Source organism: Melopsittacus undulatus, chromosome 1, assembly GCF_012275295.1.
Source record: "Melopsittacus undulatus isolate bMelUnd1 chromosome 1, bMelUnd1.mat.Z, whole genome shotgun sequence".
Taxonomy (NCBI): domain Eukaryota; kingdom Metazoa; phylum Chordata; class Aves; order Psittaciformes; family Psittaculidae; genus Melopsittacus; species Melopsittacus undulatus.
Window position 1 is genome coordinate 50999260 of NC_047527.1, and position 144179 is coordinate 51143438.

The 144179-nt window shown below is 41.4% G+C and overlaps 2 protein-coding genes across 4 annotated transcripts; both read right to left on the reverse strand.

Moving 5' to 3' along the window:
* Nucleotides 1-2490: 2490 nt before the first annotated feature.
* ZBTB14 (zinc finger and BTB domain containing 14) lies at nt 2491-9462 on the reverse strand. Its single transcript, XM_034068491.1, has 3 exons — nt 9380-9462; nt 6324-6404; nt 2491-5878 (listed from the first exon to the last, which is right to left on the reverse strand). Exons 2-3 carry the CDS (start codon nt 6324-6326, stop codon nt 4535-4537), a joined length of 1347 nt encoding a protein of 448 aa, XP_033924382.1. The 5' UTR covers nt 6327-6404; nt 9380-9462; the 3' UTR covers nt 2491-4534.
* A 24572-nt stretch (nt 9463-34034) lies between these two features.
* Nucleotides 34035-100627, reverse strand: EPB41L3 (erythrocyte membrane protein band 4.1 like 3). Of its 3 annotated transcripts, XM_034074591.1 has the most exons (26): nt 100432-100627; nt 95285-95482; nt 76474-76578; nt 73982-74024; nt 70817-70892; nt 68937-69155; nt 68676-68763; nt 64976-65128; nt 62955-63052; nt 61258-61433; nt 58953-59173; nt 54799-55365; nt 50570-50623; nt 48171-48206; nt 47937-48002; nt 47262-47453; nt 43106-43180; nt 42592-42693; nt 41144-41872; nt 40496-40618; nt 39606-40001; nt 38442-38573; nt 37904-38002; nt 36744-36824; nt 36365-36481; nt 34035-35107 (listed from the first exon to the last, which is right to left on the reverse strand). In XM_034074591.1, exons 1-25 carry the CDS (start codon nt 100618-100620, stop codon nt 36371-36373), a joined length of 4329 nt encoding a protein of 1442 aa, XP_033930482.1. In that variant the 5' UTR covers nt 100621-100627; the 3' UTR covers nt 34035-35107; nt 36365-36370. The 3 variants fall into 3 exon arrangements, with proteins under 3 accessions (XP_033930482.1, XP_033930487.1, XP_033930494.1); XM_034074596.1 differs by lacking the exons at nt 40496-40618; nt 41144-41872; nt 42592-42693; ... (3 more) ...; nt 50570-50623; nt 54799-55365; XM_034074603.1 differs by lacking the exons at nt 40496-40618; nt 41144-41872; nt 42592-42693; ... (4 more) ...; nt 50570-50623; nt 54799-55365.
* Between the last annotated feature and the right edge of the window lie 43552 nt (nt 100628-144179).

Genomic DNA, 144179 nt, shown 5'->3' on the forward strand with positions numbered 1-144179 from the left:
TATGCATAATATATAGTTACTGTCTTACATACTTACTCAAAATAGCTCAGAATAATTAAAAAAATAAACTAAATCTTTGGAATTTCCATTCAGTAACGATTTAAATTTCTTGTCAGTACCACTTGTTTCACAAACCTGTGTTGTTTCAAGAACTACAGATTTTAAAATAAAGTATATCTTGGAAGGAATCTGAGATACAGATACCCAGCAGTTCTGCATTTGCCATGCTTTTTGATATCTGTATACTGAGCAGGTCAGATAAAGTACAACTTTATTCAAATGGTCTACAAGTTTTTTCAAGTTTATTTATAAAAAACTAGGTGCTTAGCTACAGATTATTAAAAAAACCCAAACAAATAAAAACCAACCAACAACAACAACAAAAAATCAAAACAGACTTCAAAAGTCTGTTTTCAAGAGCTCTAGTGCTGGGCATATTGGAACTTCTTAAGTTCATCAAAATTCAGAGTTCTATAAATATCTAAAGGATCAGGGCCTGCAAAAAGCCTCAGTAAAAATCTATATAAAAGAATAGTGGAGAGAAATACATTGAAAAATGTATTAATATTGTATAAATCATTATTTTTAGCTCTGTGATTATTTCAGATTTCTTGAATTACATTTAAAAATAATTCCTGAAATGTCTTGATTCTTATGACACTTATTTAACAAATCTATTCATGGAAATCCTCTATCTGTTTCAAAATGAATGTTGTTATAATTGTTCTAGATCTAGATGGAGACAAATGACAGACCAGCTGCTGTAATGGAATTTTTAATTAAACTTGCACATTTCTGCCTGATTGAGAATAATACGGTGATCTACAGACAAACTGCTCAAAAAAGATGAAATTCCTTATGTCTGTCTTTACCTTCTAGGAAGAACTATCCTATTCTGCACAGATCTGTAAATGTTTATATTCTAAAAGTGGTACATTGTCAGCAGTGTATGTCTTTTGTTTCAAAAATGCTTTGTCTCTTCTGTAAAACAGATTGGTTTCTAAAATGATAAAAAGACTTGCTAATAGATAATCTGTCCTTAAAAATGCACTCTAAGCTTAGGGCAGACTTTCTGATCTCATCTGATATTTTATTCTGTATCTCACCAAACTCCAACTCTATTAATTTAAATATCCTTACCCACTGGAGTCAAGAAGGCAATCTCTAGATTAAAAACCTGGGGCCTGATCTTCAAAAGAACTCCGCTTTTGGGTACCTAAATGGCAAGATTTTGAAGTGTAATTAGTATTCTGTAGCTAACATGAACAAACCTTTGCTACCGAATTCAGCACGAGCCATTCTCTTTCACACAACAACCTTTAGAATTCTGATCTCTTTTTAAAAGATTAAAGCAGAAAAATTAAAACACAAGTACTCTACTGTGAATTGCTTCATATTCTAATGCTTGTTTAAATAATGAAGAGTGTGTAGAAGAAGGGGTGGGGAGTGCAGGAGGGCTGGAAGGTGTTCTAACCTGAACTTCTACAGTTTTCAAACTGAGTTGTGCCAAATAACCAGCAGCACAATTTGAATCAGAAATGAATCAGATACAAACCCCCCACACTATTTTTAGGATCACATGGTTAAAATCACAGAATAGCAAAGCTCTTATTTCAAGTATTTCTTTTCACTCTAAGTTATTTAGTCTTTTAAAGCACAAAGCCTTTTAACTAAATGGATATACTTCTTTAGATCTTTCTGCAGCTGAGAAGGCTTTGGTTTGTATCTCACTTAGTATTGACTGCATAGACCCACTTGCAGCACCACTAGAACCTTATTTCACATCAACCAACATGTTGCTGCATTATCAACACGTAAGCTCTGGCCACACAAACACTTCTATGTATTCTTAATGCCAGCACACTGAAGCCTCTTGGTCACCATTGTAACATGGACAGATGCTTGTTATAAGCCAGAAAGAGTAACTGATTTTTTGATATCAAATATATATGAAAGACAGAACTGTCTCTGGCTTCACAAACCATAGACAGAAAAGTTTATGTTCAGGGCTAATTCCATGTGTGATATTTTTGCCACTTAACTCTGAGAAAAAAAAAGTAATTGGTATCTAATGTTATTGTAGCCATCTATGCTTTTAAAGCACTCTGTCATTCCTGCACGTACACTAATTAGCTATTTGCCTGCTGTTGGAAACCTTGTTAGGAATATTAGACTAATCTGGCTCCAATAGAGTCAACAGTAAAATACCCATTAATTGGACAGAATCACATCCTCTGTCTCAGGCACGCTCCCAGGCATTCTGTTCTAATAACTCATGATTCAACCCTTTGTTTTTTTTTTTCTCATGTAAATGTTCACTGCTGTAATTTAAGCTCATTACTTCTTGTGATTTTCATAGAAGACCTAGAAAAAAATTAACTTTCTTCATCTTTTGCACTTTTGAACTCTTATCACAACAGATCTCTTCCACACAGTCTTATCGACCCCAATCTTATCATCTATATAAAAAAATAGGCAAACAACTTTAGATAAGAAAACATAGCAAGACAAATATATTTAGAAAAAGAAAGTAGATCCCATTTTGGACCTACTATCTTTATATCTATGATAATATACAGTAAAACATTTTAACAATGGTCATTTATCATGTTCCTCAAGAGAACCAATAAAATGCAATGAATACACATCCTCTGATGTTGCACAGATACAAAATGTATAGTTTGTTTACAAACTAATTACTGAATGTAAAATGAAGCAACATTTTAAAAAAATATATTGGTAAAGGCCCAAAGTTTACATTTTTCTAAAATATTATGTTCATGTTTTATTTACAGATCAGCTTTCAAACAATTATTGGCATTTTAAGATAACTGCTTAACCTGATGAGTACATGAATAAAACGAAGCTGTAAAAAACCCAACCAAACAAAAAAACCCCTAATAATCAAAATTCCACAGAACAGTTCCAAAAACACTATTTTCAAGTTAGAAAAGCAAGATGTGATCTACCACATGGCAACTTACTAGAAACCGGTCTAACACTTTCATATGCTATAGGTATTGCAAGTGACAGATGTTACTCAGCCACATGCCTAAGAGTGCAGGTTTTTGCCCATTCCAACTTCAAATGAAGCTTTGACAACTGCTGTAGTATTTACAAATTTAAAACAAAGGCTCCATATCCCTTTGGATTACATTATGACTGTTACTGTGTCTTCTTTTGCTGATTACACATGGCAGAATGCAATCCAAACACCACTTACTTTGTTGAACCTGTGAGTTAGCAGTTAAACTAGCAGCATCTACCTAGCCTGTCTAGGAAAAATAAAAAAAAACAACCAAAAAAACCACCCCAAAACAACAAAAATCAGGCAACTGTATGTAACAGGTATTAGTGAACACTGTTTCTCGGTCAATTAAGACTGAAGTCTCCCTCTTGCTGAAAGCTTTTGTGTTGGAAGGCATAAGTTTTTAAATTCAAACAGGATCTGTTAGCTGGTGTGACCAGCCATGACACACATACTGAGTTGAGCACTGTGGGCAGGTATACAGTCGCCCGTGGCTGTGCTCTGAAGCTCTGGAGGTCTGGAAGTGATACCCTGTCACTCGCCAGTACTGCTAGTCCTCTTCTGCTGTCAGAAACACTCCTTTACCTTAACTGTGGTGCCAGCTCAGGTGAATGGAAAGCTGCATAATAAAAACTACAGCCTCAGCCTGTATTAGCTTGAACTAATTTCTATTGGATCCAGATAAGGGACATGTCTCCTTCTCCATGCTGCACCCTTTCTGCCTTGTGGCTCTGTCCCACCTCAGGGGATCTGCCTAAGTGAGCATGGGAACAAATGAGGCAGACTCTTTCCCCACAGGTAACACTGGTGAATGCTGTGACACTTCTGCTTTGCTAGGTAGGAAACCTGAATAATGCATTTTCTTCAGGAAAGCAAGTATTTAATCAAACTTGACACCCTGATTACAGTAAGAGGATATCTGAGGGAATGAATGGAATAAGAAGCAATTTAATTTTGACCACTGTCCCCCCTTACATGCTGTTGTACCAACCCCTAGCACCTACATTAGGTGAAAAAAGGAGGAATTAAAAAGCTTAGGGAATAAATGTCTGTTTCTCAAAAACTGTAGGTATAACACCTTCACAGTTATGAAAATCAAGTATTTCCTTTCCATGTCTGTTATTTTCTGAGATGTCAGCATGTTCAAACATAACTCACTGATTTCGATGTCTACATCGTACGCAGTATTCCATACTGGATGAAACAAAACATCAGCCAGTGATGATCCCTGTTTTATAGAGAACTTGATCTTATTCTCAAATTAAATCAGGTATTAGTGCATTATACTGCTAATGACAGCAAAATACTTCATACTCTAAGAATACCCATCTCTGAAATGTTTCAAAATGCCTAACCAAGCAATGCTATTGGTTACTATGTAGCATTCAAATCCTCTAAAAATATGTTTTCTTGAAAAGATAATTCTCAGTCTAAATGTATACCAACAATAGATTTTGTCCAATTTAATTTCTTATATTTTTTCTGATACAGTTTCTGCTTTAGCTTTTAACTGCAAGCTATAGTTTCTAACTGCTGCTCTGCTTCAGCAGCCATAGCTGCTGCCTGTAACTGTTCCGTTTCACTCTGGATGGAATTGGCTGTAGTAACTTGTTTTCTTTCACTGTGCATATTGTTTTCATGTCTTTTTAGATCAGATGCTTTAGCAAATGCTTTAGTGCAGGAACTGCAGACAAAAGGTTTCTCTCCTCGATGTCTTCTTTCATGGTCTTTGAGGTGGGACTTGTGCTTGAAAGCTTTATCACACATATGGCATGCAAATGGCCTCTCATTACTGTGAACTCTTTCATGCTTTTTTAGATCTGGTGCACGAATAAAAGACTTCCCACATACCTCACAACTGTAAGGCTTGTAACCAGTGTGTATTTTCAGGTGCTCTTTCAAATGAGCTTGTGTGGTAAAGCCCTTCGTACACATTTCACAAACAAATGGTCTATCAGCAGTGTGTAGCTTTTCATGTTTTCTCAATCGTGCTTCATCAGAAAAGGTTTTACCACAAGCCTGACATACAATGTGTTCCCTGTGACCATAAAGCAAATACTCAAATTTCATATCTCCAGCTGCTGTGGTCCAGCCTGGTGTCTGTTCATCTTTTACTTCACTTATGCCATCATTAAATGTCAAAGTCTGAGGGGTCTGAGAACCCAAGTCTTTTGATTCGGTTGTTTCCATGGGCTCTACTTCTTGGCCATAGCAGTTGACTTTTCGAACCTCTTCACTTCCCAACTCTTTCAGGATTGCCTCTTGCACTCTTAGAGTAGTGGTAGGTGATTTTCCATCTTCCTGACTTGGGGGAGTTCCTTCCACTGTCACATCTGAAGGACTGTCATCATGATCTCCAATTTCTTCCACCTCATCATCTTGGGTATCGTTAGGTTCCCCCATAGGACGATTTATTTTTAGACAGTACTTGGTCTTGGACTGTGTGTTCTCTTCAGGACTAGATACATCACGTTTTTGAGAGCAGAGTTTATCCAGAAATCGAATACCAAGAATCTGGCCTGAAGACATCATCAAATTTACATCCTCCTTCTTAACAGAAATCTTTGCAGTATACATATAATTGAGAACTTCCTCAAAAATGTCAGAACGAAGAAAATCTATTTCTATTACTGATGAACTGTCAACTTCCAGTTTTTTGAAAAGCTTTTTGAAGTAGGTACTGCAGGCAGCAAGCACGCACCTGTGTGCTCGGAATTTAACATCTTCAACCACAATAGCTATGTCACAAAATTCTCCTTCCAAACGTTGTTCATTTAATGTTTTCAGGAACACAGTTTTGTGATCATCATCATTATATTTAATGGTTTCAGACATACTGATGAAAAACTCCTGTAAAATGACAAAGGAAAGTTTTGTAATTCTTATAGAGCAATCAAGATCATAAAATTCCAAAAGACGATGTCATTTGCACACTAAAAGAATTTCCAAATACTTTTTTTTTCTCAATATAACCAGAAAAAGCCTTTCAGATGATAAAAGCATTACTCTCAAACTTCTTTTAAAATTGTCAATAAATACAGGTCTTTTTCTAGGTTAGACACTTTACAGTGATTTATAAAAGACTTTTTTTGCATTAATAAATTACTTGTTTCAAATATTTACTGATTCAGTTATACAAAATTGTAAATTTTCTCTGTGAAGTTGCAGTTTCCATCTGCAGCAGAAGTTATTTTTACAGCTAAAGGAATTGCTAATACTAAAACAAGGTAAAAGAAATACTCTAAAATGTATCAGCATAACAAATAAAATGTGAAATAACAAACACAGGCCTTACCATGAACAATGTGGGAAATTTTCTGAACAAATGATTATTAAATATTTGGCAGATTAACCCTCAAAATGGGCCACCTTCAGCCTGAAAGACAGCAAGATAACATTTTAAGCAATTATAAAATCTATTAAAAATGGTTTTACATTTGTGCCTTAAAACACGGCTTTTCCAATTATTTTAAATTATACAAAATGCACTGTTAAAATACACAGTTATTCCAACAGGTTGTAGAAACAACTGCATAAACTGATCTGAAAGTGCTGTGGTCATAAGCCATGTGTTTACTTGCCTCTGGTTACTTTACTTCCCTGACTTCACATCCCTGCTACTCACTTCACACTACATCTAAAAGTCTGAAAAAATCCTCTACAGGAACCACCACTGCTAACCCAGTAACCAACCCATCAAGAAGGTGGTGAGTCTTCCGCTGAACCAGTGGGCTGAGCTGGCTAAGTGGAGGGCCTGGCAAGCAGACCAAGCATCCTAATGGACAGCAGACTGGGCTGTGGATGGGGGTGCATTTCAGGACTAGGGAAAATGACACCAATGATACCAGATCTCCAAACAATCATATAAACATAGAATAGTTTGGGTTGGAAGGGACCTTCAAAGGCCATCTAGTCCAACCTCCCTGCAATGGGCAGGGTCACCTTCAACTAGATCAGGGCCCAGAATCACATCCAGCCTGGCCTTGAATGTCTCCAGGGATGGGGAATCCACCACCTCCCTGGTCAACACGTTTCAGTGTTTTACCACCCTCATTGTAAAAAAATTTATTCCTCATGTCCAGCCTGAATCTCCCCTCTTTCAGTTTAAAACCATTACCCCTCGTCCTGTTGCAACAAGCCTTGCTAAAAAGCTTCTCCCATCTTTCTTATAGGTCTCTTTTAAGTACTGAAAGGCTGCAATATAATCTCCCTAGACTCTTATCCAGGCTGAACACTCCCAACTCTCTCAGCCTTTCCTCACAGGAGAGGTGTTCTATCCCTCTAATAATTTTTATGGCCTTCCTCTGGACCCTCTCTAACAGGTCTGTATCTTTCCTGCACTGAGGACTCCATAGCTGGATGCAGTAGTCCAGGTGTGATCTCACCAGAGCAGAGGTGCAGAATAACCTCCTTCGATCTGCTGGGCACACCCCTTTGGAGGCGGCCCACTATATGATTTGCCTGCTGGGCTGCGAGCACACAGTGCAGATGCTTAAACAGCAACAAGATAACACAAAACGCATAACTGAAATTGTTCAATCCCAATTTCCCCACAGGCATCTAACTGTGACAGAAGCAGGAAATGCAGCAGAGAGGAGGGAAACTTCATATGTGGTTGAGAAGAAACCCTCCATCACCTGACACAGAGCTATTGGGAACTCCTTTCCTGAAGTCTAATCTTTCCTTGGCCATATACAAAATGGAAGCAGATTATGGAGGTAGATTGACAGGCATGCAATTTTCACCCACAGCTCTGGGTGTTTAACATGGTATGAGAACACATGGCTCCCTACAAATGCCTTCGCATCTCAGCATATAGTGCACTGGCTACAAAAAAAAAAAAAAAAAAGAGAAAAAGAAAAAAATAAAAAATCTAAGGAAAGTCAAAATTCCTTAGTCCTAAATAATAATATGTTAAGATAGCCAAATATACAAATACTTGGAATATACAAAGAAAAGCAAACCCAAAAACCACTGTGCATTTTTCTTGGCTGTCTGGGTCTACTGTCCCAGGAAAATGCACCAATCCAGCACCAAACACAGCAGGACAAAACTGTTTCAACAGTGTATGTTTATAGAATTCTTTGCAAGGTGGGAAAAATGCAGCTTTCTTTTTAAGCAAACAGCCAAAAGTCACTGTTGATAATCTAGCAGCAATCCCACCCTATTTTGTTAAACAATATGCAATTTGGTTCAATTCTGCTGAGACTTCTTAAATCAGAACGATATAGATGTAGTAACTGGCTAAAAACAGTGTTGCAGAGTAGACAGGGGCATGTAATTGGTGCGAGAACGAGATACTATTCTGCGAGAAGAGTACGGCAGGTATTTGACCAAAGTACCTCCAGCACCGACTGAAGCCAGGGGAAAACTCCCATTGCCACTAGGTTACCTAATTCCACGGGGCGATTCTAACTATTCCTGCACACACACTTTATACACTAGGGTTACCACGGCAGGAACGGGGAAAATACGTCCTGTATTTTCCCATATACCCTGTATAATTGTTCTGGCAGCGCCTGCCGTTGTCGCCAGAGACACGCTCGGAGCCTGACCCCGGCAGCTCTCCCTGCTCCGGAGGCGCGCTGGCGCGGGGCTTACGGCCGCCCTGCCCGTGCCCGCAGAGGCAGTCAGGCGCACGCCCGCTCCACGCACCCGAGGACGCGGCGCAGGCGGGTTCCCGGCAGGACGAAGCCCAGCCCAGCCGGGCCGCTGCGGCCCGCTCGCCGCCGCCGCCACGAGAACCCGCGCCGCCACCGCCGGGGTCGGGCGCGGCCCTGCGGCATGGAGGCGGCGCCCGCGCTCCCGGGCCGTCGGCGGGGGCGCCCGCGAGCAGCAGGCGGCCCCTCTCCAGAGCGAGCCCAGCGCTACCCCCGCCCCGCGCCGCGCCGCCTCACGGGACTGCGCGGGGCCGGTGCCTCCACCTCCCTCCCTCCTCCCTCCCCTCCCCAACGGTTCTCGCGCGGCGCCCGCGCCGCCGATAGGCCGCGGCCGCGCGCCCCTTTGTTGAGGCCGTCGCGCGGGGAGCGCGCGCCTCAACGTGCGCACCCATCACTGGACTTGTCCTCCTCCTCCTCCTCGCCCTCCCCCCACCCACCCACCGCGCGCGCGCGCGCTGGAGGCAGGCGCGCGACGTGCTCCGGGCTGCAGCAGGCGGCGGCGAGCGCGCCCGCGGCGCCTCCATCTCACCCAGCGCCAGCTTTAATGGGGCTGATGGAGGCGGCGGCGGCGGCAGAGCGCGGGGTCTAGGAGGGTGGCGCGCGCGCGCGCGCACAGCAACGGCGGACCTGCAGCTGGGCGTGAGGGGAGGAATGGGGGGGTCGGAGGAATAGGGAGAGGACTCGCGCTTACCTGCCGCCCGCGCGCGCGCGGACCCGCACTTCCCGGGGAGCGCGGGGGGCTGCCGGTGCCGCTGCCGCCACCACGCGGGAGGGGGCCGGGGATAAGGGGGGAAAAGGAAGGGAGGGAAGGATGGAGGGAGGGAGGAGGGGGGGAATTTGGGGAGGGGGAGCCGGGGGGGGGGGAGGGGGCGTCCGCGCGCGTCTCTCCGATCGTCACCGCCGCCTCCTGCACGAGCGCCCAGTGCGCGCGCGCGCGCCGGGGGCGGGGGTACGTGCATGCGCGGTGCGGGTAGGGCGCGCCTGTGCCGGGGAGCGTGGGGGAGGCGGGGGCGGTGGGGAGACAGGGCACTGCTCCCGCTCCATCGCCCTTCTCGGCGGGACAGCGTCGCAGCTGCGGCGACTGAGCGGAATAAGGGGAGCTGGAGCCGGCGCCGTGGGGGCCTACGGGCTGCCCTCGCCGAACGGGAGAGCGGGGGGATACGTTCCACCCGCGCTTGCGCCCGCGTGTGCGAAACCGGCGGCGACGCTCTCCTCCACCCCTCCCGCCCGCCCGTTTGGCGGCGCGCGGCGCGGGCTCGGCTGAGACGCGGGGAGCGAGCTGGGAGGGGCGGGGCCGCGCGCCGGGCACGCCGCGTCGGGCGGGCAGGAGGCGGCGCTTGCTCGCTTGCGGCGGCGGCGCGGAGAGCTCGGAGCTCGTTCCCGTAGAGCCAGCGCCGCGGCTCTGAGAGAGCACTTGGGGCCCGGACCGGGGCGAGAGCTGCGCTGGGGCACGGGTCTGTGGTGAGATGGCCACATCTAAGGGAAAAGCAGCTGCGTCTCCTTCGCCATGTGCTCCTGGCGCAGTGCGTGGTGGTCCTGCCTGAACTCCGGGATCTGGGGCAGTGAAACTACCGCTTCATCGTCGTGTATTGCCAGGGACACCTGTGCTGACACGGCTGTGCTGGACTGTCTCTGGGGCTGTGCAGTCTCAGAAGACTAGGAGCGCTCAACTACTGCATGTGTCCTTTCTGCCATTAATGCATCCAAACGCTGGGTCATGGCCTACTATTCTACAGGTTGATGGCTAATTTGCTGCACCACAGACACAGACTGTCCCATAGGTTCCCTATCAATGCACCTGACTGCATGCTGCAAAACTGTGTCTGTTGCTGTCAGGTGCTGCGCCCTGTATATATGCTGCTATGCGTGTGAGCCTGCTCGCCAAAGCCAGTAGAAGCTGGTGCCTTTTACTTGTTCTCAGCCACATGCCTGAACTGGTACTTCTTCACAATGTCCCTGGATATAACCTGCAGATCTGTGCCATTTTCTGTGGGGCTGTGCTGCTGTGTCCTTCTTGCCAAAGCTAGGGGAACCTCTGGTGCCTTCTTTTAGACCACATCCCTGAATGGGATTTTTTTTGAGATGCACCTGGATGTGATCTGCAGAATAGTGTCATTTTCTATGGTACTCTACAGTGCAGGCACCTGGCTTTGCACCTGTGCTGCTTCAGCCAGGTCGAGTTGGTCCCTGTGACACAGGAGCAAGTGGTGTGCCTCATGCTCAGGAGCTTTAGCCATGCAGCTCTTCTCCATATCTCTCAAGGCTTCATCTTGTTGGGGTAGATGGCTAGACACTGTGCAAATGTCTTCTGGTGCAGGCCCAATGACTTGCTGTTGAGGCAGCCCTTGATGTGAGCAGCCAGCATTGCTGGGTTATGCTCTGCCACTCTCCCCAAGTTCCTCTGGAAGCACCAGTGCTCACATGAGCGTGAGGATCAGGTGTGGGCTGATTGGTGGGAGTCTTCCTGCCGTGAGCTGCCCAGACCTTGTCGCTGTTCTCACCACCAGAGCCCAGCAACGTGTCCAGTCCTGCCGTGCTGCTGGCTGCTAGCAGGGTCCCTGGCTTCCTATACAGTCCTTGCTCAGAACCTTGCTCACACTGTATGTGCCCTTCACCCCTGCGGCTTAGTCGGTGGGGCTGTGTGTGGCGGTCCTACTCCTCTCCAGCCATGCGGCTCTGGTGCTTTCGGTGTGGATGTGACACAGCTGAGCAGCAGTTGGGACAAGCTGTTGGTGGCTGCTGCCTGTGCTGCTGATGGCTGTTTCGCTGGTGCTGACACAAAGTGTAGGGGGTGCTGGTGTCACAGGCGGCAGCTTGCAGCACCTGCTGGTAGCTCTCGCTGCCTGAGCTGCAGGTGCCAGCAGAGGTGCCACAGCTGGAAATGGTGGCAGATGGACTGTCTCCTGGTGTGACACCACTATGCGGGGCAGTGCCATGCGGTGCCCAGGCTGCCCCTCTGCAAGAGCAACTGAAGAGTGAAACACTTTTCCTATGGAATTACTCTGTTCCCAGCTAATGCAGGTTAACATTCAGGCTTTGATGTAATTTTGCTGTTTTCCTATCTGATGCACCAGACTGGAGATAGCATTGAACTGTTGAACCTACAGGCTGTTTCCAGACTGTTTGAATTGCAGGGATATCTGTAGGGAAAAGCTCTCTTTGTAGGATGCCCTTGGCTTGTTAGGAAGTTGTGTAACCGGAGGGAAAAATGGTAAGTGCAGCTTTCTGCAGACATGTGTGAAGCACTGGAGGAGGCATGTGGGAAAGGCTGAAGGTTTGTGTCTGATGTATTCTAAGTGGTGACTGTTTTAAAATGTATTTGAAGTGTTAGTGGGTTCTTGTGTGTTTGTGACGGTTATATTCATAAAGTCTGAGTTACAAGTGACAATACAAGCATCACAGTATTATGGTCAGTTTTCATGTATTCAGATTGTATCTTGGTCTTGCAGCAAAGGTCACCATACAAGGACATAGATTATTTGTGTTCACTTTTCACGGGTCAGATTTCTCTTCACTTCTGAGTGACAGTGAAGATACAAAATGTCCAAGTATTTGTTAAAGGGAATCACAGAGCCTGTTAGCATATTCCTAAGAGTCAGCAAGGACAGTCCATGAAAGCCTCCTGAGAGTGAAGTGACTGTGCTAGGACAGAGGAGGACAGTCAGGGAGCAGATGCTTCTTGCAGTGTGCGTTTCCCTTAGCAACCTGGCAAATTTGCTTGTGAGTTAGTCATGTTTTCACATCATTTACCCACTTCTGTATTTTCAAGATAAAAGAAAGATGGAATAGTAGAGACAAGTGAGGAGGAGCAGAGGGAAGATGATGGAGGTTGGCACAACCCCTGCCTAAGCTGTATGAATAGAGATGGTGAGAGACCATCTCACCATCTGAGTAAGTGGTTGAAGAATACTCATAGTTTGCACCTGTGCCAGCAGGGACACAAGTCCTCTCTAGAGACCCTGATCTCTCATATCTTATTTATAGTATTGAATTCTAAGCAGAAGAACATTTTAATTATATACTTTTCTTACCAATTCTTTCTAGTACATCCTGTGACATGTTTATCTACCTGCAGTCATGTATAGTAATGCATGATGATTGACGCCTGTCAACATTTGTGGTAGGTAAGAGATGTGGATATGTGAATGCAGCAGTTTATGCTTTGTGCATGCACAAGACTCTCCATATTCTTTGTTTCTAAAAGCAAAATAGTCTGGTTTAGCTGTAACTTGCATAACTTCACACACCTTTTAACTCTCCCTCTTGGACGGTCTCTATCTCTGTTCTCATTGCCTTCTTTGGGGGTATATTTCTTCATGTTTTGGGGTTTGCACTCCTTTTCTTTACTATTTTTTTCTATTCTCTGTAATCCCACCACTCATTTTTCCTTTCTTCCTTTTCACTGTCAATTACCTGACTCTAGATCCACTTGTTGACTTTGTCTCACATCCTTAATTGATTGGAGCCATATGGACAGTGAGTGAAGGATGGGTGCCAATTTCCAGTGCCAAGTACCAGAGGAATACGAAATTTCACTTTCTCTTCCTTTCCTGCAGCATTCTATCTGTGTTTCCTTATGTTATCTTCCTGCCTTATTCAGTCACGATCCTGTACTCTGGTGCTGAATCTGAGAAGTGGTGCTAGAGAGCAGTAATGTCTACTGTCATCCAAAGCATCCTCTTTTGAAAAGAGGACACTAAGCAGATGTAAGATGTCCCTGAGGAGAAAGAAAGAGTAGTACATATATTTGGATCCTTCATCCTAGGTAAAGATGTTATCCAATGAGCAAGAGCCTAAAGTTACACATTCCATTTTAACCTGAATATTTCTTGATTTTTATGTAAAATATAAGCAGAATAAAAGACATTTTGATGAATTAGTTCACTAGGTGAGAATTCCTGTTTGTGTTGCAGACCTAATGTTATTAACACAACAGTATAACAGGTTCTTCATGCCTGATCTATAAAAAAGGACATAGTTCTTATTCACAGGTCAGGTATATCTTTTGCTTTACAGAGCACATGTGCCATCTGGTTCTAGAAGACTAAGCCAGTGGTTTCAGTTTCAGCCATATTTCATGTGCAGAGCAGAGTCTTTCAGTATGCAGTTAATAGAAGAGACTACCACTCTGTGAATTATTTATGTGATGTCCAGCTTGTGTAAGTAGGGCAGACAAATTTTTTTTGGATGAATGATGTGCTGGAGTGAGAATGGACAGAGCAAAACAAACTCTCTCTGAGGTGGAGTTCTGGTTACCAAATTATCATGTATATTGTCATGGCTATGCAAAAGTAATCTTTATTCAAATGTGAATTTTTGGACATAGCATTTTCTGCATTTTCTGCAAAGAACGAAGCTTGCTAAATGTAAACAAGTACTGCTTACTGTGATGTATTTAGTTTGTCAAAACCCTGAGCCTTTATCTGATGTTTGAGTACTGGAAACTGTTCTTCATAATTATGGGTAGGCTATAATTGAAAAATCAGGCATCTCACAGCTACAGCCCTCGGTCCCCCTCCAGCTTCATTCTTCGTCAACCTCATGTTTTGTTATTTCTGAAAGGCAGATGTTTATGGTTGCAGCAAGAACAACTCATTAAATTCACCACTGCTACTTTTGTTATTTAATGCTCTATAAATAAACTAAAACCAGTACCTCGTTTGATAGTTTCACAAGAGTCAGCTACACAGGGTACAACAGAAGGAAATGGAACCTTGTCCACGCTACACAAAATGCTTGAAATTCTGTACCTGAGACTGAATGACCAGAATCTCTGCATTCATAAACTTCTCATGCAAAGCCATTAGTAGGGAGGAATCTAGTCCCTCCCAAGTAGACTGCTTGCCTGCTAGTAGATGATAAAGCTGTTTTCTTCATGAATTGGTTGCAGGCACTTGTTTGTGGACATTTTTTTCTAAGCAGTTTGAGCCTATTTTGGCATTCATATGCTTAAAGAAAGATGGAGAACTTCATACAACTAACAGCTTGTACAGTATGACATTTTATTTAAAGGTAATTTAGTTTCTTCACATTTGCTAACAACCATAAAATTTCAGTTTTGAAAAAGTGCAATCTTTAGAATGGTCAGCACTTCCCCTGACTATTCTTGTTTATATATTTCAAGCCTTCATTAGCACTTTCCCCCTAGGAGATCAGAAAGGTTCTAGTCCATTAGCATCTGCATTTTGATCTCACTCTTGTATCTGAATACTTGTAGAAAGCATGGAAACAATTTTATGATTGAATGATTACAGCAGAATTTGGAACTGGTCTCATCTAACTTGGAAGTCATTAAAGATCAGTGGAAAACACATCACTGGCAAAAAAACTCCATAACCACAAAAAGAAATATTTCAACTGAGCTGGATTCAGGCCAGAGGCAAAAAAAGGCTTAGTGCTCTGTCAGAAGTGTTAAATTTCATTGATTGTAACCTGTTCAAGAGTAAGAAAGATTTAGATAATGGGAGGAGTGTTTGATTTCTTTTCAGGGAATCAATGGGCCTAGAAAGCTAAAAGTGTTTTTCTGACGCCTTACAGCATGAAGGAATTAAGATTCTTCTTTTCAGCTTTCTCAGTCCCATGAACAAACATGCAACCTTCATTATCAGTCATTGAAAGTGCAAAAAAACGAGTGACTTCAGTATCAACTTCTCTTCTCTGAACTGACAGTCTCTTTGTTTGTAGTAAATGTATCATGAACTGTCCTGAAGAAAGGATGGTCTGTAACGTCAGTTATTCAAACTAGCTTCCTTCTTATTACTTTCTAATCTAAAGTTGGACTGTCACAGATCTGGTAAAAGCATCAGCACCTCCTGGGTCCTATTTTCTTAGGCTGGTCTGGGCATCCTTGGGTCAAACCCCAGCATTTCCACAGTTAATCCTGGCCTTGGAGCAGTCACAGGTCCCACAGTAAACCATTCCCCTTACCATCTGCTTGTACTTCTATGGGTAGCAGCAGGCCTTGTTGAATGAAATTGGTTTTCTATATTAATGCTTTGCAAAAGTGGATGCAAAAGATATAATACAAAATGAATCTCAACAATGTAGTAAGTCTGGACCTTTCCCCAGAAAACTGTAATTTTTGCCCAAGAGACCAACAATATACATAAGCTGAGATAGGGAGGTGGTGTGTATGGGTTTGGTTGGTGGACTGGTGATGGATATCAGTCTTTCATTTGCTGTTGAAATACAGCAGACACTTCTGGTTTCCATATTCTGAGGAAAAAAAAAAGCAAAGAGCTTCAAAATTATTTGGAGGACAGCAGAAAGTGTTTTACAGTGGGGGACTTTAAAAGCACAAGCTATTTAGCTTCCTCAACAAGAATGCATTAGGATGGTTTGATTATAGCAACTAAGACATTTAATGGAGAGAAAATACTAAGTGAATAAAGGGATATTTAGTCCAAAGACTAAAGACCTGAACTGCCCATAGGTGGAAGCTGAGACCATGGAACTATTCAGATAGGCAATGAAGCATATGTTTTTTTAAGCAGAGGGAGTGCTTGACTGTTGGAAAAAACCAGCAAGAAAACTAATGGATTCTCCATCTCTTGAAATCCTCAAGTGAAAAAAATAATGCCTTTGAAAGTTATGCTTAGTCACACACTACTTAACTGACTCAAAGTAAAAGCAGTAAATGACACTGTGTCCTGTTTTTATATAAGAGGTCAAACTAGATGGTTATAATAGTTCTCTGGTTTGCCAGTCTATGAAATACTGCAACTGCCAAAGACCTACATTAAAAGAAAAATAATGCTTTGAATTTAAGCACTCCAGGGATAAAGAAAGCAGAACTGAGGTTACTTTAGTAATCTTAACTCTGATCCTCTGTGCATTTGCATTATAATGCATTCTTAACTGCTCAGTCACTCAGATTTTCCTCTCAACATGGACCATTACCGAAGTTACATTCCTAAATTTTTTTAAATCAGATTCTTCTATTGCTTGATCTAAAGAAATGATTCCTAACTCTTTTATGTGGGTCAACCCTTCTCAAGGGATGCAATGAACAAATAATTGTATAAAGGAGTGGCAGAATGAAAGGCACTTTGTATTAAAGTCAACGAAAATATGGTAACTCAGGATCTTGGGAAGAGTGCATACTGCATTAGGCTATTAAACTTGATCTGCTTATACTAAAAGGCAGCAGAGGTATGGAGAGTGCATGATCCTGTCATATTAAGAACCAATATTCTGTTCATAAGGGCAGATATAGGACACTGGTCACAACCCAGTTGCAGAATACAATGTATTTCTGCAGAAAGGATTTTTTTTCTTATATTTATGTGTGTCACTTGAGATGCAGACAAATATGAGATTACCATATGCCTGTTAGGAAAAGGAATAAGACTGAGAAAATTTGCTGCCCAGTAATTTGCTTGCACCCCTTTTTCTTCATTCAGTGGGAATATTGCCACTCATAATGGAAGTACATGTGAACCCATAATTTATGATCCAGTGTATAGATATGCCTGGCATATCAACTAACAAGAAATTTTGAACACATTGTTTCATATTTAGTAAAGAAAAATCAAATTTTGCTTGAGAAAAATAGCGAGTTATTCAATTATCTTTTAAACCCATTATGAAGATATCTTTTTCCACAGCTCTGTACAGAACAGCATTTAGAAAATAAATTTACTAATTTAAAGTAAAATAATAGAGTAAGAACATATTTAGGGGAGAGGGGGAAAAGGGTTTTAAGTTTACAAAGTTGTCTGCCTTTGTCTCTTAGCAGCTCTCAACATTACATTAAAAAGTTGTATGTTAGAGTATGAAAGAAAAACCTAAGCCTACATTTTGTTTATTTGTGGTTTTTTTAGGTCCTTCCCAAATGTCATAGTGTTCAAAGATCCCACCCAACATCCACTAAAGTACCAAGAATGGCTCCCATTGATTTCCATGGAGACAGTGTCAAGCTGTGTGAAGAATAGGATTGAGTATATTTTAGCTCTCTTCAGACGTAATGAAGTTTTATTCTGATAAATCCAAAGCAGCTATGCAAATTATCAGTCTCATTTCTTCTAAGATGAAAAAAACCCTACCTCTCCATTTAGTTTGATGAGAGTTTGGAAAAATAAAAGTCCTTTATTAGCATCAATATAGGTATTATTACTGCCTTTGTTTTATCAGGACTGGATTTTGCAAAACCTGTATTTAATTAAGTGATTATTTCTATTAAATGTATTGAAGTTACTTACATCCTTCTGTGTTCTTCAGTATGAACAAAGTTTGTGGAATAATATGACTATCACAATGACTATGCTGAATCCTGTTAGATTTACTGTTTAAAACTCAAGCAATCCCCTGTGACCTAGTCTGGATTGCCTCCAGTGTTCATTATTAGTATATTCTTCATCTCTGCATCATATGGCTACTTGTCTTGACCAAAAGAAACAATGCATCAATTGCTTAGTGGTTTTGGCTCCATTCCTCTATTAAAGTTTACAATCCCTAAGAATTCCCAAATACTTTTATTTTTCAATCACTACAATGTCATAATTTTTGAGCTTTCTTTTAGTAGTGTAGGATCACAGAGTTAATGCAAGTCTATATTTCTGTGCTTTTTTTAAAGAGCAAAAAAATAGTAAGACCATTAACTTCTTATGAGAAATTAAAATAGTAATTAATAGGCATTAAAAAGTACCACAAAAGGAAAAGTATTTACTTTGTTGGTGGATTGAGAACTTGACTGTGAATGAGAAAGCTGCATTCTGTACTCAGTTCTCCTCTAAGAGGTCATGACCTTGGTCACTTCACCTCTGTTTCCTTCTTTTTCTTCCCTTAAACTGTGCTCATCTTGATGCTTAGATGATAAAGGTTACCAGAAGAGTCATTGGCTCCAACTACACTCCCTTCCAGATTAAAAAAAAAGTAAAATAAAAAATCCTGTGATCATTTTTGGACCTCATCGTGATATTTCAGTATGAAGGGAGATTAACTGTTGGTTATGGGATTTGGTGGGTACAGAGAAGCCCTTACTGACATGTAAGTACATCTTCTGTAGATAAGAATGATTTTTATCATCTCAGAAACTCCCAAAAATGCTTTACATAAAATCAGAATTTGGTGTCATACTAAGTGAAAACTGCAGGTAGGATATCTAAGACAATGTGGTTGGCAATCACTTACTTTGTGTATACCAGCCATTTCCTCTATATCCACTTCAAATAATTCCTGGAATACATCCAAATTAATAGTTCTGACAGATATTCGGGAGGAAAACGGCTGCCTGATAGGGATAACAGATTTGAACCACCATCAATATTTCCTTAGTTTTGCAATCTTCAACAAATTGCTTTGCCAGTTTTCCAAATCATTAAGGGATCCAAAGATAAGTAGATAAAAGTGATGATGTGCACAAAATACTAATTTAACACAATTTAAGCAGCTCTCCTCTTTTCTCCCCTTTCATTTGTTTATGAGCAAATAATATATAGTTGTCAACAAAATACTTGCCTGTACTGTGAGTGTGGACCATAGTGTCAGGTATGACAGGTGGCCACAGGTGATTTCAGGTGATCACAACCTTCAATAGTTTAAATTCTCCTCACTTTGTAAAGACCTATTCATTTTGCCTTTATACAGAAAGGAATTAACAGAGTAGAATATCCCTAGCAAAGTGACTAGGGCTCGGGGGTTTTTGTTGTTGGTTTTTTTGGGGTTCTGTTTGTTTTTTAAGTTGGTTCTTACCAGAACTAGATCCAGAGCATACACCACTGATTTTGGTGTTGGTTTTCTTTTTTTTTCCAACTAGTTTCCTATGAAGTGCAATTCCAAAAAAAAAAAAAAACAACCCAACCTATTACAACAGCTTTCTGAAGCTTAGTCCTGGCTGTGTTTTGCTGTTGACTTTAAACACAGTGATCTTTACTAGTTTCAGGGCACCCTAGCAGCTGTAGCTGGCTCTGCTGCCATTGGAGAAGCTTGAAGATATGCTAGTACATTGTAGCTCGCAATATTTAGCCTATAGCAAATAATCTGACTTTAACCTCTGAGAGAACTGTTTAGATGTATAAGAATCCCCATGGATAACATATGTCCTTATGTATTGAAACAAGGGGAACACAAAATCACAAGATGGAATTTATAAACCTTTAGAACTAGTTTTAAGCAATGTTAAGTTCAATGGCTTTGTAACAGTAGCAGTGGAAAATTACTGAAGTGCATAATACATAGAAAAAATAGAGTACAGATAGAGAACATACTGGCACAAGATAAATCGTTATAGTTGATGTGGTCTTAAGAAAAACAGTCTAGAAAACCAGGACGCAAGGATAAGGAGTATCTGGGAATAGCAGGTGTCCAGGATAGGCTACGGGTAAACTCACTGATAAGTAGAAGGATAGGAGGATTATTATGTCTCTGGTGCTAACGAACCAATTAAACTGGTATAAGCATCTACTGCGCGTGCTTCAAAGGCTGCCAGAAGTGACGAAGATTGTTGGAAGAAGTAAACGACCCTCAGAGACCACCACCACAATTCTGTACATGCAGGGAGCTTTCTGGAAAATTATGTAATCCATACGTAGCCTCATGAATATGTATGTATGCCCAGGGACTACATAAGGATGGCTTGTGTAGCAACAGGGAGACACACGTTAGGAGGAGTTATCCCCCGTGTCTCCCGGCGCCGCAATAAAGAATACCTGCTTGTCAGCTTGAAAACTTTGTTGGCAAGTTTGTTCCTGGAGTTTTCTCCAAATCAGTATACTGGTAAACATAGTTACCAGAATGAGAACTTTAACAACTACAGAATAAAAAAGGTATAGTGCAACACATATGGCAAGCAGTTCAATTTACAGTTGGTCTGCTGCAGCAAGAAGTTACACGACTGCTGAATGCTTCTTGCTAAGGCAGGAAACTTACGATTTTTCCAAATCCGAAGAGCTTGCATACAAAGGGAAGATTGGAAAAGATCCATGGGATATAGCTGCTGCATGCTGGAATGATAATTGACTGTGGTGTGCCACTTCTCCTTCTGTGATGATGTACAGCCGGACTTGGTCTGAGAACAGCCTTGGTTATTAGCCACAGGATTGTCAAAATTTCTGCCAAAACAGCCTGTTGTTAACAGCTTGACTGAAGTTCTTTTCGCTGCTTGTGTCCCCAGAATATGTGTGTTTTTCAAACTGATACACAATGTTGAATGCATGTGGGCTTTACAGTCACAATCACGTTGTATACTTCAGCGCTGTGCAAGTTGCATGAAATACAAGAAACATAATTTGCAATACTTTATTGGCTTGTGTGAATTATCAGGTCCATGAAAATAAGCAGAAGCTACATCTGCTTGGTTTAAACAGTTTAGGTTTTATAACCACAGTCTATTATAGTCTTTCCTACAGGACACATACAAATATTTCCAGCAGCTGTGACTGCCACCAAACTACTTGGAGCAAGTAAACATTGCTCAGTCTCTGTAAATACAAAGAAATTAATAACAATCATGCCTTATGGTCATCACAAACATTATTCATTCTTGCTTTACCTAATGCATACTTTGGACATAAATGCCCACTGACATCTCAGCCAAAGCTGATATAAGTAGAGTGATACAGTGTTAGTGATATAACTACAAGCTGTGATGGTAATGTAAATAAGTTTGATATGTGCTATGATTTCAAAATAACTTGGGGTTACATTAATAACTTATAGGATAACTGCAGCAGAATTTGTAAATTTACAGTCTAATTATTTTATGCATTGGCAACTAAACTAATTTGTATTTACTGCTGAATCCCAGTTTATTAGTCACAGAATTCAAGGTGGATGGATAAGCATTGTTCTCTGCTTTTCTAACTTCTGCAGTTTTTTTTCCTGTTTTATTTTGACATGAATGCAGAGAGATGTGGAAGGAGAAACACATGCTAAAAAAGAACCTCTTTTCAGAAAAGCCTAGAGGAGCTTCACACCTAAGTCACTAATCATCCAAATGTGATACAGCAGGTTCTCAAAGGCCTTGCATAAATAAACACAATATACATACACAGTTCAGGAATTATTATTACAGCACCTTCTCAGTCCCAGTATCTGTATGTAATGTAAGTTAGGGGAGAAAGGGCAGAGAAGAACCATTTTCACAGTATCAGCATAATAGCTCTGGCTATTACAGAAAGTAATGCTTCCAGTCTGGATCATCCTTGAATGGTGTGTCTCATGCAGGTGAAGTCAATGGAAAATCTATATAGTGCTTTAAGAGAGGCTCTGTCTCTTAATAAGCTTTTCCATCTCAATTGTCATCTCTCCCTAACTCAAATGCAAGTAGTCATTGCTGATGTTCATATCCATTAGGTAGAGATATGTGCAAATAAAGCAGGTGTGTGGTACACTGCTATTGCATATTGGCTAGCATTCTCTGAGCTTACCATAGTCAAAACAGAATTTTCCACATGCTGTCCAGTGCTGGCCATAATGGTAGCAGTCACTGAAATAATTATCAGGGTTATTTATGCACTTATTTTGTTAGAGATATTTTCCAACTGAAGCAATTTCCAGATTTGCTCTCATATGAATAAGGTGTATGGTTAGTAACAGAAGTAAACCACATTTGTGTCAGACTTACGTGTGTGCAACTACATGCTTTCCTACCTGACAAAATGACAACAAGCAAGATTCCATATACATTTGTCATGATTTAACTCCATCTGGCAGCTGAGTACCACACAAAATCAAGGTGCTATAATTCTTGCTTTGGATACTTCCATATGAGGGAGTGGGGTTGCTATCTGTATTAGACCATCCTGTTTATTTCTCATGCCAGTGCCTATAGGACTAGTCCTACCACGCACAGGAAGCAGCGTAGGCCATGTGGTACCTGAAAGTACAAGCCCTGATTTCAGAGAAGTCTTTTAAACAGACTGCAACTTGGCAGATACAAGAATGAAACTGCAGCAGCTGTAACATCACCTCTTACATTGATATAGGTACTGTAGATGTTATTCATCTCAGTAAAGGAAGTAAATTTATTAGCTTAAGAACGTACAGATTGCAAGGTCATGCTGCTTTTTACTTCTTTTTTTTTGTTTGTTTGTTTGTTTTTTAATTTAATCAACGACTTTATGCTTGCAATGTTTAGATATTTCATGCACCATACCAATCAGGATCACCTGTTAGATCTTTGGATCGGTATGCTGCCTATTAGCCTGCTACACTGAGTGTTAACATTATAGATGTTTGCCTGTTTTGCTGTAATAGTTACAAGATTGACAGGGTTACGTACAATCAACACGGAGGTTAAATATATCATAACAGCCTTAGTCATGGCAGGCTGCTTTGATTCAGCAACGTCCACTTGCAGTCCTCTAACATGCTATTGAAACTTTTGTTTGCTTGTTTTGCAGGAGCAATTTAACCAGGAAACGAGCTTAGCCAATGACTTGGCTTTTCCTCAAACGTACTGTATGTTGCTCACAGGCAATAACTCAAGTAAGGCTTGGGTCCCATTTCACTCTCAGAAGATCATTACTGCAGAAGGACAAGAGGGAGAATGTGGCAGTTTTCCATTCTTTTCGTGTTCAAATACTGTTGTCCGCTCTGGCTTCCGGAACACTCTATACCACGCTACCTCCTGGGGACCTGGCCGAGGCCCCAGATCACCCGACTCTCCTCTGTCTCTCGGCTGAGAGGCGGGGAGCGCGCTGGGAGAGAGCAGCGCTGGGAGGGGCGGGGCCGCGCCGGGCGGGCCGGAGGCGGCGCTTGCTCGCGTTGGCTGCGTGGAGAGCTCGGAGCTCGCTCCCGCAGAGCCAGCGCCGCGACTCTGAGAGAGCCCTTGGAGCCCGGGCGGGAAGGGGGGTTCAAATGCAGCTGTCGGCGGCCCCGGCTCGGGGCGAGAGCTGCGCTGGGGCACGGGTCTGTGGTGAGATGGCCACATCTAAGGGAAAAGCAGCTGCGTCTCCTTCGCCATGTGCTCCTGGCGCAGTGCGTGGTGGTCCTGCCTGAACTCCGGGATCTGGGGCAGTGAAACTACCGCTTCATCTTGGGCATCCACGGGCATGTCAGGCGTCCTCGTATGCAGACCGTCCGTGGGCTGCTTAAGGAGATGCTGCCTAGAGGCAGGAGTCATGGGGTGGAGGCGGCTGCCCTGGCACCGCAGCCTCTATAATGCCTGCAAGCTTGGCCCCAGCACCGAAGCAGCTCCGTGCAGCCCCATCCCACCTGCAGCCTCTCCCTCTTGGCTCATCCTCACCTGGGTCTCCTCTCCAGGCTCATCGCAGGACGGATTGGGGAAACAATTTTACGATTGATTGATTACAGCAGAATTTGGAACTGGTCTCATCTAGTTCGGGAGTCTAATTTAAAGATCAGTGGAAAACACATTAACGGCAAAAAAACCCATAACCATGGAATAAACATTTCAACTGAGCTAGATTAAGGCCAGAGGCAACAAAAGCTTGGAAGTGTGAGAAGTATTAAATATAATTGATTGTAACCTGTTCAAGAGTAAGAAAGAGTTAGATAATGGGAGGAGTGTTTGGTTTCCTTTCAGGGAATAAATGAGCCTAGAAAGCTAAAAGAGTTACCCTGATGCCATACAACATGAAGGAGTTATGATTATTTTCAACTTTCTCAGTCCCATGTACAAAAATGCAACCTTCATTACTAGTCTTGTAACTGAATTATAATTCTAGTGATTTCCTTTGGGTTACTTCCGGGTGCTGTGTGGAAAATTTCCCTTCTAAAAGAATATTAGTCCTCTGAAGTAAAATTCTGAAGTACGATCATACTTCAAAGAAATACTATGCAGTTTCATGAAGCATTTGGAGAGCTATGATTTTAAACAGCACAAAGGCTTTAAAAGACATAATTGTAGTCCCTGCTAACAGTGGAATGTATACATTCCATATAAAGTTTACCAAATGCCAAAAAGATTGTATGTAGAATTGGGTGTACCTTGCAGAATTCTGTTTGCTGCCCAAACAAAACTTGCCACAGCAGAATTCCTTTCCTCTTTTCTCATTCTGCTTAAAGTCAGGCTCTAACTGTTCTTCATTAATAACACATTGTAGTGGTTTAAGCCCAGCTGGCAACCCAGAACCACATAGCCGCTTGCTCACTCCCCCACTTCCTCCCACCGCTTGCAGAGGGATGGGGAGGAGAATCAAAAGGATGTAACTCCCACAGGTTGAGATAAGAACAGTTTTATAACTAAGGTATAATCCTAACCCACTGCTGCTATCACCAATAATAATAATTATAAGGGAAATAACAAGGCAAAAGAATACAACTGCTCACCACCCACTGACCAATACCCAGCCCGACCCGACCAGTGATCTAACCCTTCTGTGTAACTGCCCCCAGTTTATATACTGGGCATGACATGATGTGGTACAGAACACCTCTTTGGCTAGTTTGGGTCAGGTGTCCTGTCTGCTTCCTCCCCACTTACCCTCCTCCCTGGCAGAGCATGAAACTCAGAAAGTCCTTCGTCAGAGTAAACATTACTGAGCAACAACTGAAACCATTGGTGTTGTCAGCGCTGTTCCCAGGCTGAAAGTCAGAACCACAGCACTGTACCAGCTACTAAGAAGGAGAAAAATGACAGCTACTGCTGAACCCAGAACACACAAATAACATCTCTTGCAGTGTCTATTCACAAGTTTGGTCCTTAAATTGCAAGCACACAGTAAAACTTCAGTTTGAAATGACTTTTCCTGCTTTAAGTGCAATCTGGTGTATCTGCTACATCTGCTGTATGCTATAGCCTTCTTTCAGGATTATATCCTTCAGACCTGTTTGTTTGGACTAGTTTGAATCCCAGACCCCAGAGCTTACATTCTTTCTTTTACTAAGTAAATAACTTGGTATTTCTGTTTATCTGTGTGATACAGGCAGATGCTATATATTTTCTTTTAGATCTGTCATAACTTTTTCCCTGTCTGGCACTGTCCTGGCAATCCCAAGCACAAATACAGGCTGGGTGAAGAACGAACTGGGAGCAGCCCTGAGGAGAAAGACTTGGGCGTATTGGTTGATGAGAAGCTCAACATGACATGCAATATGCGCTTGCAGCCCAGAAAGCCAGCCGTATGCTGGGCTGCATCAAGAGAAGCGTGACCAGCAGGACAAGGGAGGTAGTTTTCCCCTTCTGCTCCACTCTCATGAGACCTCACCTGGAGTGCTACATTCAGCTCTGGGGCCCCAACATAAGAGGGACGTGGACCTGTTTGAGCAAGTCCAGAGAAGGGTCACAAAGGGGAGCAGTGGGCTGGAGCATTTCTCCTATGGAGACAGGCTGAGAGCTGGGCTTGTTCAGTCTGGAGAAGAGAAGAATCACGGGAGACCTTGTAACAGTCTTCTAGTGCCTAAAGGGGGCCTACAGGAAATCTGGAGAGGGACTTTTTAAAAGGGCATGTAGTGATAGGACAAGGGGTAATGACTTTAAACAGAAAGAGGGTAGGTTTAAGTTATATAATAGGAAGAAGTTCTTTACTGTGAGGGTGGTGAGGCATTGGAATAGGTTGCCCAGAGAAGTTGCTCCATGCCTGGAAGTGTTCCAGGCCAGCTTGGACAAGGCTTTGAGCAACCTGATGTAGTGGAAGGTGTCTTTCCTCATCGCAGGGGGTTGGAACAAGATGATCTTTAAGATCCTTTCCAATTCAAACCATTATATGATTCTGTTTGAAGGTCTGCCTCCCAACTCCCAGTGCCATGCCTAATTTATTTGTACTTGCAGTAGAACAAAGACATAGAAAATAGTATCAGTTCAAAATGACAAGTCTTCCACTGAGCTGATATGTCTTTGTCACAGGACACTTCTGGCTGCCTATAGTGAGATTATGGAAAATTTATTGTATGCCCTGTAGGGGAAATAAATCCACACTCTAATCTCCTATATCCTCGCCAGTCACAGATAACTTTCTGTGGCTGAAGCAGGGATTTTTAGAGCTGTGCCCTCAGATCTTATCACTTCTGTTACAAACAGAAATCTACCCCAGCAGCTGAAACCACCAAGCTTGTGCAGGACAATGACACTGTTGTCATTCAAAATGCAAATTTCATCACCTAAGTTCTCATACTGTTTTGCATGCATATCAGATGAAAATGGTAATTAATCAAGAAAAGGGCCATCTAACCTTCACTGCTGAGCTTCCAGAAGTGCTGAACTGTGTTGTATTATTAGCAGCCATTTGAGTGCTGCAGAGCAATGAAGACAGAAAAAGTTATCAAGAGTGAGATCTAGAAACAGAAATTACTTCAGATGCGGTATCCTGGAAGACATGAAAGCTGGCAGGTGCTTCTCAAATGCCAGTGTTAACTGTTGGTGCCAGCCTTATTCTAGGTCTAGAATAAGGTTCTGGTAACTGATCTGAGAACTATCTGGTAATTTCATTCAGAATGTGATGTATAACAGTAAAGAGAAAGGAGGAGTTGCTTTTCATGTTCTCGTACTCCTATGATCTATAAAAGTGAGATCCTGACAAACCATGCTGTTGAACTACATAGCATACAACCGTGGAGGAGGGCGTGTGGAGGAATCTACCCTTGATTGTTAGCAGGTAGTTGTTATGAACTGCATAGGCATCTCTTTGCAAGTGAATCAAATACTCATTCAAACACAAACAATGTATTTGTAACCATTTGTGAGATTGATGTCTCTCTTACTGCTGAACACTAGGAAGTGTCCTTTCTCATTGGCCCTGACTGTTTTAGGCTCTTCATGAGTTCGTACAACTTTCTGGGGAGAAGACACTAACCTTCTTTACAGCTTTCCTGTGTTTTAGCTGGGGATATTCTTATTGTTGAAGTCACCTTTATATGGATATGAGGGTTGGCTGTTTCTGTGCAGCAGATGACTGAGCTTAGTCTAAAGGAAGTTTCTATTAAATATATTACAGGAAATATTAACTAGTTCTTCATCAGCCATGAGATTAGTCATGTATATTTTAACATCTGCAATGGTGTATGCTGAATTCAGGTTGACATTAGTTTTCTGATTGGCTCTAGCTGGCAATAATAGTAACACCCCCTGCATTTGTGAACTTCTGCGCATCAGCCATAGCAGCAGGGTATGAAGAGCTATGAATGATGGTGGGTATTCACAGGGAATAATTGCTGATAAATGGGTATAGACATGTTGTGTTTATCATTCAAGAAAAAAACAACCAAACCATTATTTAGGTTTGACTTTCTCCTTTGGTACCTATTGTTTGCACTTCTGTTCAACTCACACAAAGGTTTAGTGCTCAGGCAGATCCGCCAAGGGGACTGAGATCCAGTATGTGGGTATTTATAAAGTGCAGAACCTAGCCCTGCTTGCTGTCATGGCAGGCTCTAAGCAGGCCATAGGTATCAGCTGACAAGTAAGTAGGCACAACACCTTGCATGCATATAGATGTTTGTGAAAATTTCTGTCATTGAGGTAGTAGGGATATTGTATTTGCAGGTTGGATCCAGAGACTAGTAAGGTCAGATATTCAGGTCTTGTGATTTGTGTCATTGTTTTCTTTACCAGGAAAATGGCAGAAAAGCTCAGCATGAAGTGCCATGACTCCATCCCAGAGAGGAAAGGTAGAGATGAAGTTGAAAGCTTTGCTGCAAGAAAGATGATAGTGGGTGATGAACACTAAGGGGTCTATAATGCATACAATGAGAAACACTGAAAAATAGCTGGGAGGGGAGGGAGGGAATGTAGAAAGCAGAAGCAGAACAAGAGCGGCAGGCTTCTCCCCAGTGCAGTTCTAATTAATCAAAGTGTAACTGAGCAGAAAAGGCTGGTGAGGAGACTTCTGCAAACCAGACAGAACAGACACCAGCAGATGTAATGCTCTCAAATACCACGTCTTCTGAGGACAAAGGCTTGCCCTGTCTGAAACAATGCCTCCATAGGCTTATGACTTCTTTCCATCAGTATACTCCCAAGAGAATCAAGCGAGAAATCCTGCAGTCTCTGTCTAATCTTTCCTTCCCTAGGGGAAAATAGATACAAAGGATGAGGCATCCGTATTAGAAAGTCTTAGACATAACCGTTGTCTCAAAAGATCATTCTTTCTCTAGCAGCAAAACACTGCCTAATGCAGGAACAATATGGGGGGTGTGTGTATGAGTTAATTGTTGGTGCCAATACAGTGCACATCAGTTTTGACAAAGAATGTTTGCTTTACTGATTGATATATGACAAATCTACTTGCCAGAGTAGCTGAACACACAGAGATCTTCTTTAGCCACGCAGGGATTTTAAGATGGATGTCATTAGCCAAAGATGTACAGCTGGAATCAGATCACTTTGGAGTCTCAGCAATAACTGTTTTTTCATGTAGATTCAGAGATATTACTAACTTAGCGTAGGAATACTTTGAGCTTACTCACACATATTTGTAGTTTCATGCCTGTTTGTGTAGGGGCAAATGCAAATATTGCATCATTAATCTAGACACTACTCGGCATTTGTGTTCACGACTGAGTCATTAGCAGCAGCTTCACTAAGATAGCAAAGGGAGGTGTGCAGGCGCTGGATTTGGACAGTTATTCCCCTAGTATTTCCCTGGAATGTGTTAAAAATATAATGAAATAACACGTGTACATAAGCCAGGAGAAAAGTTGGAAAGGAGAGAAGATGCAGAAGAAAGGAGCTGGATCAACACAAACAGGTTAAGCTGGAAAAGATGAAAGAAAGCAGGAAGGGGCAAAGAAAATTTAAAATGACTGTGAAGTGGTGGGATAAACACTAATACAGGCTTTCTTCTCAGAGTTTGCAGAAGCTTCCTTGTCACAGGACCACCTCATGCAGATATTCAAGACAGCCCGTTATTTCTGTGATGGCAGGCAACATGTTGAAATGTTTTCATGTTACATACTCACTTTTATAGATCAATATGACAAAAAGTATTTGTACTGACATATTGCATCTGATTGCAGGAAAAGAATATTCTTGTGACATGTCAGTCACCAGATGGCATTTTGAATGGAAAACCAAAACAAATCAATTATTTAATGCATATTCAAGGTTAGTTTCATAGAGATACTCTTGGAATAAATAATTTTCTGTGGAAAGATATGTGTGTGTATGTGTGTGTCTTTGTCCAGTAGCTTGGGATTTAGGAGCTTTAAGGTGAGTGGTGAAACTGTCAAAACTTCTGTGACTATATAAAAAAAGATTCACATTTGTCTAAGTTGGTTATGAGTTAGAGATTGGACTAAAGGAATATAAATGTCTTTAGAACCCTTCAAATGCTAAATCCATTAACTGAGTTTGGCCAGAAAACTGGTATGTCCAAGAAACAACCTCATAAATACACTGAAGAAAGATATCTGTGCTAGTATCCTCTTGATTTAAGGAAAGAATGAACATCATATTAGCTAGACTCTTCCTACTGGAAAAGGCTTTGAAGGTTTCATAATTATTTGCTTTTATACTTTGAGATATATTGCGGGGTTTTTTTTGCTTGTTTTTTGTTCCTGTATTGTATGATCTATGATGCATCCTTCCCTGAACCCTTTAATGTGCTTTGTCTAACCTGCTCTATTTTACACTATAGTCACCTGGGATTATTCACCAAAGAACATATACCCAGTACTTGAGAGGAACATGTGTGCTATAAGGCAGGACTTGGTGAGGAAACATGCTCCTCTGGGTTGTAGTTCAGGCAGCTCTAAAGCTCCACATGTTCTGGGATCTGTATTTTGAAGTAGAGATTAGTTGAAATCATTGCCTGATCTTTGGTTGTGGACAGACAAGTCCTGGTACACCTCCACACAGAAGAAGACAGCAAAGATACTTCTAGAAAATGAAAAAGAAATTCCTAGTAAACTCTGAAAAATAAGAAACAAGAATAAAAGATTCATATTAAAGTTTTGGACTGGTGAAAACAGAGCTGGTAGAATTTCTAATGTGTTTAAAAATGAAAATAATTTCCAGTGTCAGTAATCTTTTTTTTTTCTTTTTCCTCTATATCATTGTAGTCATTCTCAAAGACAGACCACTAATCCTGCTTACAGTGAGTGATGATCATTGCAGCTGCAAGAGTGAGGTCACTGATTTATGGAGGTTATAGCTCCATTTGGGAGCATGAGATGAAGGAAGAGAGTTGACTGAGATAGCTGCATAATTTGTGTCTACTGGTTTCCCTTAAGCAAGGATTTTTTAAATTCTGCTCCTACCAATCTTTACAGCAGCCATTAGTTCTAGCTGAGAAGCAGGACTGATGCTGAATGGGAGACAGATAAAGGGTGGAGAATTAATGAAATGGCATAAAAAAAATGTACAGTATGAATAAGGGCTAACAGTACCTCCAAGATAATAATATGACTTCAATAAATGAATACAGGAATTTGTGAAAAACATTTTTATCTAAGACCTATCAGTAATATGCCTCATTGTTCATTTAAACCTAAATTCCTATTTGAGACAGAATTAAAAGATGCATAACTAATAACAGGCTTTTTAAGCATATGACCATGTTTTTATTAGGAAGGCTGGTACTTCGTATTGCTCTGAGGGAACCCAAAGCACCCATGGACAACCTCTTTGCTGATGTGGCATAACACTAACAACAAAAGACAGCATCATTTTCAGTGTAAGACTGATAAAGCCTTTGAAATCTATAGATTGAAGAAAAGTGCTACATTTCCCCTGTACAATGGAGTAAGAATTTCTCATCCATTAGTCCACCCACAGTACCTCAAAACAGCGTTATACCTTGGGATGTATAGGGAGGACTTCAGGAGGTCCAGTTCAGCTCCTGTTGTCATAGAAAGCATTTGTTTTGTGTTCATCTAACCTCAGATCCTGTTTGAAAGGGCTTTGTTCTTACTTGACTTGATGGAGTTTGGTGTCATTTCATCAGAACATAGGCATAGAAAATGTCAACACTGAAGCCTGTAATTAGAGATAGTGGATTTCAGGAGCAAAATAAATTGCAAAGGCATCTCAGATTAGATCACTGGAGTCAGCTGAAGTACATTCAGTACCAACAGAAAACACTTGAAAACAAGTATCTGCTTCTTTGTGTAATGGAAAGAAGAGAATGTAGAAATTGGTTTTTAATCTCTCATTAGCCAAGTGTTACTCTTATTTACTTCAGGAGACAGCGGATCTAAGACTTGGGATGGGGAAATAGCCCAATTAAGGATTTTCCTCAAAGTTAACGGTATAGAAGAGCTGAAACTAATTTTCAAAATAGTGAATGTGTGGAACATACGTACCTTGAAAAACACTTTTCCTCTTAATGCTGTGTAATAGTGAAAGTCAGAAGAAAATGGGGTTTCCTTTGGTATTTGAACTCTTGTTCATTTGAGATAGCTTTTTGTGTAGGGTCTCTGAATGTACAGGAACTAACAATATAAATGGGATGCCAGATAGTTTGATCAAATGTGGTTGACTGGACAGGATTTTGTCTGGGCAGTACACCTCACAGTATATAATATGTGCTGCTGGTGTGTTCAACAAACATAATCAGTCAATGTATCTCAGCATTGCCTCAGGCCTGCCACAAATGTTTAATAGACCAGGCTACAAAAAATAATTAAAAATTAAGGTTTGATTTCTCTGCAGAACCTGGACCTTTCTTGTTCCTGTATAAAATAGGGGAACATATTTCTTTACCTCACCCTTATTACTTGTAAAGAGGGAAGATGTAAAGGTGAAGCTTGCAAATGGGCCTTGTGGTCTTAAACAACAGACTATTTTGATGGCCACAACCAATGTGATTGCTTGCTGTGCCCATCCTTACCTAGTGTATAAGACCCTGCCAATCATCCTGGTCACCTACTTCTCATGGGGCTGAAGCTGTGACTCCATCTGTAACAAGTGAGGCTGTACTGGTGTCTGTGTTTGTAATGATGTTTTCAAGTAACAGAATACCTGTTTTACATCAAGAAGCTGGACAGAGATCAACAATAAATGAGAAGAGACGGAGACAAAAGATGGTTGGTAGAAACAGGCAGGTGCTCTTTATTTCATGTGGCACAGCATTAGGCAGACAACCCAAGAAACAGTTTCTAACAAAAACCAAAACTATTGCTTATAGGAACCATCCCCCGAGCTAGGTCTACTGCCAACAGTGGCACTGAGATGTCCTTGCCTGTCCACTCTCATCTCCTCACAGTTTGCATATGCTCAGGCTGTATCTTAGCTGTGAGCACCCTTTCCAAGGAGGCTAACTTTTTAAGATACAATATCTTTAGACAGCGTACATACTATGCAGTATCACCAAAATACAATCTCCTCAAGCCATGCTAAAATATAATGTTAACTCTGGAGAGAAGGCTGTGCAATCGCCTCACGTCTCTCTGAGGTAATACAATGCTGTTTCTTAGGCGACGACATGAGGGGCACCTGAGGGAAAATCAGTATGGCTTCAGAGTCCATCTTTAAACTCCTGATGCAGTAGTGAGAACCTGGCATGCTGTCTGTGGAGACACCTTCTCCAGCCCTGGCTGCCACCGGGCACTGGTGACACCAGAGACCTAAGCCTACCAACACCACGAGGGCTGAGAACAGTGATGATCTTGGACTAGGAGGAGAGGTCAGTCAAAGATCACAACAGATTGTAATCTTTGTGTTGGGCATTAGGCAAGAAGTAAGCAATGATGGCGGTAAGGGGGAGTTACACAGCACTCTGGATTAAAGGCATGAAGAATGGCTGGTGGAAGGAAGATGTTTTAGAGGCTAAGGGCAAAGTTTTAAAAGCCTTGGGATATTACTTTTAATTATTATCTACAGGTTATTCTCTTTATATATACTCTATTTTTTGTAAATTAAGAAAATATTTATTAACATGTCACTGAGTCAAATCCTGCTCTCCACTAAAGCCAACTCCATTGACTTCAGTGCAAGGGAGCCCTGTGTAAACAATGAAGGGCAAATTTGGCCCTTTATGTCCTGAAAAGTCTGCTTGTATCCATTTCTTTCAATTCTGCAAGGAAACAGAGATTAAGGGTGAAATATTTGCTATGATTTTCTCTTGAGCTACCAGGAGAGTGTCAATGAGATGTGGCAAAGGAGCAAGAAAAACAAACAGATAAGTACTGCTTTAAAGACAATTTTATCCATCTTGCAGAACAAAACTTCAAAAACCAGAGTGGGTCTGGACCAAATGCTACTGGCCTTTACTTTCTAAGCAACCACAGTATCCTTCATTTAGCTTCGGTGAAACAGTACATAACCAGAGAAAATGGAAGGAACCAAATACTCCTTTTCCTCTGAAAACATCGTATGCCCAGAGGTGAACACTGTCATCCCTTTGGACGCTCTGCTAACTCCAACTGTCTGCACAGTGCAGTGTCAGCCGCTGGAGACAAAATATGTCTACTGTGCAAATGAGTAAAACCTGTGGTGTCTTACAAATATAACTTAATGTTTTGAATATTAAAAAACACTAGGTGCTTTTAGACACAGAACAATACAATTTTGGATGCATTTACCACTTTTATTTCACTATGCAGAAACATACATTCACCATGTGTTGTGATGCAGCTGACAGTGTAATGGATGCTATCCCTTCAGTGGGTATTATAGCTGGACACTAACGAGTTTTCAGTGAACGTTCTGTACAGGTTAAGGCTTGACTCTGAACTAGATAGTAAATGTTGACCAGATTCTCAAACAGATTTTTTTCTTGTTTTCCTCTGAGAACAAAAGGGAAATCAATAGAAAAACATCACGGTTATTTCAGATTAATAATTTTCTAATGCTTCAAACTAAGTAAAATACAGATTTTTTTTTCTCCAAAATAACTACATATAATTTACATAGTTAGGATCTGTGAAAGGTGACTGGAAGCTGACTCTGAACAATGCTGACAAAAATCATTAAAGTTAATACACTAAAATCATTACTACCTTATAAGGTATTCAGTCAGGTATACAAAGCACACTTTGTAAGCATTTAAATATTTTGATAAGAGTAAAGATTTGTCATCGTTTATCGGGCAGTAATAAAACCAGATGAAACAAATATAAGATTCAGTTGTTTACTGAATAAACTGTGTTATTGGCACATCTAATGTGTGGTAAAACATTATACACAGTACCTATACAGCTTCTAGCATTTTGGGGGTAATCTTCATTTACAATATCTGTAAACAAAAGGCTTGCCACCTAACAAATTTTAATTTGTTTAGACTTTCATAAACTGTGAAAGGCTAGAACCGTTTATGTGTTACATGAGATCACTGTTTATATTGTTTATGAACGTGCAGGTATAGCTGAAAACTTAAACATTTTAAGAAAATTAAAAATGCTGCTTTTCTGTAATTTTATTGTTGCTTCATGCAATATTGTTTAACTGCTGCTGATTCAGATTGCTTTCTATGGGAAGGTATCTCTGCCAGTTTCTTTATTAATGGTCAAGATCAATTCTTCTGTACTGAAATTTTCCATAGACAGATACAAGTCAGTCAGGTTGGAACTGAGACTCCGTACAGGCTCTCGTATTCCTACTGATGTGTATGTCTGGATTCATACGCAATCCAGGTTATTCCTGTGGGAAAGAGAATCAAGTTAATTTATTTGAAGTAACTACACTCTAGCAAAAGAGATTCTGTCAATTTGTGCGTGTAACAAAAGCTGTCTGAAAATGGCATCATCCCAGTATAAGCAACTTGGCCCAAATTCGAAGTCTACTGATGCCAATGACAAGAATTAGTGACATCAATAGACTTCTAAGCAAGCCGCATTGTGTTGTCTCTGAAACAATTAGCAGAACACTACAAGAATCACAGCTACTCACTCCTCAGTGACTGGTTCCATCTTCCAAATAAACAACAGGTACTGAAATTCAGTTTTCTTTAGGGTCTGTATTATCCAAAAGCAGGAGAGCAAAACAGCTTCAAAAGGTGCTGTGCATTAAACTCTGTTACTTACACCAAGTGCTAGAGAATATATATTGTTTTAAGAACAAAATGCTGCTATCGACTTAAACAAATCAGACAAGCAGCTATTTTTTCTCATTACACATACAGCATTCAAAGCAATTTGTGCAATGGTGTTGGCATTAACGGCCTTTGAATAGCAGGTTAGTATGCATGACATGTTTTTGCACACAGAATAAATATAGTCATATTAAGACATCTGTTTAGCCAGCCACAACTAGAAGCATGCCTTTACCCAACAAAAAAACTTGGCACAATAAAAGCTGCATTATCATCTCATCCTGATAAACAATGCTGCTTTAAAACACAAAATGCTCTTTAAAATACAAGAAAGCCAAGACATCCAAATACTGACACACTAATTCACTGAGTTTAAAGGAAAAATCAAAAGCACATTGGGTCACACCTTTGCAAGTTAGGAATTAAACTTTCATTTGTAACATATCTGCATGGGACATTTAAAAAGCAGCTGTACGTTTTTCCCTTGGCATTTTTAAACAAAATGCATACCTTTAAGAACAAAAGAGATTTGTTCTTAAATGACATAGAAGCAGACAACAGATTTCTTCTGACTTCAGAACTAGAAAATTAGACTATATCAAAGCATGGACAATGAGGACTTTCTAAAGAGCCAACAAAAGCAAATGAGTAGTTTCTCTTTCTCCAGCTGGCATCACTGAATGAAGAAAGGTATTTAGAGCTGAATGTGGTTTACATTTAAATACCAGAACTAATAACAAGCACAAATGCAACATGTGAATGCCAGTGAAAGAAAGCAAGGAGTTAGAGGTGAACTATGGTAGGAAAACAACATTTGCAACATGCCAGCCCAGTAAATGCCTAGGAAAATCATCTAGTCCTCTTACCTGTGGTCAATCCTCCCCATCTTCTGGTGTGATTTCTGTCTCTTTATGTACCACTACTTTGGTCACTGACATGTCAGGGTGCTGCTCTTTGGCTTCTTTAATTGCCTGAGCCAGCGCCTATCCCAAGGAAACCACAGAAGGGCAAAAACAAAAAGGAGGTGGAACATGCATGATCAGTAGCAAGGTGGAGAGATTCATGAGATATTACACAATTTACAAATGAGGAAAATGATTAAAATATGGAATATACCATCACTGATTTAACTACTAATCCAGTTTAACTTAAGGCATGCCAGTATGAATAGTATATTTTAAGGCAATGTTCAGAAATATTCTCTTTGGCAGTCTTCAGGATGGCCTTTAGCAGTTTAGACTTTACCTGATCATGATCAATATCTGCATCTCCTGTGATGACTATTCGTTTTTCAATTCTTGTCTCTGAGATGCCGCCTTTCACAGTCTAGACAGGAGGGACAAATGCATGTCAGTAACTTAAAGAGGGCTGCTACTCACCCAGGGATGAGTGGGTCCTCAGTGCAGGAACCCAGAGGTGACTGGACTGAACTATCTCAAACACTATGCACAAAGGAAATGACCCTGAACAGCAACCAGAGCAACTCTGAAGTTAGCCTGCTCTGGATGGACTATATGACCTCCAGAGGTCCTTCCAACATAGATAGTTTTGATTGTAGTCAACCTGCACATGTGTCAGAAGAGATGTTTGTATGCCAAAAATAGCAGTTATTTATGGTAAATTTATCCCATAAAAAAGAATGGACATACAGACAGCTCGTATTAAGACCTAGTTAGGTCTGACTGCAGGCTTCAGAAGGACATACAGGGCAGTATGACCTCTGTACAGCTCACCTACTGAAGGGTGAATTACACTATAGAAAGATGAAATCCTGTCCTCGGTGAACATTGGTAAGAGAGCTATCACAGCACTAAGAGGGTTTCTCCTTAGGGAAGAACTATTATTTAGATCCTATCTTGGAACTTGGAAGACCCAACATCATTTGTCTGTGCAGCCATAAGCTTTTGGCTTGGTTGTTGGCAAATTCCTTAGTAACATGATGGTGGTGTCTGAGGTAACTTCATGTCCTGTTATGACTGCATGATACATATTTACTATATGCTTTCAATACTGTGCAGAGATAATAGCTGAAGACTCAAACACAGTTATAGTCATGTCAACAGAGCCTCATTCTCAGGCAAATTATTCCTTCCAATATGATGCTAGCGTGGCTACACTGCTTCCAGTTCCAGACAGTATTTGCAGTTATGTCTTTGCACAGCAAAGTTTTGTGCTTGCATAGACACACCCAAGGGGTTTATGATTTTCAGAACTCTTGTCAAGCCCTTGGATGATGCGTTAGTGAAGCCAGTATAGTCAAAGACAGGTGAATGAAGACAAAACTCCAAAATAGAGTTTTGTCCAGACGGCATAAGTGTGTGTCCATGCCTTAAAAGAAATAATAGAACTGAAATTAACATATATCATTGTGGAAAAAAAAACCTCCCTGTTTTCTGAGGACTCACTTTGGTGATATGTGTAGTGGTTGTAGTGCTGGTGGTTTCAGACGTGATAGTCTGTGCACTCATCAATACACCCGGTTCTGAGTCAGCACTGCAATCCACCTAAGGAACCAAAAGAGAAAACCAGTCATCAAAACCAAGATCCTGAGCACAGGGAGGCAAGAACTGGACTGGCTGAAGTTCCCTATTTCTACAGTTCTTCATAAAAGGAGTATCTAATGCTAGGGATGTAACTGCTGTTAGGGTGATCGTGTGCCAGTATTTCTCCCTGCATCTGGAGACTCTCCTTTGCTTCTGGAAGGACAGATGAGAAGCTGGGGCCTTGAAATCTGTAGCTTCATCAATGTTCTCTAAAGGCCCAACACAAGGACATGAGAGTCACCCTTAGGTAACCTATTCTTATGTACAACCTCCCCATACTAATATTTAATATTTGAACAATTTAGAATAGTTTACTTTAAAGCATACACTTAAAGATGGGTGAAGAAACATGGGTTCCTTAAAAGCATAATTAGATTCTGGCTTTTGCAGAATTTCTTACCTGAGAAGACTCGTATGTAATGGTTTTTGTTTCTGTATGGACTACTGGCACTTCCTTTGTTGAAATTTCAAGGTTTTCCCCACCAGCAGGAACGCTACTGAAACTGATAGTCTCAGTCTTCACAACTGGTGACTGCATGAACAAAAAAAGAAGGAATTGGAACATTTGGCAAAGCTTATGGATTTTTCAGAATGTTGTTTGTTTGCTTTTTTCCCTTTTGAAACAGAGGGAGAACAACTAAAATATAGCCTGCACTTAAAAGAATAAAAAAAAAAAGAGAGAGAAAATGCTCTGTTACAGTGGTACACACATGTATATGCTGCTGGCCAAATTCAGCACTATCCTGGATTTCACAAAAACAAACTCCAGAAAAGATCTAAGCACTACAAAAGGCAATGCACACAACCTGAAACATAGGAGGCTCCCTCTGCCCATGAGGAAACACCTTTTCACTGTAAGGTTGACCCAGCACTCACACAGGTTGCCCAGGGCACTTGCAGAGACTCCATCTGTGGAGATATTTAAATGGTGTATGGACACAGTCCTGGGCAACTGGCTCTGGCTGACCCTGCTTGAGCAGGGAAGCTGCAGCAGATGACCTCCAGAGGTCTCTTCTAACCTCAACTGTTCTGAGATTCTGTGATTCTGTATTTTCTTAAAATGACAAGAGAACTAATCCCATCTAGGCTTAGCCTTCCATCCAGCTCTCAGATAAAAGAGCAAGAACAACTTATTTTTTTTAACCCTTCTGCAAAACAGGTCTTGAAATTCCGCTCAGATAAGGAACCTGGGTTAAGCCATAATGCACTAATTTACAGCTGTGCCAAGCATGGAAAAACACGCCTTTGAGGACACATAAAACTTTGTCAATATTGATGGGCTTCACAAAGAGAATGCCAGCTGAAAATGCCACCAAATTAGGTATGTCTGTAGCATGAAAAGCGCTTTTGGGTAAAACATGCATGGCATTTTCCCAGTGATGGAAACCAGCAACAAGTCTTGCAGGTGCCACACAAGGAGGAAATAAGAGGAGAAACTGCCTGCTGTAAAGATGTAATCATATAAGCTCAGTACGCTTTACTTTCCATGACAGAAATTATCTTAGTCCACTATTTCCCACATTCACAATTCAGCACAGACATGACCGATTTAGTTACAAGTTACCTCAAAATGAGGTTTTCTTTCCAAAGACTCTGAAATGTGGACTGTTGTACTGTGCTCCTCCGCTTGCTCACGTGAAGCAGCAGTAGCAGCGACTCCTTCCTGTTTGGCTAGGGTTTTGCCAGCCTCCTCCCTTTTTTCCTCCTTTGCCCCCTCAGTCCCAGCAGAGCCCTCCTTCTCTTTCACGCCAGAAGCCACCACTGATGCTGCCTCAGCCTGGGCATCCAGCACAAGTCCAGCCGCTTTAGCAGGATCCCTGCTTGCACACACATCCATCCCACGCCTTTCCTCGATAACTACAGTCTCTTGTACAACCTTCTTCACGACATCCTGATGTGGCTGAACTGACTGCTTCATTTCACCGGAAGCTATCTCCTGAGATGTTGTTGTGTCTATTCTCTGCAAGGAAGGAAAAGGAAAACCCCTCAGTGTCTGAACCAGACTATGCTACTTGCAGTAGCTCCTCAGGTTAATGTACTGTGAACACAAATACAAATATGGGTATTACATTTTGCCAGTTTATTTCTCTCACATTGCATGGGTTTTCATTCTCGGGATGTTGTCAGAATAGTAGAAATTAAAAACCAAGCAGAAATCTCATTTTTTAAAAGTGAAATGTCACAATGTTTCTCTTGTTGGCATTTTTGTGTGAGATACATAAAGGCAAAATACAGCACCCTGCAAAATGAACAAAATAAAGTGAAATGAGAGAAAACAGTGTTGTTTTTCTTCCCCATGAAGTTTCTATTGTGGTCTGTTGTAACAAAAGAAAAGGCACAGAACACATGCATTAGTTATGTAGTTTCCAAGTTATGCATAAAACCAGAAAACAAAACAAAGCAAAAATAATTGGTGTGTGGTTATAACGTTGATGGAGGGAATCAAACGGCCACCTGAGCCCAGCTATGTGAAGTAGAAGTAACCCCTCCTATGAACTCAGTCGGTTTTCTCGCAGACTCTATTAAACTGAAGATATCTGAACCATCCAAGGTTTTTTCACTGGTGGACTGTTTAGTCTAAATAGACAAAGAAATGTAGAGTCATACACAGAAGAAAGGCAGACCCACATGCACAGACATGTTAATTGCTAAAACCAGAGGCAGAGACAGAGGAAAGGGAGAGAAGGCTGCGGGAGCACAGAGAGGTTGGAAACAGGAACAAAATGGGAAAATAAATTAGAGCATATTCATAATGGCTGTAGTAAGCAGTAGTTACAAAGCATAGTTGTTAGCGTTGGCGTTTTGCTGGTTCAAGCAAACCTTTTTCTTTTTTTCCTTCTATTAACAAGCCACAGTAGCAATACTACATTTCAGTAACATGGATTTAAATAAACCAGAAAGGTTGAAAGCCTTATATAATGTCTGCTTCAGACTGTGGATAGATTCAAAGTATGAGAGGAAAAAAAATAAGCTGGGTTGTCTGCTGTCAACGTAAAGCCAGGCAACAAGAGAACCAAAAAGTAGGGTGGTGTGAGGGGATTGCCTAAAAGAAGTCATGCTTTAAACTTTAAACCATGGCGTGAAGTCAAAGCCACTTGTTACCACTACTTTGGACGCAGACGACTCAGTAACATAGTGAGCAGTAGCAATGGTAAATGGCTGTTCTCTGGAATATCTCCATTCAGACAGGCTCTTATCTCTCCGGGCAAATGCCCCTGCTTTTACAGCTTCACTGCCAAGTTGTTTTTCTGCTTTGCCATGCTGCAAGCTTCCCAGTGTACCATGTAACTGCAAATCCTGGTCCATCTTGAGTGTCTTTTTCAAACTCTCCTCTTCAGGACTTTGTAACTGTAATTCTGCTTCCTTTATAGGTGTCAAAGTGTCAGACATCTTTCTTTTAGTGCTCTGCACGTCGGATCCCCACCTGGCTTTCTCATCAGTGACAGGCTTGAGGATTTCATACTCTGACACTACTGGAGTGATTTTCACAGATTCTTGCGCTTCCCTTTCCATTTTTTGCAAAGCTTCTACTGAAGGCTGTACTGCTTTCTCACCCTCTTTAGCTTTACTTGCCATGGTTACAATTTTCCCAGATACGGTATCATAGGACTTTCCTAGGGTGAGCATTTTCTGCTTATTCTCCTCTTTGGATTGTATTTCACTTTCCAAGTCCTCAAAGCTCTGCATTAGAATGGTACTGGATTTTAACATCTCAGGTGGAAGGGTAGCTTTACTGCTCACAGTCACTACTTTGTATGCCAGACTTTTTTTCGATTCACGATCAACTACCTCAGAGGGTACTTTGTCTATAATAACCCAATCCTCAGTGCCCTATATTTGAGATATAAAAGCTAAATTAGAATACCTGAAGGTTTATCTATACATCAGGAGCACTAAAGCATGAAGACTTGTAAGAAATCAATGCCACCTCTTCTGAAAGCATGTAATAACTTTTACCACTGTACTTCTTAGAGCAGTTATCAAACAAATAAACAAAATCAGCTTAGGCAAAGTATGAATTCTTTGCATATCCCTTCCCATTAGAGGCCCATATAACATGGACACAAAAAAATTACTTTTACCAAAGCAGAACAGCACTTTAGTGCATCATTTAAAATGATGACTGGAATCATCCTGAGGTTAAAAATCATATATCGGAATGATTTGTAATGCTACAGTCAAAAACAAATTACAAAAGTAAGGCAAGTGACCCCATTCTACTGTCCCTTAGTTGTCACAAACACAGTTAGGAGGTTGTAGAAAAGCATGCATTTGTCTGTAGCCATAGTCTGCACTGAATTTCCTTGTTTTCATTAGAATAACATCAGCCCTCTTTTGAATTGTTTAAATTGAGCAGTACAACACAGTAAACACAGTACTACTGAATACTCTGAAGCGAACTTAATGCAGTATCTTTTCCTTATGGCAAATATGCTATGATATTTGCTGTGACTATGCAATTGGCATCCAGTTATTTGACCTTAAGACAATCACGTCTGTATTTAACTAAGCAAATGGGGTAATTTAAAATCAAATGAATTAAAAATAACCTCTAGGTATGATGGGATACTTTTCTGGATAATGATTTGATGAGAAGTAACCAAAGTGCCAGCAGATTCTCCTTCCTGCAGCTTCTTCTCTATTACACTTGGCTAATAGAAAAACCAATAAGAACACAAAGTTCACGATCACTCAGCATAATCTGAATTTACACTTGACAGTATAAAGGAAATTCATTCTAATGACAGAAGTGCCCGATTCACCACAACATTCTCAGTGATGCTTATGCTGGAAATGCATGCACAACTGCAAACAACATCCACAAACAGCACCGTGCAAGTAGACTTCCAACTAGCAGAGAAATCAGTCTCTATTAGGAAGCCATAAGCTCTGGAGAGAACTCATTCCTCAGAATTTGCCCTCCATATTACATTTCTCTGGAACTTATGAAATAATAATAGTAAATAAAAAAGGGGGTGAGGGGCTTGGAAAGGAAAAAATATAATAAAATAATAAATTATTGCCAGCCTGACTGCATTTCAAGAAAGTGTTATTTGGTTTTACCTGCAATTCAAGGAATGTAGTACCTCCCTTCTGCAAAAATATGAGTTTTTCTGATTTTTCATTTTCTTCTTTGGTCTAATGTCAGGGGAATAAATGGTTTTAGTAAATGGAGGGTATAAAGTCCACTATACAATAGCTCATCATATTTCCCTACAAATCTCATCATATTTCTCTACTCTACAAGTTATTAATTGCATGGGAATTTAGGAGAAAGAATTAAACAGATGATTTTACAGAGGTTTCCAATAAATGAAATCAGTGTCTCTGCAGTGAATGCAAAGCAGACACAAGCATACCATTTGTGCAACACAAAAACCACTAAACTGAGTAACACTTGGGTGTGAATGCACTGTATTAATTTCATCTTTCATCATTCATTTAACTGTGTTTGGTGCCAACTTATATGGCTTCCATAAGTAACCTAGAATAGGCCCTTCCACCTTCACCCTGGACTTAGCTCTCTCCTGATTTTGCAGCCCTCTCTGCTGAAGCAGGCAGAAGGTGTGCCCTGAAGAGATTTCAGCTCTCCCTTTCTCTTTATAGGTATAAAAGGTCTCAGGGCCTTTTTCCTATGCAGGAAGCTAATCACAGCTCTATTATCTTTATAGTGTCACACCAAAATCCTCCTCACTTTTATCCTATCATTCCTTATCAATGCTGAGAGGTTAGTATCTCTGCAACTCAACTAACTGGGAAAGTTTTCTATGCTGGCAAGGCTCAATTTCCTAAGCCTTTTGAGCCTAGTTTTTAGGCTGTCCACCTTTTTCTTAGGGCAGAGCAAGTAAGCCCCTGCAGAGGAAAGCAGGTTTCTTGCCAAACTCTTTCTACCCACTTCAATGGCTAGTGTATTCATTAGACATGCCAATGGAAGTGCTATGAATGGCATGATAAAAGCATACTCTTTTAAGTAGGTATACTCCATGTACTCAGGAAGAAAAGCAGACATTGAAAGAAAGATACAAAACTAGAAACTAGAAAAAGGGAGAAATGGCTCATCTCCTTGACTGCCGTGAGATGCATAAATTGTTTATTTCTAAAGTGCTGGTTTAATTCAATTGAGGTCAGACTAAACACTGTTAAGGAATTTGTTAGTGTGATGGCTTTCATGTTTTGCAGCTATCTGGCTGCAATTACAGCAGATATCTGAAGTTTTATTTTTCATAACTAAAGAAAACCAAAGTATTTCCCCCATTACTGTATGAAACTAACTGGTGATGAGGCAGGCTCAAAGTTAAACTGACCAAATGCACACAAGTGTGAAATGCTCAAAGCACTCATTTTGAAATGACATCTTTTCCCTTCTCTTGTCTTCTTATAGTAAAGAGCTACAGGTAACAGCACTGAATCATTTTTAAGTGGATATGCTAAGTTAAACATGTAACTTCTTTGACTAGAAGAAGCTACAACATAATGCAGATCTACGTGTCTTCTATTCTGACTACTGCTGCATCTCTCAGTAGACACTAAGGTGCTGATTTTGACCTATGCACAGCCTCCATTTTATCCTGAAAAATTCCTATCTCAGCATGACTTGTGAAATGGTACTATCCTGCTTAGCACTACAAAACAGGATGCTGAGATGTTATCTATTGCAGGGGTCCCTTAGTGTCATAAGTCACCTTCGGGTTAGGCTCTAGTAACTCAAATCCAATCAGTTTTCCAAAGAAACACGTTCATTTGGATAAGAATTTGTGGGGCAGCTGTAGTTTACTTAGATGCATATAACATATAGTTACTGGACACTGCTTTTGAGCAAGTCTTTTTCTTCCAGTACAAGAGACATATCAGATAAGGACAACTGTTGCCCTTTTCCTTTCCAAATGAAATGTGTTTCCTCAGCCTGCATTTCCTAGGCACAGCTACAGGTTAGGCAGAGAAGAGATTCAGAGCAGCTCTGTGGAGAAGGACTTGGGGGTGCTGGCAATGAGAAACTTAACATGAGCCAGCAGTGTGTGCGTACAGCCTAGAATGCCAACCATATCCTGGGCTGCATCAAAAGGAGCGTAACCAGCAGGTCAAAGGAAGTGATCCTGCCCCTCTACTCTTCTTTTGTGAGACCTCACTTGGAGTATTGTGTGCACTTCTGGTGTCCTCAACATAAAAAGGACATGGAACTGTTAGAACAAGTCCAGAGGAGGGCCACGAGGATGATCAGGGAACTGGAGCACCTCCCATATGAAGACAGGCTGAGAAAGTTGGGGCTGTTCAGCCTGGAAAAGGCTGCATGGAGACCTCATAGCAGCCTTCCAGTATCTGAAGGGGGCCTATAGGGATGCTGGGGAGGGACTCTTCATTAGAGACTGTAGTGATAAGACAAGGAGTAACAGGTTAAAACTTAAACAAGGAAAGTTTAGATTGAATATAAGGAGGAAGTTCTTTACTGTTAGGGTGGTGAGGCACTGGAATGGGTTGCGCAGGGAAGTTGTGAATGCTCCATCCCTGACAGTGTTCAAGGCTGGGATGGACAGAGCCTTGGGTGACATGGTTTACTGTGAGGTGTCTGGGCTCATGGCAGGGGAGTTGGAACTAGATGATCTTAAAGTCCTTTCCAACTTTCTAACTGTTCTATGATTCTGTAAGTAGGTAATGCTTTGCCACTGCCTGTGCATTTTAATGATAAATTTCTATTAAATTTTTAAAGTAATAAAGGCATGAAATGAATTGGTGGGGGGCACGTATAAGTTTGTTTCACCTGCACTCCTCTGAAGCTCTGCTAGGTAGCTGCTCCCTTTTCAACAGTTTCTTACATCCTAATATGTTAAATTAATCTTGTTCATTATACTTACAATTGTACTTTTAAGAAAACCTGCATTGTCAACTACAACCAAATGAAAATGGTCATAAGATCTATTGTGATTTCTGACCAAGACAGCAGGAGCAACATTAAGACTCTTCATCACTCTCCAAAAGGTAAGCGTTGGGCACCATGTCTGCTTGTTAGGTATTTTAATCCAATGTGATGGCCACTCCAACATGTCTGATGCTTGTATCACCCACTGTTTAGATGGGTATAATGTGGGAGAAGAGGAGCTGGGGTCTTTTTCTTGGCAGCATCCTTTTCCCTAAGAGGAGAAGCTGCCATGTGCTATCTGCATGTCTCCTGGGATTCCTTTCTTCAGAGAGCTGTGGGTCTGCAATGCCAACCTTTAATTTGAGGTAGGAAAGAAGAAAACTTTCAAATTCTACTTTCCAGCCAATTTTTGTGGAGCTCCTTAGAGCATCACATCAGTGCTGGGTGCACAAAAGCAAACTTTATGACCATTTCCTGGTCTGTAATGCTAAAAACAAGTGTTAAACATAAAGATGATTCCTGTGAGACAGAAACCAGACATCCATCCACAGTAGAATAAAAAATTAATGTTCGTGCAGACCACACGTGCATGTTTCTTTTTTGCTCCACTGGATTTAAACCAAGACTCTGCTTTTGTTAAGATGTATGTATTTTATGGCAACGTGAATGTTACCTTGTCACCTCTACATCTCATTATGTACTCACAAACTACATTAAAGGCAGCTTTTTAATTGGCAAGTTTCTTGCAAACACCCCAAGACTCCACAATGAGCAAGATTTTTTCATGCATGCACGCTACATGAAAATGCATATGTTTAGCAATCTGCATTGGGTCTTCAATGAAATGTTATCCAGAAGACTGCAGCAACTATCAGTTCCCTTATGGAACTCTCCAGGCAGGTCTAATTATCATCATTATTTCTTCTCTACCTTCTAAGACTGAGAGAATTCTGCCTTTTGCTCTGTATTTTCTTGTCACACTTGGTACCATAACCCCATCCGTCCCACTACACCGCTGCTCCCAACCAGTCACCATTATTTAAACCTTCTCTCCATCACTTTCATGGTTTCTTTCATGCATCGCTGGGCTTCCTCAAGCTCATTGAACCCATAACAAAGCCTGCACTTCTCACCATCAGAGAGACCCAATTCTGCCACACAGCTTACAGTGAATTTCATACTCTAAATATATAGAAAAGGTATCTGCTCTTTCTTGCATTTCTGTTACTAGAACCTGAGTCCTGAGAAAAGGGAGCACCTACAAGTGGGGAATGGCCTCTACCTACGGCCTTTAACCTACTGAGAGCTCTTATAAGTAAAAATGAATAGACAAATACATAATGAAGCCTTTCATCTCACGCTGACCTCTTCAGGCACTAGTGGTTCAATCATAGGAGCTTCCTCCTGCCTTGCTGCGAGCCGAACGGGAGATGTGGAAAGCCTCTTCTCCCACTCATTAGATACAGCCGTTTCTGTGGAGGTTTCCAAGAAGGTACGTTTCAGCTCGCTTATATTGGTCTGATGTTTCATCAGATCTTCCTGGGTTTTGTCTAGGTCCTGGACAGTTTTAAAAGAATAGAGCAGTTTGTAATACATCCTAAGCCAGCCAAATTTTTGAGCCAAAACACACAGCTTGGTTAGTAAAGAGGGAAGTAACATCTCAGGGAGCCGGGGAGCACAGCACTAACACAACACTCTGTGAAAATGTGGCATTTTGAAAGATAACAGCATAGCATATCTTGTACAAAGTGAGCATAAATATACTCTTATAAAGCTTATCTGTATGGCTATAATTTACACCTGATAAAGAGGCTTCAAACAAACATACATATGCGCGTGGATGCACACATATATACGCGCACACATATATCTATATTTATAGTACAAGTTAGAGGAGTCATCGTACTCTGAGAAAAAAAAGTCTATTTAATTTATTAGCAGGTGGGAATACACAGTTCATGCATCATAGTGCAGATTCACAGTTTACCACTAAAACTAACACACATGTACGTACATGCACTGGTATATACCAATACCAACCTCTAACATAAGATTACTATGTTTGACATACACATTTTCACCCTGTATTCGCTTAATCAGACTATTCTGAAAGAAGTGAAAAAGAAAGGGAAAGGTAAGGGACACAGTATTGAAAGGATACAAAATGCTGTTTTCTACACATTTCTTCACAGAGAACCCACAATAACATGCTGAGAGAGGTGAACACCTCCAACATCGGTACTTGAGCAACATCTAGACCTTTCATTTCTGTACCTGTGCCTTTAGATCTCCGTCCTCCTCTTGATCCGACTGCCAGCATGAGAAAGATTGGAAAACAACACCTTACCCACTTGTAAGACTGAAGGCTTTAGGAAAGTTGGTGAGAGGCACATACTAGGTTAAATTCACATTTTCTCTACATTAAGGGCTTAAGGAGAAGGAGTAGACACACTGGCTGACTTTGAATGGTTCCCCTAACTCAGAGCAAGCCTCCTCTTTTCAAATTTGTTATTTGTGAACAATGGACTCTTAAAACATTTTCCTTTTATAAATATTGGCGCATTTCACATTCGTAGATTTCTATGTTGAGAGCAGCAGTTTGACTTTATCACCAAGATTACATCTGGTTTAAGACTGGAAGGCAACAGCAAATTCTTTGGAAGCCCAAAATACCAGAGTTTAAATATGTGGCACTTCTTGGGCCACAGGCAAAGCTTAGCATAAACTCATCACAGGTAAACCACCCACAATGCTTTTTACACAATGAAGCACATTTTATTTGCTTAAAATGCTGTTTCTCTAACCTCAGTCCCTTGCTGTATTTATGTAATTTTATTTCATATTTAGCCTGTATATATTCTTTCAGGACCTATCTGCAATGGTGGCTTTCTGGAATGACACAACACATCCCATTTACTTCAGCTCACATTGTCAAAAGCAAAACAATAAGCTCCAGTCCTAAGGTATGAATTTTCAGATGGCATATATACCGCATGTTTAAAAAAACAGGTATCCATAAGGAAAAATGAGGTTTATAGAGTCTTCTCCCCTGAAATAGAGAAGCTAGGGAGACTGTCACCCATTTTTTAGGAATAAACTAAACATTTTAAATGTCATATTTTTAGGATTATGTTTTACTTTCTGTAGGGCTCAAGGCCTGAACTTACAGCGTGCAAGAGGCACTTGAAAGCATTTTGTAATCCTGAGTTGTCCCAACAGACTTTGTGAGACCCTACCTGGAGCACTGTGTTCAGCTCCAGGGCTCCCAGCAGAACAAGGATATAGACCTGCTGGAGTTCAGAGGGGTGCCATGAAGGCAGTCAGAGGGCTGGAGCACCTCTCCTGTGGGCAGGCTGAGAGAGTTGGGGCTGTTCAGCTGGAGAAGCGAAGGTTCTGGGGAAACCTTAGAGCAGCTTCCAGTGCCTAAAGAGGTACTAAAAGAAATCTGGAGAGGGACTTTTTACAAGGGCCTGCAGTGACGGGAGAAGGGGGAATGGCTTTAAACTGACAGAGGGGAGATTTAGATTAGGTATTAGAAAGAAGTTCTTTACTTTGGGGGTGGTGAGGCACTGGCACAGGTTGCCCACAGAAGCTGTGGCTGCCCCATCCCTGACAGTGCCCAAGGCCAGGCTGGATGGGGCTTGGAGTAACCTGGTCTAGTGGAAGGTGTCCCTGCCCATGACAGCAGGGGCTGGAGCTAGATAAGCTTTCCAGTCCAAAGGATGCTATGGTTCTATTTTGTTGCTCCATTTGGATTATTTTAATGCTCATGCTGCTATTTTATTGTTAATTTTTCATATAGTCCTAAATAGTCAAATGACCCATGGGAAAATCTGTGGATTACTTTGTAACTCAGTTCAAATCTATTCTATTTACAGCTGAGGCTGAATTGTCCTGATGTGTCATACAGAGAATCTTTCCTTGATAATTTTAACAGTCTGAAATATTAATGAGATCCTACTGAAAAGTTACAGCAGTGTTTGTGGTAATACTTTGTCTTCTACCAGATGTCAGACCCAATTCTGCTCATGTTTGCAGCTGCAGGCATATTAATTATGAAAGCATTATACGCACTTCAGCGGAGTCACATAGATTTGAATCTGCCTGCACAGTCTTTATACCATGTTGTGGATATGAGGCTCCTCAGTGCTAAGAAGATAAATTTTTTTACATTTCTCCTCTGAATACAATCCTTGGATTCCTGGTGGCAGTATATGAAGATGACATGTGACATTAGGAAAGCCTTAGATATTTATAATGTGGAAATACCTTTATGTAGAGAACGTGAAAATGGTTTTGACTGTCTTTTCTCCCTTCTCCCTCACACACAAGGTGAAGATTACACGAGCAAACAAGCAAGTATTAAAACCCAGGGCACAACCTGGCCAGGAAGACCACCCAGGTGGGCTGTGTTGGTGTGCGTGACTGCCACTGCCCTGCTATCTGCACAGTGTGGCCCTGCAGTTTCCAAATCAAATGCAGAGATAAGAGGAACCTGTAGGGAGCACTGAAAACTCTAAACTCTCACACTCACGCGCGCATGCACACACGCACAGAGGAGGATCCCGAACTGCCACAGGAAACATGCAGTTTAGCCCTCATGCCCAGGGTTGGGAAGAGATGAGGCAGAACACTCTCCCCTGCCATAACTGGGTGCCAGCGACTGTACAAACCTCAGTGGCAGTGGTCTCACCATCAGCTGCAGTATCCGTCTGCTCACTGTCAGTCTATTTGGTTAGACAAGTAACCGGGTTCCAAGAGGAAGGCAGGAATAAAGAATAAACCCAGCTCATCAGTACACGCGGCTCATATGGGGAACTGTTAAATTCAACATCTCTGTGAACTGCATTAGCATTGCTTTTCAAACCACGCACAAGTCAAAGAAGCAAAATAAAAATGCTATATTAGTGAACAGAACAGACTCAGAGGAAGACTCCAGGCGTACTGTACACAGTGTATGGCTTTACTGGAACAAATTTATAAGCCAAACAAAACATTACTGGAAAAGTGTTATTTGAATAGCAATTTTTTTTTTCTTAAGAAAGCCAGGTGGCTTACAAAAAATGGGGACAAAAAAGCTAATAGTCTCTAAACAAACTTTCCCTCCCATAATAATTTCTTTAAAAGAAAATTACTCATAAAATTTTTGTTCTAGCCAATACAGATCAATTTGGTGGTTGACTTTTTATCTGGAAGGGGAAAGGATCATTAAAGTAAAAAAAAAGGCTACTTTAACAGTCACCTGACTTTCAGCCCCTCATTTGTACAGAAGTTGTTCTTGTCTCCACATTTATACACAATGAGGCTGTCTGCATTACCAAGGAGTTCAAGTAACTGTACCCCCAGCCCATCTACTGTCTGTCTGTGGAGTAATGGTAAGGCTCAGATCCCATTCGGTTCCAATAAAGAGCAGCTGATAGTTAATGATAGTAAAAAGAAAGAAAACTGCCATTAAAAGAAAAAAAAATACTTCTCATTCCAATTAAGAATACGGATGAAAGCAGGAGAAAAAGAAAAGTAATCTCCCCCCCCTTAAAAAAAACCAAAACAAACCCAAACACTTACTAGGTAAGAATGAGAAAAATGAAACAAAGCACAGCATTGCACAGACTGATCTATCCCTGCTTTGCTCAACATCATGAAGAAAGTTTAGTGGAGAATGCAAATGTCAAGATATAATAAATAGAGAGTAGAGGATAGGGTACTACAGGCTGAGAAGAGAGTTTAAATGACTATTTTTGATGTTACGCAAGCTTATGGAAAACTAGTAAGTAATCAAAGCGCTCTCTTGTTCCCCAGACTGGCACATCCCAGTTGTTTCAACATAAGTGAAAGCTCTGCTTTTGATTAGTGATTTTCTGTGGTCCTTATAATGTAAAGCAGGTAATCTAAAACTAAGACAATACATCTCATCCTCAAATCACACCGGTATGAAAGAAGAGAAAAAAGCAATCTACTTGTAGATGGAGTATCAGGCCTTAACTTTGAATCTCCTATCTTCTGTTATTTTCCAACAACTCAAATATTTCATAAAACTGCTTTTTTGATAATTTTGCATTGCTTTGTTTTATATCATTCATTTCTTTAAATAACTTTTACTGCTTGTATGCCAGGCAGAAGAACAGGCAGGCATTTTGTACTATCTGGTTAATAAGTGCATGAATGCAAGTTACGTGCAATATTCCAATCAATAAACACTCACTAGACAGACCACTTTTATTTTTAAATGAAACTGTAATGCCAAAATAGTCTACCCAGATGGTCAAACTGTTTTCACTAAAGCGTTAGAAAATTGTTTCTTTATTAGTGAATGATTTCACATCTTTACAACAGAAGATGTCCCTGCTCATGGCAGAGAGGGTGGACTAGATGACCTTTGAAGGTCCTTTCCAACCTAAACTGTTCCATGATTCTATGATTATAAGCAATTGTAAAGGTATTGCTATATAAAGAAAAAAAATCTATGTATTGTCACTCCTATTTACAAAAAGAAAAAAAAAAGAGGAATTAATGAATGTAGGCATTTTAAAGGAATTAAAAGATTTGTGTCAAGGCACTGTAACATGAGTCTGGCACACAGGGGTCATTAAGAACTTGGGAACATTACAGAAAAGTCAATAAAAATATCAGCTGTTAAGGTACAAACACAAAAGCTAATGAAATCTAGGGTTTGAGATTCTGTCTCTGACTACACAGACTGCCTCCAGATGCACTGCTCAAGGGAGAACAGAGCTCAAAATGGCATGAGATTGGTTCAGAATACTACCTGTAGCCTTCTGCATCACTGTGAGCAATCTTTTGTGAACTAGAAGGAAAAAGTGGTTTGTATTTCTTTACCATGGACAGCAATTGAAATCCTAAATAAGGCATGAAATTTGCTTTATTGCAACATACATGTCTGCTAATAAGCCAATCAACAGCCATGGAGTTGAAGTCAGCATTACTGAGTTACTTGAAATAAATATCTGGGCTTATCGCAGAGCAGGGAATGATGAATTGAGGCTGAGCAAGGCAGGTCTCCTCTGGAGTGGAGAGTAGGAAAGGTCGGGTTCAACTCTGAGATGGGCTGTAGTGCAGCTTCTGGTGGGGCTTGTGGGCAGGCGAGTGATTGAGCAGGAAGGGGAAGCAGCTCTCTCTGGGGATGCTGTGGCTGCACCTCCTCTAAATTGTGATCATAATTGCTGTGATTTGTTTTGCCAATGTAATGCAGACATGCCCGAGTTTAAAACATAGTCATTTTCATGCAATATTTTGAACAAGAAATACCCCCTGGATTAGGCACAAGTCTGTGTTGTCTGCCAGGAAGCACTGCCAGAATAATCACCCTCATAAAAGAGTGACACTCAAAAGCCTATTTAATACATTTTTATGCTCAATACTTCCTAACTTTACTAATGAAAAGAAGTGCTCATTTCTGAAAGTGGAACAGACCAATACATTACATAAACACTGCCTCGTTATTGCCTTTGGAGCTGGCACTGTATTAATGCTGTTATTGCTATTAGATTAATCCAAGTGCAGAGCTAACACAAGTTGAGACCTAAATGCTGGCTCAAAGTGAGGACACAAAATGAGATAGCAACATTTTGGATGCCTTTTATCAGAAAATGCACATTATTATTTAGTTGTTAGGCATCAAAGAGCCAAAAGCATCTAAAAGCAATGTTTTTACAGGATAAATTGATATGACTTCTGGCTTTCTATAAAAAGGAAATGAAATCTGGCACCAAGTCCTACAGAACCAACAGGAGCAGATTACAGAAATGTTTAGATGCGCAAGTGGGTTTATTGAAGACAACTACAGTAACAGCATTGAAAAGCGGCCAAGATGACTTTACCAATGGCCAACTGGTCTGTGATTGTTTGATCTGTTTTTGTTTTTGTGGTTTTTTACATGGAACAAAGCTGTAGTTTTGAATTTGAAGATGAAAGGTAAAAAGGAAAAAGGCGGAAAACCTGAGCTCATTATTTTATTCTGTCAACAAAGAACAACAGCACCAGCAAAAACTGAGATGCCAGTTACTCTGTTACCTAAACAAGCATTCTTTTTCTTCTTCCAGACATATTATCACATTCACAGTTCCCAGAACCACTGTGGACTCCCACTGCAGTTGATTTATCTGCCTGTGATCACCCCGGTGGCTTGAGGCATTGGTTTCCAGAGTGCTAATTGAACACTGCAAATGGCAAGCTGGCCCACAGCTGTTGAGCAGCTGTCCCAGTCTGACCTCTCACTGATATACTGGATTTAAACACAGGAAAACAATTTAATCTGCACCAGAGATGGGATCAAGGCTGAAAATCCAGATCCAGGTTTCATTGGACCAGAAAGCCTTTTCTGGGCTCAGGCTACAGCTGACAGCCTTTTGAAAAGAGCTCAGTCTCCATGAACATGCTAAAGTTGGTGAGGGTGCCTGTTATTATTATTGGGTAGCTAGTTACACAAATATAACGTATATACACATGTATATGTAATTATGCAGGAAATTGTACTTAATACCTTCTATTTAGATAACTATTCTAACCCTAGTAAAATTGATAGGGGGGAAAAAAAAGGTCCAGGTGGGTTCACATACAATACATCAGAGTTGATCAGTGGCAATTTGTTTAGTGCAAGTCACTCTGCATCAGCTGACACAGTTTAAACCAAGCCACTTCCACACAGTGTTGTGCCTAACCCTGGGCCCCAAGCTGTGCTCCCAACACAACAAAAATAAGTAAGAAAAGGAGGAAAAAAACTAGGCCCCAAACATAAAAAATAAACCAAACCCTCCCCTTCTAACATATCAGCACAGACAGAAATGAGGCTCTGAAAGTAGGACCACTATTGCAGCAATCTAACACTGGTTAGGACTGAAGCACCGAACACGAAAAAGAGTGTGTTCGATGCCGAGGTACACACCTCTTCCTCTGAACTGTCACTCAGGTCATTGGCAAGTGAGGCACTCAAGGAGGCCGCCTTGGGCTCCAGGTAGCAGAGGCACATAGCCAGAGGAAAGGAGAGAGTGAGGGCGTATGGCACTGAGAAAGAGGCAGAGAGCAGAAAGAAAAAAATGAAGAGGAAGCAAGGCACCAGGGAGGGAGAGCGGATGGGGAGGTAGTGCTGCACACTGGCAGGCAGGAGGTTGGTTTCAGAGAGGTTAGGGAGCGACAGGTAGCCATCGTCATCCAGGAGGGAAGGAAATGACTCTGGAAGTTGCAAGGAGAAGGAGAACAGCGTTCCGCCTTTGCTGGCTTTTTGCTTATAGCCGAAAGCCACGTCTTGCTCGGCGGAGCACACTCGCCCCTTTCTGTCAGAGTCTGGCTCCAACTCGCTGTGCTTTGGGGCACTCTCTTTGGGCACCTCACAACCTAAGGACTTTGTTCGAGTGCTCTCCTTGCATCTCCTGCGAAGCTTTGTTGAAGATACATGGGGGCCAGGCTGCAAGGATGGCGAGGGGTGGTGGGAGTCAGTGCCAAGCAGAGATGGCTGGTGACAGAGAAAGAGCAGCAAACAAGGCGCAAAAGCAAAAGGACAAAAAGAAAACTGTAATTAGTTAATTTTCCTTCATGATAAATATTATAATATATATATATAACTATAAACAGTATTTCAACACCACAGCTTTCTACTGAGTTAAATGGTGCTTGTTCCCATGCTGTACACCATAGATATTAGTGTATCGGGATTACAGCTTACAAAAGGCAACTTCTTGTTTCAGCATTTGTCTAGTCATCTGCAGTATGGGATTTACATATAAACCTTCATGGCCATATGTGGAGTTTCAGGTGCTGCCAATTTCCACTTACTTCAAGACTGGCTTCAGATTGTAAGGAGCTTTCAAACATGAAGCACATGGAGAGCAACAAAGAAATGAGGGAACGTATTTCTAATACCAATACTGCTTGTGAGAGTGCTCCTGCAGTCAGGAGGAGACCCAGTGGGGGCCAGATGCTTCCCATCTATGCCTTGAGCAGACTCAGAAGTAATAATTTAAACCACCAAGGATTTTAAAACTGTATGTGCCCAAATTCCTCTATTACAGAATTAAAGAAAAATCTAGGTCCCAAACCCAACTAAAACACATTATAGTTTGGGGGAGCACAAATACATACATGAGCTGTTACCATGGGAAAACCTGAACGAGCTTGATGCCTGCGCCAGCAGCCAGCTCCTCGGCATGGCTCCTACCACCACGCAGGCTTGCCTTTGCTGGGCATCCCCACAGCCCTGCCCTCCCCTCTGCCCCTTTCCAGCCATGTGCCCTGCTGTCCCTCTACACTGCTTCCAAAGTATGTTAAAAGAACAGAGTTGATCAGAGGGAGGTCCTTGCCCCACACAGCCACATCTCTTCACAGTTAAAAGATGATGCAAAAGACCAATCAACAGCAAAGAAGTAAAAATGTACCCAACACTTTTGCTATAAATTTTACCACAATGCAAAGAATACTGGCTAGAGAAACAGAATACCGAAAGAGTAAGAACAAGCAGGATTTGCTTTGATATGCTGCTTGCAGGTCATCCCACCAGTCTTTAAGGTCATTCAAGGACAAAAAATTGGTAGGAAGAGGGAGGCGATTCAGCAGGAGGGGTGTCTGTCACCTAACACGCTCCCTGTGGGCAGCCATGACTGCTCCTTAGAAGGACAACCACCACTGCCACCAAAATACCCCACTATAACAGACCTGCCACAATGCTTGTGGATCAGAGACCTTCTGGCCAAAGGTAACTAGGTGCACTTAGCTGAAGTGACACACTGGCTCCACGACCAAAACCTAAGCTCCTGAACTGCTCCATCCACCACACAACTCCCCAAAGAGCTATAAAAGGCATTTCAACCTCACTGCCACTCCCAGCTCCCAAGAGCAAAATGACTTCAAAGCCAAAACAGCATTTGCCTGTACAAGATGGTGCCAAATCAGAGCCAACAAGCAGGATCCAAGTCTTAGACACAGGATGCATCAGTTCTAGCTACTAAGCCGCATCTTTAGCAGGTATATCAATTGGCAGGAATGGGATTTAAGCCAAATATTTACATGGAAGAGCCCTTTCCCTTTTCCTTAATGTTTCACTTCTCTCTTTTCTAACCAGAACAGTTAAAAACTCAATCTATCAGTTCAGGCAACCTATATTCCTGAATTAAGCAATGAGAACCAACCCTAAATTCAAACTGCTTGCAAATGTCTTCTTCACAGGCTTAATACAGTAACCTCAAGTCAAAATTTAATGCTGATGGACTCATAGGAGTTGATATGAGCTAAATACACAGAACTTCTTTTTATATTGTAAAGGCAAAAAAGCCAAAGTAAATTTATTCTTTGCTAATACAGACTATTCACTTACTGACATCTTTGCAGTGTTAATATTTAGAATAACTTCTGGTACTAAAATACACATGGATAAAGCAAAGGAAAAATGTCTTAGTGGAAAAGTTGAAAACCTGCCTATAAAATTTATATACCCTTAAATAGGAATTGATTTTTAACTTGTCCTGTTTCTTGAGACCCTATTCTCTTTATGATGAATGACAAAGCTGTTAACAGGTCCAGTGCAAACAGAACTGAGATCTCTACAGACTTATCAAACTGAAACTCTATTAACAGATGGCTTAAACAGAACCCACCTTATAAGCTGGGGGTAAAAATCATCAATTTGTACATGTTTAAGTACTATCAAAATACTGTCCTAAAAATATCTTCGACTATTTCTAGACATATATAAAGAAGAGATGATCTTCCGAATGCAGCTGATCTCTCCACTTACTAAATTAATAACCACTTGGGACACAATTAGTTTCTATTGGGTATTTCCTCCATATTTGATTTTCATAAATACTTCTCCATGCAGGAACAATGGAGTTTCAAGAAGACCTGAGTTTAATTTTACAGAGGTTATTTTTTTTTTCTTAACACTACAGTTACAGACCATACTTTAAATAGAAAGTATTTTGTCATGTTTGTTTCTGGTTTTGGTATCTTAATTGCAACCCGTTTTGAGGAATTGATCCTTTAGCTATTTAGCTCATTCTGGCCTTAAACAATAAGGTTAGAAGTGCAGGTTCTAACACTTGCATGCATGACAGTTTTGTGGGTGTAAAGGCTTACATCAAGGTTTTTTTTCATAAATGAAGAGGGTAAATCTGACTTGTTTAGCAAGCACATTCCATAGTACACCTTTTGTGATATGCTGGATTCACTATTTCGTATTCTGTTTTCTTCTCCACAATGTATAAGAAACAGAGGACATTTTATGCCTGATCTGTTCTGATTCTACCTTATTTCTCTTCACTGTCAATCTCTGAAATTCAGTATCTTCTCTGTCCCCCTGCTTGATTTACTCCATCTTAATAACTTAGTGGGTATAATGCATAGCCATATCTGTACGTGTATGAGGTGGGTGTTGGACTGGAGATGGCAAGGGATGAATAGCTTTAACATCTGAGCAGAGAATCATCAACAAAACCAGTTTTCTTCAGTGCAAAACTTCAAAAGAGGGAAGCAAATGCTTTTGTAAGCCAGAAAAAAAAGAAAAGCTTATAATAGTATATTAATACCCAGAAGTTAATAGAGAAAAATGCTCACTGAAATACATGCAAGGAAATAGACTGTTTTGAGAAGTAAATGAGAAAGATACAACAGTTTAAAGCACAGAGCTGCATACAAGAACACAGAACTGTTTTGTTGCCTTGTCAAAAAACAACAACCATGATGCCCATACTGAAGTTAAAATATGACTGAAGACCAAAGGAGCAAAACGTGTACTGCCAAGCTACTTTCAGCTATTTTGTAAAGAGCTCTTGAATACTGTGTAAAAACACTATGCTCAGTGTTAAACAAATTTAAAACAAAAAAGTCCAAGGCAGGAACCAACTTTTACAACATCATATGAAACACAGGAGTATAAAAATATTAATTCAAGACACATATATACGTGTACCTACACAGAAAATACAACTGTGTGTATTCTAGTTTCCTTTCACAGAGTGAGAGACCCCTTCCCTCTCTCCCTGACAATTTCATGTTTCTCCAAGTGCTCCCTAGGCAGGTCAGTTTAACACAAAACCCTCAAAACTCTACCTTGGTGTCATGGCGTATTGCCGAGACTGGGGTGACTTCCTCTGCTCTTTTCTTTTTGCTCTCTTCATCATCTTTCTCTTCTTCTGCCTTTTTCTCTGGGGTCACAGTGGTTATCAAGTTGGTCTGAGAGATGCCCTTTGTTGTGGCGTACTGGCCAGTACCAACCTCTGCAGCAGACACAGAATCCTTCATGTACATTTCATGGTTTTCATTCACTGATGCTAAAAGCAAATATTTAAAGAGGGAAAGTCTGAAATAGCTTTTGCTGAGAAGCTGCATAAAATTAAAAAGCTGGGTTAGTAAAACATTTAAGATATGCTGAAAACACAACTATGTCATGTTTCAGGAAATCAGACGCATGTGCATACATTTAAATAAATTGTTTACTTGAAATAAAGCTTGTAGCTTTTATATGCATAGACATACATTATGGATGTGTATACACACATTAGTGTAGCTAATGTGTGCATTACACGGTTGTTAAATGTTAGCAAGCCATTAAAAGTGCTGCTGTAGTAAAACATCAGAACAAAAAAATCAATGTGCTGCCACAGTTATCAGGCAGGAAACATAAGGAGAACCAGCTATGACATCAGCTGTGGGGGTGGAAGAGGGTTTTTTTATATCTGTCAGAATATAACAATGCAGATCAAATGCATGATAAGTAATGTGCTGCATTAAAGAAAATGATAATATTGATGTAACACAGGCATAATATCTGAGAATCAAGAAACGGGATCTCTGTATTAGCGAGTATTGAAGCCTGGTAGTTAAGTGAGCTCATTATCCTAAAAAATTCTGGGAAGTGATGACATTCAGTTCAGCAGACAAAACCAGAATATCTGAGGATGCAAATGTGCAATAATCTAGCAAACTTAAATATATATACGTGATTTTGAAATAAATAGTAAATTTACAGATAGAATGTAATCAAAACATTATTATACACACAGACCCCGCTCTTGACTATTATGTAACTGATTTCTAAGTCAATAGGACTGTTCAAATTTACAGCTACTTGCATCTGTAACAGATGACAGAGCCAGGATGACAGTGTAATCATGATTCAGAATGTTACAGCCACGTTTGTGCTACAGTAATGTTAGTGAAGTAATCATAAGCATTGATTAAAAAACCTCTTTCCCCCATCTGCACTTATGCAAATTAACATCATAAAAACCTCGCAGAGTCTAACAAATGCTGGGGAGAAGCATTTAGGATATTTTCTCTCTTGGGAATGAGCTTAGGAGGCAGGAGAAAGCAAAGGGAGGGAGACATTTTGTTTAAGATGTTGCAAACAAAATAACGCAGAAGGATAATTTCTGCTTTGAGACACATGCACAGCGAACAGGTCACCAGTTGCTTGGTAACGAGCAAGAAGCACATCAGAATTAGAAGATTCCAAAATAATTAATGACAAGCAGCACCTTTAGGGGGAGAAAAAAAGGCTTGTCACTAGTATTCTTAAACCAAAGCTTCTCCCCCTCCCCACAATCAACTATACTCATTGCAACTCATTTGTGATGTTATGCAGAAAAATTCACCTTTATTTTTTTTTTAATTCTGAATTTAATCTCAGTCTTTTTTTCTACAAAAATAAACTGCAGCCTCTTTTACTCAACAGCCAACAACAGTAAAGCTAAAGAAGTAGCTGAGACTGAATCACATGCTGCTTTAAACTAGAGGATCAGCAGAACCATGACCTCCATCAACCATGGAGAAAGAGAGGAGGAGGAAGAATGTACTATTAACCTGTGTATGTTACTCCCCTTCTCACATCCTCAGAAGAAATGCATGGAAAAAGCCTGTTAGTGCTCACCAAAATTGGACATGAGAGAACCGGAAGCAAGTGTCAAGGGAAATATTTAAATTATGAATTGGAACATAAATGAAAAACCTACACAGGAACAAAAGACAAATTAAACCAAACCCCAAAGAGTTACTCCTGCAAACCCTGAAAAAGTGTTTGAAACCTGACTTGTTCAGGGAGGCAGGTCCAGGCTGGCAAGTCCTTCTGCAAAGCAGGGAAGTGCTTTCTTTGCAGGTGTGAGGTCAAGGACAGAGGCTCCGCTCCACAGAGTGGGCTGCCAATGGCCTCCTCCAGACAAATACTGTAAGGACTGCAGCAGTATATTGAGCACTATTTCTCCATGTCCTCTCCTACCCCTGCAGTGAATGTGGAGGTACTCACAATCTCCACTCAGCTGAAGCCCAAGGAGATGAGATGACAAGAGGCTTACACTGAACCTAATGCAGTGACCACCATGATGATATCTTTTGACAATGTCAATTGAGATGGCCTTACCCCCATCTAAGCTCCGTGACATAGTATAACGTTTACTAGAAGAGCGCTCAAAGTAAGGTGCAGGACGGTCTATGAGGGCACTGGCTCTTCTCGTCTGGGCCTGCGTCCGGCCACTGTAGCGAAACTTGGAGCCCAGTGTGAGGAACTTCTTTGGAGGTGCTTCTGGCAGCAGGAGCCTAAAACACACCAAGCAGTGCACCCATTACTCCGCCTCCTCCAAAAATCAGTCCACTATTTCTGCAGAGGAGAGAAGACAACTGTTCGGTATCGCTCTCCATCATAACTTGTGCCTCACAGGTCTGCAGCTAAAAAGGAATCAAAGGATGCCCCTCATACAGCATGACAACGCATTTGAAGAGCTGAGCTCTTCCTAACAGGCAAGAATCACCCAGTCCCTTCCTGCTTGAAAATCAGATTTATTATTTTCTAATCACCAAAACTAAAAATAAGTTACTCCCTGTGTCAGGGACCCTGACCTAGGCTGAATCATACAACCACAGAATACTCTGGGTTTGGAAAGGACCTTAAAGATCATCTTGCTCCAAACCCCCTCCCCACAGTCAGGGATGTTTCACCCTAGAGCATGTCACCCAAGGCTCTGTCCAACCTGGCCCTGAACACTGCCAGAGATAGAGCAATTACCACATTTTTGGGCAACTTGTTCCAGTGCATTATACTCCAGATTTAAAATGGTGCTGCTATACTGAAGAAAGGACCAGAGTGAATGTTCATTGTATGCCAGGCAGTATTCATTCACAGGGGAGGCAGACATTTTTCAGGTTGGAGCCTTCTCATCCTCTCTATTTTGGCTATGTGAATTTGCCATGCCATTTGCCAATGGAAAAAAGACATTCTTGTGCTATGAAGTTTATGGTTTAGACACTGTTTTTCCATTAAAAATCAGAAAACACCCCACAAATGCACACTCAATTTCTTTTTAGATCTTTTGCTGCTAGGACTGCATTTCATATGAACATACAGACAGGGTGAACCAATAGTTTTAAGAAAAAAAGAGAAATTCTTCAGTCTTCCCAAACGTCTTTAGAGGGGTTCCTAAGCACTGGAAGCCCTTTCACATCACTGAAAATCTCACCCTTTTGAGTTTCCATTGTTAAGTATCTCTTTAATGACTATCTTAACACAAATAAATGACAGCATTTATTCCACTATCCCAAACTTTTCTCAGGTTCTCTTAGATGTCAAAAACGCAGCTGCACAATTCCTCAGTAATACAAAAATGACAGCTATGGATATTCTGGGTGACTACAAATGTACCACTGAACACTGTCTGTATTTTCATTTGAAATGAAATGTATATATATATATTTTTTTAGACTCTTACGCATATCCCCCAGTAACCTTCCATGTAAGTTATTCTCCCTATACAAGCATATGTGCAGAAGTGCAGCAGATTCCTTCGTCTCTTTAATTATAGCAGCTGATAATATCATGGCACAGACAAAGCAAAACAATTAACTGGGACCATATGGTGATTTTAAACAGTATCTATTGAAATAATATGAATAATTTGGGTGAAACATAAAAAATTTTGCATAAGCAATAACCTTGCCTTGTCTGCTCAGAGATGCTTCATGATCAGTAAGACAATTTGATTTGAAGGGGTTTGCCACTGCTGACAGAACTGGTCTTTCCTGTTGCATTTTATACCACACCTTTAGGAAAAGAAATCCACATACCTGAAAAATGTATGGTGCTCAACACACACTTTCCATAAGCGCTTTGCAGCACGATGATTTGGCAACTTAAACCCAATAGTGCTTTCAAACTGCTCAAACTAGGCAGGAAAAAAAGAGAAATTTTAGAGAAAGAAAAAAAAACCCAGAAAAAGAATAGATGCTGTGCATCTATTTTTAGATAGTGTACACAGGATCATTTTCATTTCCTCCATCTATATCACCTTATTGCAAGGGTGTATATAACCACATATATACACATCCTATAGACTACCGTGTCTGGGAAGGAAGCTGTGAGCAATAATCAATGAGGATGCTTTTTTGGGGAAAACCCAGGTAATGAGCAAGAGGCTTTTGATGGTGACAGTGATGTTTTATGCCCTACAGTAACAAAGATGACTTGGGAGACTTCTGAGAAAAACATCATTTAAGTGTTTTAGCCCTGTTGTTTTAACTTTACCAGTTAACAGTGGGAAACCTGATAATAGTCTGGAGGGTGGCAATAGTCCCCAGGGACTGATGTGGTCTCATGCAGCCTCAGATTAAGGAGATTGATAGTGAAAGAACTACAGTTAGTAAATCACGGTGGTTTTAGCTAATTTATCTCCTGGAGAGGATGAGGAAAAAACAGGTAATTGAGAAGAGTCGGCTGGGGATACTAAGAGACCTTTGTAGGTTGTGATGCAGATTTATATATTCCAGAAGCAAAGGCTGTGCCAATTACAAGTACTGCAGCAAGTTGATGCCTACATGCATATAGACCAGTAAGTGAAACAGTGTTGCTGCAACTGGGGAAAGGAAGGCAGAAGAGCACTTGTAGGGAAGCCTGGATCCCTATGAGGAGTTGACAGAAAGAAACAAAGCAGGAAACAGCAAAATGATAAACAAGATATAAGTGACACATGGGATCATGAATCACATTATCATTAAATGTGATTTGGGTAGAGACTGCACTGATTATTTTGCATGAGGAACTATGACCTGGTCACAGGACGCCACATCCCAAGACCAGCAGATCTCAACATGCTTCAGTGATGGAGAGCTTGAGTGCAAGCACTGGGAACAACACTGGCCGTGTGCTTTGGTTTTAAAACCAAACTCAAGGCTGGGAAGTTTTCAGTCCCTGGGGCAGGTGGGGGGGCCCAGGAGATTTTCCAGGTCATTTATGAAGTCAGTTCTGGGGACACTGGCTCAGATCCCAACTGCCATACTGCATTAAGGAAGAAATGCCAGTCCTCATGCAGGCGATTTCTCTTCCACTGTACAGCTCCACCCTCTAAAATGGATACGGGATTTCCATCGATCGCACACCGGTTATTGTACCAGCACTTAAAATGGAGATGCTCCTTTGCCTGTGGTGATCCTGAACTCCTCCTGGTATTCTTCCTACAATTTATGATTTTATCTATGGGCTAACACATGCTCAATCCATGAGGCAGGTGTTTGCTGCGCATCGAGCTGAGCCACGAGAGGGCACTCACTGTACAAGATTTCACATCCCCTTCTCCAGAGCCAGATCAGGAGCTCCAGTGGGGCTGGGAGGACTCGTGTGGAGCTACCAAAACTGCTCAGTGGTAGATGCTGGCTGCTTTTAAATCAGTCACTGGATTTCTGTTCCAACTCCAAATGTACTGGTTTGATATGCTCATTAAATTTGGTATAACCTGTCTACATCTCCTCATGGGCAAGATGAAAGGATGCTTATTTAACATACAGTGTGAAGGTGGATAACAAGCACACTGTGAATAAACAACATATTACTTAAATTCCCAAAGTATTCATAATATGGATGGGCTTTTCATATGCAGATGGACATGCTTTATGTTACTTCATGGATGTAAACATAAAAACACCAAAGAAGGTTTTACCTGTATTTTAAATAAAGTATTTACCTCATCTTTTCAAAGAAAATCAGCACAAAACATGTAAATGAAGGGGAATATCAAAGGGTTGTAAGATATGGCAAATCAGCAAACAGAACATGGGCTTTTTGAAAAGGTTCATTCACTAAAGAGTGTCCTTACCTCCCCCGGTCGGATTTTGATGTAGAAGTTGTTCCTTTTGTAAGAGATTTTCAGAACCTTTGGCCATGCAAATCTATTTATTCTGAGTCTGTCTCGATATATTAAAAGACCACTTGCACAAACTCCTAACATGATTTCCACTCCTTCAGAATCCTGGAAAAGCAAGTAATGCACTTTGTTAAATACTTTTCTCCTTACATCTTACAGTACTACAGATTCTTACATACCGTGTTTCTATCTGAGCTATGTCTTTTTAATGCATCAGCTGTAGTGACCTGATTTCTGAGAGCTACCCTACTCACTGACGGCATTCATGCAAGTAATAGTAAGGTCGGGCAGGAGGCATTGTGAATGTTTCCTTATATTTTACAAAGACTCCAAAAGGAGGGGGAAAATTTTAGATACTATTAAAAGAATTATATTAACCATATAGCAACATTTTATTAGCATAACAAAAAAGTGTTATTAGCATAAATACCAGCTTGAAAGTAAGTGGGACAGCATACAAATTTACTTCTCCTGGCATCATTCATTTCTATGACTAAGCCTTGTGAATCCTTAGATAGATTCTTCTTCCATAGTTTGCTGGTCTTGGCTTTCATTTGTCTGTTAGTTTCTCTAATACTGTTGTGCCTATGCTCAGTATTTTCACTTGGAAATGTGCAGGAAGTTAGACATTTGGATCAGAAAGAGTCTTTCAAAAGTGTGCAACCATGCCTGTGCTATAACCCATGTTTTGACAGAGAAGCTGTAGGTCAGATACATTAGCACTACAAAAGATTTGGCCACAACCTTGTCAGAATATACTCATAAATATGCATTTTTTAAGTAAGAAGTACACATAACTCTTTCCTTTAGAAGATTTCAAATAGTCTAAACTCAATCTTCACTGTTTGCTATCACTACTAGCCTGTATAGTTCTGTGGGGTTTTTTATTTAGCTGAGTGCTAATACTGCCAGAGAAAAAAAAAAGATCTACCTTAGAGCACAGTTCTTCAGTAATTATTTTAAAATAACTTAAAGTTATAAAAGCCCAATAAGAGAAGCTATGAAGACATCACCCTGTGATAATCGTGAAACAAATTCATCATTTTCCTTTGGTTTTCCTGGCAAGCCATCTTTTAGGCACACAGTGAAAATCTGATTACATTTTAAGATTAACACTATGGCATGCATGGCCAGTCATGATGAAAAGGCATATACAGCACAGATTGAAATACAAAAATATATATACCCCAACATATGTTTTAAAACCAGAGGCACAACACAGAATTAGTGCCTCAAAGTCACTCCTGTGTTAGACAACAAACCAAGAGAGGATGCATGTTCCAATAATCACAGAATCACCCCTTAAAAGTAGATTTTTTCTAAATAAATCTCTCATGTGGCGTCACTGTCAGGTGGTACATATAAAAGACAAAGCTACTTTTTTCAGGGGTCTTTAGTTTCAGTTTTCTAAGCAAAGCATAATGTCTAAATACAGTGAACACATTCTAAAAAAGGAAGTCTCATTGCCAGCAACCTCACTGTATGGTCAATGGCTGCAATGCACGTGTGCTCATATGCAGCACACAGATGCAGCAGGTGCAAGGGGCTCCTTTTGATACACTTTCTCAATAGTTTGTTGAGCAATGCCTTCTTCGTTTATCCCCACCTCTGCAGCAGATGTAACTCCATCAAAGCTTACATTACTTGTCCGTGTCAAAGACTGCTTTTGAATGTGACACTTACTACTGATGCAAAACGAAACCTGAATAAAAGAATTTGGCTTTTTTCAGGAGTGATGTGGTTGCATGGAAAACTGTTAGCCCTAATGCCAGAAGCACAAGATGCTGAGCTGCACATCCCTGCAGCTCTGCATACAAATGGGGGGCTTTATCAGAGTGGTGACAGCCCAGAGGACAAATCTGTCTATCTAAATACATTTTTTATCATACCATAGTGTTGGGTAATTGAGAAGTAGCTTTAACAGCAGCTGGTGAGTCCAGCATCTGTTGCATACCTAAGATATTGGCACAGCCTTAATGAATTGACATTTATGTAGAGACATCTGCCACAGCGTGATTTTCAAAAAGACATCCACAGAGATATTTGTCTCATAGCCTGATACCATCAGATCTCACAGGCAGACCTAATTAAAACTAAATGTTACTTCTCACGCTGTCTACTTTTGCCACCTTCAGATCAGTTTACAAGATTACCATTGTATTTCTTAACCCCCAGATAGACCCAATTTGGTTACCACTTAGAATCACAGAATCATAGACTAGTTAGTGTCTTCAGCTTTTCTGATTCAGAACAGATTGGCTTGTCTACCCACTTGTCTTTTCATAAGACAGACATAAGAGTAAGACTGGATAGTAATATTTTCTAGGAAAAAAAAAATAAAACTCAGGATATCCTTTCTTAAATTCCCCAACCTTTCTCCAATATCCTGAAAAAAATACTTAGGCCTTAATGCTGTTATGCTAAATTATCAGTAACAAAGTCTGCAATGTATTTAGAACAGGAACTCACTTTGCTGCTGAAGATTTCTTTGTGTCAGAAAAAGAATGCTGAAAAAAAGCTACTGAGCGACATTCACCAGTCCGTTTCTATCTCTGCTCCAAATGTGCCTCAAGATTTTGTGCCTATCTGCAAGACACAGGGATGGCAGCGGCATGCCTCCTGGCAGAGTGCTGCCCATTGAACCATGCCCAGATTTTTCATTTTCAGTGAAGGCAATTAACAGAACACAAAAGATTGCCTTGGATTCTGTAACACACATGCACAGCTCCTATGAAATGCCCCAGGGACACCATTGCAAACCCTTTCAAGATCCAAGCTGCAAATTTATCTTGGTTCTTGAAAGGATCTGCTGCAGCACAAAACCAGGCTCACAATAATCTGACCTTTACAGAAAATGCAGCGCTTTCTACAGCTCAGGATTCTTTGTTCAGCACTCATTTGTTAAGGATGCAAACCTCGAAGATGTTAAAACCCATTAGCTTTTCTTTGAAGAGTAAAGAAAAATAATCATTTATTTGGAAAAAAAAAACCCACAAAGAAAGACAAACCAGCCAGTTAATGCTATTCTGGTAGGTCGCTCTCCCAAGCCACAATAAGAATGACCAGGATTTATTCATAACTTAACCTGCCAATGATTAGAGAAACTACGTTATCATGGGAGAATGTTTCCAGTGGAATTACTGCCCTTCCAGTCAAGTGCAAGACCACACTTCAAAAGAGAGAGAAGCAACTGTGTCCCCATTATGATCAGTCTGATCAGGTTTCCAGCATAGCTATATAATTGCTTGAAAGACCTTTGCAGTGTTAGAAATGATCTGCTTATCTAGTCAAGATACCACCATTGGATATTCAATTAGAAAATGAAATGACAACTGGTCACTCTCTGGACAGCTTCTGAAATCCTTCCTCATTACACTGTTCACTCAGAATTTTCCCAAAGGATCTGGTTGTTTAATCAAAATGAAAGGTTCATGTGTAACATCCTCCAATCTATAGGCTAAGTTATGTTTCAGTTATGTTTCATAGTTTTCTATGCTTATGCCATGAATCACCTTTCTTCATGTTGACACACGATTTATCCCACAAAATGCCTGTCTAAAAACAAGAAGAAAGAATAAATCATGGAGTCCATGCAGACTCAAGTGCTATGCCACAGGATAAAGATGACAGGTGAAAGAACTGGAGTATATACCTTGGCATGATGGAGATCTACTCCATACATGGACAATTTTTTGGCATTCTCCAGGAAATGCATCTCAGCCTCTGCAGGTGTCATTCCCCTGAGGAAAAGGAACCAATGTAGCATCATTATTAATGAAACAGAATCCAAAATAAAATCCAGCAGCTGGAAAACATTTTCAGCTTTACAGAAGCAGCACATCCCTTAGGTAGCAAGGGTACCTTATCAGAGCCAAAGCTCTGGTGCAGACACACACTGATGCCCTCTGCTTACCTGTGGCTCTTGTGCAGCTCAATCACTTTATCCTCCAGCTCCTTAGTATGATTCGGTGCAAAGCGAAATTCGCTGATGTAGTCACTGCCATACTCATCGGGGTCGTAGTCACCAAGCTCTGACTGTACGGTGTAGGAGCCCAGAAGAGCCAGTGTGACAAATGAGCAGGGCAGCCGACCTGACACGATGTCATCTCTCAGCTGCAAGCAGAGGTAGTACCTGCAAGGAGCACAAGGACAGCTCAAAAAGTGCTCTTTCACCAGTGCCCCCAGAGGAGCACCACCCAAGCACCAGGAAGAGGCCTCGGTTCCTCTACTAATCTGCAGAAAACTCCCAAGCCCAGAGTTTTTCAGGTGTTAACAAGGATAATAATGAATTTTTGGGGAAGAAAAACTCAAAACGACAACCCGAAACAAACCTTGCCTATCTTATGCGTAACAATGCCTAATTTATCCTTATAAAGAAGTATGGAGATCATAGAATCATAAAATGGTTTGGGTTGGAAGAGACCTTAAAGATCAGCTAATTTCAAGACCTTCCACTAGAACAGGTTGCTCAAAGCCTCATCCAACCTTGCCTTGAACAATTCCAGGGATGAGCAACCACAACTTCTCTTGGAAACCTGTTCCAGTGTCTTGCAAAGAATTTCTTCTTAATATCTGTATCTACCCTCTGTCAGTTTAAAGCCATTTTCCCTTGTCCTGTCACTCCATGCCCTCAGCATTCTTGTATGCCCCCTTTGTGTACTGGTTACTGGTATAGATGGAAAATTACCTATTAACCATTCCATGTTTCTAATATACATCACGAAGATATATAGCTATCTCATGATACTTTTAAGGAGAAAAAATAATGAAAGCCCCCAAATACTGTTAACGGAATAGGTGCTGAACTCCAAGCATTCAAAAAATATAAGATGTCTCTTCAGCAAAATGTTGAGCTTTTTCAAAAATACATTTAAAGAGTAAATGCTGTTAAAACCACAGTGATAAGCAGTGCAAGGGATCACCAAATAGAATAAAACTGGAAAAAGCATTGGCTTGGCAGTGAAGATGCAGAGTTCCCAGGGGAGATTTGAGGGCGACAAGGGGGAAAAACAATCCTTTCTTTTGGAAGACCTCTGTTGAAGTGTGAATTCTTGGCACACAGTGCCTAGCACAGGGAACCTCTGATCTAAGCCAAAGGCTTCATGCTACCTTAAAAGCAACAAGCAGTCCACAAAGCAATGAAGGTTAAAAATATCCACAGGCTGCAAAATGTTATAAAAGGCTATGGAACAGTTTGCTGGTGGCACAGAACTCGCCACAGCTCAGAAGTTTTCCTACCATATACCAAGGTGAGGTTTTGTTCTTTTTTTCTCCTGTGGTTGCAATCGGAACACAAAACCAGACAACAGAGGTGCAGACTGCAGAGCTAAGTGTCTTGGATAGAAAGGAGGAGCCATTCATTACCACCATGCTCCTGATACCGTGCACAGCAATTGCTTACCTTGTCAAATGACACACAACATTTACATGCATGCTTATCCTCATCCTACTTCTTTCCTTTCATAGTTATGACTGTATTTACAATAACAACTTACTTCCACTGGCAAAAATGGCCATCAGGCATCTTTGTGAAAATTAAACTCAACATCCAGGAATATGTATTTTTGAAAAGCTGGGGTTTAACTTTAAATTATACATGTCTTCTTAGCTCAGAGGACAGACCCTGTTCAGAGTGTCTTTTCTGCCAAAGCACTACATATTTTCCATAAGCTTGTAAGAGAAAGGAAGCCAATGGGAATACAAAACATTCCTTTTCTTGGATAATTAGAGTTTAAGCGCTACTACATACAACTTTTAAGCCCCTTCTAGAAGGGTATTTAATGTTTTAAACACCTGGTAATATCTTCAGATAGCTGGGCAGGGTCTGGAGGGTAGAATTTCACATTAAATGCAAACTGCCAAGCACCACCTGGAAAAGAACAGAGACTGACTGAAAGAACACTGTAAATGCAAACAGAGATGCTCATGCTGTTCTATTACGAGCAAAATTGAAAATACTCCAGCTAAGCAATTCATCAGAACAGGATAGATTATCTTTTGCCCATACATCACTCTGAAGATGCTACTTTTCCTTCTCATAATTACAGTATTAGCTCATATTTTACAGCTCTTTTCTTATTTAGTAAGATTTCCACTGAAGCACAGATCCTAAGGGAGCAGGAATTTATTTCTAGCACTAAAAAAATTCCTCAGTCTGAAAACAATGTTATATTGGATTTAACCACCTGAAAACACAGCCTACACAAGCTTTAAAAGCTAGTCACCCAAAACACAGAGGTGCTGGAAACACTGCAGGCCAGAGTACAAATGGGGTCTGCGGTGGGGCGATACGCCAAGGTCTGGCTTCCCAAAGCAGCTCACAACATCCTCAGAGTGCTGCCTCAGCACATAGCTCCCTGTCTCCAGCAGACATAAATTACTGCGCAGACAAAACTGCAAGGACAAACACAGAGAGCACGACTGAAAACCAGGATGTAACACTAAGGAATTCTTGTTTGGTTATTTCAGTAAGTTTAGGTGACCCATGGGATGTATACCGGTCTGCGCCACCACAGGGTGTGAAATTTTTCATGGAGCTCTAGTTTTAAATGTTGTAATGAAAGAACAGCAAGATTAAAAAAACCCCGAAAGAGTTAAAACCAGTACATAAATAGAAAAGCTATTCTGAAAAAGGGACAGGTTATACTGGCCCATGTCTCAAATGCAAACAGAAAGCAGTAACAAAAGTCCAAACCACAGTGTTCTTACAAGCAAGGCAGTGCCTTTTCAGTACAAGGCCTGTGTGGCATATACCTCTTACAGGTATTTCTACCACATAAATTACAGCAGTGAAGAAATATGCAGTGAAGAAACCAAAGCCAAAGTAATGACACTTCTTTCTCCTGGAACACACTGATGTCAAAGTACAGATCTAATTAGAAATAAATAGATATCTCTTGAAAAGTCCACATAGGCTGTCTAATGAGGAGGCGCTCATGAATGCTGTGAAAACCAGGAATCTTTCTTATAAATCTGACAGGGTAGAGGTTTCCCATGATTTCCAATTCAGTAGCTCCGTGTGCCTAGGTACCTCCTGAAGAGGTTTGAAGGTGTATATGCTGTACTCCCACTAGGAACTGAGGTGGGAGTGGAGCCATGGCCCAAAAATCTATTCCTCTGGCTCACAAAAAGTAAATCTAACCTGTGATATAGCCTGTCCTAAAGCATGGGTGGTTAAGACACCAGAGCAAGAGGTCTTGACTCCCACCCCCTGCCCACTTATAGGGGTTTAAATAAAACCTAATACTGTTTTATACAATGTTACACTTGCTGTGTGTTATAACTCAGCCTCCTTTCTCAAATATGGTGATGAAACCCCTGTGGTCTGCAGTGGAATAATGGATATCCGAGTATTGTACAACTCAACCAGCATTTAGCAGGATTATATGTTCGTCTTTTGGAAAGTGTCATGGGTAACAGCCTCACTTTTCTACCATTATCCTGTTCCAAACTCCTGGGGTGCATTGTACAGAGCAAGCAAATTACTGCTGTCATCTTCTGCAAATGCATCTGTCCCCTCTGTCAAGTCCGGGACAAGGATCTTCTGCCCTGGTTAATCTCTTTCTGTCACAACCTTTCCTTGTCCATCTCGTGGCTCAGGCAGATATTAAATGCATTTTAAATCAGTGGTGAAGAGCTGAGCTGCTTTATTTGCACTGACCATCAGCATAACATGACTCATAAAGATCTACATCACCTTCCTCTCAATCTTCTCACGAGATTAAAAGATGTGAGATTTTCATTATTTTTTATTGCAAATCACTTAGTTTTAGTGAAAATAATACCGATGGAAAGGCCTAAGCAGTAAGTGGGGAAGTTTTCCAGCCAGTGTAAATTAACCCTTTGAATCTTGGGAGAAGGAAGTGATTAATTTGCTGGGCCTCACCTATCGCTCATGTGAACTACCAGATGTATTTGCTTGTAAAAGCCCAAGTGCTAGAAGAAACCATTTACAAAATGTGAAAAGAACTGCTGGGGTTTTCCTGCTCAAAGAATCACACACACAAACTTTCCATCAGTTTTAGGACGTGAGGGGTGGAGAAAAAGGCAGGTGGAATTCTGAGCCTGCAGTCTTGACAAGGCTCTCCTTCGAGAGGTTTTTGAATTTCTAATGTAGCAGAGGGCTAAATTTAACAACTGATCTTTTTAAAATATTCATGTGAAGCAGAAAATTGCATGGTTCTCTGTCGGCTGAATGGTCATTTTAGGAGCAGAGTTCAAGCTTTTGACACAGGAAGGAAAGATATTTTAGAGTGCTATCTTTGCATCAGTGAAGTATTTCAGTATGAGACATGAGCAGTGTTTCTGGATACGATATTAACATCAGTAATGCAAAGAAATAATTTACATACGTGGTCTAGTCCCTAAGGTTACATTGCATAATGTCAAACTTCAGTTTTTCATATTTCTGTAAATGTCAAGCTGTTTTCAGCATTGCAAGTTCATGTCTTAACAAGTCTCCATAACTGCTTGCACTCACCATGGGGTAAAATACCTAAAAGATGCAGGTAATTCCTTTGCCAGAGACTTGGGAGAGGATACAAAAGAAGACTGTGAAATCGGCTTTGTGTCCCCAAAGGGAGGAAGCCCTCCTGGGAGAAGACATCAAGAAGGCAGCCAAGGCCACATCCCATCTCTCCCCTCACCTTATGGATCAGAGAAGGGGAAGAGTTGGCTGTCAAGCCTCTGGTGCCGAGGGACCCCATGAGACGGGCCTTTCAACTCAAGAGCAGTAAGCTATCCTGGCCATTTAGGAACAAGCCCTAGAGATCAAAGGGGCTGTGCATGCCAAGGAGCTCCTTGCATCCCCACTCAGTGCCACAGGGGTCTGATGTCTTCACAAACACTAATGGCGCTTTAGAGGAAGAGATTTTTTTTGTATAGATTTCTGGGTTCCAAATACACCAGAATAGTTTTCCAGACCCCCCTGAAATAAACACACAATGATAGCAAACTTACTTCGTATCTGTTTCTTGATTTCCTTGGCAGGATCCAACCAATTCTGCAAAGAAAATAGTTCTTTTTTTTTTTTTTCCAATTTGAGTTAGAAAAAACAATAAACATTATTTTTACAACAGTGCTATGAGTTAAAGCTAGAACACGCAAAGGTCTGCCAACCCTTTCTCCTTGGAGCGGCAGTAGGCAGGAATAACATTAACTTTCAAGATGTGGCCCTGGGTAAAAGCAGGACTTTTATGAACCTTCCCAGACATTGAATCATAGAATCACAGAATGGGCAGGGCTGGACAGGGCCTTAAGATCATCTAGTTCCAATCCCCCTGCCATGGGCAGGGACACCTCATATGACCATGTCACAGTCTCTGTCCAGTCTGGCTTTGATCACTGCAAGGGATGGAGCATTCACCACTCTTTTGGGCAACCTGTTCCAGTGCCTCACCACCCTCACAGTAAAGAGCTTCTTCCTTATATCTAACCTGAATTTCCCTGTTTTAGTTTAAAGCCATTACTCTTTGTCCTATGGCTACAGTCCCTAATGAAGAACCCGAGGGTCTAGATGGCTTGATGTAAGAAATAATGAAATATAAATTAATAAAATAAATCCACAGAAATACGTTCCAAAGTATGTTCTGGGAAAATTAAATTCCTACAAGCTTGTTAAAAAGGTTTTCTCTCTGGAGACAGAGGGAGTGTGTGGGGAAAGCAGAAGCAGAATCACAGCATCAGGGCTCTTCCTATCCACGCTGTGCAGAGCCTGGTGACTACCCAAGACAAAACTCCTGACAAGGAGGTGGGGAATTAGCACAGCAATGTATTACTACCCCATGAATGTCAAGGAGCAGATGAAATTCCTCTGGAGGAGGCGTGTAGAAGCTTGGGTTCTCTTATTGCCACCTCTGCCTTGTCCTTTAACAGAATCAATTTAATACTTGGAATGTGTCACACAGCCCAGAACATAAAGTTTGCTTCCCCTATGAAAGTTCTACTTTCTCCAAAGAAAGATAAACGAACATATCAGAGAAAAAAAAATACAAAAGAAATATCAAACAAGCAGAACACAACAATCCCCCCCCCAACAAAAACAACCAGTTTGCAGCTGTCCAAACCCAGTCTCTGGTGCAAAACATGAGCCTCGTAACTCCAGCTACTGCTGAGCATGAAAGCACACTATGCACCAAGAAATATGCACCAGGATTTCTATTTTCAAAGATGATATGGGATGCAGGCCCATGTATTGTGTGGCTAGAAGTTATCTGGCAGAGGATGGAGGTGAAATGCTAAGTACTTTGACATTAAAAATATGCATGTTACTGATCTATAAATGTGGTGGCAGGAAGTTATTCTTTTAGCAGTTTAGCTCCAAAAAAATAAAATCTATACACCTATAAATGTTTAGTGCTTCTAAACCACCTGTTAAAAATGAATACATTCTTCTCTTTCCAGTACAGGAAAGCACACTTATCTGGAAATACACTTAAACATCTGCCTCACTCAAAACTAAGCATATGCTAAAGTGTTATCTTGCACCAGCATGGACCAAATGACTGCTTAAGTGATTTTTTGAGTCAAACAAAATCCTCATATTTAAAGTCTGTAAAGAAAGGAGAAGAAGACAAAAAAAGACTGATTTATTTTTTATCACATCACTGAAACAAAGGGAAACCTAGGAAATATGGGTGTCATTCTCACAAGCAAACAGCTAAAGAAGTAGTAATAGCTTCAAATCCACTAGGGAAAACCTTTGAGGCCATGCAAAGCTCAAAATATCTTCACCTAGTGAACTCTGCTGGGCTACTGCATATGCTAGTAGGAAGCTCAGCTACTGGTTTCTTTCAAAGTATTTATCTTAAAGTGCCAAAATCACACAGCATATTTTAATTATCCTTTGATACTCCCTCTTTCATCATAACGTGTTTAAAATTTTATATAAATATATATATATGTATCAAATCACCTGCCCATTAGATCATCTCTGATAGTGTTAATAGCTTATTTAATACTAAAATTGAGATGCAGAGAAGCAGAATGTGATTCCTACCAACTGCTCCTGAAGACTTATGTCTTTAGCCAAATCAAAAACGCTTAGCTTGAGAGTCAAGACTTAAAGCCTTACTTTATCTGAGCAGTTATCAAGAGCAGTCAATCAACTCCTGCCTATCTGTATCCCAAGCCATAATATATGTTTAGTAGTGTATCTATTAATGTAAACCTGACTTTCATCTATGGCAGTAATGAAATAAATCATCTTAGAAAGAGTACAAGCTATATGATTAACTTCTTTCATATCATAAATAGCCAGCACAGAGGGAAGCCAGGGAAACACAGGGGATGCTCTTGACAATTAGTTACAAAACCCAGTAGTTTAAGATACGTTTATGGAACTTGGCAAAGAAAATAAAACCCACTTCTGGTCTATCTGAAACTGTCTGGAGGGAGTCTTGGGAAACTCTGATGTTCATATGCCAAAGGCTGGCTGCAGTTTGGTGGGTTACCTTTTGGTTTTCTGTATCTCTGTATGTTAGCCCAAAGTAGTCTTTTTCCAAAAGGTTCAGATGCTCACACACTTTGTCAAATAGCACTTGGCCTCTGGAACGTTTCTGTGGAAAATGAACAGGTGAAAAAAAAAACAAATAAATCACATTTGCAAAATAAAGTAATATAAGCATTAAAATAATGTATTTTCTGTTCAGTCTTCAAATCAATAACCTCAAATGATTTAATTAAATTCACACACCTTTTAAACCTATTGACTTGGAGCATTGTAAGAATCTGCTGAATGGGTAAACCTGCTTTTCATAAAAGTTCAGGTCTTCTTGAGGAATTAAAAGTAAGTCAATACATGTCATGTTTCAAGTTTCAATGAGAAGATCTCTTCTGTATTTAAGAAACTGCAATTTCAAATGCATGCAGAGGTAGAATCTCAGCAAGCCAGGGTATTCTTTGTGTGCAACAACAGTGGTACAAAGTATTCCTGGTCATTGACTGTCAGAGCTGTGACTGGGGTCAATCCACTGGAGGAAAACCAAATGTGAAAGTATTTCTTGCTTTGGGTAACTGTGGACTGATCACAGGATTCTTATTTCTCTAATATACAAGGAAACATAGTACCACCATCTACTGAAATCACTGGAAGAGTCTAGTAACTCACTGTGAGCACAGCTGGGTAAGAAAGCAGCTTTCCAGTGTCCCACTAATCTTCTTTACTGCTAACATGTTAGATGAGAAGATCTCTCACTGTTAACAGCCAGAGCCCTTAGCAGAAGCTTCGTAGTGTCTCTCATACTGGCCGGTAAAAATTTGGGTCATCCTAGCTCTCAGTGTTATACATAACACTGAGAAAAGACCTCCAAGAAAACCAAACAGAGACAGAAACGTTCTCTTTATAAGCTATATGTGCCAACTTTAATATGCATCAATTATGATAAACAATTCAAAATTATTTGGGCTATTGTTTCATCACTGCCTACTTCCCTAAATGCAGCTGAGTTGAAGGGGAAAAAAAAATCTCTTCATTTCAAACACACAATTGTAAACATTTTAGTTGCTGTCAGTGGTGTAGTTTCTTTAACTGTAGCATACACATGACTTGAAGCAGACTGGAAATGCACTACTTTCCTCAAACACAATGCAGGAGGCCAACACAGAAGAGGAGAGAACGCTACCCCTGAATTTATGTGTGTCTGCTGACAGAGCTGCGCTCAGACCGCACTGCCAGCCCAGCAGCTTTGTCCAGGGGGGTGGATATTTCACAATCCAAGCTGACACAGCTATGCCAACAAACCCACGGAGCCCAACGCTGGCCTCAAACTATTTTGGAAGTGGTAAACAAGCCAAGAGGAAAGGAAAAAAAAGGAATCGAAGGTTGCTGCCTAACACCCTGTGAAAACATTACGAGAGATGACGGTGGGAGTTGTGCAGCGTAACCTTATTTCTGTTCTTCGGTATTTCTACTGGGGTTCTGATAGCCTATTAGAAAGAAAGCAGGGAAATAACCTCTAGATTTTTGTCAATGAGGAAACTGAAGAGTGTGGCTGACGAGTCTTAACAAGTGTTCTCCAGCTGAGAAAAAAACAGGACCAGAAGTGCATTACAAGCATATTGCTACAACTTCATTTTCTGTGTCCTCCAGCATGGTTTAGGCAAACAGCTCTAGGGCCTTGTTCTGCTTGTCTCAACCTTTCCACCTTGTAGTAGAAATCATAAATATACCCCAGCCCTGTTATAACATCAGGCAAATGTGTAGTAAATTCTTCACGCCCAAACTTGGAAGTAGATAATAAAAGGTTGGTAGTTTTATACTTGATGCTCCATGGAGAGTATCAGATGGATAAAAAAATCCCCTCACTACTGGTGTGGACAGGAACTGCAGGAAACAGTTGTGTGAGACTGTGCTGTAACAAAACCCATCTAACAGAAAACCTCCCAGTGCTCAGGATTTCTTTTTGGCTACACATTGCAGTCAAGTGAGAATAAGTATGGCAAGCCTGGAATAATTTGCATGTATTATTTTTTGTCTAGGACAAAATGTATCCTCCTCCTCCCGTACAAAGATGCTCAAGTCACTTCCCACAAAATTCCTGCTGTGTCAAGATATCAGAAATCCCTGCTGGTGTTTGAGAGGATGTCAGAAATATCATACAAAACTAACAGCCCTTCCCAGTTAGGCTCCTCTCTTCACCAGACACCTGGTGTGAACTGGTGATGGTTGAGGAGAAGCCATACCAGGAGCACTGTCCTCACTGACCACAGAAATGCCCATCAGCATCCAGACAGAGGAGCCTCATGCTGCAGCCTGCCACTACCCCTAAGCATCTCTTCCCAGGTCAGAGCTAACCTGTGGGATCACCTGGGGAGTGGGGACTGCCTGGCAATGGAGCCAGCCCTGCTGTCCTCCTAATGCAAAGATCAAAAGAAAGCCCTGTGCACATGCAAATATGTATCACTGCTGCTTCATACCCATGTGGTGTGAGCACACACACTCTCTAAAACTTTGTTTCACAGAAACACAGTGAGGGTAAGCTACTGCATAAATACATGAGAATTTAAGAGGTTTAAATAGAAATATATAATTAAAGCAACTGAACAGACCTCCTGTGCCCTTGTTAATTGCTTTAATTTCACTGTGTGCTCAAATAAGCATGCCAGACAAGGCATGAGTATCATTGCTTTGGCAGGGAGAGAATGGGAGCAAGAGGAGATAAAGGTCACTTCATACATTCATACAGCTCAACACACCTTGTTGAAGACCTTTGTTTTGCACCATTTTGAGGTGACACGTCTAAGAAAATGAAAGATTGACAGCCTACTGGTTACTGCAGACCACAAGATAATGCCAAAATTGCCAGCCAATTCTCATCTGTCTAAAAATTGTGGATAAAGAACTTAAAAAAAATCAGACTTCATGCTATAATACACTGGCCCTGTAAATCAGTTTTCAGAAAGGTAAATATGTCAAGATTCTCCTTCAGAAATATTCTTTGCTATTTTTAGCCATGAATGGGATGAAATTAAATGTGAAAATGTGGAAGAGACACTTCACTTAAGCTTTGAGAAATCAAGGCAACAGAAAGAATGCAAGACATAGATTGAACTGTATAAATGAGTACAGAAGCCTGGGAGCAAACACTTGACGCTCTTCTCCTCCCTGCAGCTCTACAAAGGCCAGGGCTCTCAGTTGAAGCTGGTATGGGAATAAACAGCCTCCTGGTCAAGCTCCCAGTGAAAGGAGCCAACAGCAGAGAACCTGGCAAGCCTGCATCCACCAGCAACTCCCACATACAAGGTAGAGGAGAAGCTGCCTCTCTCCTCACCAGCTTCTCCTCAGTTTTGGAACTCAGCTTCTTTCTCCTCGGGAGGCCAAAGGCCACAAAAGACTCTTGTGTCCCCTACTTGGCTTCTCCAGAAACAGTCCACACTTAAACCTCTCCACATCAGCTTCTTCAGCCCATTTCCCTCCATCATACCCCTGTCCTTACAAGATTTAAGAGTCCAAGATAACACATTGTACATCACTGAGAGTGAGAAGTTCAAAAATCAAGTACTTCCATCTTAGGTCTGCCTGGATAAATTCAGTTACTCTCACTGGGTAAATGTCTGGTATTGCTTAATGCAGAAAAATAATGACAAAATTTTCTTTTGAGTAAGCCCATAAACTGTCATGTACTTATGATAAATGAACATTATTAAAGAGAAAAAATGCAAGCCTTTGTTCCAGATTAGCAGTTCAGCCACAAAATATGTATTGCACTTTAATATAATAGAATCACAGATTGGCTGAGACTGGCAGGGTCACCTACAGCAGGCTGCCCAGGGCCATGTCCAGATGGCTCTTACATATCTCCAAGGAAAGAGATACCACAACCTCTCTGAGAAACCTGTGCCGTGTCTGAGAGCCACCACTGTAAAAAGTGGGTTTGTTTTCTGTTTTTCAGATGGAATATCTTCTGCTTTGATTTGTGCCCATTGCCTCTTGTCCTAGTAAATGAGTACTACTGAGCGCAGTCTGGCTGCCGCCTTTACTTCTCCCATTAGATATTGATAGACATTGACTGATAAGATCCACCTCAGACATCTCCAGGCTGAACAGTCTCACCTCTCAGTCTTTCCTCATCTCATCTTTCAGGAGATATGCTCCAGGCCATTCATCATCTTCCTGGCTCTTGTTGGACTATCTGCTGTGTGTACATGTCTCCCTTGTACTGAGGAGGCCAGGACTGGATTCAGCACTACATGACTAAATAGTTGGGAAAGATCACCTCCCTTGACCTGCTGGCAACACTGCCCAGGGTGGCACAGGCCTTCTGTGCTGCCACGGCACATGTTTGACTTTTGTTCACTATGTCATTCATCAGGACCCTTGGGTAATAATAAACCTTTATTGCAGCAATTAAGCTACCAAAACCATATGCTACTGTGTTGTGATAAGCAACAAGGAAAATTACATGGGAAATGAGAAACCAGCAACTAAACACAAAGATGTGAGATCGACTTGCTTGTCATGCAGGTGCTAATAAGACCCCAGGAACCCTCTTTGCTATTTAATGAGATACAGGAAAGAGGACAGGAAGATTTAAAGTGTTACGTGCTGGATGGTGCTTCCCAGACTGGAAGCTAGCTGCACGAGAGGAAAGTTTATCAGGATCCAGAACTGTCACCTCCGAGAGACAAATTTTGCTTCTGTGCAAGAGTGTAGGCTTGGCTGCCCCATGATGGGAGGTTCCATCTCTTGGAAACATCTCCTTCAAGCTGCTGTAGCTCCCAGTTTGGCAATCCTGCCCTGCCCCTGAAACATGACCACTTGCAATCTTCCTGAAAGGTATTTTAACACCCACCTTTGGTGGTACAGCCTGAGCCTCTCTCTTGATGCACACTGACCCTGAACAACACACCTCCATTTGATGGATAATCTCCAACCTACAGGACCAGTGGTCTCTCCCAGCTTTACTCCAGCAGAAAAACACCCGTGCTGAGGATCTGTCACCACGTGGGCTTCTTACAGACTGAATACAAACCTGTGTCTGATAGATTTCTCCCTGGAGGGGCAATGCTGCACTGGGACTGGCATTTCAGCAAGTCTGTGGAGCCCCTGTCTTCACAGGGTTTGAAGACATTGGCTAGGCAATGCCACATCTGGCCTGACACAGCACTCTATTTAAATTAGGGTCCTCCCCAGTCCTTTTGAACCAGCAGGGCCATGATAATGAACTCCTCATGCATCTCCACAGGTGTTAAGGAGTTAATCACTGTGTACCTGAGTGCAAGTGTTAGTCTACTCTCATACTCTATTTTCACCCAGGAGAAGATTACCTTCCTCACACTGACACTGAACTAGGATGAGGAGCTGAAAAGCAGAAAACAGCCCTCCCAGCCTCCTAGAAAGAAAAGCCATTGCAGTCTCCCAAGTGCCACATTTTGGAGTGGTTCTACTTTTGCATCCAATACTGCAGTCTCACATGCATGCAAAATGCTGAGCAAGGGCTGCCTGCAGCATGCAGGTATGTCCCTCCTGTTTGAAAGCAACTACAAGAGATCACATTCAGACCAAATTTTACAGTCAAGGGAAAACACAAAGAGAGAGAGTCCCACAGCTGAACAACTATAATGGGATTTCTTTTAGCCACCAACAACCATCATCTCTGCTGCACAGTAAACTGCAAGGTCAGGGCATCCCATGAACTGAAACTTCACCTCCCTTTCTGCTCAGTCAAGGAGCACAGCAAGACAAAGAAGAAGCACAGCTGTGGACCTGGATTTTAAATGGAAAGAGTGCGCACATATCTTTCTGCATGAATACATATTAAAACAACATTGCTGCTTTCCTCGGAAAAGCTGTCAACCTGCCAGTAAGCAGAACCACATTAGCACTAGCCTGGCGTTAAACTCTGTACAATTACTGTAATAACTCCAGTTGGGCACGATCACTGGAAGAAGGACAAACAGATTAGTATCATGAAATCCCGGTAGGAATAATTGGACTTTAACTGATGTTGAGGTTATCTGGTTCACATTCCTAATTAGCATTTACACTTTCCAATGGTTCTTAACAATGCACTGAATAAATATGTGGGCTGGCTCTAGCCCTGCATGCTGTAATGTATTTTTGGCATATGGCTGTACTAACCTCTCCTCTCTCCCCATTCGTTCTGGTGGAGAAGAATTAGCTATTTTTTTCATTTACAATGTGCATGATGAAAAAGATCCAATTATGTCCAGACCACTGATTTTATTTCATTTTACTATTTCAATTTCAATTGCACTGTTGCAAGTTATTTTGGTCAACGCTTTGGCTTCTACACTGCACAGGCCACATGGTAGTCTCCTCTGTGCAAAAGCAAGGAAAACACCCATAAAAGTTAAAATGTATACGGCAACAAATAAATAGCAAGGGGAAGTTTCCCCCTCCTCATGTTGCAGCTTCTGTAATTATTCTTGCAACAGAAACAAGTATAAACCATTAACTGGTTGTCAGGAATACTTTGTACTTGCCGCAATGAGCACTTTCTTCCCACAGTTCTCCCAGCTGAGTCTCTGAGTTGCTGAATTCCAGCCTCCTGACAACGTATTTTTTCATTCTTTCCTCATGAATTACCCAATTTACACAAAAATATGCCCAATCCCAGGAAAAAAAACCCTACTTGTGCAAATAGCCATTACTTGCAAACTGAAATGATCGAGTATATGCGTGCGTCCAAGATCATTTCCATATTCAGAACTCTATTTCTGGAGGAAGGATCTGAACATTACATATATGTCATAATTTAATATGCACAAGCAAATATATAACTGAATGTGCATAACATGTGCATGTACAAACATATATCAATTCAGAAGTGAATGTTTAGTGTGGTATCAAATGCAGAGGAGCCAGTGACCACATCACAGGGCTTCTCTATCTATGGGGAGTCAATCAGAAGTCCTAAATTCATGCAGTCATTCTGGCAAGGAGCACATTTTTATCTGTGAATGAAATTAAAGTCTACATACTGTGGCATTTTCCATGTTTATTTTCTGAAAGAGTTGAGCTCAAAATACAAAGCACTGAACTGAGAAATTCTAGAAACCAATCACTGAACTTCAGGCCAAAAAATTTCTAAATAGGAAGGAATGTATTTTTTGAACAAATTCCAATTAAAAGATGAAAAATAACAGCAGAAGGTTTACTTTCTCACAGAAAATAAATGAAGAAGTCACTTCAAAGAAGTTTAACTTCATCTACTTCTACACATTTGTGAACAGTTTTCAAACGATTTGCTCTTGCATTTACACTTTTCCACAGTTTCTCTCCAAATGGCAAAGAAGACAAAGGAGAAAAGTGACAGAAAAGAAACCCTGAATTTCTCCAAATCTGTTGTTTCTCAACTGAAATCCCCCACAGGCAGCAAAGTGGGGAACATCCAGGAAGAGGAACAGGAGAATTTTCTGGAGTGCTAACTGGCAAGTTTTCCTCTGGTTTACTGAAGTACCTCTTACAGACAACATGTATAACTTGCAGGATGAGAGTTGTTAAAAGCATAACACAATCACTGCAATTTAGGCCCCTACATCCCTTGCGGTGCTTGTCAAAAATGGGACTGGCAGCTCCAAAACTATCAACATTTAGTTCATCTGAAAGTCCGGTGTGTTGAGAGCAATGTCCTAGGCATTATACAAAATATTTTAGAGTCACTTCTGCTGTAGAACAAAAAAATTGCTGAATTTACCAGCACAATGTTGTACACCAAAGGCAGTGGTAAGATAATACAAAATGACAAAGCACATAGCAAATACCCTACTCCCCTCTCCCACACAGACAAACAGAGAAAAGCTTAAAGATAAAAAAAATTACCTCACCTGGTCTCTTTACTCCAACTATTTTATGTTTCCTAGGAAAAAATCTTGGGTTTGGCATACACAGAGTAATATAAATGTATGCCTTGGATGGACATAATACTCTCATCAATTTGTAAGCAGCTTGCCAGCACATATGGGAGGTACTGAACGAGACCTTTCTGCCAGCCTTTCAGGTGGCAAAAAATAGAGGCAATGAAAAGCTTCAGAGCAAAATACATTCATTTTTTGGTTTTCAGAAGAAAGTACCATTTAATCTTTTATATACTTTAATGTTAAACGGCATTTGGAAACGTCCCAGGTCACAATTCCAAATACAATCTACTGAATAAACAATTTAGCCAACCGTGGGGAGAACTAAGAACTAGGCAATTTTAGACAGATTTACTTGAATAAAAGCTGTGTAAAAAGACTGTTTTGTTTGTTTGTTTTTTTTTTCCAATGTGAGTGCATTTCATATAAGGAAATTATTCTCCTGAAAGCCGCTTCCCAATACAAGGTCTGTAAATGTTCTATTACTTTATTAACTTTTATTGTGTGAACCTGCCTATGCATCTCAGTAGATAACTAATATATTCTAATAAGTTCAAATAAAAACTGCAATAGTATTTTGCCTGTCTTTGCTTTTTAATTTAGAACTCCATCCCATACTGCTCTGCACATATAAATGAACACCAGATAAGAAAACTTAGAGTAGACCAGAAAGTATTTTAATATACAGTGACAACTGATCATTGTCTTTTTTCCCCTCATGGAAGTACTATGATTTATCAGCTTATCGATACTTATTGTAATTTAGCACACTGAAATACCATTCCTGAAAAATTACCTTTTCTGACACCTATCTTTCAAGTACTTAATACAAGCATTTAGATTAATACGTATCACTGTCTATGCTGCAGTTACATACCTGCAGCAAGTGTCAATGACATTGTATAACATGACACAGTTTTTATCAGGGGCAACCTTCTTTAATACCGTTTGAGCTTGCAATCCTTAAAAGCCAGCACTAATCTAAAAAAAACCCTAGGGGACTGCTAAATCCCAGTAAGGAGATTGGTGACCTAGTCCTGATTTTGGCATCAAACCAAATTAGGGTTTTGCCTTCTACATCAGCAGCAGAGATCACATGAGCACTGGCATCATACAAGCTCTAAGCATATTGACGCACATGCTACACTGTTTGTACGCTTAGGAAGAAAGCAGGCAATGCATGTTCATGGCAATGCAAAGCAGCAAATGGGGGCACATGAGAAATAGTAAATACTCTGGAGCATGTCTTTCTATATGGAAGTGTAACAGCCATGGCTGCATGTGCACATCAGCTGCAGAAATACCTGTCGAATGTGATGATTTCCAAATGCTTGGGAATCCCAAGTGCATCAACAGAATTCATACTGTAAAAAGTGAGAACTGGGAACAGCTTACAAGCACCACTCTCCGACAAAGGAAAAAACAGGGAATACTATTTCTGCAACAGCAGTTCAATTCTTAGCACACTTGCTAAATCTAGTCTCACACATTTGCTAAATCCTCACATAAAATTATATGCATTAACTATAAATAAAATATGTATTATTAGTAGATAGCAAATATTCCATGATTTTGGGGTCTTTTCAACAAAGAAAGTACCCCTCCCTGCTCAGCTTTCTGAATAACACAGGCTGTTTGGATTTTAACTAGATGTGACGTTGACCCATTGGCTTAATGCCTCCTTCTTCAAGATGCTCTGTGGTAGCTCAGGTGGGTCTCTTGGAATTCAACACAGCAGCTGAAGCCTTCCAACAGGGGTTATAAATATAAATATCTTCCTTATTCTGACTATACTTGGATAGGCTCGGCAAACATTCATCTCTCCTGCATAACTGCTAACTATGCACAAGCTAGTACCAACACAGCAAGGAGAACCCACTGCTACTGGTAACATAAACAGTCAACGACATACATCAGCAAAAGTCAACCATAAATGTTATGTTTATTTCCAGCTGAAAAAAAAAGCTCTACTGGCAACATAGTCTGATTTACAGCGTAATCTTGCCATATGAATGTAAAAGCCACAGAGCTCTTCCTGACCTACATTACCAAGCTGAAGTGGAAACCGTAAATAAATCACACAGCACAGAAAGATGCTTTTGAGGCAGGAGAAGCAGCACAATGATCAGGCTTTTAGATTTGGGTACCTTAGATAGCATTACACCATCAGTGCTGGAGTTGTCAAGAAAAATAACATAAGCTTCTTCTCAGGCTACATCCAAGCTTTATCCAATTCAGATCAAAAACCATTTCTGCCAGAGCAAGATAAATCATGAAAGACAGACCTCACCCTATGAAAGCTTTGTAAGCAGGTATTTCCTCACCACCCAGTCCCATCTCTGATATTTTGTTCACTGTATCAACAGATGGGAATAACGAAACATAAAAGCAGCCAGCAAACATTGCATGGGGCCCATCTGGAAAAAAAAAACCACCTATATGAGGTGCTAGCATTTTATACGACAGGTAACATTTTTAGGGGACAATTATAAAGTGAGCATTTACTTAGTTTGGGTCTGGAAACAGAAACTCTTAAGTGTTAATGTGGGGACAGCCCCTATAAAATGGAACCAACCAGCACAAGAGTTGGAAATTAATTCAGACAGTTCAGATGGGAGATGGAGGAGGTAATGGGCACTTGAGTGACACAGAAATGGGGCAGTAAACATGAGAAAATGCAGGGAGACTTGGCCAGGCAGTGACATGAAAATCAACAACTCCTCTGGGAGTATGAACATGGGGTATCTGGGGGAATGGACACATTAACCAGAAATAGCAGGAGGCTTCAGAATCCAACCATCAGTTTGGAGAAGGAAAAGGGTAAGCAAATTCCTTCATCACTGTTTGTGATTTATATTCCAGTAGGGCTTAAAACACAGAGAGAGAAGCAGCAGCGGGCTCTCTGGAGTGAGGACCACCCTGAGTGATGAGCCTGAAGAAGACAAAGGTAGAGGGATTGACACAGTCTCACCCTGGTGAGGCCATCAGCAAGGACGGTAACAAGGACAGGACCCTTGGCACCAACAGACCTCTGTCTGCCTGGGCTAAGAGGTGGGTAAAAGGCCATCCTCTCCAGGGCTCTTGCAAGCAGGTTAACCAGCAATGAGCCTTGCACTGAGTGCGCATGACCAAAAAATGTTTGAAAGCTTTGCCAGATGGAGAACAAGCTCTTGTTGCCTGGCTCATGTCCAAGCGGTGCACCGAGGGGAGGGAACCGGAGGCAACATTTCACTAGGAAGTTTTCAGCTAATCATTTATTCCCTAGAAAATGCAGTTTCAGGGCAGATGAAACTATTTCTCAATGTAGGTCAACCCCTCTCAATAGTTTTCACCATTAAGAAAATTGGCTGGTGCCTCCAAAGTACCAAAATGAAGATTTTGATATTGAAGTTCTATTTGATTCTGAAATGATGCTAAACCCATAATTTCACTGCCTAAACCGTTTTCAGAAACAATTAATGAAAGCCGAGACAAGAGGACTAGATGTAAAGAATGGATGTGGAATGAGCCTATACAGATACATATTTTTTTGTTCTTTGAAACTTTTGGCATTTATTTCATTGTGACCATGTCCTCTGCTATGATAAGAGGTGGAATTTAAAGCCCAATCTGCTGTTCACTTGGTACGACATCTGAAGAAGTGACTTGGTTTTAATTCTTTGCTTTCCTTCAATATCTGTATAATACTTGCATATAACTGAAGGAACTACAAGGGACCCCATCTGTTCCACCACTTAGGTGTGTTTTCCTACCAAGGTTATAAGGGACTTTTCCCCTGAATACCACACATCCCAGATGTTCCTATCTGCGAAGAGCTGAGCTTTTCCTTGCAAAGAGGAAATGCTCCAGCCTCGGAAATGCCATACCAGCATCTTCCCTCCACCTTGCGACATTTCCATGTGGCTTGGCTCAATCTGAAGCGAGTTTGTTTTTGATTTAGATTTCTTTAGCTTCAGTGAAATAATAATAATCACCATCACCACCACCACTAAAAGGGAGCCCAAATGTTTTGCTTTTTGGTTTGGGTTTTTTTTAATTACCAAACTGAAGCAAAAGAACTTTTTCTGCCCAGCCTTACAGTTGATTATTATAAGCTAGACAACATCAGTATCGATTTCCAGACCATTAAGCTTCTTGAACTGCAAGGATTTTAACTCATAAAAAGTTACCTATGGTACTTGGAAAACACACAACAGAAGAGTTGTGTATTAACTGTATATAGCTGGAACATACTCAGGCAATACCAAGACTCCTACTGACATGTGTCAGGTAACATAGATCTTAACTGAATCCCCTGGCTAATCTAAGTCAACCCTAATTATCGGGACTGAGGATGGAAAACATTCCGTGTAATTATGATGATGCATCTCAACTCAGACACATTTACTGAAACACATCCCAGGGAAGGAACAGAAAACTAAAACAAAGCTCTTCATATTAAAGTAAGTGAAATGTAAGCAATGAGTAGGTCAAAAGGAAAAGACATATTAAAAAAATTCCCTCTTGTATTCAGTAATCAGTTTCACATGTAAAGTCATTTGCAAGAGGCTGTGTGGAATTCATTAAACGATTAAAATGGGCAGGGGGTAACTGAAACAGTATCCTTCAGAAAGCAGGGTGCAGCTTATTACAGAATTTCCTTCTTGACCTTAAAGCCTACCTTAAAATGGATGAGAAATTCAATGTTATTGAACTCCCCATGCAAAAGTGGTGTGCAGATCTACACTGAGACAGGTTCTGGGGGAGGGTTAACTTGGATGCTCAGGGAGGGGGACAACAGAGCCATATGTTCCCCCACTGCCATACAGAAATACAGAAGGGCTTTTCCTCCAGAGGCTAGCTTGCAAGCCAGGACAAGAAACACATGCAGCACTGAAGTCAGCCACCACTCTCTTTCACTTCTGTGAGTGGCAGAAATAAATCTGCTTGTTCTTTATTTGTGAAGCCTGTCCTGTGACTATCTTCAAGGACCTATTTTTTTTTTAATGAAGTATCCATGTAATCTCACTTTTTAACAGGAAAAAGAAAAATTCATGTGCAACGCAATGCTCCCATCCAGCCTGGCCTTGAACACTTCCAGGTATGGGGCATCCGTAACTTCTCTGGGCAATCTGTTCCAGTGTGGATGTTGTGAAACCCATTAAGAAAATAGTGTCTCCATCAGGGAGGAAGTCACCAGAGGTTCATTACAAAGGTGTAGCAGCAGCTACAGGATGGAACACCCAGCTACTGCCTGGATCCCAGCAGCAGCATGGCTAAGAAAATTGGAGATTAAAAAAAAAACCCAAACACATTGTATTTTAAGACTCTTCTCCTACCTCAGTTGACCCTCACCCACCATGAAGAGGGGATACCAGTAAGCTTTTTTTGAGATGTCAGTATTCCATGTGCTCTGCAGCCTATCAGAATCCTACAGCAACTCACTGTGTTTGATGTAGGGCCGCAGAGATGCCACAAGACAGGCTGCCATGGAAACATTTGTTTTCATTTACTGGTGTCCTGCACAATAAGGAAGTCTGAGTGGTAGAGGAAGGAAGAAACAGTACAAATTACCAAGGAGTTCAGACAGCTGAGCCTTTGAAAATTAAGTTTAATTATTTTACCATTAATTTATACAGATTATGTTATAGCTTTCTGATCTCACTTTGCGTTTAATAACATGTATATGTTTAGAGCAGAAATGAAGGCAAATTACAACCCGTTTCAGGAAGACACTTCGAATTAAGCTACATGTAAAGGAGAGGATGACAGCTGGCTCCACTTGCATCTTTTAATTAAAATGCAGTAGTCTAGATAACATAAAATTGAGATGGGGCAGAGAGGGAAGAGAAATAAATCCTAGAAACAGCATAATTATACTACAGTACTTGAAAACCCCTACTTAAAGTGGAAAGGAACCTAGAAATAAGTTCTTTCTAATTGCTTTCTTGTACCTTAGGAAAAACCTGAGCTAGTGTGTTCATTGTCTTTTTCAAGGTTATCTGAAACTAATTTGAAGTTTTGGATCTTGCTTTGTCTTTGGTTCTACAAACCAACAAATGAGAAGTGCATTAAGCAAGGCCAGTTTACTTAACAGAGAAGTTTTCAGCATCCTCTTGGAAGTGCACTTTTAGCCCAAGCTCTGGATTTGATGGCTTTTGACAACACACTTCTGAACCTGATGATGGCTGGGAGAATTCAATGAAGAGTCCAAAAAGAACCACTTCCATCAGGGGTGGACATCCAGGTATAAATCACTGCTCAGCATTCCTCTAAGCAGAATGCATCAACTCCTGTGACTGAGTGCCCATTAGAAACCTCCAGCTTCTTCACAACACAGGGGAACTATGTAGCCACTCTGATGCTGGTTTTCTTTGACAGAGTACCAGGGACAATGCTATCGTACAGCAAATACTTCTGCTCTGAAAGCCAACAGCTGTTCCTGGACATTTGAAGCACCCTTAGGTGGACATTCCTGTAGATACGTCTCATACAATATGAAAAACCCCTGGTGTCACACATGCAAAGTATTTAATGTGAGAGACTGAAAGGTAAAGCAGAAGGCAGTAAGAATGTCCAGCATTAAATATGCAATAAGAAAAAGGGGCTTCTGAAACAAAGGACATCAATGAGATAATGGATTAACCAAACCTGCCTCAGAAGCATCTCAATCTGTGAGTACGTGCACTTTCAGCTGTCAGGCCATTAACTGGATAAACACATAATTGATAAGTTCTAGGTTGCTCTCTACTTGAAAACAATAAGCTCCTTTTAAATGATATTAATATTTAACATACATAAAAGCATTTGCCATTAGCAAAGCACTCTACAGAGTACCTGATGGATTCTGCAATGATCTCCAACTCCCAGACTAGGGAATGCAAGTCTGGAGGGATAAATACCTGGCCTTCATCCAGACCAAGATACACTGACAGAGTTATTATTTTAGCTCAAAATTGTATTTATAAGTTTCTGATCCTTTTAGATTACACTGCTTTGTAGCCTTCAGTGGAAAGAAGCATGACACAGAGCTGGAAAACAAGAGCTGACAACATGGGATGACATTTCTGACTCACATTCACTGATTGTCACATCCCTAGCCTGGGCTACTGGTCCACACTGAAAGATGCATTTAAGTGGGTTAAACACAAGGAATAGAAATATTAAATATTTGATTACCACACTTTGTCCACCCTCTCCCCTTTCCATTAAGGAATTAATCTTAGGGAATTCACTGACGTCCATATTTTGTTAGGTCTTCCAGTATACTTTCCCCTCCCTGCCAGTTTAAAGGGATACAGTAATCTCACTTGTAGGTGATCCTTAAAATAGGATAGCGTTTTTCTGAAATGTGACAGATCATTTCTCATGCTGCAGCACTGAGTTTCTGTGAAATAGCCACAGAATTTTGTTATTACCCGAAATTACAGTAGGAGAACTTCACCTTCAGCCTTTTACATGATTTCCTGAGATGTCTCCTGAGACAGACCCTCAGTCTCCCTGCCCTATAACTCCCTTTGTGTATGTTTTTTCTCCCTGGCAGAAAAAGCACAGTGAAAATCACATAATTTCTCTTGGCTGGACATAGCATCCTTTTGCTGTAGCTAAAATTTATGCATATGCAAAGTGGTGTCCCCTGGTGATCTACTGAGTGATCCCATTGGCCGAAGTGGGCTGTGCCAGAGACGCACCTGCTGTTGCATCCTCAATACACACAATATGCTGACAATACCACCTAGGAAGGGATGCAAAGTCTGGATCACCCATTTAAGTTATGTAAATGCATGCACCACACCAGCTGCACTTGTTCCCTGAAATACCTGTGCATCCTAACTTCTGTTCCAATGAACACAACAGTCTTCCCATCATCATAGCCTTACAGCTTTGTCATTTAAGGATCCGTCCTTTTCAGAGCTCTATACTCATCAATATTATATTCTGCCTAGGAAGTCTGACCATTTTAGAAGCAGATAAAGTGATCATTGATGACAGTCAACACAACTTCAAAATATTTCAGCACTAAAGTAGAAAAAATACATACAAAATTTATATTGGACATTATTCAAGAGCTATTAAATATTCGCAATGTAGAGAAATCTGACAAGCAATAAAACATTACGGCTTCTATATGCAAGGATTTTGACACTTCAACAGAGTCCAAGTTTAGTGAAAAAGCAGAATTTCCTGAAAGGAAGTATTATTCATGGCATTTTTCTTTCTTTTTTTTTTTTCAGAAGTGGAAGTCTAACATAACAGATCTCTATTCCTGCTTAATCTTATATGTTAATAAAGCTCAGCCGGCTAGACAAGATTTCCATAGAAATCCTATTTGGCAAAATTTGCTTGATTGTATTCCAAAAAGTGACTCACATTTTACAACCAAGTGACTAAAGCTGAAATGAGTTTGACTCTTTCCATCAAAGCCAGTATTAGTCCATTTTCCAGCCTAATGGTTCGCATGCTAATCTTAACAGACAAAACTGGGACCACAGGTCAAGAAATTATAGAATCACAGAATGGTTTGGGTTGGAATATATAGTTCCAATGCCCCTGCCATGGGAGAGACATTGTTCACTAGAACAGGTTGCTCAAAGCCCCATCTAACCTGGCTTTGAACACTTCCAGGTATGAGACATACACAACTTCTTTGGGCAACCTCTTCCAGTGCCTCACCACCCCCACAGTAAAGAATTTCTTCTTAATATCTCATCTAAATCTACCCAATTTCTGAATTCTAAAATCTAACGTTTAAAGCCATTACCCCTTCTCCTGTCACTACATGTCCATGTCAAAAGCACCTCTCAGGCCTGTCAAGGTTCCTTTTGATAGCATCCCTTCCCTCCAGCCTGTCAACTGCATCACACAACTTGATGTCTTTGACAAACTTCACTGAAGATGCACTCAATCCCATTGTCCATGTTGCCAAGCAAAGATGCTAAATAGTGCCGGTCCCAATATTAACCCCTGATTAATGCCACTCCTCACTAGTCTTCACTTGGATACTAAGCCATTGACCACAATAGTTTTGAGTGTGACCACACAGCCAATTACTTACGCACTGAGCCGTCTATCCATCAAATCCGTGTCTCCCCACTTTAGTGGCAAGGATGCCATGCAGGACAGTTTCAAATGCCTCATACAAATCCAGGTAGATGGCATCAGTCACTCCTCCCTTATCCACCAATGCACAGTGACCCCATCACAGAAGGCTTCCAAATATGTCAGGCATGATTTGTCCTTAGGAAAGCCATACTGGCTGTCACTAATCAGTCCCTTATTGTCCATATGTCTTAGCATAGTCTCCAGGAGGATCTGCTTCATGATCTTACTGGCCACAGAGGCAAGACTGACTGGCCTGAAGTTCCCTTGGCCTTCCTTTTTTCCCCTTTTTAAAAATGAGGGTTATGTTGCCCCTTTACCACAACTTCCCAAATATAATGAATAGTGGCTTAGCCACTTCATCTGCCAGTTCCCTCAGAACTCATGGATGTATCTCATCAAGTCCAGAGACTTGTGCACCTTCAGGTTCCTCAGATGATCTCAAACCTGACCTTCTCCTACAGTGAGCAATTCTTCATTCTCTCAGTCCCTACCTATGCTTTCTGCAATGATTTAATAGTCACATAATATGTGGCCAGATGGCTATTACTAGATTGAAGGAAACAACACAAGACCTGGCCAGTGAAATTAAAAGATATTCAAAAGCATGGCTACTAAGTCGCTGCAAGAGCAGTAAAATCAGAGCTACTGTCTGAAGCTAACTCCTAGCATAGCAAAATTTGGCCCAGACTGTAAAGCTGCAGTTAAATAAAAAATCAAGTTCCGCACCTGCCACTCTCCAAAGCACTTAAAAAGAGAATGGTTGGAGGACACAAGGGCTGAGTGCTATCTGATTTTAAACACATTATGATTTGGCTCCCAGTCATGAACTCCTTTCTTCCACCCTCTCTCCTTCTTTGTGTTCCTGCAGAGTCTCCTTTCAAGCCTGCATCTCTACCTATACACTCTCCCATTCTCCCCAGGTGGCTTTCTTTGCAGTGCCCTGTGGTCATCCAAGGGAAGGCTGGCTCTTCCGAGCCTCTAACACACATTCTTACCCTCCTGGCTGCTGCTGGGCCAGAGCTCAGCCCTGCCTTGTGTGCATGGCCTCCTGATCTAAAGCAGGCTCAGGACAGGCTGGTCTACTGCCCAAAGACCACTTTGGTGCCAACAGCTGAAAAGAGAAATGGGTTCACACTGAGATGAGTCCACTCTCATGCTCACTCCAAGATGTGCTGAATTTGCTTATTTTCTGCTTCTCTGTGACCTTGCGGGGTTGCAATCAAGGCATCCCCTTAGCATGGGTCTGCCTGTAGGCACAGACTGGTTCTTAAGTGAGAGTGTGGCAAAGACCATCCCTTCCAAAAAAAGGCTCCTGGTAGAGTCCTAGCAAGGAAGGTGAGTTTCCTTACAGAAACCCACCCAGGACCTTTGTGCTAGTAATGTTTAGACACAGTTAGGATTCACAGACACTATGGATGAGGACATAAAACTCCCCACTTTCACTGCTACTCACTCTCTCCTCTGTCTTCCCTAGGTATCTCTCATGCTCCCACTAATCTCATGATGATCAGAATTAGTCTGGACAGTGACTCAATGTGAGCCTCAGCTCAGCAGAGTACCAAGGAAAAGAGAAGCCTGATGGGATCAAAATCCTTTGTTTATGGACTTTGCTGCCCATAATTAATTTTCTGCATTCTGTTGCAGCATGTGCTGACACAAAATTAATCTAAAGACTCCATCTCCTCCAGGGACTGCTCAAATCTGTGCAATGTCTTCAACCTCCAGAAAAAACAACAGAAACATCTCTGTGCTTGGCACTGGTAAAATATCAGACCATTCACTCTTTTCCTTTAACTAGGAATCTAATTTCAACTATTTTCCTCCAGACAGGATGAACAAAAACAAAGACAAAAAGCGATTTACCTCTACTTCACATGCATATTCCGATCCGTCCAGGAGCGTCACTTTGCATTGCATATTTTTCGGTTTCTTGACAATCTTTAGAGGAGACCTGGAGAGTTTGCTAGATGATGATCTCTGTGAAAGCTTGTCGTCCTCTAGCTGCTGGTATTCCAGCTGTTTCGCGCTTGCAGCAGCAAACTCCTGTTCTTTGTCTGTGTCCTAACAGAGAAAGAAAGATACTTTTTCAAGTGAGATAAGCCAATCATGCCGTGCAGTACACTATGCACCCAGTACCAAAGTATTTAAGTGAGCCTAGTGTGGGGCTTGGATGAGAAAGTCGCTGTTGAAGGATGGAGTCTCCTTTACCTATTGAAAAGACATCCCATATTCACCCCAACCCTCCTTTCTCACTCCAAAATGTAGAGCATATCCATAAAGGATGGACATGTATAAAAATACTCTAAGCTTCTATTTTTTCCATAGATACAAAATCCCACTTGGACTTCCTGGACCTGTTTGCTCTGTTGGAAATGCTGAATAATCGGTAAATGTGATAATGCGATGAACAGATATTCCTACAGTTTTTTGATATTACTTTCAAGTCCTCTACCTATGAAATCATATGATGCTTCCATTGTGTCAGACAGAACAGTAAAAGACCATCAGGTCTGCAATAATTTTGCTGTCTGTAAGAGAGCAGTACCTGAATGAGGGCATGGATGCCTGTAACAGTGTGAATTTGCAGGGGGATGCTGACATGCCTGGGAGAGTGAAAGGCTCTGTGAGCAAAGAGTTAAACAAACAGGATGGAAGTGAGGGACCAAACAACTTTCATGTGCAGCCAGCTGGCTAATGGATGATAAATACAGGATGAGAGGCTGAAATTTTGCTCTCTGCAGATGCCTGGTAAGTCCCTCAAGCTGGCAAGAACTAGGTGCTATTTGAAAGACAAATACACTGCAGGGAAAAGGGGCACGAAGAAACAAGTGTGCTTACTTTTGCTTGGGTTTATCTGAGGGTCAGACCATTTGAAGAGTTACTGTGACGCAGCACAGCCCGTAGTCACCACAGCACTAGATGAAAGCCAGAACAGCTCTACAGCATTTCACCTTGCCTAGCAACAGCTCTATGTCGCAGTCATTACCCTTCTCATCAGTTATGCCCCTGATAGTTTCCCAAACAAAACCTCAATGGGAGTGAAGTAATATCTAAGCTAAAACTTAAATAAAGTAAAATTAAAATAATGTATTTCCATTATCTCACTACAAGGAAAGAAAACCCAAACATATTTGGCTCTGAATGATGTCAGCCTAATAAACAACAAGCATTGCTGGAAATAGAATAGAAATTAATCCTCCAAGTCTGTTTCCATTCATTGTATATAATAAACTTTGAATGAAGCAAATCCATCCAAACGCTTTAATCTGCTTTGAGAGCAAAACAGCCTTGCATCATATAACCAGCAACAACAGTGTACTGCTAAATCACAGGGAACTTTCCCCTAGAGATTTCATACAAACAAGCCATAATCTTCACCTCTGCCTTTGGGTGAATGGGGAAAAAAGGAATTTGGAGTCAGCTGTACTACCAACAGCACCAGCTCCCACCAAAGCCACAGCAAATCACAAAGAGGCAAGGCAAGATCACGCAGTCCTCCTTAACTTGCAAGAAAGGACACACAGCCATGATCTCCTGGGCTTCCCTGGGCAGGGAGACTAAAAAGAAAGTGGAATTAGAAAGATAAAATAGCAAGAGCTGCTTTGAAAATCCACTTCATTCCCTGAGCCATGGAAATTCTTCCCCAGGAGCAGTCCCATGCCAGCCAGCTCTTTCCCATCTGGCTCCAGCACTTGAACACCAGCTCTGTGTCTGGATGTCAAGGTTCTCACATACCTTGAAAGCTGGTGGGAGATGAAAGAACAACGCATGTCAGTGGAATAGCTGTTTGCTTAGAATTTAACACTGTGAGGAATGGGGAGAGCCCCTCCATACTCACAGCAAGGCTGAAGGTCAGTTACCCCTCTACCACAACGACGGCCAACTGGCAAGTGGTCCAACCTACTGCACCAAGAACAAGACTGAAGATGTCTCCTGCTAGGGACTCTGGGAAGAGCTGTGTTGCTGCTGAAGGGCTCTTTGATGATTTTCATACACTTTGTTAAAGAAATCTGCCAGGGAAGGTGCACATGCACATGCGTGTGTGCAAAAGTCATTCCAGGGCTGGAAAAAATATACTGTCATACCTGGTGGTTCATTAAGATTTCTGATGTGAGAGTCAGAATCCCTCTCCATCGAACCAACAACAAAAACCCCAAAACAGATACATGGAGTTAATCTTTTTCAAGAAAACAGACAAGCTGCTTGAGAGAAAAGCACATAACAAGGGAACCAAGCAGCCATTTAAATTTTAGAATCATCTTCTGCCTGCAAGTGTGTCTGCAAATCCTAATGGACTGGTGATTATATGTCTTCATTAAGATATTTGGTATCTCAAGACTATAGCAGATATTTGCTTATTTATAAATAGTAAAAACCCCAGTATTGAGGTTATTTAATTTTTTAAGGTTCCCATCTACATGAAGATCAGGGAATGTTAAAATCATACAAAGGATTTTCTCTCATTTGTCTGGAGAACAAAACATGCCAAGAACTATTACAGAAGATTCCCCAAACTATGCTGACATGTTCAGGCACTGAGGTACTTTCAGACTGTATTAAGCATCTTCTCCCTAAAGAAACCTGACATCCTGGTATCTTGGAAGAGGGGAGGAAAAACTGGCCAATGAAAATCCATGTACTCAGTGAATTATTTTGAATCCTGCAAGCACAGTTGCCTTTTCTCTTAAATTCTTCTCCAAGATATTTCTGTGCTTTATTTCTGCAGTATTTTCAGTGCTGCAGACTAAATTCTCAGGCAGCACAAGCTGCTTCAGGATTTGTATATTTTTTAGCATGAGGTCTCTTCTTTTTGTCTATGTTACTGCACCTTACTCTGACACAGCATGTCCAATCCTTTCTGAAGCTGGACCCCTCTCAAAAAAAGTCTTTGGAGTCATAGGATTCAGCAGTAATACTCTTTGATGTTTCACAGCTTCTCACTGGAGTATGAAGTTACCAAGCCTGCACAACACATGAATCTCATCTACTGATCGTAGTTGCTCAGTAATTTTAGTGTCCAAACTCCACGATGCCTTCTTGCTTTTTCTCAACAAGATAAGAAGGCAGGAAGATAGTAAGACTGCATTACCATACCTGATAGGAAGGACTCATTTCTCTAGTAACCGCTAATCAACATTAAGAAGCCTTTTAGTTCTTCATTAAAATATTCTTTTTTATGTGTATCGAATGACAAAATGTCACTGCCATGGACTGGTTACTTAAATCTTTCTTCCCAAGGTTCTCTCATTGACCTTTTTAATGACACTGTTCCCAACAGCTCCATCCTCAGTGTTGCGTTCTTGTGATAGAGACACTAAAGCCACTACAAAATATACTGGGCAGATCACTGTAGGTGGATTTGACAGTCATTTTACAATATGGACTTTTGGATTCAATCTGGTCATCTCAGTGGGAAGGTCTCACATATCCCTTCACAAACCCAGTTATTCTATTACAGCTTCTTACAGACACTGGTTGACAAGCAGTGGTCTTTGGGAAAGGAAGGGATCATGCAAGTAAGATCATCTCAGTCTTCAAACTCACACCTACGTAAACAGAGATGAACAAGTGTGGTTCCTATGGAGTTGTTGTTGGGTTGTTTGTTTTTGGTTTTTTTTTTTTTTGCTATTGTGGGTTTTGGTTTGGTTTGTTGGGTTTTTCTACTGGGGACAGAAAGATTACTGAAGATGTCTGGAAGAACAAAATTAATAATACTTATGCCTAGGCTTGACAGAATTACACTTTAAAATAATGCCAGTTTGTGCAGTGCCTTTCGCTTCTGGACAAGCATCCCTGCCTCTTTTTCCCAAAGCAACTACATGCAATTTCTGATCTCTTTCAGAAACCAAGATTGTTCCTACACATAATTGGTGGGTGTGGGAGCAAGAGCAGAGGTGTCTTGGGTGTGCATGGCGTGAGGGTGATCAAGGGTTACATTAATGGTAAAAGTGGTTGGCAATCAAAAAAATAAGCAACTCTTCCTATGGTTGATCTCCAACAGAAATAAGCACGAGAAATCCTGCTCTGCCATGTCTACCTCTTCAGCTATTAGACATAAGACATCTCTTTTAATTTGGTCCCATAATCATTTGTTGCCCCAAGCATTTATGTAATGCACCCCTAAATGAGGGAGATACATAAATATTTTGTATCTGAAATTGCTCACCTCCCCACTTTTTCCCCACCAGCAAGTTTAGGCTGTAGCTCTGTTTAAAACCCAAACACCTCACATCAACACTGTCTTACAAGTAGGTAAAACAACAGGACCCCATTTTTTAAAGGGTGAAGGAGAGGATTCCCCTCTTCAAGTGTGAATGCAATCAAGTGAAGGTCATAACCTTACAGAACTAAGAGATGTAATTTGCAGGTACCTCATTAACTGTGTGTCACTTACCCATGAAGAATAATGCCTGTTAATCCTATTGACTGGAAATTATTAACAGGGAAAAAGAAAGCAGCTTCCTCAAATTTAATAAGTGCAACAATAAACCAAATGGAAAAGAATGTGAAAGCTCATCTGAAACTTATTACATGAATAGTTAGAGCAATTATAATGCAGTCATTTCAAAACTATGAGAAGCTTAAGGGTCCACACATTCTTCATGGCTCACACATTAGACAAGCAAGCATGAAATCAGTTTTTAGCAGGTATCAAATAAATAAACTCTAAAAACATCTTCAGCTTCTTAAAAACTGGCACTGTTTGCTGTTTAATGCAAATGGAAGACTGCACATGTTTCCTGCTTAGTTAGTAAGACTTCCCTTATATTTAAGCACTGGAGACAGAAAGACCTAACACGAATTTCAAAACACTCTGCATCAGAACTATTGTTTTTTAAAACAAAAGACCAACCAGTCAAGATCTACACCATCACACGAAACATCCTTCCACACGTATCTGAATATGTATTTCCACTCCTAGCACACCAGGCTCCTTTTATCCCAGGAGTAATAAGTGGGGGCATGTAACTAGTGGGGTGCAGCAAGCATGCATGCAGAGGCTCCCTTACCTGCTCCTTTTTCACTGGTGTGCTGTGGGCTGCCACAGCCGAGAACTGCTCGAGCGCGTTATGATGCTCTTCGCTAAGCTGCTGCTGGTCCTGCGGCTGGGTCTCCGCTGCCCCTTGCTGAGCAGGGCTCTCCTGCTGATCCTGCTCTTTATCCTTGGACTCGGAGTCCGATCCTGATTCCGTAGTCATGGTTGGTTATTCTGTAAAACAAGGTGAGCAGACCTACTGAGTATGATCTCGTAGCCGTGAATTTGTAAGCTAGGCTTACAAAACAGAGAAACATCAGGCACAAGTTTTAGTCTCATATGATCAGCTTTTAGAACTAAGCAGGACTGACAAGGTTCCCTAGAAAACCTTCCCTGGTACAAAAGAGATCTAAATGCAACCATACTCTAAGGAAGAGCACAATGCCATAAGACCTTATTCTACATTATGGTGCCAAGAGGATGGTGCCAGACCCTTTTTCAGTGGTGCCCAGCAACAGGACAAAGAGCAATGGCCATAAAGGAGAATAACATACTGAGAAAAGCTCATGTGACTGAGGGCCCTAAATCCAACACAATTCAATGAAGCTTGGGTTTCTGAACCATGTGGAAACTTTTGCAAACACTACATCTTTTGTTCTTTACATTAAAGTCAACAGGGCTTGAACTCCTCAGCACCTGCACTCCCTTTCAGAAATGAAGTCAAGTACTTTCAATGCTTCCAGGCAACATACATGCTAGAAACATCTGAAGTGGGCCCACCAACTTCAGTGCAAATGTACAACTGTCCTCAAGCCCACTTCCGTCCTTCTCACTTGAATTCATCATCACTTCTGCCATCTTTTTCTCAGTGCTAGAGCATCCAGAAGAAAAAATACTTCCATTAGGACATTCTATGCGTTAAAGTGAATATGACTTTCCTTGAATATGAGCAAAGTTTCTAGGTTTGAACTTAGCTTTGTCTAATACTAAATGAAAATTAAAACATTACAATATTAATTTAAAATCTTAACTATTCCAATTAAATAATTTAATTATAAATATATGTGTGGCACCCAATTCTCAAACTACATACAAGCTATACCCAACGTTAAAAAATCATACCATGATTTCATATCAAAACATAGATTTGAAAAAGCAGACTTTGTGCCACTTCAGCAGAGTGTGCTTTTATGTTTGTTACTCATATGTTCTTAGTCCTTGTGATCTTATCCTTGAGCATTTTGCTTTTAAGCAACTTGAAAACAAACCAATCTGCTGCAATCTATTTCTGTTCATCATCAGACCATAATTTCTTTAACCTGGTAACCATAGCTACTATGTAAATATAAGCAGTTCCACAAAATATACATCTGCTAACTCATCTGCTAGGAAGTCACTATCAAACCTTAACATACACTACAATGTTTACTAGTAGAAGCAGATTTATTAAGGATCACCAAAAAAAAAAGTACAGGCTTTTTTTTTGTTTACTTAGACATTTAATAAGCGACACTGCTTGACAGAAATGTTTTAAATTAGGCCAATTATTATTTTCAAACTCATGTATGTATTCTGCACTTGTAAGGTTAAGTTCTACAGTGAATATGTCTGTCTCTACATCAAGCAAGTGCACAGCATTCAGCCTGTGCTGTTTTTGCACTGTGTGTAAGTCCAGGAGTGCTAGTTCCTACCTCCTGCATGTCGAAACAGAACAAGAGAGAAGCGGAACTAGAAAGCATATATGGCAGATTGATGCTTCAGGCCATATTTTCAAGGTACTAATGTGTGACATACTTGTTTAGGAATACATCATAAATTTCTACACTCAAACAGCCACAGTTATATAAAAAACACTTATTATAGAATATTGTTTAATAAGTTGTCTTTAGCATCTCCAAAAAGCAATAATTAACTCAATGTCTTTTAAAATGTGACAGTCAGAAAGGCATTCACCTGATCAAACTTCAGGTGTCCACATCTGAGATGGTCACTTTAAACAGAGAGCAGAAAGCCAGACATTTTAGAGCACTGACCTATTTTAGATGCCTGCATTAAGCTGAGATAAATCACATACTAGCATGATGTCATCCAACTCACTACAAAGGAAGCCTAAACAAGTTCCTCCAATGTAGATCAAACAAACCCATCCTCCACCTTTAATTCTAATAAGCCACTCTTTTTTATGCTTTAAAAATTAAATTGGAGAACAATGTTAATCTCTCAGAGTTTTGTTTTGCCCATCTGTCAGATGAACAAGGAATAAACTATTTTTTAGCTGATTATGAGTGCACTGCTTTAAAAGCACGTAGGTCTCCATAAACTCATCCCCCAAACCATGTTTTGTACATGTGTATAAAGATATGAAATGCAAATTAATCAACTAAATAAGTGAACAAAATCAAAATATGTATTTGATTTTCTTTTCCATAAAGTATGAATTATGAAGTAACAAAAAACTGCCTTCCAGCTAGAAAAACCATTCCCCAAACACTACCAAACAGTACAGATGACCAATACAAAGTGTAATGCTTGGAAGTTAAAGTACAAAGTCTTTTTTCCCCTTCCCTCTTGCTATGACTTAGGACAGTGTAAATAGGAAACAACTAACATTATTTGCTTTTTGGAAACTGCCAAGCCAACTATCTGAAAGCATTAATCTGTGTAAGATCAGGCTGACAGTCAACACGAACCAAAAGTCTGTCTTCCTTCGCTGCCATCAATGTGTTTCTGGAAGCTCATTTTTACACCTTATGTAGCTTCTTTCCTAATGAACATTTGTATCCTGCTGTTCATGGTATGGAAACACAGCCATTTAAATTAGTTTCACAGACACAACTTCATGTAGCAAGAGATTAAATCAAGCTTTACTTTTTTTGCCAGCTATAATTTTGTACCTCAAGGAACAACAAATGTGGTTCTTAACTTCTTCCCACATGAAGACATTCCCACATGAAGCAGAGCCTCACAACACTGTGAGTAACTCTCTGGGACTGGTTTTCTTTCCAGTTACATGAGTCCTCGCTTGCTCTAGGAGTGTTTTTTTAGAAAACTTTTTGTGCATTATCAAATCTTTTAGCATAAGTGATTTCCTGGATACAATATTCCTGTCATTAGTCAGACAGCAGATGGATTTAATTAACCCAAGGTTATCCATTTCCAAATGTCTTCTATAGTTCCCTACGCATACTAATATGTTTAATAACAAATACTGAGAACAAAATACTATTGATTTCACACTGTTATCATACAGATGTAAACAGAAGCAAAACAAACGTTTTGAATCCAATTTCTTACAAATTCCTCAGATGATTGCTTTATTACTATTTATCTCATTCCATCTAGTGCAGGTTAAAAATACCTACATTGCAAGACAGAAAACATCCCTCTCTCAGTTCAAAACAATAGCTTGTTTTGCCTTTCCCAGCAAAAGGCTGCTTTATCCAAATGCACTTCAAAAACCATTTTGGTTCTTATAAATGGCACAACAATCTCCTAGGAAGTGATGGTTTCACTTAGTGGAAGAAATAACAATGATCATAAGAAATTTAACAACATAAATATTACTCTACCTTTGTACACGGCAAACCTGACAGAACAGCTAACAGTGTCTACACATTTGTCAAACATAATTGGCTGAGAATTTCTTATTTGTTTATTTACTATACCTGGATGTGTGCCACAATCATGACTTTCAATGTGAATTTCAGTACAGGAAGAAAGAAAAGCTTCTTAAACATTTTCTGTTGCCAGCACAACCCAGTATCAAATTCCCCTTTTCAGCAAACAGAAAACAAACTAATGAAAAGACATTAAGAGCACTACCTTATACAAATGAGGTAATACAATGCAAGCCAGATGTGCTCTTGGATAGCAAAGTTTTGGCTTACAACTCAATATGCAAAGATTCCAAAAGCTTAGCTGAGTCCAAACTTAACCCAGATGCTGCTAACACTGGACAGTCAAAGGCTAAAGTCAATTTGGCTATAGACAAACCCTCCCCCCAGAAAAAAATCCCGAGAATTAGCTTTGGTTTATTACTTAAAAATAAAGTGAAAAATGTATGTAATTTTAGCAGTGTGAAGGTTTAAAATATAAGCGACTGCTACAGAAGAATGATTAAGGGAAGATGAACATCCATATATTATCAAGGTATTAAAACACAACTTCAAAAGACTACATGACATTTTTGAGAATAATTTTTATTAGATCAAATCACAGAAAATAAATCTTTTCATACCCTTACACTGTACAAAGACATTACATAGGGACTGCAAAACCTGCAAAACACTTGCGCAAAAAGCCTGCATCTTAAAACCTTCCAACACAACTAGTCCTTATTACCTACAGTTATCAACATACTGCAGCTTGGGAGATTACCATTTCCATTACCAATTATTTGCTATGGACTGAAAGCACAGAATCACAGAATCAGCTAGGTTGGAAGAGACCTTATCATTAAGTCCAATCACTACCCAAGGACTGCCAAGACCACCACTAAACCATGTCCCTAAGGGCCTCATTTCTATGTTTCCTGAAAAGATTCGGGGATGGTGATTCCACCACTTCCCTGGAAACCCTGTTCCAGTATTTGATCATCCTCTCTGTTAAGAAACTTTTCCTAATATCCAGTCTAAACCTCCCCTGGTGCAGCTTAAGGCCGTTACATCCTGTCCTATCACTTGTTACTTGGGAGAAGAGACTGATCTCCATCACACCCCAACCTCCTTTCAGGTAGAGACCGATAAGGTCCCTCCCTGAGCCTTCTCTTCTCCAGACTAAACATGTACCAAGCACCAAAATTAACAAATAACTGACAGCAGAGTCCATAATTTAATTAACCCAGCAGTCATAATAAACCTTTATTTATATGTAAATACACATTAGTGAACATATCTGCTGTATTAAGCAAATGGAAATCACATTACAAAAGAAACTACAAATTAATTTCAAAAAAATTGGGATGTAATAACGAAACAAAATTGAATCAAGTATAATTGAATGTACTACACATAGTCACTATTTCCGGTAATGCACAGATTAATGATTTACATTTAAATGCTTCTTTGATCTAATTAATTCTCTTTGTGGAAAGTTCTTTAATTACAATACTTTCTGAAGATTGTTATGAATCATTGCAAAAGTCCAAATTTGGAAGTTATGTAATCAAATAATGATTCCATACTTCAAAAATAATATTCTGCATAACTAGGGACATATTTATCCAATAATGATGAGATGCTGATGAGAAGAGCATATGGAGAACAATATTGCTGCAAAGAGCAGTAACAGAAATGTCAATACATGTTTCAAGAAAAGAATACATGCCAGAACGCCGACTTCTAAGCTTGAAATATAAACTGTTTCCATCAGACTGCTTGAAGTCTCAGCTCACTTCATTCCAGTTGGGCTCCTTATTAGGAAAACAATGGCTTTTTGCTCTTCCTCTTTAATTTGGGTGACTTTTGCCCTCACTAGCAGGAGGTACCTCAGCCACAAAAGCCTGGTGCAGGGTCCCCAGGAGATGCAGGACCTCTGTGGCACTTTGCCGCGAGTTAAGACCAGCTCTTTCTTTACCCATCACCATCCTGGCAGCAGCAAGCAGAGGCCTTACAGAGGAAGCATCTCCCTGGCATTATGGCTTCTCCAACAGACACCAACAAGCCAGAGCAGCTGCAGAGACATGGCCTCAACGAACACAGGTGGGGAAAAACCAACAAAAGGCCAATGGGATGTGCCCCCTCTCAACTGCATGCTCCTGTCACCTCTCCTGTGCTAGCATCAGTGTGATTTTGGGGGGCCTGTCGGCTTAGCTAGGAGCACTGAACCTCCCCAGCATGGGGAGGGGGAAGCAGCACCGCTTGTTCTAGCATCAGCGGTCACCCGTCTGTCGAATGCCATTTATACTTTAGCTCACAAACACAATGACTGTTTAGCACTGCCCCTTAAGCATTAAAAATATAAACAAACACATCAGAGTCAGCATGGAAAAAACAAAACACTAAAAAAAAAGTCAAAAAGGTAATAACAACATTGACAAGATGAAAAAACAATGAAGAAAGGTGCTAAGCACCAGGATGAGCAGCAATTGTACCAGTACAGTATGGTCTGTGTTAAATGACTTCACAGATTTGGTGGCACAAACCATGGGCCCAAACATAGCTGCAGGAGAGAGACTTCAGGGAGGACAGGAAGGTGTTAATTAGCAATAATAAAAAAGGTTGGTTGGACATGTTGCAGAACATGGGATGGGTTAAAATACTTGTTTGGCCTTCTAGGAAAGTGCATGATACAGATTTCTTGAGTGAAATATGAAGAGGAATCATCAAGTTTCTTGAAAGAAGGAAAATAAGAGACAACATCTGAGGAAGAAGCCATGTAATCCAGAGGATTACGGATACACCTTAAAACCAACAGACATACCCTTCAGAGGGGACAAAAAGGCAATGGCAGACCTGAATTACACATTAGGATCTGAAACTCCCCGACCTCAGGCACACATGCACCTCTCTGATACTACCACTGAAAGAAAACGCACTAAGTGTTTCTGGAGAGATTATCCTCTACCTAGCAAGGGTGGGAATGGGAAGTGCTGCCAGGAGCTTATAAATGATGGGAGGAGGAAATACATCAAAAAGGGATTGTACACCAAAGCAAAGCCAAGGACATACAACTCAGGGATGAACATAAAAGAACATCAACATAGAAGGAGAAATAAAACTAGGACGCAAAGTGACTTACAATCAGCAAGAGATGCAGCAAACAATAGGAAGAGAGTCTATAAATAGATTTCGGAGGAAAATCAGGCCTGTTACTGAGCACAGGAAAGGCTGAATTTTTCAGTGCCTCATTTAACAGCAACTAGCTGGGACCAGATAGTCGGGCATCTTTCACCTGGTGCGCAGGATGTGCAAATGCAGGCTGGATGGAGCAAGGGAACAGAACAAACACATCAGTAAGCCAGGCTGTTTCAAATTAGTGGAAAACAGTCTTGGGGAACCAGCAGCAATCATCTCTAAACCATTAACCACTACACTGCAGATGCCACAGAGGCCAGATAAGGTCTAAAAGAAATTGAAAGATCCAATACAGCACCTGATCTTACAAAGGAAAGTGGGGACAGAAAAGCCAGAAATTACAGCACACTTAATACTAGAGCAAAATGCTAAAGCATTTCTAATCCTGTAAAAATAATGAGATTAGGAAACAAAAAAAAACCACAACCAACAACAATAAAACATGAACAGTCAAGAAGGACATATCAAAAAGCCATACTAAACTAGGGCAATGTCTCTCTCACTCTCTCCAACAGGGCATCTGATAAACAGAAAGTGGTACAGATGACAGAGGCTATGTTTAGAAAGACTTTTAAAAGTCTCGTGTGACTTTTCCATAAGTGAACCACAGAAATAGTTTAAATGATTAAGGGGGGGGGGGGGGTAGTTGTACAAATGATTAAGAAAAAAACAAACAAATCCTCGCCTACAGTTATCAGTAGCACAGTGACAACCTGTGAGAACTTATCAATTTGGGGAATCACAGCCCTTTGAGCATCAGTGAAGGAGAGTGCCCAATCCATGCCCACTGAGGAAGCTAAAGAAAAACTCTGCTAGCATCCTCAACAGACTTAATGAAGAGAAAAGCAGTCTGACAGAAAACCATATATAACCTGAATCTGACTACATTCCCATAAGGGTAACAGCCACAGAAGTGGGGATCTCAGATGTGAAAAGTGATACGGCTTAGGCAGCAGGCATGAAGTAGCATGAGGGTCTGAAGAAACACATTAAGCAAGACAAGTTTCAGTTTGGTACATGACGCTAGACCTGTTCCACATTCTGCAGCACCATGTTTCAGTTTGAGATTCATAGTTCTTGAGAAATATGCATTAAAGACTGCCAAAAAAAGAGTAGGAAGAACAGTAACAGGTTCAGAAAACGTGACCAGCAGTAAAAGTATAGAGAGAGGGGAGCTGATAACAGACTCGCAATACATACAAGCTTCTTGCAGACAGAAGGTGATCAAGCATTTGCTAACAGTGGAGCAAGAACTGGATTGCCATCAAGTGGGACTTAAGAGTAGATGGTATAGCAACAATAATGACAGTCAAGAACAGGTTATCTGTAGCTGTACAGAGTCATCAGTGGAGACTGTACATATAAAAAGCAGCAGCAAAATTCTCAGTTTGCAACTTTATAAAGCACAAGCAAATAAAATTTTGCTGACTTTGCCACCCCTTCCACTTGGGTTGGCAACTGTGAATTCACAAAATGCATATATTTCCTTCTGCTTCAGAGCATAGGGATGCACAGGGTAACATTTCTATCTCCTGATTACATTTCATTTCTATGATTCAATGAAACTACCAGTGTCTGTTGTGCTCTCATGATGGGTGGCTTCCCACAGCAATAAACCCCAGAAAAGCTATGATTTCTGTTGCTCATCCTGCATGCAAGGTTTATGAAGGGTATGACTGACCAGGTTTCCTGAAGACACCAGATCCTCTGATCATATCAAGTAGATCAGCCCAAGGCTACCCTAATTTTGGAAAAGGGCAAGAAAAATCAGGCCACACTCTCTGTACAGGTCTCCAGAAAATGGGGTGCAGTTGCTGCTGTACCCTTTCCTACACCAGAGCAGGGGCTAGCTCTGCCTTCCTCATCCCCAGTGCCAAGATTCATCCATGACCTTGACTCACTTGTGAGGTGGGCTGATGCCAACCTCATGAAGTTTAACTGTGTCAAGTGCAAGGTCCTACACCTGGGTCGGAGCAATCCCAGGCACAGCTACAGGCTGGGCAAAAAGGAAATTCAGTGCAGCCCTGGGGAGAAGGACTTGGGGGTGTTGGTTGATGAGAAAATGAACATGAACCGGCTTCAGTGTGCACTCACAGCCTAGAATGCCAACCGTATCCTGGGCTGCATCAAAAGGAGCATGACCAGCAGGTCAAAGGAGGTGATCCTGCCCCTCTACTCTGCTCTCGTGAGACCACACTTGGAGTATTGTGTGCACTTCTGGTGTCCTCAACATAAAAAGGACATGGTACTGTTAGAACAAGTCCAGAGGAGGGCCACGAGGATGATCAGGGGACTGGAGCACCTCCCATATGAAGACAGGCTGAGAAAGTTAGGGCTGTTCAGCCTGGAGAAGAGAAGGCTGCCTGGAGACTTCATAGCAGCCTTCCAGTATCTGAAGGGGCCTATAGGGATGCTGGAGAGGGACTCTTCATTAGGGACTGTAGTGATAGGACAAGGGGTAATGGGTTGAAACTTAAACAGCAGAGGTTTAGACTGGATATAAGGAAGAAATTCTTTACTGTTAGGGCGGTGAGGTACTGGAATGGGTTGCCCAGGGAGGCAGTGAATGCTCCATCCCTGGCAGTGTTCAAAGACCAGGGTGGATGAAGCCTTGGGTGATATTGTTTAGTGTGAGGTGTCCCTGCCCATGTCAGGGGGGTTAAAACTACATGATCTTAAGGTCCTTTCCAACCCTAACTATTCTGTGATTCTATGATTCTATGTTCTGGGTTCAGCAGTAGCAGTCACTTTTTTTTCCTTCTTAGTAGCTGGTGTAGTGCTGTGGTTTTGACTTTCGGCCTGGGAACAGTGCTGGTAACACCAATGTTTTTAGTTGCTGCTCAGTAATGTCTACACTGACCAAGGACTTTCTGAGTTTCGTGCTCTGTCAGGGAGTAGGGGAAGTCGGAAGGAAGCAGAGACAGGACACCTGAACCAAACTAGCCAAAGCGGTATTCCATACCACAGCACGTCATGCCCAGTATATAAACTGGGGGCAGTTACCTCGAAGGGCTAGATCACTGCTAAGCTGGGCTGGGTATAGTTCGGCGGGTGGTGATCGATTGTATTCTCTTCGCTTGTTATTTCCCTTATCATTATTATTATTGGTGGTAGCAGTAGTGATTTGTGTTGTACCTTAGTTACTGGACTGTTCTTATCTCAACCTGTGGGAGTTACATTCTTTTGATTCTCCTCCCCACTCCTCCAGGATTGGGGGGAGGAAGGTGGGGAGTGAGAGAGAGGCTGCACGGCTGGGCTTAAACCATGACAATCCGCCTGCTCCAAAAGCAGGATTGTGGATCACTGATCACACCATGGTTCCTGCAGATGGCTCCTGTATGGAAGAGACCACGCAAACTCTCCTGGGAGCACTGGGTATAACTATAGAAGTGCACAGAAATTAAACCCAAGCCTAGTGGCTACTTCATTCACTAAAAAACCCAAACAAACTAACAAAAAACCAAACCAACCAAACAAAAACCTAACAAAACCGCCAAAAGGTAAAAGGATGTCTCCTGAGAAACACAAAAAATTGCTCCTTATAACAGACTTCAGCAAAGCATCTGCTCACTGAAAAGCTTTAATCCGCTCAAACACTACAATTACATGAAGGGTAAGGGGGAGCAGAAATAACACACAAATAACTCAGTAAATAAGTATGCTGAGAAACAACAGGGAATTACAGGGGAGAAGCAGATATGAGGAGGAGGAAAAGGAAATGAAGGAACCAGTAATGGAGAATACAGCAGCATCCCACAAATGCTGGTCATGAGAGAACTACATAAAAACACCCCCACCTTCACCCTTTCTTCATTTCACTTTAAAAAAAAAATCCAGACAAAAGAAAACACAGCAAAACTTCTTGTAGTGCTGTGATTACAACTGATCGATGGGTACTTCATCAAGAAACTAAAAGGGCAAGAAAAAGACATCAATGGTACACGCTGGTATTCTGCAAAGTGACTTTGATTACTTGGGTTACACTTCCGTGAGGTTTTGACCTTTCTGAATTGCTCTGGAGCCAAACATTCATGTGGGGCCTCTGTGCATCATTCACTATTTAAAAGTTGTATTTAATGCTACAGAGACCGAGTGTGCTTGAGGCATCAGATTATTAAAGTTCATATACTCTTATATTGAGCAAAAAATAAAATCAATTCACAATTTAAAATAAATAAATAAAAGAGCTGCAGGAGTTGCTGACACATGGCAGGTGTGCTACATTATCACACTACCCTCAGGCCAAAATACTGTAACACCTGTGAACAATATTTTCTGTTTCATACACTACCTAAACAGACAGCTCTGGTGCTCCCAAGCTGGTGACTTGCCTAACCTCACAGGAACAAGGCAATCAGATAGACAAGGGCCATATCAGAGCATGAAGCCCATCTCCTCCAAGGGCTTTCTGCTCCCTCCCAACAGACATTTATCTTTCCAACTCAGGTGATGCAAAAGCTTATGAAGTTAAACAAGAAATGATGAACTGAAATTAAAATATCAACATGGCTTTTCTAATTTCCTGGACAACTTACTAACTAGAATTCAGAAGAGAAACCAACAGTTTTCGTTTTATTTTACTGTGTAATGCCTGTAAAAGCGACTGATGAATTAACACCGCCTCCCCCAGCCTGTTACTTGCAAAAGTGATATAGTATTTTTTTGTTTGTTTTTCTGCAGTGAATGGATGCTTTTACTCCATTTTTATGATTTGGGGGGATCATTTTTTGATTTTTTGTAGCCTTTACTCCAATCCAGTGTGGTTCAAATATGGAAAAAAGGAAGTATTTGGGGCAGAGAAGACAGATGTTTTGCAGCCAGCTGGCTAATGACTCTTTCAGCCAGCCACTGCCATTTCCACCATCCCAGCAAGACCCATGATTGCAGCCAAGAGCTCTGCTCCCTGTTCCCAGACCTGGCAGGAACCCTCGCATACTGCTGCCTGAAGCCTGTTCAGCTTCAGGAGGCCATAATGTTTTCCAAGAACCTGCCCAGAACTGAGCCTTTACAAACTTTTTATAAGGAGGTCATCAATTATTTCTTCTTAGAGGAAGCCATCCGACATGGGTCATGCAAGATGGGGTGCGTGAGGGATGAATGGCTTCCCCCCACAGCATCCTAGGCCAGCGCTCACTCTCCATCACTGAGGTCCTACAAATTTTCTAGAACAATGGATTAAAATAATTGGGAAACCTTCAAACTCAGGCAGACAAGAAAGAAAGGAAGAAGTCACAGACAGTGAAAAAACCCCAGAGAAACCACTCCTGAATCCATACTGGGTCCTAGTTAAACAGATGTGCCTCTGGGTGAGGAAAGTCATCACACTGAGGCCTGGGGCCAAAAGCTCTCCCTCTTCATCTTTCCACCACCCACCCTTCCCCCCCCAAATATCATACTAATTTTACACCCCACTTTTCAACTTTTGAAGGCATTAAGCATGTCTGATGCAGTAAGGCTACATGATGAAGCATCACACTGTGTTTAGTCATAATAGCTTTTGTTTTTCTGAGATGGGTTATTCACTTTGCAGTTAGATTTTAATCTCCTGGGCATTCACATTAGTTTTGAACATGAAACACACCCTGCAATATCAAGTAAGAGACTTTGCAGTTTGGAGCACCACATCAGGAAACCACTGGCTCCCCAAACAAATTAAAATCTTTCAAGTCTAAACAACTAAACCAGTGGACAGCTAGCTTTTTATACTTCAACATTTCTGGGATCCCCATGCTCCCCAACTCACTACAGATTACAAAAACACTGGCACCAGCAGCCAGCCTGTGACACCCATGCTTCAGGTTATGCTGTCACTCCAACACCATCCTCCCAGCCCAACACTGCGTGCCAGACACCAACCGGGAGAAATGGCCAGCTCCCAGCATGTCCCCACAAAACTCAGGCACACATACTAACAGTCAGCCACAATGCCTCAAAGCCACCAGCTGTTAATATGTTGGATGCAGACCAAGACGTAAAGATGGTGTGGGAGCAGTGACTTCTAGGAACAAACTGGTCAGATCAGAAACGTATGGACAACAAGGAATTACAGCAAATCCAGGCATTTGCAGAGTAGAGTGCCTCACTTAAAGTCACTGAGTAAGAGGGATTCTCTCCCAGCTTCAGCTACACTTTGGTGACATGCTTTCAGATCATTTTAGTGATGTGGTTTCAAAGCATGGGAAGCTCATGTACATGTTGTCCCAGTGCATACTAGTTAAGTCTTGAGGGTCCCTTTGCATGATGAACTCTACAAGGAATTAAGAGCAAACTTTCTATGTCTTCACACAGCATTCATATAAAGCCAAACTCTTTCATCACCTGTGCAGCTTCACTAAATTATGAGGATTTGGAGACCAGCATCCAGTACAGTATTACAAAGAAAATAGCTATCTTTAAACAGGGTCTAACCCTTTTTACCTATTCAACCCTGAAATGCTATACATACAACTATACAGTAATTTGCTTTATATACTCCTGACCCAGTATTACGCTAGGTTCATCTCCGAAGGTAGATGTCACTGATTTGGCAACAAAAAGGAGAAAGTGGCAGTGATGCGGCTTAATAAAAAAAACTGAGAGTAAGAGGGAATGGACAAATTCTTGCAGCAGAAAGAGAAAGAAAAGCTCCTTGCAGCTTTTAAATAACTGGGGATTCAAAAAGCAAAGCAAGTCACATAAATCATTATAGGTTACTCAACAGGAATGAATCATATAAATAAAATAATCTATTCTGTATCAAGTTTATAATTTGAAAGCAAAAGTTAAGGTAATTAAGCTAGATAGTACTATTTCCTAACTCATGAATGAATGACTTGACAACCTGAATTATTTTGTTCCCTGTATACTTATACTTAGCTCTGCTAAATGTTTGATTGTGTGTTTTTAAGGATACAAACCACTAATTTGGTAGCTACTAAATAATCCAAATGACCTACCTTACTTTAAGGGAGAATCCTACAATTCAGAAATAAAGTAAAAGACTTTGAAACTCAGCACACCAGACAGGGTCTGGTATCAAACTTATCTCACATGTTAACCAGGAAAGCACCCAAATAAGTGAAACAGGCCCATAGGCAGTAGCTTTTTCCATCCCTCCTCCTGATGCTGTATAGGACCTAATGGAAGACTCTGAACATATGACAAAAGACCACTGTACATTGCATCTACTGATTATTTTATGCCAATTCATTTCTTTCAGTACCTTTCAGATCACAGCATGTAAAAAATCAAGTTATTTATATATTACATTATGTGGTAGGGTGCAGAGGAAGAAAGGCAACTGTCTCGCTCTTTACTGGAAAGTTTTTCCCAAGAAGGCATTTATCATTTCAAAGTTTAACATCAAACAATTTTGATATCTTAGTTCACAACTCAACCTTGCCAGGAGCTAATAATATGCAGAAAATACAGAGAATTACTTCTTCATCATAAAATGCGGTTCATTGACAAAAAAATTCTTCTAGTAGCTATAGCTGATGCTAGGTAAATGACAGACTTGCATTCTATTTCACCTCTCCCTCCCCTCTTCTGTTCACTGTGCAGCCTGTTTTCTGTGGGGACAGAAATCTCCATGCCAATACTCACATGGCCATTACATCTGAACTAAAAAATGAATGAAATCATCCATCCCCTCCCTGGATGTCATGAATGCCCTGGGGAAGTGATACCCTGCTGCTGGGGTCCAACCCACTCTGCTCTCTGTTGCCTTCACTATATGCATGTTTCACCACAGCTGGGGCCACCTTTAAGAAATCCTTTTTTTTCAAGGTTTGCAAGGAAGCAAGAAACCAAATAATCCTTCCCCCAGCTGCAGAACTGCACTAAATAACCCTACAGCAGCAGCCACCAAACATTATTTTTGAGAGATACAGCCATGCAAGTATGCCAAAAGCACCACCAACAAAACAAGCATGTCAGTTATATGCCAGATCTTAATTAGGGAACCCATTGTTTCAATGTGTCTCACATACCAGCAACAGTGCTTCATGGTCCCCTTCCCACTTCCCTCTGTCTCAACTCTGCATGGTATATATCTATGTCCCCTGGCACTAAAATATCACAATACTGAAGTTTCCATGTTCCCCACAGACCATTTATTGCACTGCCTTCCTGTTTAGGAAAACTCTCCCAAATGACTGACCTAATTCTTCCTATTTGAAATGTAGGCACACTCCTCTTCGCCCTGACAACAGAGGATGTGTAACATGGCTCTGCCCCTTGCAGACGGCTGCTGTGCTCCTCTCAGACCACTCTCTCCTTTTCCTCTTCTAGCAAGTCCTATTTTTAGTCCTCTCTCAGGCTCTTTCCTCTATTCTCTTTCCTGTTCTCCCATCAGCCCACCTCTTTCCCAAGCAACAGCATCTAAACCCTACTTTAGGCTGAAGATCAGCTGTGCTTACTAGTGCTGAACAGATTCCAAGGATGGCTTTACTGCTGAATAGTCTTTTTTATACCTCCTGGTAGTAAAGAGTTCAATATTTTCACCATATTATGACACCAACTTAAGTTTAGCCTCTGGTATCATCATAATCCCACACTGTTTCTCTAAACTCCTGCCTGAAGATCTCCCAAGTTGAAGAAAACTATCTTAACTACATTATGCTCACCAAAAACACCACCACTATCTACTAGGCAGATACTATTTGATATTTTTTTAATTTATTTTATAAAGTTTATTCTCTTGTGCTGAGTATCATTCAAACAAGTATTTACCAACGTATGAGATCTAGTTTCAGTGACAGAATGCATGTGATTTATATTAGAACAACTGTGGCTCCCTGTATCCACAGTACATTCAAGACATGATACTTTCATTTATTAAAATATTAGGGAATGCAAGTTGGAAACATTTCTGATTTCACTTACAGCTTGCACCCACTGCTGAAATACCCACCCCAGAAGCAGTTATCACAGTCCTTGGCTGGTTTTAGGGGCATTATTAGCTATTTGGCAGGCTGACCCCAGGCACGTTTTCTGTAGTGATTTCACAGAAGCTAAGGACATTTCCAAAAATTGCAGGAACTCAACATTCTTGTCTCTTTCCGAAAGCCTTGGGGCCATTAATGTGACCCAAATGGCAGGGCTGTAACCTTTAGTAAACTGGGAGCAAGCTCACATGTGCTGGGAAAGGAAAGTCTAGTCTACCCCATTTTATGGTCTCTAGCCAAGTCAAGCACGTTAAAACATGTATTACTTCTGTCTACCTGTCACTTCTTGTAATATGGTTAGCTGAACCCATGGCTGCAAGCCAGAACCCAAACTGTTTCAACACAAGCAGTGCTTTTGGGGAAAAGTTATTTGCAACAGAAGTGTCAGGTCCCTTTCGGTATGCTTGGCAAATGCTTGCCTCAACACTCACTGAACACCGAAAGTTAAATGGTGAGGAATGACTGCAATTCCAGGCTAATCTAGGCATCTTAATACACTTATAAAATGAGCTCCATGCTATGCCTTCCCAATGAAAAATGGAAAATTGAAAGGATGATTAAGGCTGATTCCTTTAACCTGATACTGGTTTCTTAAGAGAGAACAAACCCCCAACCTATGTTACACCACCAAGGAGAATATCTACTCTTCCCATCCCTGGTACTGACAATAAACGTGCCATGGAAATGTGGTGCCAAGGAATGGCCTGACATGCCTGTATAGGATACCATTTCATTCAAACTAGTTGCTAGACAATGGCTGGCATTCAGACGACTGAGAACTTGCAGAGAAGCTAGTTCAAGCTGGCTTAAGTAGATGCAAGTGTGGACTTGGATATTTAGGAGTTCTTAAGAAGAAAAGCAGCTTTTCTGCTGCAGTATTTCAGGGTGGGGTTCTCAGACTTTTTTTTTTTTTCTTCTTTTTGTCTAATCCATTAGTACTGAATAAGACCAGAAACATGGCAGGGTCCTTTGTGCCCAGAACCGCATCTAAGCCTTGGAATTACAGCTGTAATTAATGGGTTTTCCAAGCTGGAGAGGGAAAGAATCAACCAGGGAAAAGAACTAAACCAAAAGAACCCCCAAAAGTCCCCAGCAGCCTGCAGACTGAGCAAGTTAAGGGTATCTTCTCTTATTCACACATACACACTTACATGCAAGCACACAATAAAGGGCACAACTCCCGGAACACGCATACTTGAGGCTCTAGGCTGTTTTTCATTTGTAATCTTTTAGGGTCTTGTAAAAGCACGCTGCCTTCAGGAAGATAAGGGTTCCTTTTATTTCTTATTTTATCTGCAGGTCAGTGTATTGCTTGACCTACACTGACATAACCCCAAGTGAAACAGGTTCAAGTGTGCAGTTTCACCAAGTCAGCTGTATTTTGTTAGGGTTTTTCTTTTTTTCTTTCCCTCCTCTCACACTTCTGAAGAGAGGAAATGCCTGCTGTGAAATCTTGTCCAGTATTTTAAATGCTATATGAAGTTCTTTCTTTCCATCCCAAGTGTGCTTCCCAAGGACTGTAGCCCTCCAAGAGCTTTCCAAGGACTATAGGCTCTCCAGGAAAGAGAGGTGTAAATTCCTTTCTCCTTCCCTGGTGAGTGGGAAGCAGTTGGGCTGGAGAGAGAGCCAGCATCCCCTGCGTGCTACAGCACGCACCCAGCACTGTGTGCTGCCTGAGCCCCCTCTAACCATGCTCACACAAGTGACGACAGAAAATACCATTGGCAGGATAACCAATGGCAAACACTCTTCACTGCCAAACAGCTCCAGTTGTAACTGAAACCGGCAAGAACCAAAAAGCTACTAACTTGGTGTGATGATCACTCCATTACTTTTCAAACAGCCAGTTGTACTACCCTATATACTGCAGCCACACATTCATTAGGGTGGGTCACATTGAATTATGGAAAGGCTGAATTATTACCTTTTTGTAGCAACCTTGGTGTTGTAACACCCTGAAGTTTCATATGGAACAGTTTTGCAGCTTATTAAATTAGACACATTTTTGTGCTCTACAAGCTTTTAATTGTCACGGAAGATCACGTACACATATAAACATATTAAATGTATTGTAAGTAATGCCACATAGAATCACAGAATAGTTAGGGTTGGAAAGGACCTTAAGATCATGTAGTTTTAACCTCCCTGACATGGGCAGGGACACCTCACACTAAACCATATCACCCAAGGTTCTGTCCAACCTGGCTTTGAACACCACCAGGGATGGAGCATTCAGAGCTTCCCTGCGCAACCCATTCCAGTGCCTCACCACCCTCACAGTAAAGAACTTCCTCCTTATATCCAATCTAAACTTCCCCATTTGAACCTGTTACCCCATGTCTTATCACTACAGTCTGTAATGAATATTCCCTCCCCAGCATCCCTGTAGGCCCCCATCAGATACTGGAAGGCTGCTATGAGGTCTCCATGCAGCCTTCTCTTCTCCAGGCTGAACAGCCCCAACTTTCTCAGCCTGTCTTCATGTGGGAGGTGCTCCAGTCCCCTGATCATCCTCGTGGCCCTCCTCTCAAATTAGTTTGATTTTATGGGGAAGATGATTCCCTTAGACTTGTCCATATATGCTATTACCATTTGACATAAGAGTAGGAACTCCATCAAGTCACTATTGCACATCTGTTTTAAACACTATTCAAAACAAAAAGGCTGAGTTTTTTTGTCGTTGTTTTGAGGTTTTTATTTTTTGTTGGGTTTTTTGTTTTGTGGGTTTGTTGGTTTGTTTTTTTTTTTCTCAGATGAGGGCTCATGTTATCATTCTCTGTCCTCTCAGAGGATAATCTCTGGTTGCTGTAGTGTGTTGGAAAACAGATTTGTTAAGTCATGTGTGCACCTACCAAGCTGAAGTCCGGCACACATCCCTTTCAACTCCTCATTCAAACAAAAACCTGTGCCATAGAAGGGGAAAGAAATTAAAAGTGCTATTTTCAGACCAAATGTACTTGAATGAAAAAACCTAAACACAGTACTGAGAAAAATGACAGAAAGGCTAGACTGTTTCAGCCTTAACACTTCATTGGCTGTAAGCATCCTAGCAATTTGCACCTTTACTAATCTCAGCAGTCGTACTTAATCTGTACAACATGATTTATAGGTGCCCTAAGCAGATGCAGAACTATTTCCCTACCTATACACTTTCAAAGGCAAAAGGACTTGGAATTTTCCTTGAAACTAGCAGTATGGGTTTACAACACGCACTATAGTGTGCTTACAAACCCCATATTCAGTGGCAAGCGGTTTCTAACTTGCTTTAATTCTCAGGTTCTGGTAGGCACAGGCAGAATGCTGTTTGGGACCAGAGTAAAGCCAGTGCAAAGTATGTGGATGACAGGTCCTCAGCCCTGAACATTTCATTGTATAGATCTCCTCCCAGGCCAATGCCCCTTGCTTAATGTGGGCTCATGCTACTCTCCCAGTTTATATTTATCCCTGACCCAGGTGCTGTTTTCCAACAGAGAACACAAGCTCGCTCATGCTGAGGGCTCTGAAACAAAGACAGGAATTTTGGCCCCCTTCTACACATACCCCTACGTGTATGTGAGCCGTTAAAATTATTTCATACAAGCCAGGTTCACGTGTGAAGGAACTGACCTAGGCCTTCTGCATGTTCAAAGCCACTGTATCTTTGGCCCTACACTTCATATGCTATATGTATTTTGCCTCCCTGAAGCCTACAGCAAACAGCTGTCATTAACATTCACCCCTTCTGCTAACACTTTCCTTAATCCCTAACTGACTTTCCAGCCTATAATTAAACTTTCCAGCTGCCACAGTTGGAGATGGCACCAACATCCATTATTTGTTTCTAAGCAGTCCCTAAAAAGCCCTTTTTTCCAATTTCCAATACCATGGGCAAGGACAAAAGCCTCTTACACTTACAGCTTTTGGGCTGAAAACCTTCCATTTGCTTACAAATTGCCGCATCTTTTGCTAGGGAAATCAAATGACGAAGAAGTATTATCTTAATAATTAAACTAATGCATTTTTATAGTGCCAATAAGCACTATAAAATAAGTTTTCAAGTGCTATAAAAATAAGTTTTCAAGCAACAAGCTTGAAACCTGATGGATATATGCTGCAAGTGCTTCCACATTCTGCACGGAAAATATACTGGAAATTGCTGTATAAGGATCATCACTTACATGTTCAATCCAAGCCCAAAGTTTAAACAGCAGCTCTGAGATGAAAGAATTGAGTTTTGGAAAGACCTTGTGAATAGATGTAACAAAAGACTAAATATATTACTTTGGCCTGCAACAGTCAATTGGGGTTAGCACTTCAATCTTGAAAACCTGTTTTTCACATTTCATGTAAATGATTCCATGAACAGTAGAGATCGTTGGCAACATTTCTGTCTGATGCTATAGTTACAATGTTCAAGAGGACTTGATATTTTATGAGAAAATGACTGGCTTCAGAGTTGAAAAAGGAAAGGAGAAGAGGTCTGAAGTAAACACTATTTTCTGGTAACAAGACACAACCAGATCCTGGGGCTGCTGACAGAGCATGTTAGGGCACCATAATACGCAGTACACACACACACACACACACCACAGGCTTCAGGATAACGATGATTCACAAGCCATTCAGATCCAGGACAAGAAAACACCATCAGACAGCCACAGACTTGCATTACTTTGGAAGCTTCAAATGCCTCAGACATCTTTTGAGCTGAGTCCACAAAGCTCCCCCATCCCGAACCTAAAGCCTGAATAACCCACACACAGCATTCTCAATCCCAGAGCTCTACAACTCCTTACCATAAACCAGGAGCCAATATCTCCAAATATTATCTGTTACAGAGTAGGGCAACATTTGCTCGGCAGATGAAGCGCTATCATTACAAACAGTGAGCTGGATCCATTCATAACATGTCTGGCCAGCGGCCACCAGCAATCATGACAACCCACCAGCCTGCAGCAATCACACTGCCTGCTGATGAAGACATGAGGATGTTCAGGGTCAGCCACCCCTGTGTCTCCTCTTAACATGCTTAGGAGTCACAGCATGCTTTGGCTTTGCCTTTTGCCCCACATGGCAGAGATAAATTAAGTGCTTAGATCCAGTCTTCACATTTCAGAAACCACAGGCTGGTTTCTTTGGAATGAAGGCTGCAGCCTTGCTGAAAGTTAGCTGCTATTTAAACAAAGTGGGGCACCTTCAGGAAGGGAACACATTCATTTTTAATTTTATCCTGCTGGTCGAGGATAACAATTTAACATTAAGGTTTTAATGTTGAAAAGTATTTCAGAAACTGTTCAGGATTTATCAGCTACTGTAGGGCTATGTTGGTAAGCTACCAGAAGACTGATAATTTGAGTTTTGTCAAGTCTAAAAGCATCATTGAGCAGTGAGGGGATCATACCAGTCAGGTACAAAAAATCAAAGCTTGGACAACAATGGTTTGCTCCTAGTGGCAAGGCAAGAAAGGTCAACATTTTAAGTGGAAATTAATATGCTTTCAGTTCTATCTAAACCACAGTTGAAACTTTCTTTTTACATTAAACGTATCATTTTAAAGGTAAATTTTGAAGAGTGCATGTGACACATTAAAGCTTCAAACACGTATGCTTTCAGAGGTTAAGAGAAGGAGAAAACAGCCTTTCACTGAAAACTGTTAGTCATTTTTAATCACAGGATAACTCTACAAGAGGTGTGACGGATGCAATTTAAATTTTCACCTGACAAATTGAATTATTAATCTTCACAGCACCTACAACAAACGATCAAGTCAGTCAGTTACCAGCCCCAGGAGCTACTACAGAACATCTCTAAGACAGGAAAGCAGACTTTTGCAGCCCCCTGGGGTAAAGCACTTCTTGCAGGCACTGCAGCCAGGAGGGAACAGGACCTTTGTCCCTTGTCTTCCTAGCTTCAGCTTTCCAAGCAGGGAAGGACCTTGGGCAGTCCAAACAATAAAAAAATGTTGCTGTTTGCAAGGAAAGTGACAGCAAAACAAAGTTGAGAGCTTTATCTGCACTTGGAAAGAGCTATTCATTCTGTACTGGCAGCTCTGAAAGGGAGAACTAAGAAGCTTGAGGAGCTAAATTTTTACTTGCATCTGAATGAAAGCTTTACCTATTGCAGGTCATTTCCCTACAGAAGGTAACAAACAGTCGAAGCTCACACTAAATTTTCAAGGAGTTGCCTTTTTCTAACAGACTGCACTTGTCATAATGTTTTGCCAACACAATTCTGGAAGATACTATGCTTTTTGCAGAGCTGTCAGCTTAAGCAATGTTAAATATTACTCTTAGGCACTAATTTTCTCTCTAATATTCAATATTAGATCAATAATCAATAGCTCAATAACTTCATTTTTAAGTGTCTAACTAGAATTCAAAAAGAAATAAAGTTCTAAGCAATTTCCACAGAGTAACCTAAAATGGGGTTTCTATACACTACAGTTTCATAATACTGGATTAAATTACAGCGAGTTACATTAGTTCTTAAGAGGAAGGCAAAATGTAACCAAAAAGTAGGATTCCTTGCTTGAGAATCTTCAAATTTTGGGCTTAAACATGCCAGTAGTTCAAGAACTACTTTTGCTCAGCCCACTTCTCCAACCAGTATGTTTTTAAGTAGGAAATAATTCTGTTCATCATGTAAACACTTACTCAGACTCTTGATAATGTTTGTGCTATCCCTTCTCAATTTCTGGACAGTTTCTTTCAGGCTCAGTAGCTAACATTTAATTAAGAGATATTTAACCACTAGTATTTTTTAAACAATGGCAGACATACAGAAATAATTGCCCATCAAAACTACTTTACAAAATCAAAATACAGCCAGTGGAAACAAAACACAAAACACTCGCCTTCAGCTGAACTAGTTTTGTTCAGAAAATGAACAGACAATGCATTTCCTTGGCTGAGACCTTGATTTGTTTGCCAAGTCCCATCCTGCAGTGATTCTTCTGCTTCCAACAACATCTACAAGGTGCAGAGAGCACTATCAAGGAAGAAGACTTGCAGTTCTGCAGGTGAGGAATGACAATAGCCCTGGCATGCCTTAAAAACAGACATAGCAAAGCACTTCTAGTAAACCGTGTAATGTACTTAATGTATTTATTTTATCCCTTTATAACTGCTTGGAAGTTACAGCATTATGGATATCTTCTTAGGGCAATTTGTTATCTGTGTAAGATCATGACTTGTTGCTGTATCATCTGTTGCACACAAGCGTCTTGGTTTTTGTTTTGTTGTTTTTTTTTTTTTTACTTAAAAAATCACAGCAAGATTTCTTACGATCTGTGGAGATATTAAACACTCATACTGATTTCCATGAAGCTGTTAAGAGAAGGAAGCATAACTACACTGTATTCTTTGAAGCCACATCACAGGATCAGAAGGTCACAGGGGGCATCTTCTTTCATACAGCTATCTTGCTTTTAGATAGAAAAAAATGTCAGCAAGAGTCAAGAAGCAGTGCTTCAGATGATGGAAAATGCAGGACATTAGCAAACAGTAAAATAAAGTACAAAAACCAAACTGCTACTGGTGTGAGGCAATTCAGAACAAGAGATGGAGAAAGCACTATCATCATGTCTGCACAGCAGATAGGTAAAAATAAGACTGGAACTGAAAGGGAGGGAGTCCAAAACCAGGTAAAGTATTTACTTCTTATTATGGACACTCCTGTTACAGAAGCTGCTGGTGTCTTTCTGGCCAGCATAACACAGAAACTGCAACTGCCATGACTCTGTGGGTAACCCTCAAATCCCACCATTTGCTCTGGCAAAAGGCATTTTATGCCTGTTCCTGTAGCACAGCAGTGGCAAGTTGGTAAAAATGTAAAAAGAAGGAATGCCTTTTTATTCTTCAGCTCTGCATCCTTAACCACTGTCCCCTGGGGCTGAGAAAAGGACGGGCTTTACTGTTCTGCATTGCCCTCTTAGTAGAGAAGCTGCCAAGGTAAAATATTCATCATGCCTTATATATGATACGAGTGCAAGAAATACAATTCTGGGTTTGCACAATGAAGAACAAGTCAAGAAATGTGTGTCGCTGTGCTGGTTTTGGCCGGCATAGAGTTAATTTTCTTCACAGCAGCTAGTATGAAGATATATTTTGTATTTGTGCTGGAAACAGTGTTGATAACACAGGAACCTATTATCAGTTACTGCTGAGCAGTGCTTACACAGAGCCAAGGTCTTTTCTGCTCCTTCCACCACTCCACCAGTGAGTGGGCTGAGGTGGACAATAAGTTGGGAGGCGGAGGGGGCTGGCACTGCCCAACTGACCCAAGGGATATCCCAATACCATATGGCATCATGCTCAGAATATAGAGCTGGGGGAAAATGGAAGGAGGGAGAACATTCAGAGTGATGGTGTCTATCTTCCTAAGTATCCATTACACATGATGTAGCCCTGCCTTCCTGGAGATGCCGGACCATAGGAAGTGGTGAATGAATTCCCTGTTTTACTTTACTTGCACGTGTAGCTTTTGCTTTACGTGTTAAACTGTCTGCATCTCAACCCACGAATTTTCTCACTTTTATTCCTCCTATTCTCCCGTCCTGCTGTGGGGGGAGTGAGTGAGCGGCTGTGTGATGCTTAGCTGAGAGGTGGGGTTAAACCATGACAGTCACACAACTACCAATTGAGAATAAAACACTTTCAAACTTCAAACATGAAGTTCTGGATGGTTTGATTTGGCTTTGCAAGAACTGTGGTCAATTCGTACACATCAGAAAACCTCAGTACCAACTCTTTGAAGAGAGAAGCATGCTTTTCCAGTAACTTTAGTTACATCAGCATTTCACCATCATAATAAATGTGTGGCATATTCAGTTATACACAAAGCAAGTAAGTATGCACAAAGTACATGGTTTATGCAGACAGACAGCCTCGCTGAATATATTTACATATATTGATGAAGGGGGTGGGTGCTCTCTTCTCCTTGCCTTGGACAACCGGCGGGGGAGGAAGCATCATATGCTGACTCTTCTTCTCCAACTCATTACAGGCGGAAAGGGATTCCCAAGATTGGAATAAACTAAGACAACTATTCCCTAGATCTTGAGGATGCCATTAAATAGGGTGGTGTGAGAAAGGGCTCTGGGTGGTGCTTACCTTTTTTCCTTTACTTTTCCCAATATATAACCATTGATATATTATTATAACCTACATAGAAAACCAGTGGTATTGAGAGCAGGAATGAACACAGAATGCAAACTAGTGTCAATACTAGGTCCAAACTAGTGTAGAGCCAGTCCACAACCTCTGTTTGCTGCTCTTAGCACGCTACCCCTGCAAGGAAGTGATCAAACCCCGATAGTGTGCTGGCACAGTATAAAAGGACATTCCTAGTTGCCATGCCTCAAATTCCAGCTCTAAGCCTGCTAAGAGAAAGCCTGCAAAACTCTTTAATAAATCATAGAAATCAGACGGAAATTAGGTCATCTTGCTCACGCCTTCCCTGTGCACTGCGAGTTTGCTACCCATACACTGCTGCTGAGTGCTCTGTCTTGGCAACTCCTAAATGATTCAAGTGCTGAGGTTTCTTCCAATTCCCTGGGCAGGCTGTTACACAGCCCAGTGAACCTCACCACCCAGCCACTTCCCACCTATCAGCCTCATCCTCTCCACCCCAGTTTTGCCTCTGTCTCACTTTGTTCTGTTCCTATTTATATCTCCCTTTCACTCCCCAAAAATCCACTCTTGATGCTACCTCAACAACCATCTGGCAAAATTGTTGCTCAGGAAACGTTCTTCTGCCTCTCCTGTAATCCCACTGTAGTATGCTGCTATTTTTAGGAGAAAAAGGAGGTGGTAAGGGAATGAAAGGCTGCCAGCTCCAGCTGTACAAGAATAATGCTCCAGTACATGGAAACTACATTACAGTGTTTCCCTTTATGCACATATAATTAACCAAAACTTTCAATCTTCTGGAATGATCCAAAAGAGAGACAGAAGAAATGGAAAATGCAAATTCCAAGGTAAAAACCTGCCATCTCACTTTACCTTTCAAACCCACAGCTGGCCCCTCCTTCCAGTGCTGTTCTCAACATTTCACATCGGTGTTTGCCTAGCAAGACACATGGTTAAACCAGACACTTCCATTAGAAAATGATATATTAAGAAACCTGCTTACAAGAGGTAACTATGCCTTGTACCAGCTCCTCAAGTGAGAGCAAGACCTGTGTTTTACTCCTGCTTTGAGACGAGGTGACGTGCTGACCTCTGAAAAGACAGCTGCCCATCACTGTCCTCAGCCTGCCCAGCCAACAGTGGTTCAGATGTTCCATGCAAAGAGGGCTCTGTGCAACCAGTGCCTGGACTACCAAGTCCATCTGTTCTCCTGAGAGAACACTTTCATACCTCACCCACAACCTTTATCAAACCTCATATTGATATGCAAAGTTAAAAACCACTAGGTTCTTAACAAACCTAGCAGTACTAGGAACAAACCATAAGTACTAGGTTTCTTGCTGCAAACAATTTCTATACTCAAGAGGCAATACTCCTCTCTGTATAGAAGTACGTGCCTGTATACTGACTCGAACAGAGCTGTGGGCATCTGCAGTCATCACACTGTGCTGGGGAGCAGAGGAGCTGAGCGCTGCCTGCCCCAACCCTTGCTCAGCGACAGCAGTGATTTAATTGAAAGAAAAGAGTGACGAATTCAGTGGACCTGGTGAAGTAATCATCTCCAAGGTCATTACAGAGATTACAGCTTCCTGACCCAAGCCAGTAGGGTCAGATTTTGACACCTCTGTCTAAACTAAATCAAGCCTTGCTTATTGATTTCTGTGGGAAGATTAGCAGATAAAGATACCCCTGACATGAGTCAGGGTGCGAGAACAGAACTCTCAGCATAAACTGTTTTGGTTTGAGTTTTGTTTTGGGGTGTTGTGGGGTTTTTTTTTGGTTTGGTTTGGTTTTTGTTTTGCTTTGGTTTTAGTTTGGGTTTTTTTCCTCTTCACAGCCTGTTTGCATTTGCTGGCTTATTAAAGAAGATTTTATTTGTAGCCAGTATGTCCTAGGAAATTAGGAAGTGTTACAGATAATTGCCCTGAGATTCATGAGGAGTACACAAGGTAACCTTCACCACCAGGGACAATTCCTGCTCCATCTCCACCAGACATGTCACACTCCCCAGCTGCTGGGAGCAGTGTCACCTCCTGCTACCCAGGAAAGGCTGCCTCCCAGTATTTGCTCACCTCCTGCGCTCCTTTGGGGAGGTGGAGAGCACTGAAGCTGAGCCACTGCAAGGGGGCAAAGCTCTGAGGATGAAGAATGCAGAGGGATAATCCCAAATCAGGAGAAGTGGAGCAAGTGCTTGGCCACCTTTCTGGGTGATGGGAAGGATGGATGGCACCAGAGGCTCCTGCACCAGCAGGGACCACTCCATAGAGCCCAAAAAGAAGGGTCACCCAGCCAGTGATCACAACCAGGGGAGGGGGCTTACAGTGGGAGCAATAGGCAGGAGCCCGGCTGGGGGAGCATGACACAACTAAAGAAAAGAGCAAAACCACAGGTGTAAGTGTGCAGCTTGCTCTGGTCTGACATGGGCAAGAGATGGGTGTTTTCCCTTCCTCTTCCATGATCCATCAAAAGGGCTCCAACCAAGAACATGCCAGGGTCAGCTGTTCCCACCTCAAATATATTCCCCTGCTTGCTACTTGCAGCTCACCTGGGATCAAACTGAGGCTCCACTTTAGGAAAAAGGCTGTAGTAAAAGCCAAGCAACAGTCACACACTATACCTTGGTAAATCAGATTTTAACATAGCATGAGAACAGAAACATCAATCATTCTCCATTCCACACAGGAACTTTCTTATCCTGCCTCTACCTCATTAGAGCAGTGCTATGACTTTTGCCTTCTGTCACGTTTGCCAGTAGATATTTCATGTCAATACGTGCACTTAAGCATGTATTCAAAGCTATATCCTGCTTTTTTTTTCTCTTCACACACTCCCTTGCCCCTTCCTAAAATATGTCTTTGTATTCACATATGCGTTGCATTTATCCTAGCCCTTTACCCCCCACATGTGCTCCAAGTCCCCAGTTTCCACATTCTTCTTTAACCCTCTAAAGATTTGTCTCAGTGGGATCAAACATCTGGTGTGTGATCTTAATACGGATTTAAGTACTTCTTTTGTTTCCCAGTTTGCCAACAGATCAGTTTTGATATGTAGTGAAGCCACTGAAAGGGATTCTCTCTCTGAGGCACTCAAAGTATTTCCATGATTTGTAAAGGAAAGGCTAAAAATTGAAGGGGTTACTGTAAAACAGATTCCCTCCCCCCCCCCCCCCCCATTTCTTACTTCTATGTACTGTTTTAAACTTTTATTTATCTATTACCCTTCGTATACTGCATCCTGTAGGATGCAAATAGATACATGATTTAGATTATTATGATTTCTTTTTGCTTTTATCCACTTTATTCAAGAACAACCAGCTTTGCTGACACAGTCAATGACCAAGTAAAAAGTAAAGATTTCATCCTTCCCCAGACACAAAAAACTGACAATTACTAAAAGTCCATTATCAATTACTCAGGGAGGGTGCAGGAGATACTGAGTTTGCTGTCTATACAGCACACTGTCTCAGATTAACTCAGTTGTCCCAAATACTGACCCATTTCTGCTTTTCCACAGATATTCAGTCCCCAGCAATCCTACTGAGTTTCCCCTGCACCGATGCTTTAGTGACAACAATTGAGAGTGGCAGGGGCAGGAGCAAAGAGCTCATAGGACTTCTCTTTCCAACACCAAGTGCCTGAGCTCCTCTTCCCCACTACCTGTGCATTTAAAATTTTAAGAACTTGAGGTCTTTCCAAAGAAAACAAGTTTTTCTCTTTGGGCATTTCTCGTCAGCTAATGCAAGAGGGAGTGTTGTGCGTCCAGATACACATTCAGACTTGACATTCCACAGTATTAGCTATTAGAGAAGGCTAATACTGGAGACTAAAAATTAAAAGAAACACTATAAAACCTAGCTAATGCATCACCTTTTCAGTAGTGCATCTCTTTTAAAGATTTCCTCTATGATACTGATTCAAACTGCTTAGCAGTACTTACTTAAGTCTAGGTCTGGTAAAGGTCTTCACACATATATATGTGCACTCTATGATTTTTGTATCAAATAAAAATCTGTAATCGTTTGGAATAAACATGTTTTCAGCAATCACATTTTTCAGTCATACACATGAATTTATTTTCACTTGAGAGAAATTATGTTAAACAAAACACCTTGAAAATTAAAGCTCTGAGTCATAACATATTTCAAGTTAAAAACATGATAAATAAGACGCTAAAACACAGTATCCCAAGGCCATGCTACACACACTGAAGAAGCACAGTCCTGCAGAAAAAAACCCTCCCTGCATTGACCCACCCTTTGTTTTCAAAGCCAAATATACACCGAGTGCGCACTAAGCATACACAGATTCTCACCCAAGGATGTATTTTGATGTGAAAAAGTCACACAGTTATTAATACTTTTGTGTTGAGAACGCTGTAGCTCAAGAGATAAAGCTGATGCTTCATCTCATGAGAAACAAGTATTCTTTTATAAAAGCTTATAAATGGTTTGATGTTTTCCCCGAGACAACAAGCAGTCATTTCCTGGTACATGAGGTTTCCATGAAACAAGTCTGAATGTCACCCAGCGTGAATAACACATTTAACACATTTCAAAAACTTTCTGTTAACTCAAGATCATGCTTGAAATACAAAGTGACATCTTATGCATTAAAAACCAAACAAACCAACACAACAAACCATGCACAGCCCCCAAGGAATTCAGAACCACTGCACCAAACAACAAATCTTAACAAACATAGGTGAGCACGCTGCTGTGGGTCAAACCTACCAGGAGTGCCCGTACTGTCTATAATGCCACACACACCCCCCCAGCCAAAGACCAACCTGTAAACAGTGATTCTCTTTCAAAGACTAAATATTCAGCAGGTTTCCACTAGAAAACAAAACAAAACAAAAAAACAACCCAAAAACCACCTTACCCTCCTTAATTTAAAAATTACATAAGCTTTAGCTTCACCTTCAGTTGCTCCTTCTCAGAGAAGAAAACGCCAACTAAAATCAGACCTCTGCAGTTCCCCAGCAGACTCAGCCCTGCCCTGCAAGAAGATGCCAAGGCGGAGGCACTTGGGGGGGGGGGGGCGGCTGGGTGCCACACCCTGAGGTCCCCCCCTACTTCCCCTCTTCCTCCTCCTACTCCTCAAGGCTAAACCTGCCCACCGCAGAAGCAGGCTCCCATCGGATGAGCTGCTGACACACATCCGACCAGCTCCTCGGTCATACGGGGCAGCCTTGGGGAGAAAAGGCCATCAGCTGCATCATTAACGGAGGGATGTGACTGCGTCCAATTAGTTTGGAAAGGGGCCCAGGCTGTACCAGTCAATACAGAGCAGTGTATTTTTAATACTCCCTGATGTGTTTCGTGTTCTCTGCTGCAGTGAGCAGGTCTGCAGCATGCTGGCAGCTCAAGGAGCCTTCCTGCTCAAGCAGTGCCATAAGGAATAAACTTCCCAGAGGCTTACTCTAATGCAGTGCTCTCGGGGTTTCTTCTCCCCTCATTGCCATGCAGGTCTCACCCTCACCTTAGAGCTGAAACTTTCCAACCCAAGGAGACCAGCACAGCAGTATTCACCTATACTATATTATGCATGTACAAACACAGGTGCAGCAACACGCGTGAATTTAACCACACCAGTAATGCCGCATGATGATCTTGACCTTTCAATACTCTTATGAAAGGACTACTTTCCACAGATTTAGAGAAAAAGCATACGCTGAACTGCACCTGCCCAAAATTTACTGGTCAAAACCTTACAGATTTTGTTTATATTCTCATTTTCTATGAGATTTAGATATACCTGCTCTCTTTATACAAACCTTTCAGCTTTCTATGGGCACAAGCACTGACAATATTAGAAGTAAAATGTAAAAGATATTCTGTTCACCACACTGTACAAGGATGCTGGGACACACTTAACCCAGAGCTTTAATTCTGGCAGGCAGGCCTCTGACTTGCCATAATTTTGACAGAAGGGAGTTGAAACATAGTGAGCACTTTCCCTTCAACTTCTAATCAACTTGCATATTGAGTTGAGGGTACACTTCACATTTCTTGTCTGAAACGCTGCAGAATTTAGAGCAATGACCACTTTTACCAAGCACCCTCACCCTCAAGCACAGCCCCAAAAGAAAAATCAAGAAACCACAAGGACAGACTGTCTACACTACTTGGATACTTGTGATGGTCACAGAGTGGGAGTATATATGATGTAAGAGTATATATGATAAAAGTTTTATTCTCAGTATATATGATAAAAGTTTCAACTCAGTGAAAACCAAGAAAGCTTAAAAAGCCAAAACGCTGTTCCACCAGCCCCTCTCTGCTCCCGGCACCAGGATGCAGGAGGACGGGCCCGCACTGCCTTCCTGCCGGCCACATGTGCGGGGTCTCCCTCTGCCCACACATGCGGCCAAGCACGGCAACTTCCACGCCGCGCTTTGCGGGGCCACGCGTGGGGTGTTGTGTTTGAGGGAGGAAACAGCGCCGGGGCCGCGGCTCCCGCGCACCTGGGAGCTGGCGCCGAGGCAGGCAGGCAGCAAGAGCGTGGAGCCGCGATTCGTCCCCCGGGCAGCCCTGGCAGCGCAGGGCGGAGCGGCCGAGGCCCGGCGGCTCCGATACCCGCGGGTAGCGCCCCCCCCCCCCCTCTGCGGACCCGGGCCGGCGCTGCCACTGCAGCGGTCCGGGGCCGCGATGTGCTCCGCACATAACCACACCCACCGCATTGCAGAAGCCACGGCCGGGGGGGGAGAGGGAAACAGCCCCCCCTCTTCACCGCAAGGCGCGCAGCATCCCCCGGCCGGGCAGTGAGGGAGAGGAGGGCCCGGGGCGGAGTGGCTCCGGCTCCCCCTGCACCGCCTGGGCGCTGTGCCCCCCAGGTGAGCGGGACAGCGAGCACCCGGGGAGGGGGGGGGGGAGGTAGGTCCGCTCCTCACTAATCCAGACCACCCCCTTCCCCCCCCCCCCATGTCTCTGCTGCCTACAGAAGTTTCCCACAAAAATGCGTATCGCCCTTAAAAAAAAAATTAAAATCGCAAACACCCCCCCCCCCCATCCCTCTCCCCAGCACAGCTGCAGCGGGAGCAGCCCTGCCATGTCCGTGTCACCGTCCGTCCGTCCGTCCCTCCCCCGTCAGGCCGGAGAGAGCCAGACACCGCGCGGAGCCCCCACTGTCCTCTCCGCTCTGCAGGGGGCACCGCTCGCCGCCTCCCCCGGCACAACCCCCCCACTCCCACCGGCACCCTGGCTTCACTCACACACCAACCCCCGGTGTCCCCCCCCCCCGCTACTAACTTAAAAATGGCTCCTAGGAATGAGGTTTTTATCTCTATAAACCTCATTTATATATATACACATGTATGTGCGTAGATATATAAGATGTATGTATATATTAAAAAGGAATACAATCTCCCCCCCTCCCCCCCCCGGTATATCCTCCGCTTCCCCTTGCGGAGAGGACACTGCACGCACCGAGTGCGGGAGCAGTGGGAAGGTACCTTGGCGGCGGCGGCGCGGCGAAGGCGGGGAGCGGCGGCGGTACCGGGCGCGGGGCTGCTCCCGGCGCAGCGGCGGGAGGCGGCGGCGGCGGCCACGCGTCAGCAGCGCAGCCCGGCTCTGCCCAGAGCGAGCCTCCGCCGCTTCCCAGCAAATCAGGACTGCGGAGGCTCCTCCGGGGAGAGGGAGGGAAAAAGGAAAGGGGGAAGAGAAGGGAAGGGGAAAAAATAGAGAGAGGGGGAAAAAGAAGAGAAGGGGGGAGGGTGGGGGTGGGAATCCCACTCCGCGGAGAACGGCAAAAGCTGATGCCGGCAGGTTTCTGGAGCCAACACCCCCTGCCTGCTGCCGCGGTGGGAGAGGGGGATGCCGAGGGCACCTCCCCGGGCACACAGCAGGGAGTGCACCCTCTTCTCCAGGAGCCCGGCCCCGGGATCCCCACCTGAGTCCGGAGGGACCCGGCCGGTTTTGGGCTCAGCTAAATGAATTCTTCTATTTAGACAGATGAGTTTAGCTGCGGCAGTTGCAACCAAACCCTAGCGATGGAGAGACTCCTTATGAACTTCAAAGGAGTAAACTGGGTGCTGGCAAGGTCTGGCTTTGATTTACACATGGCGTTTTGCTTGGGGGGTGGGGAATGTACCAGCCTTTTCGATTTTAATTTCCAGTGACAAACCACATGCTCTTAAAAATCTGGACCCTATTTCACTCAGCAGCATCACCAAAACAGAAACAAAAATGTAGGTCCTGCCACACATCAGCTCCCGATCCAGAAAGGGTAATGTAAAACTGGAAATTACTTCTGAGTCTGCACTACAAAACAGACCACAACATGCCACACGTCAGAAAACATCAAAAATTCCTAGCACATACAGAAGCTGCATTGGAGGGGATAATCCTACTGGCACCATTTCATTTTGGTAAATACGTAGCTCCTCTTAGAGCACACAACTAACTACACGCATAGCAGCAGAGACTGGATTTGAAACTCTGCCGCACCCGGCACTCAGAGGCACTGCTCCTTCGTTTCTCTGGGGGACCAAAGTGGCTGAACTTGCTCTTTTCCAGGGAAGGAACTGACCATGGGAAAGGTAGGAATGGCTCGGGCTATGTAGGAGCCACAGACAGAACCATTCTCATGATGCATCTTCAATCCTGTTGGAACACAGCGTACCAATTAGGCTTATTCCCCCTTAAAATAGCGTATTGACAGCTCCCCAAAATTGTAAGATCCAAATTATATTCAGGCCTCTGATATCAAGCGGGGGGGGGGGGGGGGGGGGGGGGGAGGTAGTATCTGCTTTAATTAGCAACGTCTCTGGGGGGGGTTTAAGAAGGGAAAGAGGTTTTTACAGTAGGCAGCTTATGTCCCATTCCTCAGATCTGCAAAACTGCACTGCTGTGTATTTAATGCAGAATAGTAACAAGACATGCACACACACACAGACCCTTCACCTGCTATGCAGGAGTGCCTTTTAGCAGATCTGGCACAATGTAACGTGCACAAGGAGAGACTTCAAAAGGAAAACGCATGCCATCAACTGAGAGACGGCATACCTCTAGTCAGTTGAAATACAAAGACTTGTGTACTCTTCTCCTGGAGGAGCTCTGGAAGCCATCATGAATCACAAGGGAATGAACTTGACAGCTAAGACACACATTAGAGTTAATAAGGTTTGACTGGGGGGGGGGAGGCAGGAAGCAAAGTAGGAAAAGGACTGAGTTGGTTTGAATCAAAGCAAGTCTCAAAGGCAAACTAGGAGACTTAAAGAAATACTATTTGACAAACAATGCCATTGTTTTTACATGAGGTTTACCAGATCAACATTTTGCAGCTCTTGTCCTGTCCATTACAGAGGAAGGTGTTGACACTGCTTTTAAGCAGAGATATCACCGTTGGAGTATTAGCAGTTCCTTCACAGCAACATGTTGTCCTTGAGCACTTCTGCAGGCAGATTTGCCCCACAGCTACAATATATTCTCTGATCCCTTTTGTGGATATCCTACATATATAATAGCATCTTTCATCTGAGGATCTAGAAGGCTTTCAGCACATTGGTTTAACCTCAAAACATCAAGTGGCATTAAAAGGCTGTTCCTACAAGTAGGAAATCTTTGCAACAGATATGAGATAGGTGGTACTTCTGGGATACCAACATGGGCCTAAGTGTCAGAGTACTCAACACTCACAATGTTTTAATTTTATTGGCATTTTCAGATGTTGCTTTCTAATCCCCAAGTGGGTTAGTTGGCCACCTTGCCCTGTCTTCTCTCAGATGGAAGCTCCATGGAAGTTTAGGTTTCCATGAATCAGCAGTTTTTAATAACTATTTTAAAATCCTATTCTTCCAGTAATTTACAGCCAGCCTGAATCCATACTCTTATCACATAGGTGGGAAACATGAATAATCCCCCCCCCCTTTCACTGGAGTTATCCCAGTGTCCATTTACATGAAAGGAAACTCAGATGAAGGCCAGGCAGCACTAGAAGAGACTGTTCTCCTGCCTGGACATGGGACAGTAGTTTTATTTTTGCTATTTTCTCACCTTCCTGGATGTGGTGCTTCAGACCTGCATGTCAGGAGCAAATGAGTTCAACGATCCTATTTGAGTTTTTGTCCCAACTCCTAATAGATCAGGCTCGGTGTGGCCCAAAGCAGTCCTTATCACCACCAAATGCCTGATGGGCAGTCCCTGCTGCCTGCTACAGAGAGATACAACTCCTACATTGTGCTCATTAAAATCAGCACCTGCTTGGGCAGGAAGTGGAGTGCTACACACTAGCGGTAGCCCTGAGTGCCCAGCCTTTGAACTCTTGGTATCCTGCTGCTCTAAACCTGAGCTCTCTGTGTGCCACTCCCCATGCACCATCTCCTCTCCATTTCAGTGACTGCAGAGAACTTCTCCCAGCCTGCTCCTGCTGGGTCACCATCCCCTTTCGTTTTCCCATAGCCAGCATGCCACATTGTCCATCCCCACTCAGCACCTTCTTCCCCTCCCTCCATTACCACCATACCTCTTGCCAGGGGCCTCCTAACCCTCTATTCCTCCTTTGCCCTTACAAGTGGTATTTCTTCATCTTCCCTCCAAAGCAGTTTCCTTCACTTTGTGCCACATACCTTCCCTGCATTTTCTCCAGGCCAGGAATCTCCCTTTCCTACCCATGCAAGGAGCTGGATGCACACCGAAATAGCTCTGTGCTGGTTTAGAATCCAGGCAGTTGCCACCATCCTACCCTTTGGGGAGGAAGGCACATAGCTATCGACATGCCAGTGCCCCAATGTATAAGCAAGAGTCACCCAGGAAATCAACACTAAGCTGAGGACATGAGTAAAATAGGCAGCAGCTTCTACCCTCCATTCCCTTTGCTATCCATCTATCATTTGGTTTTCTGGTTTCTCCCCTTTGATGAACACATGCAACTTGCTTTGGAAAGCCCTGCAAAGGTAGGGAAGGAAAGGAACTGTTCCTGGCATGAAAAGCTAGAGAAGAATAAAGGCAAAGACAGCCTCTGACATAAATTAGCTAAATTGGAGGTGGGGAAGGAAAAGGTACCAACACATGCACCCCCCTTTCCCATGGGGTACTAGTTGGAGGAGAGCAGCTGTATGGAAAATGGGCCTGTGCAGAGTATTTGGCTACAACAAGGACTTCTCTTTTATAGGAGAAGGGAATGGGGAGACACATGGTCTCTGCCAGGAAAGGATGAATAGGCAACCCTGGAAGAGCAGGGACAAGGATTATTGCCCAGCCCTGGGAACTGCTGCCTAAAACATTCTTGTGATTCCCTAATTGATTGGACATGGCATTCAAAAGAGCACATTACAGAAAAGAAAGACACAAAAATGGTATCAAACCTAGCAAAAGGCTGTCTCAAGCCCAGCCAACGATGAATTAGCTGGGTACAGCACTTTGAAAAATGGCAAGTACCATAAAAGTAGTAGCATTATTATAGCATTATTAAGAAGATACTTCTTAGCAGACAGGAGCTTGGCACTATCTGTCTAGACGGGTGGATGGGTTTGGAGTCAAACTGATTTTTTTTATTATTATTACCGTATCCACTTCCATTTATTAAAAGCAAACTGTTCTGCCCATGACTCATGCAGCTTAGCTTTCTGCATGGCAATGAAACAAAATTCTCATAATTAAGAGCGATCACTGTGAGACAGCAAATGAAGGTAAGATTTGGAAATCAAACCAAATCTTCTATTTCTGTCTTCCCCTACTGCAAACACAAGGCCCACAGACCTCTAATTAGCCAATATTACCACTGCCTTCAAATACGTGAGTAGTAAACCTTCAGGTGAGATATCCCTCAGTGTAAGTCAGTGACACAGCAGGTCAGATTTACTCTTGACCTTAGTGCAGGGATTTATTTGGCCTGTCACTTGAAGTAAGTCTCACTCTGCCAGACAGTGCCAAATCCACCCCTTTTTAAGATTACTAAAGAAACAATCAGTAAACTTGGCCCGAGTGCTTCTGCAACTCAAATCCTGCCTATATAACATTTACGGCAATTAATTCAGCACTACCCGTTGCCACTTTCGTATCTGTAGCTACTTTCTAGCTGGGAGCATTAACTGGATTATTAAGCGATTACCACCTGCTGCAGTTCTCCAGCCTCCATTATAAACAAAGGTAACCAAATTTTATGGCTGTATGATGCTTTGGGATGTACCTGAGGCTGTGCTGCAAACAGACAAGAATTAGTTTTCAAATAGAGGAATAAACTGAAGCTTTTAATCTCACTTAAGGTTTTAATTTTGAATTTACTTTGTCTATGCAAAGTCATTAATATGGTTTAACTGTACTCTGATTTAATATACACTGACTATAGGAAACTGAAAATACAGAAGATACGCAACACGCAGTTAACACCAATTTATTTTAATTTAAGTAGGGTTCCTAAACAGCCTAACAGTGAGGGAGGCAAGGACAGCTCTCATTTGCTATCAGCAGCTCTAGGCCTCAGAGCTTCCTAGATGGCAATCACCTCTATCAAGATCACCACAGACCACCTTCCTTTACTGGGGTGCTTTTTGTTAAGTCCATCAATTTCAATCCATTAAACTGTGTCTGTTTTTTTTCTCATTCCCACAGCGCATGGTGCTTTGCCCTACTTGTGGTGTGTTAAGCAGGAAAGCAGGTACCTTCTTTCCCTTTTTTCCATGCCATTAAACCCAGTGTGGCATTTTAGTTACCAAACTATCTCAAACTTCTCTGTGTCTTCTTTTCACAAAGCATCTAATTGAGAGAAGGACTTAAGGAGCAATTTACATTAAGCATAAGCCTTACTGACTCAAAGGAGAATCAGTGCTCATATTTGTTAAGTACTATCAGAAACAGAAGCACCATAACCGCCTTCTACAAATCCCTTTTTAAGATACTTTTTCCTTCTATCACCTATAATTAAATGTCTCTCAGTAGCCAGGTTAATAGGTTTGGCCCCCAACTGCTTTTATATCATTTGTCTTTGCAAGCTGCATGATTTACCAGAGAGGGAGGCACTTTAATGAGTGTTTGTATAGCACCCAACACAGTTCACCTCTCATCTTAATGAAGGTTAATAGCAATCAAGGGAAGCACTAGCAGATTCTTATTTAAAGTACAATGAATACTTGTGCTTGTCATAATACTAAAGTGTTATTAAGAAAAGGTAAGAAGTCCTGCCCACGAATGAACACATTTATCCGTATCTGTATTGGCTCTCAGTTACACATGCTAACATGTCAGAGGCTGTTTTCTTTAATGGTTGAAAGACTACTCTAGTTCCAAGGATTCCTTAGAACTAAAACACTTCTAACCTGGCATGTCTAAGGAAGAATTTTAGGTTCCTTGGCTATCCTTCCTGTCAAATAACTCCTCTCAATTTTTATTCTTGCAGAGTGCCAGAAGAGAAGAAAAACCGTATCTGATGCTTGACAGTAACTGAACTTTACTCACAGAATGGGAAAGGACTGGCGGTTTTAATCTACTAAATATGCTTACTGAAGAAAACAAGAAAGAAAACCCCACAATAGACAGTGATATTTCTCTGTCTCTAGTTAGAAAAGTATTTTTTTCCCAGTACACTGCCTCCTCTTGCTTCTTTTCTTTCACAATATTTTAACAGCAGAAATAGCAGCTCTTCACAAATCAAAGGCACAGTTCTGCGTCCATGCTGCACCTGGCTGCTCCGAGCCCACCCAGCCAGACACAGCCCTTGCTCCTTGCACCCTGTCCCATCCCACATTCTGCCATGCTTTCCCAGACAGTTACACATCTGAAGTACCAATAGGAGAAAAGTCTACGTCTTCCCCACCATTTCCTGGCTGCTCCTTCCCACCTCCATCCTGCCCCTGCCACCAAGCCACTATAAGCATTTATTAAGGCCATGGGAAGCAGTAGGCAAACCAATCCAAGTTAAAACTAAAAAGGGAGGAGAGAGAATCATATAATAGACTCATAGAATAGTCAGGACAAATCTGATAAATTCCTCACCATGATTCCCCATGAGATCTCATCAATATGAAACTGAAAAGGAGACAGTGTGGTGTGACATGAGAAGTGGGGATGACGGCAGAGTCACACCACCGCCTCTTCTGGTCACACCAGCTTGTGCTGATGTCAGACTGTGGTGCTGACCACCAGCCTTTATTTATGTGAGCAACTGCTCAAAACGATACCCCTAGCTTTCAGCCCCTGCTGGACTGGCCTCCCAGGGACCAGTCCCCCTTTGCCTAACAGACAGCCCCTGAGCACAGCCAGGAGCTCCTCCACCTTATGTTCGTAGCTGGTTAGACACTTTGAAAATGCAGTGCTTTCAAAAAACATGCTCTAATTCAGTACACAGTTTAAGTCTCACACTGAGTTGATGGGATGCTGCCAGTAAAACTGAATTGAAGGTAGTGAGGAGAAACCCATCCTTTCCTTCTGCTTTGACAGCTTACCCTGCAACTCACTCTCAGTACTCATGGAGAAAAATCAGGGGTATCAACCCAGGATCTTTGTGTCTTTCCCTTGGCAAATATACTGGCATACCCTAAAGGCAGGTGCCCTGTGTGCACCCAGAATATTGTATCCTGGGACAGAAAAGCAGCAAAATTTCACACTCCGCTGGTTTCTTTCTAACTGCCATACAGCTAATTGCTTACCCAACACAGACCTGCAAAACAACCCCAGGGGATCTGGGTTTGTATCTTTGAAGAGCAATCCTCTCAATAGCATGAAAACGTTACTATTACATTGGGGTGGGGGGGTGGGGAGGGGCAAATCACCTTCAATGCACAACTTTAAGCTAAACAAATTTCACTCACCCAAGTGACAAGTTATATGTATTTGTCCCCTAGGCACTGAAAAATATCCAAGGCAGGCATCTCAGCCTCTCACCCTCATAAAAGCTTTTTACACTTTGCAAATAATGAGTATCACGAACAGCCTCTCACAGTGCAAATGTTTAATTTACCACACATTCCCTGAACCAATAATTTTAGGACCGGGTTTGCTCAGTTGCCACTGGCTTGCTCCTGTCAGCTCCCAGTATGCAAACATCTGTCCAGCTGCTCCCTGAGAGACGCATGCACAGCCTAAAGTTGCCAAGCAACAAGCTCGATGCCTTAAGCATCGGGCTAGCTTGCCTGCTTTAAGAAAGTAACTCAGAAAAAAGGCCGGTAGGAAAGCACACACTTACGTAAGGACCCTGCATTTAGAAGAGGTGCTCTGCCTCTTTCCCAGAAAACTTCTGGGCACACAATTTGTTCCTGGTAGTAAAATAAATGTAGCTATTCCTGTCATTGCCTCTAAAAAAAGAAAAGAAAAAAGAAAGGAAAAAAAGGAGGAAACAATGTGTATACTGGAGTTTCTAAGGTTGAAACTGAAATCTAAAAGATTCAGGTTGAAAAGTCTGTTTTCTGGGTAACTGCAGACACTGTATCCCGCCTTTCCTTACCCAAATTAAGGAACAAGCAAACACTGATTCAGTGTATCTGGGACACCAATGCAGTGCGCCACTGGTGGCAGTTAAATACATCTCTGTGGTCACAAAAAAACCCCATACAAATAATGTATTTACAAAAAGCCTGAAAACCAAAGAGGTTTTCACAAGGATGTGTCCTCCCTCACATTCAAACTCATTTTCCCTCAAGTGTCAGTCAAATTATTTTCAAGGCTCTCTTTAATATACCAATCAAAGCAGCCAAACACACACACTTAACAAGGTTTTAATGCTAGCTCCTCTCCCTAAACAAAGTAATAAACAGAAAAAGGGCGAGCAGCATCTTTGTTGCAAGATAAAAATCATATTGATAGTGTCAAGACTTCCCAAGTTGCTTGCAGGAATCTGATGAGACCACAGTGATTGATTGCATCAGTTTGAGCTCTGGTATCTTGGCCAATGAAGCTGCTTTGGAAAAATTTGCAAATGCCATTGCACCTATTAACACCTACCATGAACTAGCAGTGTTCTTAAAAGTAATCAGAGTTCATAGCATTTGGAATTTCACTGATACTTGAAGTGCCAGACAAGTGCAGTAAGGCTGTAAAAGGTGTAATTTCCTTTTGAAATGGTGTTTCATCCTGACAAGCCACATAACTGCAGAAATAATGAAAGCCACAAATATTTTCTCAAAGGAAATACATGGTGGCATTGATACAAAGTATTGCATTTATACAGTATGCATCACAGAGTTGTTTCATTTGCAACGGCAAGGTAAATCTATTATTCAATTAGTTTGCAATGAAAAGTCTCAAACCCCTCCAATTCTGACTTCAGTATTGAATCCATTTCTGGAGGCTTGGGCCATTTAACTGCTTTATGTACAGTAGTTAGTCTATTGTCTAAGTGTTATCTAAGTGTTATTTTAGTGGAAGAAATTAAAAAGAAATCTAAGCAAGCCAGATAAATGAATTCAAACAACAGCCTTCAGAGGGTTCAGATGACTTCAGTGATTTGCCTTCATATGTTCCTTTCACATTTTGGGGAGGAAAGTTGGTAAAAGGAAAATTATGTATGGGAACTGTCATGTTCCTAATATTTTTATTGCTGTTCCTTGTCCTCTACCCTCCGTATTTACCACCACTAAGTCCAGCGCTTCAAATATCCCTTCAGATCTTTGTCAGGCAAGAGAGAGCATATGCAGTAGCTATATGCATGCTGACAGGCAGCACTGCACATGCTGGTTGTCTATCACAACATACGCTTTGGTTACTCAAACAGGCTACCTGCCACTACAGCCTCACAGGACATTCAATGCCTGAGCTCATGCTAAATCACTTCCCTTGGAAAGGCAAAGTTTGCCTCCAGACCCTTCTATACCACTCTTTATTTCTCTCAACACTATGCAGGGTAGATCTGAACACGTAGTATCAAAGATGCAGTAGCAGTGTCTCATCATACAGAGCTTTCACCTCTTTCCCCAAGCCACCCACCCTCTGCTTTCCATTAAGCATATGAAGTCCTGCTTTATTTTCCTTTTTGGGGGATTCTGCCACACTTTGAAGAAACCTGAAAGTGATTATACAGATGTATGATGAAACCTGAGCTCTTGTTCTCATGTTCCACCCAAGCGAAAAAGCAGAAAATACAGTGGGTTATCCTTAGAGAACTTAGCCTCAAGCTTCCACCACAAATGTGGCAAAATACTTCTTGGGGTGCAAGAGTGCCAAAACCCTTCAGATGGCAAGATCACTTTTGTGTAGTACCGTGAAATGAGTTTCAAGTGTTTTCGTATCATCAATAAATTCCTCACTGGCAGGCTTTGTTTTTTTTTTCCTCCCCATTTTTAATTATCAGCAATCAACATTAAAAAAACAAACCAAAACTCCACTCTCCCCCAAAAAAATCAAACCCAAAACCACCAACACCTTATAATGAACATTTCTTAGAATAACATGAAAAAAGTCTACTCTTCGAGAGAAACAGATTTTCTATACTCTCCAACTCCCATGAAATCAAATACTCTGACATATGTCCACTATTATGATTAAAGTGAGGACTTTGGAGGTTAAACTCCCCAGTGATTAACTTATAAGGTAGAGAAAAGCAAAATTTTATTTTCCTGTAATTGACTGTGATCTTGAAACGATCATGAATTGTAAGGTTTTTCTTGCAAAGGCTACATCATCAAGGCAAACATTTTATTCACTTACCTTCTTCAGAGTCTCTAAAGCTAAAATTGTGTTCCCTGTTATTTATCCATTTTATTTAGACTAATCAAATGAAATTTTCACTTTGCATCTTCTCAAACATCTCATGGATAGAATTCATCAGTCAGAACTTAGCAGAGCAACATTCACAAGGTAATTACAATGTCTGGAAAACTTGCCATAAACCAGCAGTTATCATGTATTATATACATGCAAACTGAATTATGGTAAAATTATGAGGCATGTTACATCTGTTTTTCCTTATCTTTTATTTCCTTAAGACCCTCAGCTTCGGTACAGTGAGTATAGCAACTGCTCTTAACCACTTCCTGTTACCTCTTTAAGAGTCTGAAATCTGTAAGACACTTTCATGGTGTAAGGGTGGTGTAGAAAAAGTCAAGTCAAGCTGGTGGCCAACTCAAAATCAAAAGTGGAGTGATGGCTGCTTGAAGAATCTAGGATGCAAAGTGATAGGGCAAAAAAACATGGTACCCTGTTCAAACTTCACTAATTCACAGTCTAGACTTTTTTTTTTAATGTAAAATATAGATGAAGTAACTCTCTCTCAAAAAGAAACGTGTTTATATCACTTTGTTTGGTTAAATGAAAACTTCAAACACATTGGCCTGCACTGCATTACCTGAAAGAAGAAAACCACTACCAAAGATATTCTGTTCAAGTTTTGTCTTGGCAATCCATATGCCAGATTGAGAGAAGCTTACTCGCATAAACTATCTGAAAATAAAACTAAGATTTACAAAAAGAAAAAAAAAATAAAGTAAAAAAAGAGAATTTTTTGTTTTTCCCTATTTACAAAAGGGAAAGAAAGTGATGAAAAATAAGGAAACTTTTGAAACACCTACAGTGGTTATTTACCAAGTGTAAAACTTATGAAGTTAACGATAAGGCACATTTTAGGTATGAGTTCCTTAGCCCACAAAAAATAGTTATAGCCATACTTAGGCAATTCCAAATATTTGAGAGATTTACATATGGGGAATAACTGTACACTGTGTGCACAGAGATGACACATCCGAAGCAGAACGTGAGAGAGAAACAGCAACTATTTGCAACTGCACAGCTGACATCAAGCTTGAACAAGCCCATGGAGCACCTTCACCTTCTGAATCACCAAGCTGCAGACCTGTTGTGGGAACTCATCTGTGCAACTGCCATGCAAGTGAGCGAACACATGCCTGAACACAACTCTGATGATACCAGGATCACATCACAGAAAGCCTGTATTTTGTGGCCGGCCTGGCACATTATGAAGGACCCATAGCGAATCTGACATGAGAAACCTAGGTTCTGAGGAACATATGAGCTACGAATACCTTCTAGTGAAGTAAAATCAGCCTGAAATATCAGACAAAGCATTTTGA

Bases quoted from the DNA above. Each gene is read 5' to 3' on its own strand.
- EPB41L3 (XM_034074591.1), bottom strand. From the start codon at position 100,620: ATGACTACGGAATCAGGATCGGACTCCGAGTCCAAGGATAAAGAGCAG. The intron at 48,003-48,170 runs GTACAGAAATGA...CACTTCTTTCAG, and splicing joins ACGGAGATCTAAAGGCACAG to AATAGTCTGATTAAGCGAAT. The intron at 38,574-39,605 runs GTAACTTGTAAC...TTGTTCATGCAG, and splicing joins AAAGAAAACCTCATTTTGAG to TCACCAGTTGTGAAGACTGA.